Consider the following 101,691-nt stretch of genomic DNA (forward strand, 5'->3'; position numbering starts at 1 on the left):
TCTATCAGATTTGGAGTTAATAAAAATTAAAGTGAATTATGACAGATCTACATTTAAGAAATATGATCATCTTTTATTGAATATAAAATGGGTGTATCATGATCTTATGCTGCAACTGTTGTTAGAAAAATGGCAAACAACAATAACTTAAATTATATAATCTGTTATTTTTCATAGTGGGTGCTTGGAACCTTTTGAAAGTACTAATTAAAACTCTTAGATAATATAAATACCTTTAACAGATAAAATGCCAAAGCTGAAGTAATAATCCTTCATACCAACTATTCATTCAATACATAAAAGCCTCAGAAAGTGTATAAAATTGACTTTATCTATTACTTAAAACCCTTGTTAATGTATTTTATTGTACATAAATGGATCAAACTTATATCTTTCTCAAGTGACTATTGAGAATTTGGACATCGTTCAGGATTAAGGTTACATTATATACATTATCACTTGGTAAAATGATATCAATTTGACACTTCACTTCATATACATGTATTTTACATGTGCTTCAATTACCACTCTAGAACTTAGCCGATGCATGGTGGTAGGGAGAAGACATAATAATGGCACACCAGATAAAAAATGTTCCCTTGTAGTAAAAAAGAAGTCAAATGTCTGCTTCCTGTACACGGTGTTTATAATCTTTTGTCAGTAACCTCTAACCTTGCAGTAAGAGTTATCCTCTCCTTGTGATGATACAACTTACATTTTGTACATACATGTTTGATGATATAAACAAAGGTCGATTAAAACTTATTTAACTGCTTAGAGATGTATATAAAAATATAGAGATATGGAAATTTTGCCAATGGGACCACTATCCACCAGAGACCAAAGGTATCGAAGGTAAACAGCTATATTATATCACCATACAGCATTCAACAATTAACAAGTCCAGAAAATTGTTTGGGGATGGGAGTGGGGCGCATGAACGGCAAAGCCCTTACCCCAGCTTGAACATTTAACCTTGCAAGGCAATGATTGTGATTTTCTGTTACTTACAGTTTGATTGACAATTTTTTTTAATTTAACCTATCATTTAAACTTTTGAAAAAGACCTTTGCATCCAGCTTTTTTTTACCATTGATACCTTAAACAACAGGATCATTATTTCTTTAGAGAAAGCCATGAAATACCACATTGTAATTAGACCATAGACCAACTAAAAAACAACATTTTAAAGACCACAATGAAAGTTTACCATCACATAACTCAAACTGTGATATACTGAAGTTACAGTTGAGGCACATAGAAAAAAAATTGATGTAATCTTTCTAAAAAAAGATTGTTTTAAAAAGAGACAGACTATAAATGAAGAAAGTTATAAATGTTTTAACTGTTCAGGCAGATAATTAGCATTAGTATTTATTCAGAAAATTTGCATTAATATGGTCAAAACACAATTAGCATATAATGCCATAAAATTAGCATGACAGCAAAATAATTGCATGTACAAAGAAGGACAAAAGACAAAAGGGACACAGATAAATGTTTCTGTCATTGGGCTTTGACAAGCCACACCCTTAATAACAGTTTGATACATTAAGAAGTTAAGATTTTTAAAAATAAATTCAAATTATACACTCTAATGTAAACATCTTTTTCAACATAGATTTATTATACCAAAACTATTTTCAGAACATCGAAAATTTAGTTAATTGTCTTGCGCTTTAAATGTTTTTTTTATACAAAGACTAAAATTTAGATACATGTGCACTATTAGAATAATTTGAAATTCAAACATCCTGAAATCAAATCAGTCTTAAGTTTATCAATCTCATTATCTTTCTCAACTATTTTTTGCATCCCAACTGCAATCAGATACTTGAAAGAAAAAATCACCTACATGCATATGCCTTTCACAAACTGTGAACTGATATCACATGTGTAGCTTACATAATCATGAACCTACATTTTGAATTAGGATCAGGCCCTTTAACTTGAAACTTATATAAAAATAGAAAAAAAACAATGCTAGACAGATTTGAATGAAGTAAAGCTTAATATTTCTATTTAAGTGTAACAAGTACAATACAAGCCATTAAGCAAAATGTCAGTTAATCATGAGGCATTAGAATAAACATAATATTTAGTACCGGAGAATAACATAATTTAGCATAGATTTATTTACATAGGTTTAATGCTGATCTTACATTTGTTAAAAAAAAAGTAATAAATGGTGACATCAAAAGTCAGTGATGGTCAGACATCAGGTCAAAATATTGCTCCTTCTCATTGCTTGAATGTCTTAGAAGTAGTCTGCATATGAAACATGCAAGTACATAAGACCTTTATTCTTTTCGTCACATTTCACTTTAACTTTCAACTCATGATTTTAATATTTGTACCAATTCATCAATTATTTACATAAATTGCAATTTGTGTGCAATTGCTAAATTGTAGATAGAATTCAAAGAACTATTTTTTAACGGTTTAATATCAATCAAATATGTATGTATGCATAATGTTTATTTGTCTGCAATTAAAAGCTGCACTTTTAATTTAAGTTTAAATTTGTGAATTAATAAAGAAAAAGTATGAAAAAGTCTCCCTTTTTATCAAATATATCCATTATACCCTCTGTTTAATTAACTACATATACCTATATACCAGTATCAACAATAATGATCAAATTCTGGGAAATCATTTTTGGCGAATCGGTATGGTATAAAATAATGATGCTGATAATGTGCTTTGTTCAATTTAGGATAACTGAATAAAAACAAAGAACAAGTCAATATCATTAGGACTGGTTCAAATTTTCACTTCCAATTCCAAAATTGGATTATCATCACTGACTAAGATAAATTGGATAGATGATGCATTCGACCTGAGACAAATCTTCACAACAAACTGAAAAGCTCTTCTTTAACTCGTCTGTCACTTTGAGGATCACAGAATGACGGACAATAAATGTGGTTAAGCCTCACTTGTGTTTTACTAGGTCTTGTTGCAATGTCACAGGGTCGTTACTGTTGTTTATTGAATTACATGTTCTTAAGGACCCTTGACAAGTTCAAACGACAGCATCTTTTATTCAAGTATCAAAGTTTTTTAACTGATTAAATGAAAATCAGAAGAAATCCATAGTGCTAAATTGGCAATGTAAATTTTGTTAATGAAATGAAATTAATGTAAAGAAATAGTTAATAGTACAAAATGCTTTTCCAATAATCTTTGTTTAAATTTCAATAATAAAGAGAAAATCTGTATTTACTGGAAAAGAAGGAGAACCACGCAGTGTCAATCAATACAAACAGAAAAACAGAGAAAACATTTCACACAATTTGAAAATTAGAATAAAATTTGTCATAACCTTACAGTTGTTCTGTTCTTGATAGTTTTTCCTGACCATTTAAAATTATAAGTTTCCTGATATAACACAATCCACTGATTTATATTTGCAAACTTTTTTTTTAAACTGTTATTCTAACTTTGTGAGTGCAATAACAAACAAAAATTGCTAAAATAAAATATTTGAAGCCTAATTCTTCTGTAACTGTTACATATTTACAGTCTGTTTACTTGGAATTTTCAGACAAAATGTATCAGGTAAATAAAAATAATACAAGTCTTTAATTTGGGATGTGTTCCAAATTTTGGACAGACAGGACAGAAAAAAATGAAAAAGGATTTCAAAGAAAACTGTGACATAAATCTATTCTTATTCATTTTTGGTTAAAAACTTTACGTTCCTATAAGTATGATTGGACTGCTTTGCTAAGTGTTCAAGATTTAGATTTATGACATGGGTTTTAAGTGATCTTTAACTTAAGAAATAAATAAAAACCAGAATCAATTATTTTTATTTCGTGCTTCAGTTATTTCTTTATATACTTATATCTATATTTTGTTATTGCAGTTCCTTAGCTGGATGTATGTTCAAAGATCTAAGTAACCACTAACATTCAGGATCAGGATGGTAAAATGTTAATGTATGCCACTTTGAAAGTAATGGAATTGATAAGACAGATATTTAACATATTAGCTCACAAAAAATATATGTTACACCACCTGGACTCATTATTTTGATTGGTTGTCTGAAATTTTTTCTAAATAATGCTTTCTTAGCAAATAAGCAACAAATACCTATTTCAGACTTTTCATTTTACCATCTAGAGAATTAATGACCAAAACTCACCCCATTTCTGGCATAAAAAATAGATTTCTGATAACAGATTTAAAGTCCAAAAATTTCAGACACCCAAAAGTTCAAATTTGTTAGTATAAATAGCTTATCTTTTATACTTTACCTATTGTAGTCACCATAAGATGCATTGTAGAGTTTAGATCAAGTCATTTAAAATCAAGGTAGACAAAAGATTCACCTTGAAACTGCAGGTTAATTTGTTTATTAAATCAAATGAAAAAACAAAATTTCAGACCAAATATTCGTAAATTTTAAGATTATAAAATTAGATTATGATATTTCAGTATTGAGACAATCTAAATAAACTTATTGATGTCATGAGTTGCTAGCATTTCCTGTCAACTATTAAATCAGTTTTCTGGGTCATGTCTGAATATTTAGCTATTAACCAGAAATTTTTCAATCGTGAGCTCAGTCATAGAATAACATGATTTTTACAAATATCTTGTTTTCACTTGGTTTTTTTTTCATGTACAAGGCAAATTTCCCTTCAAAATACTGTGAAGTTGTGCATTTCTGACTAACTTAGACAGCAATTTCTGTTTCATAGAGTGTGATAAAATTAAAATCATGTAAATAATTAAACACCTTACAATTCATTATGTTGCAGTTCCTTTAATATGGAACTCTTTCATATTTTTAAATTCAAGTACATGAAGTTAAATGTGCTCTAGGCAACAGTTCCTGAGAACTTTGATAACATATTTTCTCTTTATTCAACATATTGTTATTGTTCAAAGTATCTGTATTAAAACTGGTGTAGGTGTCTGGCAGATTAGAAAGTCTTACATGTATTGTCAGGAAGTAATAGACTCAAGCTTTTAAGGGCTCTATAGATTGCATTGCCTAAAACAGTTTTAAGACATTTGAAACATGTTACCACATTTAACTACTTATTCCGGAGAATAAAGAGAATCAATACTATAATCAACAGGGGCGGATCCAGCCATTTTAAAAAGGGGTGTTTCAACTATATGTCACCATTCAAATGCATTGATCGGCCAAAAAAAGGGGGGTTTCAATCCCCGGAGCCCCCAATCCCCTGGATCCGCCAAAGAATCAAGCTTGCATCAGGATTGGAACTTCGAAGTTCTTTTTACCAGAGACACACATCTATGCATCATTTTCGAAACCGGAAACTTATTTTATAAGCACCTAACCAAAGATAGAAAATGGCCTTTTCCGGTTTAATGAATACGCATTTCTTGGACAGGCACTTTGGGAGTTAAAATCTTAAATAAATCTAAAAAAGATCAGAGGCGCATACAGGATTTGGGGTTAGGGGGCCCAAAAAAATTGCCAAGTGTAGCGATGCGATTTTTTTTTCAGGTAAAATTATCGAAATATTGTTTATTAAGCTTAGGATATCATAAACCCATGCTTAAAGCCTTAGCTAATTTTAGGAGGCCTCAAGCTGCCTAGCCCCTGAAATCATTTTACTATAGGTAATAAATCACTGCAAGCTCCTGGTGGCTTACATAAGTTTTATAGTGTTCGATTTTTATCAATAAACGATTCAATTATGAAATCAAAACTGTCTCACTGTGATAGTAAACGTGTTTCAGGGTACAAAATCAGAGGCATGCATTGGTATATAGTATACATCTCTTTGGCAAAATACATTGCAACATTTTCTAGACTGATTTTCATAATCTCAAAGTTCTTATGCCATCTTATCGTTTGTGTGTGATCTGCAAACTAGATCTCACATGTTTGATGAGATAACAGTATAAGCAAACTAATGCAAATGTTAAACATGCTAATCGATTGCTATGCAAAAACCACTAAATAAGAAAAAAAACGTGCAACATAATTTCCAGAATTATATATGTTGCCAGCAAGCTGAGGATTTTATAGCAGGGACATACGTATAAATCACCAAAATTGGTATAATCAATCATAAAATTCATATGTTGCAACAAGTGCACCTTAAGAGGTTATGGAAATAATTTATACATTGAAAATTACACACAAATTTGCATATTATTTCTCAGGATTGAGCAGTAAAGTAATAGGCAGAATAATAAAATTCAAATAAATACGTTTTAAAATCCCCCTGTATCTTCTCGTGGTATGGAAATATTTTTTGATATTCAGGCATTGATTTTTATAATGTAGATAAAAGCTAAGATCAGACTCAGGTTCATTGCCTTCTTCACGAAGACATCGGGTCATTATGAAAATAACAAAAAGTGTACAAGAAAAAAATTGTGAATATCTTTAGTCTTCAGTGCAGCATATACACATAATGTAATGTTGCTTGCTTGTCAAAAAGACAACTTTACGTGAAAAAGGCCACAAAAGACAGCTATACACTTCACCGCTATAAAAGATTCAAAGAACAACAAAATGTGATACAATTTTAAAGAGAAAAACAAGGTCCTATTTCATTTGTAAAAACATTAAAAAAAAAATATATTATAACAAACAGCAACCCCAAAAAACACACACACACAAAAGTGAGAAAATGCAATCAACCGAAATTTAACTGATAGCTAGTTCAAATCCCAATGTCGACTAATAAAAGCCCATGTTCGCCCAGTGTTCGTTTTAAAACTAATTTGATTGATAAAATTAAAATGACTAGTTCTATGAATACTCGCAAAGAATTTACAGTAAATGAAGTAGAACATCTCAAATAAATGTACTTTTGGTTTTCATTTACTGCACTTATCATTTCAGTAAAAAGTGCAAAGAAGAAATGTAAATAAGTGCAAACTCATCAACACCTCGAAAATAAATTCGACAATTGAAAAATCTTTATGTAATTCATCAAACTTTATAAAATTATTAGGACAAATATGATAATTTGGGATGTATCATGTTGAAAGAATTTCAAATTTATTGTCTTTTTTGAGAAATTGATGGAAATGAGATAAAACATAATCATTCAAATACAGAAAATCTGACACGTTGATTGATCATTTTAATGCATCTATCGACCAATCAAAACAAACTGAAAATTTTGGTAAAGCATAGCTATTGACAATTTAAATGTACTACAGAAAATGCATTTCCTGCATAGTGAAACATGCATGTTGTGAAACAATGACTTTACGAATGGATATTGTGCTCTACATTACCAGTTATCCATGACTGACTAAGTCCACTGATGGCAAAACAAAAATTACATTGGTTAGAGGTATATTTATAGGGGAGGGTTGAGATCTCATAAAACATGTTCCACCCCGCCAAATGTTTGCGCCTATCCCAAGTCAGGAGCCTCTTGCTTTTGATAGTATTATATGATTTTTTATTTTAGATCATTATCCATTTTGACTGAACAAGTGCACATTTTTGTTAAGGGGCCAGCACAAGCATGCCTCTTGGTGTGCGATTTTCTCTCGCTGTGTTTAAGACCCATTGGTGGACTTCGGCTGTTTTTTGCCCTTTGGTCGGGTTCTCAGTTTTATTAAAGACCGAAAGACAACAAAGATCAGCAAATGTCTAGTTACTTTGTTTGTTTTGAGGGCAAATGTAACGAACTGTTGCCAAGCAGATATTTGTAAAAGAAAAAGATAATGAGACAACTCGCCATCCAAGTCACAATTTATAAAAGAAAACCAATAATGGTCAAAGTACGGTCTCCAACACGGAGTCTTGGCTCACACAGAACAGCAAGCTACAAAAGACCCCAAAAATGACTGGTGTAAAACCATTCAGACGGGAAAACCAAATGTCTAATCTATATAAAAAAAACGAGAAACGAGAAACACTTATTGACCATATCAACAAACGACAACTACTGAACGTCAGATTCCTGACTAAGGACATTTGCAAACAAATGCAGCGGGTTTAATAGTTTTAATAGGTTACAACCTTTATATCAATATTTATTGTGATTTTAATCTACTGATAACAAAATCAATATTGATACCAATAAAAACAATATTTAAAGATATAATTATAGTTTTGAATTGAAATCATTTTGGAATAAGTTTATTGAAAAGATCAATAAGTTTATCCGGATCGTATCTTAATTTCCGGGCTCGGTAAACAAACTCAGGTTGGTGTGCTATCTCGTTGAAAACCAGTTTTTTACCAGTACAACCAACTTCCAAACAATCTTGATATCTAAGTTTAGTTAAGGTTTTGAGTTTATCAGTTATGTATGCATTATTGTGTTCATTGTGTAATCCTACGTTTTTTGGTTGAGTTAAGTCTGCCAATTGATATTTTATCGTGTGTTTTTCTATGTTGTGATGTTATGCTATTGTTTCAGAAAAAGGGAGAAGGTTTGGATCCATTAAAACGTTTAATCCCGCTGCAAATGTTTGCACCTGTCCTAAGTCAGGAATCTGATGTACAGTAGTTGTCGTTTGTTTATGTAATATATACGTGTTTCTCGTTTCTCGTTTTGTTTATATAGATTAGACCGTTGGTTTTCCCGTTTGAATGGTTTTACACTAGTAATTTTAGGGCCCTTTACAGCTTGTTGTTCGGTGTGAGCCAAGGCTCTGTGTTGAAGGCCGTACTTTAACCTATAATGGTTTACTTTTTAAATTGTTACTTGGATGGAGAGTTGTCTCATTAGCACTCACACCACATCTTCCTATATCTATTATGTATTTATTTATGATATATTGTATTTGCATATATATTACATCTCTTTGTACTGATTTGCATTATTTGCTCAAAGTAATAAAAAAATATTGAATTGATTGAGTAAGTTATGGTAAAGAAATCCCAGCCTTAATCGTTTACCAGTAATATATAGAAATCTAAAACGTCACCACAGTCATTGAACGAATTGTGATAAATAAACACCGTTATAGGGTGCCAAAGGATCATCAACGTCAATAAAAAGGAAAATTAACAATTGGGAACGTTTCTTTTGTCGTACAATATAATGTAGATTTTCCCGTTCAAAATCTATAGGAAAGGACAGTTCTTATCGTTTATATTTGATTTACTTAAAGATAAGTTTCTTTTGGTAAATTTCGACAATATATCAAAACAATCTTGATTATTCAACGAAAACATATCATCAAGATAACGAACAGTGTAGTTGAATTTATCAATTAAATATAATTTCGACGGGTTTCTACTGAGATTGGCCATAATCTGTGACAAATAACAGTACTCTGTTATTAAAGGGGCACAACTGGTGACCATAGGAATACCCACAACCTGTCGATAAAAACAACCATGCTCACTTGCTTTGCGTAAAATGTGGTGTGTCAATTGACCAATGCTACTGTTTGAGTCATGGGATTTTGACAAAATATTTTTTTATGAAGTAAAAAACACAACTTGTCTGCGTTTCCTAACAGATCCTTACAGTTGTCGTCGTCTACCAGTACATGTATACCTTTTCTGAAATAGGGGCGTTCGCGTTGATATGAAAACATAAAGAAGACCTTTTTCTGAATAAGGGAAGGGGTGTTCGCTCTGTAATGTTTACACATAAATACGCAGTAATATCCAATCGGAATTGATGCATTTATTATAACGGTCTGTTTTGGAAGGAGTATTACAGTTATTGTAAAATAAAGACGCACCGAGAAATATTTTCGGGGTTCGATCAAGATGCCATGTTGCAAGGCGACATTTCGGGCCCTGCTCAAACGACACTCGTTTTCTCTTATATCAGGTTTCCATCCTGCTTCCCAGTTAAGTTAATTTTTTTTGGCAATGACAAGCCTTTTGATTTATGTTTAATGTGTTTTAACCACAACAGGTGTGAAATACTCGCCACTGGACACCAAGTAAACACTTATTTAACATTATTAAACACTATAGTGACAGTATTTATACTAGAATTTGTAATGTTTATTCTATAATATGCAATGCATTTTATTAAAACACTTTTATAGATCAATCAATTTATTTATAATATAGAATCTTAATGCACAATTCAGGCAATTGTTTCTTTATAGTTTGATTAGAATAATACAATGATTTCACGAGACCAAAAAATAAACATGCAAATATTGATAGCATGACATACAACAGGTTATTTTAGTATGCACTGATCACGTACACAAATACTCAATCTAAAGAGGTATTATTTACAGAGCATGAACCTTAAACTACGAGGAAATCTTACCTTTAATGACCAGAAAAACACGAAAATTTGACGGTTTAATCCACTTATCTCAGGTAAAAGGTTTAAGAAAAAGTGGCACATTTTAATAGACACATCTTTGAAGAGATAAGGCTGGTAAAGAAAGTTATTTCACCTGTACAGGTATTCCAAATGTTCATTGAATATACTATTTTACATAACAAAGCCACATCCCATGTTTGGATACATTATACTGCACATTTATTTGAGAAGGAATCATTTGTGAATAATGTAAAATTTTGACATTAATAATGGCTGATTTGAATGAATACGGAAACTTTCATTTAGAGTTACCGAACTTACTTGTTGATTTGATCAAATATAAAACAAATGATATCTTTTTACCTATATTTCTAATGATATCTTTTTACCTATATTTCTAATGATAAATCGAGACCTATATGCACTTGACATTTTACTAGGTAACCTACTGGTACCAATCGAAACAAATAGAATTCGATGACAATAAGAAATAAGTAATGTATCTTACAAAAGGTAGTTTCTAAATATACCTGTTTGAACTGATTCGTTAGGTGCATGGTAGTTGTATTAACGTCTAGTGAATTCGAGGGATACTAGTCCTTTTACTTATTTTTAGCCATGAGAAAGTGGTCCACACCCTTGTTGTTACTGTTTCATGTTAAAGAGGTTTTATTGAATTTCACACAAGACCTTTGTGGCTTGGATCCCTTTTTAAATCTGTACTTAATGATGTTCCGTAAGGGCGGACGGCCGATTGACAAAGTGCATTCGTTGTAAGACTGTTTGAAAAGCAAGAGTTGAGTGACAACACATATACATGTATATGATAACTGCTAACTGTGAATGTAAGATTGTATAATAAAACAGTGGTGGGCCGGGGCGGCAAATATAAACTGCTATCCATGTAAGATTACAAGGAAAATACGAATACAGGGACAACAGATATAAACTTCTACCAAGAATGAATGATTGTTTGAAAAATCAACAGAGAGATTCGGCCGATATAAACTGCTACTAAGAATGTCAGATTGTGTAAAAAAGTAAGATCTGAGAGGCGTCAGATATATAGACTGCTACTAAGAGAATGTAAGATTGTGTTGAAAGTAAGAGTAGATGCATAGGCGGCAGATATATACTGCTACCAGTTACGTATTAAATTACGTACTATAAATTATTGGGAAAAGCTTGTAACTGGGGAAAATAAGAAACTTCCTGTAATTCTATACAATCTTGCTACTGGTAGTTATAATGGAAATATAGCTTGGTGTAAGAATGTAAAATCTGTGCTTGATAACTGTGGACTATCAAATATATGGAACTCTAAATATTTTATAAGTAAAAACTGGTTGTATGATACTGTTAAATTAAGATTAACTGACCAGTTCAGACAGACATGGTATGCTACTGTACAGAATTCTCCAAAAGCTCTAAATTATAAATTATTCAAAAATAGTATAAATTTCGAAACCTACTTTGATATTTTAGATGACAAAAATATTGCTTCTTTTTGTAGATTTAGAACGCTGAACACAAAAATTCCTATCGAAATTGGTAGATGGCAAAACATTCAAAGAGGAAATCGTATTTGTACTTTGTGCAATTCCGGTGACATTGGCGACGAGTTCCATTATATTTTAAAATGCTCGACAATAAACGATAGTAGACAACAGCTACTAAAGCATCATTTTATAAACAGACCAAATATTTTAAAATTTCAAAGTCTAATGAATAGTAGCAACCCGTCTGAACTAAACAATCTGTGCAAGTTTATAAGAATTATTATTAAGTGCCTAGAATCTCCTGGGTAATCACTTTATGTCTCTATTTTACATTTGTATTTAAAATTTATACTATGTTAATTTATTTGTATATGTCTCTGTACCATTGTACTTTGGTTTATGAGAATAAAGATAAAGATATATATATACCAAGAATATAAGATTGTGTCAAAAATATAAGAGAAGAGGGGCGGCAGATATAACTGCTAACAAGAATGTAAGATTGTGTTTAAACTACTAAGAATGTCAGATTGTGTAAAAAATTAAGAGCTGAGAGGCGTCAGATATATAAACTGCTACTAAGAGAATGTAAGATTGTGTTGAAAATAAGAGTAGATGCATAGGCGGCAGATATATACTGCTACCAAGAATATAAGATTGTGTAAAAAATATAAGAGAAGAGGGGCGGCAGATATAACTGCTAACAAGAATGTAAGATTGTGTTTAAAAATAAGAGTAGCGGGCGCAGATATAAATTGCTACCATATAAAAGGAAAAGAGAAAAATAACAAGAGCACGTCAAATAAATTGAAGTCGAAAATACCAGTGTAGCACATTAAATGACAATCCATGCGCCTGTGATTTTCTCTGAACTTTCTTTCCTTGAGGGATCAAATGTGTACCAAAATTCGTTATTGGAACTCTGATTGCGTGCTAAACGCATATATAAATTGACATATTATTACCAATTTTACAAATTTTGCATCGAATGACATGCATGATAAATAAACATGCATCTGAAAGATATTTGATCCATAGCTTAATTTTCCGACAGAAATTTTGTTTTGTATGAAGTTGTCCTTATACGTTTGATATATACTAAAAAAAAAATACCCAAAATAGTTCAAAATTGCTGCTGAGCTTTATGGATCTAACATTCAATTTGGTTTCATTTCAAAATACGACATTATTTTTTTTAAAACTTCGGAGTTCTCAAATAAAGCGGAACATTTTCATTTGATTATTGTTTTTTGGTAAAAATGGCTTTTTAAATTGTCCAACATTGTATTTTCGCAGTTAACTGAACTGGATCAACCTCTAATAAGATATGTCTCTGGTATCGGTAACAGAGATATTAACATAATTTCAATATTTAAAAGGTTTAAATTGAAAACTGATTATTTTCGATTTTTTTTTAATATAGAACAAACAGACAATGTGACTTGTCTATAGTATCCAGAGTATCCAGAATACTTATTACATTTGAAGCCTTGGGCTTTTCTAAAGTTGGATCCGAACGTATAATACGGTATTTATTTTTAGAACGACTTATAAGGATATTCCGAAAAGGGGGGTACCGTTCGTTTAATTCTGCAATGATTGAATAGTATGATTCAATTCACATCTATTTGGTTTGACAGAACCTCTATAATTCCTTCACAAAGAGTATATATATAGACAAATATTTTGTTTGATGTCTATTACAAGTGAAATTAAATGACTTTTTTCAAGTGAGAAATAGATTTTGAAAAATCTGAATCTAGAAAATATATCACTGCATGAATAGATGTGGAATAAAATAAAATTTGTCGGAATGTTTGACCAGTGGTCTTGCGAAAATATGACAAAAAATCTATATTAAATCATTGTCAGAATATATTTCTTTTTTGTTCTCCGTAAGCAACTAGACGGGTGATTTTAGGTAGGTAGGGTGTCCGCCCCTCTTACGGAGCTTCACATATAGTTCCGGTGACCTTGCCTCCCCATGTTGCAAAGCCTCATATTATAGTAAAGCTTATATTTTTTTCTGACATTGATTGTTCTGAAATGAATAGCAATCAACCATTTTATTAACCGGTTAGCAAAAAAAAACACCAAAAAACCCAATAAAACAAACACTTTTTAGACTTAAATCTAACAACACAAATACAGCCCACGTGATTATATATTTTAACTGTATACGATATGCCTTTTCTATAGTTTCAAAAGTCCATTATAGATAGTACCAATCTCCTGGTCTGCTTCCAATGCAAGCGAACGCCACGGTAATTTTTCATAAAACTGTTTATTTTTCTGTCCTCTTTGAGGTCCGTGTCTAATAAACCATGCCTATTTCTATGAAAGCATACAACAAATGAATTATAAAATATCAAAGTATTTTTTCATCTTCTGCTTTCAAGTTTTTATGGTTGAACGCTTCTAGTGCTGTAATTCCAGAATAGTAAAAAAATCGCTGACATAATACTTTAATTTGTCTTTCTGTATACCTTGGTTGTTTTATTTTCTTCTATTTTCTATGATTTTTTTTTTAACAAACATAATTTTTTGGGGTTAAATTTATGACAACTGATTTCTTTGTTTCATTCTGTTATTGGGATTGCTTTAAAAGGGCGTTACTGAATTATAATTTCATTACAAAATCTTTAACTCCAAATCGCATCTGATATTTTAAAATAATACATGTAAGAATGGAATCAATAATAATACAAAATGTATAATGATCAATGAAAATAAATGGAAAAAAAACACTCTTTCAATTCATTTTTTTACCCAAAATTCACAATTTAATTCATTAAAGCATTCTAACTAGAAAGAGAAGAAAAAGGTAACAATAAAAAAATAAAACGCCTAAGAACGCCTATGTAACTCAGTGGCGGAAGGAAAGTCGACAAAACAATACACAGTAAACCATATATATATATAGTATTTATATAAATTTAAAAAGAATCCTAATCAATTCTCTGGAGTAAAGTAATGTGCTGAGATTGCTCAGATGAAATACGTAGTATTTGCTCTCTTTGTGGTACCCATCATGCAACATATGTCAGAATCACGGGGTACAACCAATACCTTCTAAACTTAAGAATTGGAGTGTTTCGATTTTTAAGAAAGTAAGGGTATGATGTCACTAATATAACAGCTAAAACCCTCTTGAAGTATTCGTTTTGAAAAGATGTGAAACACATTTTCTCCAACTTTCAAAATTATTCTGAAAACAAGCAGGGTTTTTCATACGTCTCATAAATGACATCATTTTCCCAAGTGGTCATGCACTTCAATTTCATTTAGCTTCATCAAAGTTATGGTTCATCATAATTCTTTGTCACTAACTTATAGAAACTTCAGATTAGATACAAAAACAACAGCGAAACACAATCTTTGTGGTAAAATGTACAAAATGCAAACACATAGAAATAAGAATACTAACACTATTGGAATTAATTTGAAACTGAAACTTTTACATGTAAAATACGGTTCGTTTGTTTTTAATGTAAGGCGGTTCAACCCACGAAAATTGTTACAATATCTAATATAATACGATGTATATTCTCATTAAAAATAAATTTGACTTAAAGATGAATGATATTACACATACAGGACACGTGAATAATTAGGGAGGGTATCTTTGTGGGATTATTGTTTAATCTTTGAGGTTAAATTGGAATTTGTTTTATTTACATTTTTTAAACGAGAACATTTCTTTTAACATGCATCTGTCATAAAACGATGCATAGTTCACCAACACCACTGAAAGGCGTTAGTGTATGTAATGACGAATGTGTTTAATTCATTAATCATTAAGTTACATATCACATTTTGTATATTATTTAGAAATTAATAAAAAAAAAATCTGCCGGAAATCAGTGCTTGATCCTGATCTTTTTTAAACAAATCGGTACTGCCATTTTGTCAATCAATAAAAGCAAATAAATGAACAGTTTTACTTTCTACTAAAATGCTTTTGATACTCAAGAAATAAATACATAAAATCCCAGTTAAAAATTGAAGTGTCCGTATAATTCTATATCAAATGGAGAAAAGTGAGGTTAAAACCAAGATAACGTAAGAGTATCTGACTATATATGTAAAAACTTAAGTCAGTTGTAAAAGATATATTTCAGTTTTTAGGATAGAAGTAAGGGGTATTTTAAAGTAATTTATGTAATTTTGTAATTCAATTGGAATAAAAACACATAAACGAAATATTTGATTTCTGTTTGCACATATATGCTTCGTCTTAAGTTCAGTAAAAGGTTGTTTGATATTTCATTTTCTTTCAAATTAACTTTTATTTTGTGTTCTTTTCGGAATTATATTCGTGTTAAATAAATTGAGAATCTTCAATTTAAAATCGCTAATGGCTGGGGGGAAATTGACGACAATGTGACGGTAGAATTTAACTAATGTCTTTGAGTTTCATTGCGTTTATTAATTAGCTAAGGTTAAAACATTTTTTGTACTTTCAGTTTTATTAAGACAGTTTTTCTATGTGACGGTGCTTGAAATTCCAGTCTCCTTATTTCTATTTGTAAAAATATAATTTACTATCGGAGTTTGATTTTCAATTTCCAGAGTAAAATTACGCTGGGCTTAAAACATACATTAAATATGTTAATGTATAATTGATATTTTAATTGTCCAGTTGCGTATATGTGAAACTTGAAAATCAAATTCAAATTTAGCCATTAATGTTTATAGCATATGAAATTTGAATTAGATATTTTCTGACGTTGATGATTTAATTTACAACTGTATTCGCTAATTAATACTTTTATTGAACATGAATGCAATTATGCAGGTTTCGTACACTTTGTTTATTTTTAAATTTATTTTTCATTATTTGTATTGCTTTCTGATAAAATATTCAGAAACACATATTTGATATTTTCTCTGAATATAAATGATATTTTTTTTTTATCGCTAAGCTTACCTGAAATCAAGAAGGGATGCCCCCATGCCAAAGGCTTGACCCTGAAGAGGCTGGCGTACCAAATCCCATTGAAAAAATGATTGTTCATTCATGTTGAAAATTTTCCGTTCAACCGTGCATACTACAAGAAAACAGGTAGCATTTTGTAACACACGGTATAAAGTAAACCCATCGATGAAAAAAGAGTAATAAACTACTTATTAAAACAGTTCTAATGTTTTACAAGTTTCCTTAGTCATGCGCACTGTCAAGGTTTTGGTCGACTTTCCGTCATTGTCTAAGACAAGTCTTGCAAAAGTAGAAGCATTTTGATTAACATTGATTGATTGAACAATTCTAATTGGGCAAAGCAAATCCAAAACAGCCAGTAGAAAATTTCTGCAAATTATTAAGAACTGATAATTTATACAAACTAATGCATTGATATTTTGTATACATTTATCATTACTGCATTAAGAAAAAACAGAATTATTTATATATTTCAGCATGATAAGTGAAATTTTAAAATATCCACTGACGCATTTGAAGTCAAACTATAGCCAAATATATGAATTCAATGCACTTCAAAACTTTTAAATTAAATTACTACGCTAAACCGAGCATGATGCGATTTTTAGTTTCATAATTTATGTATGTTCAATATATAAAGATAATTCAATCACAGATAGCCTAATGCGCATTTTCAGACCGAGCGATTTACGTAAAACACTTTGTAGGGATTCTTTTCTGTTTGTTATGTAATATTGTCAGTAGGTTTTCTTATGCTAAATAACTTATTAATTTAAATGGAGGATAGAAATAAGAAAATAAATCTCCTGAACTAATATCGCTAACATTTTATTATAATTTTATTTGAATATCCATATAAATGAAAAACTGAATCTTGTATAAATCGTATTACTTAAACTTTCATCAATTAAAATATATTCAAATGTCATTTCAACAGTTTGGAAGGAATCAGGTACAAAGATTTAAAAGTGAATTTTTGTTATTACTTTGAATAAAATTATTAATATACTCCTTAGAAATAATTTGAATGTAAGACCCCTCTGCGTTGTGTTTATCTAAATTTGTTGCCGTCACAGCAGTCAGAGTTGTTTTAAATACGAAATTATCTATAATAAAAGAAAAGTTCCGGAAGCCGAAGGTGATTTAGAACTTAACACGAATGATATAATTCGTTCCAGTTATATCTGAGAACAACTAATTCATAGCTACATAGAAAAGAACTTCTTAATTTTAAATCCTATTTCATTGCTAGTTATCTGTGGCAGATCGAAATGAATGAACGGACACAAATGTGGACCACGTCAAAATTATTGAACTCATTGTCGTGTATAGTTTAGTCGTTTTAGGTTACTGCATTCGTAAATGCACGATATGTATAATTTGTATGAAATTTCCATCTTTAATACAGATGGCAATGGTTCATGATTTTATTTCACATGGGGCCTTTTAAAAAAAGTCTTGCAATCGTTGTCAGAATTGTCGATAACGCGGTAGTTTCATGTGAAGTTCTTGGTACTACAATTACAGTAGTCTCGGATCATAACGCGGTAGTTCCGTGTAAGGTTCTTGGTACTACTATTACAGAGGTCTCAGATCATAACGCGGTAGTTCCGTGTAAGGTTCTTGGTACTACTTTTACAGAGGTATCAGATCATAACGCGGTAGTTTCATGTGAAGTTCTTGGTACTACAATTACAGTAGTCTCGGATCATAACGCGGTAGTTCCGTGTAAGGTTCTTGGTACTACTATTACAGAGGTCTCAGATCATAACGCGGTAGTTCCGTGTAAGGTTCTTGGTACTACTATTACAGAGGTCTCAGATCATAACGCGGTAGTTCCGTGTAAGGTTCTTGGTACTACTATTACAGAGGTCTCAGATCATAACGCGGTAGTTTCATGTGAAGTTCTTGGTACTACTATTACAGAGGTCTCAGATCATAGCGCGGTAGTTCCGTGTAAGGTTCTTGGTACTACTATTACAGAGGTCTCAGATCATAACGCGGTAGTTCCGTGTAAGGTTCTTGGTACTACTTTTACAGAGGTATCAGATCATAACGCGGTAGTTTCATGTGAAGTTCTTGGTACTACAATTACAGTAGTCTCGGATCATAACGCGGTAGTTCCGTGTAAGGTTCTTGGTACTACTATTACAGAGGTCTCAGATCATAACGCGGTAGTTCCGTGTAAGGTTCTTGGTACTACTATTACAGAGGTCTCAGATCATAACGCGGTAGTTCCGTGTAAGGTTCTTGGTACTACTATTACAGAGGTCTCAGATCATAACGCGGTAGTTTCATGTGAAGTTCTTGGTACTACTATTACAGAGGTCTCAGATCATAGCGCGGTAGTTCCGTGTAAGGTTCTTGGTACTACTATTACAGAGGTCTCAGATCATAACGCGGTAGTTCCGTGTAAGGTTCTTGGTACTACTATTACAGAGGTCTCAGATCATAACGCGGTAGTTTCATGTGAAGTTCTTGGTACTACTATTACAGAGGTCTCAGAGTCATAACGCGGTAGTTCCGTGTAAGGTTCTTGGTACTACTATTACAGAGGTCTCAGATCATAACGCGGTAGATCCGTGTAAGGTTCTTGGTACTACTATTACAGAGGTCTCAGATCATAACGCGGTAGTTTCATGTGAAGTTCTTGGTACAACTATTACAGAGGTCTCAGATCATAACGCGGTAGTTCCGTGTAAGGTTCTTGGTACTACTATTACAGAGGTCTCAGATCATAACGCGGTAGTTTCATGAGAAGTTCTTGGTACTACTATAACAGAGGTCTCAGATCCTAACGCGGTAGTTCTTTGTAAGGTTCTTGGTACAACTATAACAGAGGTCTCAGATCATAACGCGGAAGTTTCATGTGAAGTTCTTGGTATTTCTATTACAGAGATCTAAGATCATAACGCGGTAGATCCGTGTAAGGTTCTTGGTACTACTATTACAGAGGTCTCAGATCATAACGCGGAAGTTCCGTGTAAGTTTCTTGGTACTACTATTACAGAGATCTCAGATCATAACGCGGTAGTTTCATGTGAAGTTCTTGGTACTTCTATTACAGAGGTCTCAGATCATAACGCGGTAGTTCCGTGTAAGGTTCTTGGTACTACTATTACAGAGGTATCAGATCATAACGCGGTAGTTCCGTGTAAGGTTCTTGGTACTACTATTACAGAGGTCTCAGATCATAACGCGGTAGTTCCGTGTAAGGTTCTTGGTACTACTATTACAGAGGTCTCAGATCATAACGCGGTAGTTTCATGAGAAGTTCTTGGTACTACTATTACAGAGGTCTCAGATCCTAACGCGGTAGTTCTTTGTAAGGTTCTTGGTACAACTATAACAGAGGTCTCAGATCATAACGCGGAAGTTTCATGTGAAGTTCTTGGTATTTCTATTACAGAGGTCTAAGATCATAACGCGGTAGTTCCGTGTAAGGTTCTTGGTACTACTATTACAGAGGTCTCAGATCATAACGCGGTAGTTCCGTGTAAGTTTCTTGGTACTACTATTACAGAGATCTCAGATCATAACGCGGTAGTTCCGTGTAAGGTTCTTGGTACTACTATTACAGAGGTCTCAGATCATAACGCGGAAGTTTCATGTGAAGTTCTTGGTACTTCTATTACAGAGGTCTCAGATTATAACGCGGTAGTTCCGTGTAAGGTTCTTGGTTCTACTATTACAGAGGTCTCAGATCATAACGCGGTAGTTCCGTGTAAGTTTCTTGGTCTTACTATTACAGAGGTCTCAGATCATAACGCAGTAGTTCCGTGTAAGGTTCTTGGTACTACTATTACAGAGATCTCAGATCATAACGCGGAAGTTTCATGTGAAGTTCTTGGTATTTCTATTACAGAGATCTAAGATCATAACGCGGTAGATCCGTGTAAGGTTCTTGGTACTACTATTACAGAGGTCTCAGATCATAACGCGGTAGTTCCGTGTAAGTTTCTTGGTACTACTATTACAGAGATCTCAGATCATAACGCGGTAGTTCCGTGTAAGGTTCTTGGTACTACCATTACAGAGTTCTCAGATCATAACGTGGTAGTTCCGTGTAAGGTTCTTGGTACTACTATTACAGAGGTCTCAGATCATAACGCGGTAGTTCCGTGTAAGGTTCTTGGTACTACTATTACAGAGATCTCAGATCATAACGCGGTAGTTCCGTGTAAGGTTCTTGGTACTACTATTACAGCGGTCTCAGATCATAACGCGGTAGTTCCGTGTAAGATTCTTGGTACTACTATTTCAGAGGTCTCAGATCACAACGCGGTAGTTTCATGTGAAGTTCTTGGTACTTCTATTACAGAGGTCTCAGATCATAACGCGGTAGTTCCGTGTAAGGTTCTTGGTACTACTATTACAGAGGTATCAGATCATAACGCGGTAGTTCCGTGTAAGGTTCTTGGTACTACTATTACAGAGGTCTCAGATCATAACGCGATAGTTCCGTGTAAGGTTCTTGGTACTACTATTACAGAGGTCTCAGATCATAACGCGGTAGTTCCGTGTAAGGTTCTTGGTACTACTATTACAGAGGTCTCAGATCATAACGCGGTAGTTCCGTGTAAGGTTCTTGGTACTACTATTACAGAGGTCTCAGATCATAACGCGGTAGTTTCATGTGAAGTTCTTGGTACTACAATTACAGAGGTCTCAGAGTCATAACGCGGTAGTTCCGTGTAAGGTTCTTGGTACTACTATTACAGAGGTCTCAGATCATAACGCGGTAGTTTCATGTGAAGTTCTTGGTACTACAATTACAGAGGTCTCAGAGTCATAACGCGGTAGTTCCGTGTAAAGTTCTTGGTACTACTATTACAGAGGTCTCAGATCATAACGCGGTAGATCCGTGTAAGGTTCTTGGTACTACTATTACAGAGGTCTCAGATCATAACGCGGTAGTTTCATGTGAAGTTCTTGGTACAACTATTACAGAGGTCTCAGATCATAACGCGGTAGTTCCGTGTAAGGTTCTTGGTACTACTATTACAGAGGTCTCAGATCATAACGCGGTAGTTTCATGAGAAGTTCTTGGTACTACTATTACAGAGGTCTCAGATCCTAACGCGGTAGTTTTTTGTAAGGTTCTTGGTACAACTATTACAGAGGTCTCAGATCATAACGCGGTAGTTCCGTGTAAGTTTCTTGGTACTACTATTACAGAGATCTCAGATCATAACGCGGTAGTTCCGTGTAAGGTTCTTGGTACTACTATTACAGCGGTCTCAGATCATAACGCGGTAGTTCCGTGTAAGGTTCTTGGTACTACTATTACAGAGGTCTCAGATCATAACGCGGAAGTTTCATGTGAAGTTCTTGGTACTTCTATTACAGAGGTCTCAGATTATAACGCGGTAGTTCCGTGTAAGGTTCTTGGTACTACTATTACAGAGGTCTCAGATCATAACGCGGTAGTTCCGTGTAAGTTTCTTGGTCTTACTATTACAGAGGTCTCAGATCATAACGCAGTAGTTCCGTGTAAGGTTCTTGGTACTACTATTACAGAGATCTCAGATCATAACGCGGTAGTTCCGTGTAAGGTTCTTGGTACTACCATTACAGAGTTCTCAGATCATAACGCGGTAGTTTCGTGTAAGGTTCTTGGTACTACTATTACAGAGGTCTCAGATCACAACGCGGTAGTTTCATGTGAAGTTTTTGGTACTACTATTACAGAGGTCTCAGATCATAACGCGGTAGTTCCGTGTAAGGTTCTTGGTACTACTATTACAAAGGTCTCAGATCATAACGCGGTAGTTCCGTGTAAGGTTCTTGGTACTACTATTACAGAGATCTCAGATCATAACGCGGTAGTTCCGTGTAAGGTTCTTGGTACTACTATTACAGAGGTCTCAGATCATAACGCGGTAGTTTCATGTGAAGTTCTTGGTACTACTATTAAAGAGGTCTCAGATCATAACGCAGTAGTTCCGTGTAAGGTTCTTGGTACTACTATTACAGAGATCTCAGATCATAACGCGGTAGTTCCGTGTAAGGTTCTTGGTACTACTATTACAGAAGTCTCCAATCTTAACGCGTAGTTTCATGTGAAGTTCTTGGTACTACTATTACAGAGGTCTCAGATCATAACGCGGTAGTTCCGTGTAAGGTTCTTGGTACTACTATTACAGAGGTCTCAGATCATAACGCGGTAGTTCCGTGTAAGGTTCTTGGTACTACTATTTCAGAGGTCTCAGATCACAACGCGGTAGTTTCATGTGAAGTTTTTGGTACTACTATTACAGAGGCCTCAGATCATAACGCGGTAGTTCCGTGTAAGGTTCTTGGTACTACTATTACAGAGGTCTCAGATCATAACGCGGTAGTTCCGTGTAAGGTTCTTGGTACTACTATTTCAGAGGTCTCAGATCACAACGCGGTAGTTTCATGTGAAGTTTTTGGTACTACTATTACAGAGGCCTCAGATCATAACGCGGTAGTTCCGTATAAGGTTCTTGGTACTACTATTGCAGTTGTCTCAGATCATAACGCGATAGTTCCGTGTAAGGTTCTTGGTACTACTATTACAGAGGTCTCAGATCATAACGCGGTAGTTCCGTGTAAGGTTTTTGGTACTACTATTACAGAGGCCTCAGATCATAACGCGGTAGTTCCGTGTAAGGTTCTTGGTACTACTATTGCAGTTGTCTCAGATCATAACGCGATAGTTCCGTGTAAGGTTCTTGGTACTACTATTACAGAGGTCTCAGATCATAACGCGGTAGTTCCGTGTAAGGTTCTTGGTACTACTATTACAGAGGTCTCAGATCACAACGCGGTAGTTTCATGTGAAGTTTTTGGTACTACTATTACAGAGGTCTCAGATCATAACGCGGTAGTTTCATGTGAAGTTTTTGGTACTACTATTGCAGTTGTCTCAGATCATAACGCGGTAGTTTCATGTAAGGTGCTTGGTACTACTATTACCGTAGTCTTAGATCATAACGCGGTAGTTTCACGTGAGGTGCACGTGATTGGTATTACTTTTACAGAAGTTTCAAATCATAACACGGTAGTTTCATGTAAGGTGCTTGGTACTACATTTTTTAAAAGTAGTCTCTCATCATAACGCAGTAGTAACATGTGAGGTGCTTGGGACTACTATCACAGTAGTCTCATGAAGTTTAATTTAAAACGTAGCATTTCTTGACAGATATAATTTAAAAAAAAAACCAATTTAATTTAAGTTTATTATTTGGGAAATTAACTACTATCTAGTTACACAATGAAAATTACATACTGAAAAACACATTCTATTACGAGTAAAGTGTTAAGTTAAATCTTGACTAATTTCTATTCAAGATGTTTCTTAATGCAAAATATAAAAAAGGTCAAATTTTCAATGTTGTTTCAAATGGTTCCTCTAACAGCAATGCAAAGTTTAAACAAATTGAAACGTAGATACTTAAAATTTAAAATTATCTAGTCCCTTCTAGACTCAAATTCCATGTTTTCTGTCCGCTACATTAGAATGTGTACAGTAGATAAGATGAGAAGAGAGCTATTGTCATTACGAGTAAAGTGTTAAGTTAAATCTTGACTAATTTCTATTCAAGATGTTTCTTAATGCAAAATATAAAAAAGGTCAAATTTTCAATGTTGTTTCAAATGGTTCCTCTAACAGCAATGCAAAGTTTAAACAAATTGAAACGTAGATACTTAAAATTTAAAATTATCTAGTCCCTTCTAGACTCAAATTCCATGTTTTCTGTCCGCTACATTAGAATGTGTACAGTAGATAAGATGAGAAGAGAGCTATTGTCAGCAACTAGAGTATGTAAAAGCTGCATCCGAATATGGAAAGGCTTTGTATATTTTATACATCCAGTATTATAGTAATGAAATATACGATATAGAGATGAATTGATGTATTGAAGGTATGTGCATCATAATAGATGCGGAATCTAGTGTCTCGCCTACTTCTGCTGTTAATCGCAGGCTCAACAAAAATGAGGAAACAAAATAATAAAATTATTAATCTTATAGTTTTATAAGAATGAAATTAAGAAAACTTTAACCACAGAGTGAATGTTATGTTTCCTGGAAGAAAAACTAAGTCCATTTATAAGTAAAATACGGAAAAAAGGTATTTATTTTTTACAAATTTTCTTCTGGATACTATCTTATGATCATAAACAAGCTTCTGGTCAAGTTTGGTAGAATTTCAGGATAGTTTAAGAAAGTTATTTTATTTAAAAAATTTAAAAAAAACTTTAACCAGAGTGAATGTAATGTTTCTTGGAAGAAAAACTAAGTCCATTTATAAGTACAAGAGTGCACACACTGAAATGTCTCGCCTTCTTTACTAATAATTGTTAATATGTTGATAGTCCTAAATATAAAGCTTTATTACAACTGTCACATAAACTTAACATTAACCAAGATAGCTAAACAAAGACCAATGAACTATGAAAATGAGGTCAAGGTTAGATGAACCATGCCAGACAGACATGTACAGCTAACAATGCTTCAATACAACAAATATAGTTGACCTATTACTTATAGCTTAAAAAAAATAGACCAAAACACAAAAACTTAACACTGTGCAATGATCCGTGAAATTGAGGTCATGGTCAAATAAAACCTGCGGGACTGACATATAGATCATAATATATTTCCATACACCAAATATAGTTGATCTTTGGCATATAATATTAGATAAAAAGACCAAAACGTATAAACTTAACTTTGACCACTGAACCATAAAAATGAGATCAAGGTCGGATGACATGTGCCCGCTAGACATGTTCACCTTACAATCATTCCATATAACAAATGTAGTAGACCTATTGCATAAAGTATGAGAAAAACAGACCAAAACACAAAAACTAAACTATTACCACTGAACCATTAAAATGAGGTCAAGGTCAGATGACACCTGCCAGTTGGACATGCACACCTTACAGTCCTTCCATACACCAAATATACTAGCCCTCTTGCTTATAGTATCTGAGATATGGACTTGACCACCAAAACTTAACCTTGTTCACTGATCCATGAAATGAGGTCAATGTCAAGTGAAACCTGTCTGATGGGCATGAGGATCTTGCAAGGTACGCACATACGCACATACCAAATATAGTTATCCTATTACTTATAATAAGAGAGAATACAACATAACAAAAAATTCTGAACTTTTTTTTCAAGTGGTCACTGAAGCATGAAAATTAGGTCGAGGATATTGGACATATGACTGACGGAAACTTCGTAACATGATGCATCTATATACAAAGTATGAAGCACCCAGGTATTTTACCTTCTAAAATATAAACCTTTTAAGAAGTTAGCTAACGCCGCCGCCGCGCCGCCGCAACAGCCGCCGCATCACTATCCCTATGTCGAGCTTTCTGCAACAAAAGTTGCAGGCTCGACAAAAATACAGAAAAAATGGAATATTAATTTTACATAATTTACTTTTGGATACTATCTTATGATCATAAAATCCAGGACAGTTTAAGAAAGTAATTAAAATTTCAAAAAGCTTTTTCGACATAAGACGAAGGCTCAACAAAAATAACACAATTCCATTTCTTTCAATTAATGCCAGTTGTTCTTCAACTAATTTGAATTTTAAAAAGGTCATATACTCCGTTTTTAACTAAGGGACAGTGTGAGCTCAAGATTGTCATCAATTTGCGTCTGTCTTCCGTCTATTCTGAAATTTGTGACGTCTGACGATCATTTTGTGGACTTACTTGGACTACGGGACAGCCCATGTTAGCTCATATGGAGTCGTTTGACGTCAAAAAATTGCTGTCCCTTAATCACAATTATTTACTATTGCCCTTTTTAACCGGATTTTCAAAGGAAAATATCGGCTAGTAAGCCGGAAGAGCGACTGCCAAAGAGTGTCCGTACAATTAATTGAAAATACTTTGACGAAATTTTGTTAAAATCTAGATATACTGTAATTAAATTCGGAAGATCCAGTTCGATTTTAGCTAAAGAATATCGTTGTTGAGTTGTAGATCTGTTAGAAGCGCAAAGTGATCCTTGATTGGATTTTGACATTTCCGTTCCTATAAATAAACAATTTCTTTTTTAATTGATCCTATGGTGGCCTGTCAAGGCTATTTCGCCCGTCATTTTCTATATATGAAATATAGCGAAATCGCTATGTCGAAAACGCGGAGCCCGAACATGCGGAGCCCGAACATGCGAAGTCAAAACGTTAAAAAGCGAAATATTTTTCTTTTCAATTTCGCAATAATAAATATGAAGGGCAAAAACGCTAGGGGAGAAAATATAAATGGGACATGATTAAAACCACACAAGAAAGACAGCACAAAGGTAAAAGTAAAATGATTGGAGATGATAAAATACAAATGGGTCATAATCAAAACCACATAAGAAATACAGCACTAAGGTAAGAGTAGAATGATTGGAGGTGATAAAATACGGATGGGTCATTATCAAAACCAATACAAGAAAGACAACACCAAGGTAATAGTAAAATTATTAGAGGTGATAAAATACAAATGGGTCATAATCAAAACCACACAAGAAAGACAGACAGCACCAATGTAAGGTTTGGAGGGGAGATGATACAAATGGGTCATAATTAAAACCACACAAGAAAGACAACACCAAGGTAAGAGTAAAATTATTGGAGGTGATAAAGTACAAATAGGACATGATCAAAACCAATACAAGAAAGACAACACAAAGGTAAGAGTAAAATTATTGGAGGTGATAAAATACAAATGGGACATGATCAAAACCAATACAAAAAAGACAACACCAAGGTAAGAGTATATGATTGGAGGTGATAAAATACAAATGGGTCATAATCAAAACCAATACAAGAAAGACAACACCAAGGTAATAGTATAATTATTGGAGGTGATAAAATACAAATAGGACATGATCAAAACCAATACAAGAAAGACAACACAAAGGTAAGAGTAAAATTATTGGAGGTGATAAAATACAAATAGGACATAATCAAAACCAACACAAGAAAGACAATACCAAGGTAAGAGTAAAATGATTGGAGGTGATAAAATACTAATAGGACATAATCAAAACCAACACAAGAAAGACAATACCAAGGTAAGAGTAAAATGATTGGAGGGGATGAAATACGAATGGGACATAATCAAAACAAACACAAGAAAGACAATACCAAGGTAAGAGTAAAATGATTGGAGGGGATGGAATACGAATGGGACATGATCAAAACCACACAAAAAAGACAACACCAAGGTAATAGTAAAATTATTGGAGGTGATAAAAAACAAATGGGACATAATCAAAACCAACACAAGAAAGACAATACCAAGGTAAGAGTAAAATGATTGGAGGGGATGAAATACGAATGGGACATGATCAAAACCACACAAAAAAGACAACACCAAGGTAAGAGTAAACTTATTGGAGGTGATAAAAAACAAATGGGACATGATTAAAACCACACAAGAAAGACAGACAGCACCAAGGTTAGGTAAAAAAATGATTGGAGGGCAGATAATATAAATGGGATGCAAAAGTGAGACAAATAAATGTAACTTCAACAGTGCAAAAACAGAACATGGAAACAAAATTGAGCAAACTGTACCATATTAAAAAGAAGGCCAAGTAGTTCCTGATCCACTACTGGTATTCCTCATGAGATCAATGAGGAACAGCAACACATGCTATAAATCAATTTTACCTGTAGCAAATGTGTTTACAATAAAACTCACCAATGACAGATTAAAATTATACCAAAATATCCAGAAGAATGTTTCTGTGGTTATAATATTAAACAATAGTTCTATACATCAAATACATGGGATGCACATATAGAGGCTGGTAGACTGACACCTCAGAAATATAACCTTATAAACATATGCATTGTAAAGATATGACTGATGTGTTGATTTCAGTAGTATTTAAATATGTGAGGATTACAACCACTAGGCATATAGACCACAGACCACATGTAAACAGGTGTATATACTATAACTATTTTCTAGTTTCATAGAAATGTATGCATCACAGAAATGGAGCATCATGGGTCAGTTGGCTTCCAACCTAAAGGGCTTTATTTTATTGCAAGAATGTTAGTGTAATTATGACTCAATGTGTTGTTGGAATAATAATTTGGTAGCAGCAATAAGCTGTGCTTGTGCTTGGTGAAAGCTGCAAAAGCTAATGATTTTACTATAAAAAAAGATCTCTTCAATATTATGAAGACCAAGTACGGAATGTGTGTACAAATTCAAAAATGTTCACTGCGTTTCCTTTCAGTTTCATATCCAGATTGACTCAAAACATAGTAATTCCATAGATATTTGATATTTCAACATTCATTCATAATATTGCTAGGACCCCAATCAATGCAAGATGTGATCTGTGTACCTACATAGAATTCATTGGTAATCATTCCATCAATTTAATAAGAAGTTACCTCAATCTACCAATATTGTTGGTTGACTCAATAGTTCTAAAAGCAATTGCAAAAATCAAGTTTGCATTGTTTGTCTTTTGGTCATATTATATTTTGTTTTTACAGGACTTCATTTCAGACTGCCATTACAGACACTAATAGTATGACAGATGAAAATCTAGCAATCCTTTATCATTGAATTTTTGTTGTTCTCTTATCTTGTCTCATTTTGTGAGCTTGAATAAAGGAATTACTCTGAAATATAAGTCTATTTAACGTGTGGGTAAAAGGGTCACTATACATGTAGTTTGAAACTAACAAAAAAAGACAAATTATAAAATGGCAGTTATTTAATGACAGTAAGAGATGTAAACATGAAGGAATATGTACAAATAATAATAATAAAGGACCTACGAATAAACATTTAAATAACAATATCACAGAATAAAACATTTACTACAAATGCACCTTTCATTTCCCTGAACTGGAATGTTGTTTGTTGGATAAAGGGCAATAACTCCAGTTATTTAAAATTCTATCAGGTAAATATTTTATGAAATGAACCGGTATCCAGTCTTCAATAATTGCTGCCCTACAAGACTTACTATTCATTACAGAGAACATTTAAATACACAAAAAAAAACATTAAAAGGGGATATGAGCAGATGTCCTAGAACATTTTGATTAAAGTATGAAAATATTGCTTACAACAGCAACTACTCAGGAATGTAAAAATAAACTGCCATAGATTCTAAATGTTGAAATAAACACTGTTAATTTTTACTAAATTTATTTGGTCTACATTAAACATTATAACTATTGCTATATAACTCTTTAAATTTTGGAATGTCGGAGTAAAGAATTGCTGATTAGATATTTATGATGATGTTTTTGGACTCAAACAGAACAAAATGCTTTTGCTAAGTTGTTAAAAAAAATGATAATTGATTTTTCATTATCAAAATCAATGTCTATAATCAATGTTCAAAAAGCCAGGGGCACTTCCATCCTTCTGATGAATTTACTTGGTCAATTCATATGTAAAATCTGGCCCCAAAAACAAGGTTGTTTCCAACTTTTTAGTGTAACAAAATTGCAAATGAATCATTTTGATTATGTATATGATAAAAAGAATAATCAGTCAGTTTAAAGCTATCAAAGAAAATGTGTCTCCTTTTATATATAAATTCCTCCACCTTTTAAGTATTTTATATATATTAAGTATCTACTTGTAGTTTAAATCTTTACTCTATTTTACCTATAAATTGCACATAATTTGATGCAAAGTCATTCTAGACAATTTCTTTATCTCTTTTATGTAACCTAAAGTCCACTCTGGAATCATTCAATCCAAAAAGTTATGAACAGTATCTAACAGGTAATTTTGATTATTTTACTGAAAAAAGGGTATCTTGTAAAATACATGAAAGAATTTGTATAAGACTGTCTAAATGAAATATAAAATCATACATAATATAAAAACTAACTAAAATGTCAACATATAAAAATAACAATAAGTTTACTGATATAAATAACAATAATAAAATCATGGATGTTGCCAATTTTGATAACATTCTGAGCAATATTTTAAAAAGTACTTATAAAAAAGTAATGTTCCTTTAAAATATTGGTATATAGTACATTAACTAAAGCTGTTAAAAATTTGGCACCTAAAAAGAGTAAAATTTACCACTGTTAAAGCAAATTAAGCTTAAATATTGACTACATATACATCAATTTTAATCATGAGCACTTCACAAATGAGATTCTGTAATCAATTTCACATTTTTTTGGGGTAATAATTATTTGAGCCATAAACATTTCACTCATTAACATCCAATTTTTAGTCATATGATTTTTGTGAAAAGGGCCAAAGATTTCATGGAATAACTTTTTGACCACACAAGCATTAAAAAATCTGTTCAAAATGTTGACAAAAATGACTTTTTATTTTCCCTAATTTTCTGTCTATTCTATTCTTTTGTACTAAACATTTACCCCTTTTGATTATACCCTCTTGGTAGTATAATCTTGTTATTAGCAAACAGCACATTTTTTCATGATTGGGTATAAATGCATTTAGCAAAGTGTACATATTATTTTTTTTTCTCTTTTTTTCCTGATTTTTGACTGACTAACACAGGGAAGATCTACAGTTTAAGTCCATTCATCTACTACAATGTCTAAAGAATTCAATAAACTCTATGGTCTCTTCTGACTGGGGAAGCTGATCGTGCACGAGCTCTTGCAGCCTTGCGTCTTGCTCTCTCTCTTGATCTCTGTATTGTTTGGTTCTGGTTTGAAGTATTAACAGTTTGTCTGTAGTCCTCATAACCACTGACAAACCCATCTTCCATGTCTGCTAATGCCTCCTCCATACTCATGGTTGTGAATGCATGGGTATGATGTGCTTGGATAAGTTTTTCTAACCGTGAGATGATTTCATAATCAGGAATTGCAAGTGTGTTAATGTCAAGACCCAACATCCTACAAATGACATTTCTGAAGTCTAGGAGCTGTAATTAAAATAAAACATATCTGGTTAAAATACTTTCTTAATTGTAAAATGACAGACAAATAAATGTTATAAATGAAATATGAAGTAATCTCTACAAAAGCAGTAATGAGACAACTTGAAGTTACTATTAGGTGCTGCATCTGATTTCTTAAAATTTATGGAGAACAAAAACCTGGAATAATTTCTTCGCTTCACACAAGGTCCAAATAACGTCATTATAAATAGAAGTTATAACACTTACTTGTTTCTCTCTATTGTGTGTTGTCTGTAGGGAATTCTTTGAATAAATAGAAGTTATAACACTTACTTGTTTCTCTCTATTGTGTGTTGTCTGTAGGGAATTCTTTGTTGTTCTGAGTTCACTTGAAAGAGCTTGAACAGCATTGTCAGCAACAACATTCTTTTCCCTGGAAGATGATTCGTAGGAATTATGTTCATTTTTGAGAGCACCAATCTTTCTGGCCTGTCTCTTCCTCAATTCTTCTAGTTCTTCTACCTGCTTAACTAATTCATCAATTTCTTGTCTTTGTTCCATTGTTCTCATCTGAATAAAATAAATAAATATTAACATTGTTTGTTTATGTAATTTATACGTGTTTCTTGTTTTTTTTATATAGATTAGACTGTTGGTTTTCCGATTTGAATGGTTTAACACTAGTAATTTTTGGGGCCCGTTAAAGCTTGTTGTTCTGTGTGAGCCAAGGCTCCATGTTGAAGGCCATACATTGACCTACAATGGTTAACTTTTTTAAATTGTTATTTGGATGGAGAGTTGTCTCATTGGCACTCACACCACATCTTCCTATATCTAACATGAATGTCAGATCAGTTTCATAAAAAGATACCAGCTATTACCTTTATGTCAAAAAAAGATACTGAAATTATTTTGTAGAAAAATTCTACGATACAGCTTCCTAACAATACAATATATATAGCTAATATTAAATTTTAGGGGGAGTTAGTACTGACATAATTTTCGTTTGTCAATTATATAAAATGTATGTACTGCATTCTTCTGATTAAAAAGATGACCCCTATTTGTTTTAAAATAAAACAGTGTAAAAGAACCAAGGCATATATAATTGTAAAGCAAAATGTTAATAAATGTATATTCTAGTTACCCAAACACTTAATGGTACCATCAAAGTCCAACAAAAGCAGTCATGAATCCAAAAGGGGGGGGGGGGGGGGGGAGGTGTGTCACTGACTGACATTTTCTGCTCCAGTCATGCTTCAGTGATTCCTAATATGATCAACCACATTTTCCCCACAAAAGGGGGGTCTCATGCCCCGCAGAGCCCCCTGGGATCCACCTATGAAAAGACAATTTGCATGAAAATACTTAATTTAATAATCTTACCTTGATATCACTGGATCCCAACAGTTGAGCTTTGAGATTTATGATTTCTTGAGAAGCATCTTGTAATTGCATCTTGTATTTTTCAACTAGTTTCTCTAATTTACGATTTCTGTAGCTTTCTGAATCTCTTTCCTTTTCAATGACATGTTTTCCTAACAATTTCTCCTCCATGCCTGTCATTTTCTTCCTCATTAAATCAAGGTGAAGGTCTTTGCTTTCCAGTTGCTCTTTCAAGGACTTAACCTTTCTTTGTAAGTTATAGATGTGTGTAGATTTGTCTGCAATAGTATCAGCTTCCATTTTGACCAGTTGTTCAGCCCTTGATATAATAGCGTCAATGGTCAAATCAAATCCTAAATCGGAGGAAATTTTGTCCATTTTTAGTGACTGACCAAGTCTCTGGAGCATTCTCATGTACTGTAAAATAAACAAAATAATTACTGTTTATAATTAGGTACAATGATATAATTGTACAAGATGAGAAAGCTTTAACATTCTACTTAGGTGGAGATGCTTTAAAAAAAAATCATATTTGCCTGAATAATTCATTTTCTTTTAACATAAAGAAGGAAGACTAGTTTTTTAACTGAAAAATATATATGTCACTATATTTTTCGATAAGATGAATATAATTTTTGAGGTTAAAACTGTGGTTGGAAAACTGGACTAGTTTCTTAAAATTTATATAATTAAGGTGGCACAAATTTCATTTTAATACTGTAAAAATTACTGGTATCAAATTTAAGACCAATATTAAATATTAAGCAGTTATTCTCAAGCTATAGAGGTTTGTATACAGTTTGACAAGTAAATGTAAACTTTAAAGAAATTGTTTAGTAATATGGAAGTATTTTTTTTACCAAATAATTTAAATTTTAGCCTTTTCAGAGATAACATTTTACTATATTGCCCTTTGTTGGCTTATAATACATTTGTATCAACGATAATCGCAACAGTTTGTAAGAATTTAATTTGTATTAAAATAGGTTTGCATGAAATATTCTAAATCTTAAAAATTCACGATACTAATTAAATATTACTAAATCATATCAATTGTTTTTAAAATTAAAATTTAAAAAACTTATTCATACATGTACATGCCAGTTTCATGTCAAGTCATATGATGATACAGAATTACAAATTGCCTTACCTTTTCCTTATCGGACCTGAACCCATCTCTCAAGACATCACCAGCTGATAGTTCACCTTCAGCACTGCGTAGTTTTTCAAATAATTCAGCGACCTCTGATTCAGCCTTTCTGGCTCTAGCTGCAGAACTTTTATGTAATTCATATTGTGATTCTAGCTGTTCTGTAAGAGCTCTGACCCGTTCCTCTAATGACTCAATTACCTAGAATAAATAATTTGATAATGCATCAATCTTTAAAATTATCAAATCTATCAATTTTCTCTTGTAAAGGCCTTAAATAATCCAAATAAGGCCATAAAGCTATACATCTATATAAATCTGAAAACAGTTATTTGAATTGATATTTTTTAGCAGGCAGAAACACAGATTATGCAGGTGTTTTGTTAAATGTAAAAGACAAACCATCTGGGGGGGGGGGGGGGGGGATAATGAGTACAAAAAGTAAGTAAACATGGCTTTACCACACTATTTTGATAAATATCCTTAAATATCATTCATTAAGTAGTAAAAGGCATTTATTATAATACAAAATGTACACTATTCCAAATACATGTATAAAATAGAGAGATTCACTGGTAAGTACAATCAAAAAAAAATAAGGAATGTGCAATTCAAAATATATTTATCCCTCTAGCAAATTAAAATAAAACATACCGAAACCATTTCTTTGTTTCTAGATCTTAAACTAGCAACTCTAGATTTGATAGATTCTTCAGACCATTCTAACACAGAATCATCCACTTCACTTAACAAAGTGGCTATTTGTTCCATAAACAGTCTGACTGAACTCTTAGCTGACTGGATGTCATGAATGTTAGATCTCAATTCTCTTTCTTTTCTATTCATCCTCTCTTCTCTCATTTCTATTTCAGATCTGTTGGCACTTGCAGCTCTCTCTGCAGCCACCAAACGTTCCTTGATAACATCTACCTCCCTCTCCAGACTCCTTCTGATGTCAACTGCCTCATCTCTTTCCTACATAGAGGAGACAAGTAATTAAACATTTATTAATACCAGGATTTTTTGTTTGAATCAATTCATTCTTATTTTAAAGTATAATACTAATTTCAGTGTACATTTGCACCTGTCCTAAGTCAGGAATCTGATGTACAGAAGTTGTCGCTTGTTTATGTAATTTATACACGTTTCTCGTTTCTCATTTTTCTATATAGATTAGACCGTTGGTTTTCCTGTTTGAATGGTTTTACACTAGAAATTTTGGGCACATTATAGCTTGTTGTTCGGTGTGAACCAAGGCTCTGTGTTGAAGGCCGTACATTGACCATTATTTGGATGGAGAGTTGTCTCATTGGCACTCATACCACATCTTCCTATATCCGTCATAACATATTTCAGGAATAAATTTCAACAGGTAACACTTTAATATGACAAAAAAGATTAAAGATCCAAATATGATTTTGAAAGAATGCCTTGAATTGTAAATACATGATATTAATTTCAGTAAACATGACACATGCTTATGAAATGGCCTTTAAACAGTTTATTATTTTCATTTCACTCAAGCTCGTTTAATTTTTCCCTCCAGTAATTTAAAACAAATAATTTGAAATTATCTTAACTTCTCTATACATGTACATGTATATTAACCATTTTAAAAAAAATCAAATATTTAAAAATCCCTTAAGCTTATCTTAATATTATTTAGCTTTCTAAATACAGAGTATATATGTACTACATTAAACTGAACTACATGTATCTAGAAGCATTACATATGATATTCTATTGATTATAAACAAGAAAACATTTGTAAATTTTAAGTATTTTAAAATAATTTACCACTCGAAGTCTCTCCAGATCTGAGGTATATCTAGTGGCTACTTTCTGCTCTTTACCCACTTCAGACACCAGCCTCATTATGGTCTCCCTGCTAGCTTTGGTTTCTAGTTCTGTACTGTTCAGTGCTTCTTTTAATGTTACAAGTTTACCCTTCAGCACTGCATTCTCTTGAACTAGATCTGTAACCTGCAATATTAAAACACTTAATAAAGGTGGGCAAATCTTCAGGATTATTGTTTTATTTAATAATTCAATTATTGGTAGGCGGAATTTTGAGTGTAAGTTCATTATAGTTTTATAATAAAGGATCTAAAATGATCTTGATCATAATTATAATGATTGTCTGTGTTTGATCAATATTAATAGCAGATAATAAACACCTTTTACGTTGGTATGATATGCTTATTAATTTTCATGACGACATATAGTCTGAATATTGAACACAATCTCAGTCTGTCTGAAAAAATATCCAAGCAGACCTATCTCAAATCTTGAATTGTTTTACAAGTTAAATGTCTTTTGTTATTAAACTACTTACACCTCGAGAAATGTCATCTACAGAAAGACTTTCAAAAGAAAATTCTTCAATTCTCAAAACACTGGAAATCTGTCTCATAAGTTCACTATATTTCCTGTCTACTTGTGAACACCTGAAATCTGCTCCTTCTCTGCTTTCCAAAAGTTCTCTGTTGATAGAAAAGGTTCCAGAATATATTAACAGTGAAGAACAAGATTTATTAGTAAAAATATTTCAAGTTAATAAATCTAGTGTTAACTGTTAAGGAAATACATGTATATACACATAACACTACAGGGAGATAACTCTATAAAAATTCGGTGAACATTTTAATCACATTCTATTGTTTGGGAAATATAGAGCTTTTCAATGATCAAAATTAGTATTTGTCAAACTGTTATATACATGTAACCAATGAACATTTTCTGATTAAGTGATTTGTTCAAATTTTTTGAAATGTTTATATCTTCGTCAAAGGGTCAAAATCAATATTTTGTCAAATTTTTAGGAAAATAAAACGAACAAATTAGTCAATGTGATTGGTACCACTGTAAGTCCACTTTTATAAGATGCTTTACATAATAGTGTTTTCTTGCATGATGATAAGTCATAGGGGATGCATCTACATGTAAGTGAAGACAGCATGGAAGCTGGGGTTTACTAACTCTCATTTTATTTATGAACTACTATTGTAGGTGGGGCATAAAAATGTCAAGTTGTCCCCTAAAAAGGCTGCATTCTTTATTAAAGTGTTAAACACAATTGCAAAGCCTCACTGACATAATTCTGGCAGAGGATGCTGAATTTATTTTTTCTATTGATGCTTATACTAAAATTAAATCCCACCTTATTCTGGCTTCTAGTTCTACTATTTTATCAGCATTCTGACGATTTTGTTCCTGAAGAGTTGAGACAGTGAATTCACTACGGCCTACAGCTGACTGAAATGACCCTGTACGACTTTCTAGTTCTATAATTTGTTGTTTATGAGACTCTAATAGGGAAGTAAGTCTAGATTCGTTCTCTTTACTGGTATCATAAAGAGTTTTTAATTCCCTGATATGAACATCTTTTTCTTCCATTTCCCGTTCCATACTTTTCACCTGAAATAATAATCAGTTCAGAACTTTTAACAATTTCTAGGATAAACTCAATATCCTTTTTATCAATACTGATGAAAAAAAATTATTTATGATAATTGAATCAAAATTTAATTTAGTGATATTTTTTAAAACTGGCACATACAGAAATTATATTCTTGAAAACTGAAAACTTCATTTTTTAATCACACACTTTAGATAACCTAAGAATGGCTGTTGCATACCACACTAGTATTAGTAAAGGGCATTTTCATTTACAAAGGGGGCCTGAGTGGTCTAATTAAATAGTGTAACCCCCCCCCCTTGACAGGTGGTTCCACTGCAACCTTAACTGACAGACTGACGGAGGATGTAATACTTTCCGATTTCCACCACAAAAAAATGGCTGACAAGAAATAGTCAATAGTTCTAAAAGTGACGATAGAGCAAACAGATTTGAATGTTGGACAATTTTTTTATGATAAAAAAAAGAGTTTATTTGAAATATTTAACAAACATGCAAGTAATTTTGCCTCCTCCAGCTTGTAATGATAAACAAAAGAGAAGACAACACACGTGATATCAGAGAAGACTAAAAACTACTTACAGTTATACACAGTTTATCATATTTGACTGAGAGGGATGCTAATTCACTGCGTGCTGACTCAACGGCATGTCTGTCTCCAAGATAAACAGTTTCTAGCTGAAATATGGAAGAATTATTATAATATAAATAGAGAGACATGACCATTATTATTCCATCATCTCTAAAATTTTGTTTCATTTCACTTTATTTTTTTTTAATTTATTTTCAAAATGATTAGGGTGATTTTCTAAAAAAAAAAGCTCTTCACCATCATCAACTTATTATTTTGCAATATATCTAACAGTGAACCATTTTTATCTGAATTAATAAAAAGTCATGAATAACTTTTCTTTTATAAACATTTAAATTACCCCTTAATACAAAGTCAATGTACATATTATTTCTTATGGAAGCTGATTTCTTCAGTTTTCCTTCTCTGAATTTTAATGTTTGTGCAGTACATGTACAAGTGTCAACTAGAAGTATTTTTTGTTTCCTTAATTTTTTTTTTTAATTTAAGTTTGGTAGCTATGTTTTTTTTATCCCAAAGTTATACATGTTTTTATTAATTTACCTTTCACTAGTAATTTGTGTTTAATTTTATGAAACCAGTTTTAAATGTCTTTAAGATATAATGTAAATATTTTAAGTAAAATGGTCAGTAGAAAGAAAAGTCAATCAATATTGATTATATGATATCATACAAATGTTTAAAATGTTATATTGGTACATTTTATTATTGTATTGTATGTGTAGGTCTTTTAAAGCTGACTATGCAGTATGGGTTTTGCTCATTTGCACTTTCAGGTGAAGAGTTGTCTCAACATCTTCTTATTTCTTCATGTATATCTACATTGCACAAACAATAAATGTCTCATCTGCAACTGCCTTTTTTAAGACCAAGACAGAAGTAGTAGAGTAATTTAATTGAAATACATGTAATGCTAAGTAAAAGGGAGATAACTTGTGAAATTTCCTCTCCCTGTCAGGAGCCAGTGCTCAAGAAGGAGATTTCAGTATTAGGAGGCTTCCATAGAAATGTCTTTTAAATATTAAACATTCACTTATTTTCTCTTTCTGCAAAAAAATAAAATATTCTTATAAAACTGTCAAAATATATTGTTTCTTTTGAAAGCTATGACATAAACACTCACCCTGTAATTATCAGCTCCAGATCTCATTGGAACTGAACTGGATTTTGGAACATTTTCCATACTATAAATAAAACCATACATTTGATTTTACAAACAGTTTTAAAAGAGAGTTTAATGAGCAATATTGTACTTATTGTACAGTGTATTTTCCCTCAGGATAATTAAACATTACTTGATGTACACTTGAGGGCCATTTTTTAATTAAAAATTATTTCAAAATCCTGCTGAATTTCCAATTTAAATCAAATAATTTTAACACCAAATTCTTATGGCGACAAATCACAGTTCACAACATTATAATAATGTTGTGAACTGTGATTTACTGTGATTTGTTGCCATAGTAATTTGGTGTAAAAATTGTTTTATTGTGGATCTGATTCATATAAAAAAAGATATGATTTTTCATTTGTACTAAAAAAATGTAAAATACAAAAAAATGTATGTATCATGGTGTGGAGTCAAAAACTAAACCATCAAGCACTGCATTCTTTTTATGATCAAATTTGCTGGTGCTCAATAGAGTGCTGAATGGCAAAAGATGATTAATTGGTTATAAAACTCATTACCAAATACTGCATACATATCAGGATAAGAACATGTTGATGTGATATAATTATAAAACTTATTTTGTACTAGACTAACATGGTGATCAAGTCTGCTCTTCTTACTAAATACCAAGTGTTGAGCAGACATGCAGCAGCAAAGACCCATTTTCAAACATTTGGCATAACAAGGCAGCTCTGTCAGTGTCTTAGGCCATTGCATGATCACATCAACAACTTACCCTACATTATAGTGTGTGGGACAGACAAAGTGGTGGAAAAGCAAAAGAAATTATCACTGACATTTACAAAATGATATATTCTCAAAAAAAATGTGGTTTTATAATTTCAGAGAAAAGATTACAAATCCCAAAGACCCATGGTGATATTTCAAAAAAACTGATGAAAACACTTTATCGCTATTTTGTTCATTTTTCCTTTGATCTTTTTTTGTGATAATTTTCATATCATGCTTCTCGCTTGATATGGAAAAATTATCTGGAAAAATTATCGCTAGAAACTAAGGAGGCCACGTGGCGTTGCTAACGAAATTGACATTGAAATTGACAACGTCGTCATAGGTAAAATAGCGATAAACAGATTATCATTGTTCATCTCAACTCGATTGCTTTTCTCACTTTCGCTGTACCAGCTCAAGCGAGAAAATCAATCTCGTTGAGATAATCAACGATAATCTATAAGTATAAGAATTTTGTTTACCAAAAATGTTTATATCTAAAATATTTACCTGACTAACTGCTGTATCAGTGCATCTTTCTTTGTTAGCTCTTCTTTAAACACTCGTACTTGATCTTGTACATTTTGTAACTACAAAAAATACATTTATATAATTTTTATCAAAGGGTTGATATTTTAATATATAGAAAAGAATTCTAGACAATACTGTTTAAAATAAAGTTTCTCTCTATTCAGATTTTTAAAATTAATTTTGAAGATGCTATAGCATTATAACATTCGTCATTTCATTTGTTACATGTACTAACACAAAGACATATAAATTTGAAACACTTACATGTACTTTTGGTACTTTTACATACATGTACTAGTACTGTAGAGTACTAGACATGCAAGACAGTTACAATTTCATCAATTTTAAACATGTTTGCTGTTCCAGTCATAGTCTCCTAGATGTATGTTCTTATATTTACTGTTGCAACAGAAAGTCAAGGTAATTTATATAGCAGATGTTGACATACATGTACAATGTACATGTATTTATTTTTTGTGCCTTCTAAAATAAGACTTAGAACAAATCCAAACCAAAATACAAATGAAAAGTCAGTCACACTTTGTAAGTACACATGTATATTTACAAAAATGTATCAAATCATGTGCTACATGTAAATGTATATATTCAGCATATTTTTTTTTAAACATTTGATCACTGCTACTGCTGTTAGATTAATTTCATGTTAAATGCAGAATTATTGCTCATACAACATGCACAATGTACACTGAAGGTCCAAGTAATTGTAAAATATTGTTTTCTTTTCTTTATATGATTATTGAGATATGATATGATTTATAATGAGACATCTATCATAATCAACCAGAGATATCTCGTTTCTCTTTGTTTTTTTTTAGATTTGACCATTGGTTTGCCCGTTTGAATCATGTTTTACACTAGTTATTTTTGGGGCCCTTTATAGTTCACTGTTCTGTATGAATCAAGGCTCCATGTTGAAGACTGTACTTGGATGGTTTAATTTACAAATTGTGACTTGGATGGAGAGTTGTCTCATTGGCGCTCATACCACATCTTCTTATACCTATGTAAAGGATTTATTGTTTGATGATAATTTTGGAGCTTAAAAATATTTTGTGACCAATTGCAATGACTCGACTGTGATGGAGAATTGTCTCATTGTCAGTCACACAAACATAGGCCAGATTTAATTATTCAATTATTTCTTGTTGAACAGGGAAAAAATACTTCATAAATTAAAGAAATGTCAAGGTACAAGTGATAAATCAAGTTTTAATATAGTCAAAACCTACTATTTTAGGTTTACAAAAAAAAATTATAATTGCTCGCCTTTGCTTTTTAAGCTTCGCCTCAAAAATTTGCAAAATAAATATTTTTTTATTAAAATTTTCAAATCGCTCGCTCGCCCCAATTTTTGGAGTCCAAAAATCTGTAGAACAAGAAAATAAATTGGTGTGGCCTAATAAGCATTGTGCATAAGTTAAGATTTGTTTGAGGCAAACTAAAGTTTAATAGAAAACGGAAACCTACTTTTGGACGTACATATATATATATATGCAGGTACGAATAAGGGTAAAATTTATACCCCATCCAATATGGCAGGGGGTAAAAAAGAGGATAACTTGACACATTGAGTGATGAAAAGGGCTTTCATGCTTGACAATGAGGAAAATTAATAAATCATTAAATTTTTACAACTCAAAATAACAGTTAAATGTTACAAAACCAATTTACTTTCTTTTGTACGTGGTGTATATAACTTGAATGATATAAGCAAATTTTGAAAGAAGAGTAGGTCTATTTACTTAAGAAAACATAAACCAGTTGAAGCATGCAACTTGCAAACCCGCGTTGTAATATATTTACCTCTGTATATGACCGTCTGTCATGTCTGTGAGATGGGGATGGTGGTCTTGGAGAAATAAGTGAATCAGATATAGCTGTTGGAGATCTTGAACGCAATATCGGTGATTTTGAACGCAATGTCGGTGAATTTGAACGACATTTCGGAGATCTGGATCGATAAGTGTCATCGAAAATAACTCTTCTTTCACTATGACTATGCGTACTTCTGTGAATTGAAGGTAATCCTTCGCGTTCAAGCCGGTCAAGGTAGCTCGCCATCTTCTAATAAGTTGTCTCTTTCACGATTTATTAATCAATATTTTGATGTTTTATTCGTTGTCATATACAGCCGAGCATATTCTGTCTTCCGTTGTGTTAACAGCGCATAGCAACACAATCAACACGAACAGCGGAAGAGCACCTGTCCGAGATTTCAACGAGATTTCAAGAGGTCGTATAACTGAAGGTCACTCATATCGTACTCAGACAGAATGGCCTACCGATTTTCTCAACTGAGTGGAAGACTGGTATCGTCATCTCAACTTGCAGCATACAGACCACAGGTTGAAATTTAATTACTTATTGTGGTTATTGCTCTTTGGATTTTCTCCTTCATAGCCATAGGACAAAGGAACAGGGTTTCAATGAACACACATGATGTCAGACTGAGAAAATCAATTTATTAAAAACAAAATCCTTTTCCGGCTTTCGCCAAGTTTCAGTATAGTGTGGCCGAATACGTTTTCCTTGCTTTAAGTTTCATGTCTATCTTGACTCGAGTTGATCCTTCTCAAGTCGTTTCGGCCCAAGTGGTTCCGGCACAACTCATTCGGCCCAATCTGAAAATTGTTTACAAGGGGAAGTTAGTCCAAATAATTAGGTCGTCTAGAAAGGCTATTATATTTTTTTTCTTTGACGCCTTACATCAAAAATATATAATAGCCTTTCAAAACGTCATAATTATTTGGACTACAAATAATTATGGTAACATGTTCACCCATATACTATATGATATAAGGTTCGTTATACCTACTTAAAAAAAAAATATATATATTAATATTTAGAGTTTAATAAACTTATTTGATTTATTCGGTATATTAGTCCAAATAAATTATGACATCTTGAAAGGCTCTTATATATTATTTTCTTTGACACCTTACATCACAGGAAGACGTCAAAGCAAAAATTTAAAATAGCCTTCCAAGACATCATAATTAATTGGTCTAGCAGTATACTGCATGTATTTTTGAAATTTATGAAAACACATGGAAATAATTAATGGCTGATGGCTTGTTTTGGAGCTCAGCATTAATTGTTCAATGACATATTATTCTCTCTGATAGTTGTAATACTTGTCTTTGATGGATTAACATGATTAATAATAAAAACTTTTTTCTTAGGTAAACAAGTCGGCTTGGAATTAATAAAAATAATGTTCCTGTATCATACAAAATGTCCACTTGTAGCCACCTGCAGAATTTGCGAAATCTTTTTTCCCCTGGTGGTCCCTAAAGAAAATCTGCTGATCCTCACTAGTAATCTAAAAAAAAAATGTATGAAAAATACTAAAACTCTGTCAGTCCTATGCAACATTTTTGAGGTGAAATCATGAGAACTCACACTTTTTGTAAACTCTTTTGCCAATTATCAATTTGATTCTGTAGTTACACCAGGCCAACCTTAAAAATATGTTTGTTTGCAGTTTTCCGACTGTACCTTCAGACTGAAGGGTAGGTAGGTAGGAAAAATATTTTATTTTATCAGCCAAAATACAGTTTAAACAAGCAGTTACATTAAACCAAGTTTCTTGAGAAGAAAAAAAACCTTTTTAAAACAACAAACACTTGACATGCTGAAAACCAACATCAAATGAACAGGCATTTTCAGATAAAAAACTTTTTAACCAAAACTGAAACTTTAACATAGTGCCATTATCCAATTTATGACATAAAATATGGTATAATTATTAAATACTGGAACACTTATAAACAAGGAATGTCATTATGACTAGAACTGTTTTAAAGAAATATATATTCAGACATGTATGCTTCTTGACTAGAATGTTTTCATGAGTAGAGTATTTTCATCAGAAAAATGTATATATAGATTTATAAGACAATTATTAAAGAGTGTATTTTTAATAAAAAAAAATTACCATTGAATCTTCCTCAATTGAAAAAAAGGCAACTTGATAAAAAAGTATTCAGACATCCGACTGTTTACATATTTCTAATAATATTTAATTATATGTGATAAGGTTATATTTTTGCCAGGCTTTAATGAAAACCAAAGAAATCTAAGGTTTGGGTGAAAACCATAGCACCCCATTAAAAGTAAATGGTCTGTACTGAAATGTTTTTAATGCATAAAAAAAATTGGCAGCATAGCTCCTAAGGACATGTTTTAATTGAATTCACACAGGCCACACAGTTTGGGTACATGTATATATGTAATATTGTAAGAAAGAGAATAATTGCAATGAGTGGGGCAGCCCCCCTTATCCTAAAGGAGCATACTCATTGCAATCGAAGATAGATTTAATATAGAGAGAGTATATTTATTTTTCAAGCTAACCATTCATTTTCTCTACATCTTTGTGTAGTTAGGGTTGCTTCTTATTGACTTGGCATGATCTATAACCATTAACATTTCAAATGAGCCCATCCTCAGTACAGGCGTGTTTACAGATATCCATGAAGATTTGAGTCAGGGAGGAGTGGTTTCATCTTTGTCGTCTTCACAACGATTTGTAGAAAATATGCCATACTTCAAGCTGCTGTCAAATTATTTAACCACTGAAATTGGTTCCATAAAGCCAGGCTCCATAGATTCTGAACCGGATTTGTTTGAGACAGAATGGTTATTGTGTCAGTTATGAATATCTGCTGCATCATCGTCAATGATATCATCACAAATCATTACATGTGCCTGTATCTGTATAAACAGTTTACTAATAAACTTTTTTGTTTGTTATTTGTCTTAAAATTGACACGAGACGACAGCGTAAAGTACTCCTCCGTGACTTCATGGATACCTGTAAACAATTTCCATGTGCTTTATCATTAAATGGTCACATGAAGGCTTGCCGGGAAGCTAAGAAAAACCGAACTTGAAATGCGTAATTGACCCAGACTTTGAATCATTTCCGGAAAGGACACAAAGTTCCGGATCGAGTCAATAGAGGTATTAAAAAAAAATTCTTCAAATTTAAAGCAATAAAATTTTCACAGTCGGGAGGATTTTCAAGGGTCGGTCGGTAAACTGCAAACAAACAAGGTTTTAATTTAAGCCCCACCGTGTATCATCAGTACACCAGATATAGGTACAAACAAGCGGGCATGATCGATTTTGACCTTACACGGTAATGAAAATATTTATTTTGCTTTATAAATATTCAATGTACATTTCTCAACATTTAAAATTCCTGCTCCCAAATAATTTTCGCATCCATTTTTTCTTATTTATAATACAATTTTGATATTCTAGTAAGAACAATTAACTTGTTCATACGCAAATAGTTGTGAATGTCAACACCAACTTTCAATTTTGATACAGTTGTTGAGACATTTACCAGGGGCGGATCCAGTATTTCAAGTTAGGGGGGGCGCAAATTTTTATTTTCGCCGAGCGGAGCGAGGCGAAAAAATTTTGGAGGTTTTTTTAGTTAAAATTATTGAAATATTCTTCTAAAGAGGTGAAATGTAGATATCTCGAAATATTGTGTGTTAAAATTAGCGAGGAATTAAAGTTTGAAGCTAAAGCCGCCTTAATCCATACCTGACAACAATCTACAGAGAGACGGGCGGACAGACGGACGCAAAGTGAGACGAGACAGATCACAATTGCTCACCTGACCCATATATTTTTCAAATAAAAACTTCTACTTTTACCAGCGATTTTTAATTGTCCTTTCATACTATCTATTTTTTACTTTTTTGATTTTCGAAGGTCGTGCCAGACTTAACTGTGTTCGCCACAAAAAACTAAAATCAGAATGAGATGCATTTACGCAGTTATATTTATTTTCTTGGGATCCCCAGCATACAGTAATACGGTACAGAATTCGGCTAAATATTTAGGTTGCAAGTGAGAAATAAATATAAACACAGAGATACAATTAAAAAACTAACCTTTCGCTTGAAACAGTATTTCTATCTTTCATTACGGATATTATAAAAGAATTTCACCTGCCGACTGTTTTCTTGACCGTGTCATGACGAAATTGTGAAAGTGAGTAAGGGATGTTTTGGAACTTCGATTATCAAACAAATTGATTATAAAAACCGCAAATACAATGCAACATTTGTTTTTATCTTTAACTGCTACGTAAAAACCTATTATATTTGTCATCAAACGAAGCTGAGGCTCACATTTGACACCTTCCTTTGAAATTATTTATAGAACTTTAATAAAGCGTAGGTCACTTGGTTAGTAATCACGTTGAATCTGACTGTTTTATATTTTTTAAATGTTAAAAAAGATCGAATGATCTCTTCTGATACTCAAATATGTTGAAGTCAACCCATGCTTTGCAAATTTTAGGGGGGGCGCACGCCCGCCACGCCCCCGCCTAAATCCGCCCCTGTTTACATGTTTTATCAGAAAGAAACCTAATACAGGACAAAAGTAATAGTTACCAATCATAAACCAACCTGTAATTACTCATTCCTTGAAACCTTTTGGGTAATAAACGAGTATGAAAATAAAGATTTTGTGTACGGTGTACAACAACTTTGAACCGTACATAAAGATTTATGTGGTCAGCTAAACACTGTACACAACACTTCTTTAGGTATAAAATATCGAAAAATAACTTATGTATGAAAGATTTCAATGCCAATTATTGAAACAGCTATACTTACTACACACACACATTGACCTTCTATCAGAAAAAGAGTTGCAATAAATATAAAATTATATCTGATTAGACGAGGGCCAACTTCTTTTACAAGTATTTGCACATGCTTTTAGTAATCCCTCTTGTTTTGGGAAAATAATAGGACATCTCTAATCATCAACCTAAATCAACAAAAATCAACAAAATCATTTCTTAAAACAGCAATTATGTTTAGATTGAAGTACATACTGATATTATGTGAACAAAACATAGATTTTTCGTTACCATGCTAGATCAAAATCGCTCACAGCCGCTTGGTTAGTACCTATATCCGCTGTACGATGATACACGGTGTACTCAGTTTTTCAACAAATTACTTCCCTTTGTCAATTATAGACTGGGTTCATACCGGACAGAATTGGCTTTTTCCAATGTAAAGCATGATAAGTTTAAAGTTTTGTATTGATGGTTTAACTAATTTTTCATGAAAAATAACTTCTAGTGACAAAAATATATAGCTAAACAACAAATAAATGTAATTAAAAGATTTTAAAAACTTAAAGGTTACTCACATTACGCACAGGTAAATTTGCTCTTTCCCCTAGCTCTCCATTGTCAATAAAAATTTAGTCCCTTATAAGGGAGACAACAAAAAAAGGCATCTCTAATAACAGGGTCAGTTACGGGAATTGGCAAATAGACTATTGTAAATCATGAAAAGAATTTTAAAGTTCGTTTATTATTTTACTGTGTTATTGTTACTGAATAGAATTATATTAATAAAGCATTACAGTTCAGCAAAGTAAGAACTAAAATGAATATAATTATAATAATAAAGCATTCCAGTTCAGCAAATTAAGAACTTAAAAAAAAGACAAGACCAAAATTGTTTATTCAAGAGTTAATGTCCTTTATAGTCAATTTTTGATAATTAATTGTAATCTTTAATAAAATCTTCTCCTCTGAAACTACATAGACAAATTCAGCTAAACCAGGCCACAATCATCATTAGAGTATTTACATGTAGTTTAAAAATGTGTCTTGGAATTTATATTAAAATTTTGACAGATTAGAGTATTCTCTGAAAATAGCTCACTATTAACATTGGTGAGTCTTTTGCATGATCATATTGTGGAAGTTTTGGATCCCTGATAAACATCTAAAATATAAATCATCAATAGAAATAATCAGTAGTATAGCTATGCAATTAATTTTTTTCAGGGAGTACAGGCCTATGTTTTACCTAAAATAACACCAAAAGCAGCTGCCTCTACACAGCCACAAACAAGAGAAAGTAGTACCTCTTATAGTGTGACTGATACATTTGAAAATGGTTTTGCAACAGGTATTACCACAAACGCATGGCACAGGTACAGAAACAAAGTACACAGGAAAAGGAAAGACGAAGTTCTATTTAATATAGTAGGTTTATTTTTTGTTTAGACTGTATTGTTTATGTCGCTAAAAACATGACTTCAGTTTTCAGTATTAAGATATAGGTTAAGTCTGTGGTTAAGTTTTTTATACGACCGCAAATTTTGAAAATATTTTCGTCGTTTATTGCTATCACGTTGGCGTCGTCGTCGTCGTCCGAATACTTTTAGTTTTCGCACTCTAACTTTAGTAAAAGTGAATAGAAATCTATGAAATTTTAACACAAGGTTTATGACCATAAAAGGAAGATTGGTATTGATTTTGGGAGTTTTGGTCCCAACATTTTAGGAATTAGGGGCCAAAAAGGGCCCAAATAAGCAATTTCTTGGTTTTCGCACTATAACTTTAGTTTAAGTTAATAGAAATCTATGAAATTTTGACACAAGGTTGATGACCACAAAAGAAAGGTTGGGATTGATTTTGGGAGTTTTGGTTTCGATAGTTTAGGAATTAGGGGCCAAATAAGGGCCCAAATAAGCATTATTCTGGGTTTTCGCACAATAACTTTGGTTTAAGTAAATAGAAATCTATGAAATTTAAACACAAGGTTAATGACCATAAAAGGAAAGTTGGTATTGATTTTGGGAGTTTTGGTCCCAACAGTTTAGGAAAAAGGGGCCCAAAGGGTCCAAAATTAAACTTTGTTTGATTTCATCAAAATTGAATAATTGGGGTTCTTTGATATGCCGAATCTAACTGTGTATGTAGATTCTTAACTTTTGGTCCCGTTTTCAAATTGGTCTACATTAAGGTCCAAAGGGTCCAAAATTAAACTCAGTTTGATTTTAACAAAAATTGAATCCTTGGGGTTCTTTGATATGCTGAATCTAAAAATGAACTTAGATTTTGTATTATTGGCCCAGTTTTCAAGTTGGCCCAAATCGGGGTCCAAAATTAAACTTTTTTGATTTCATCAAAAATTGAATAAATGGGGTTCTTTGATATGCCAAATCTAACTGTGTATGTAGATTCTTCATTTTTGGTCCCGTTTTCAAATTGGCCTACATTAAGGTCCAAAGAGTCCAAAATTAAACTAAGTTTGATTTTAACAAAAATTAAATTCTTGGGCTTCTTTGATATGCTGAATCTAAACATGTACTTAGATTTTTGATTATGGGCCCAGTTTTCAAGTTGGTCCAAATCAGGATCTAAAATTATTATATTAAGTATTGTGGAATAGCAAGTCTTTTCAATTGCACAGTATTGTGCAATGGCAAGAAATATCTAATTTCACAATATTGTGAAATAGCAATTTTTTTTTTAATTAGAGTTATCTTTCTTTGTCCAAAATAGTAAGCAAGAAATATCTTATTGCAAGATTTTCTTTTAATTGGAGTTATCTTTCTTTGTCCAGAATCAACTTAAATCTTTGTTATATACAATATACAATGTATATTCACTTTTTACTACCAACTGATAAATTTAAATAATCTTTACCATTCAGTGATAACAAGCAGTTTTTTACATCTTAATATTTTATGATGTATTTAAATGAGTAGTTATTGTTGCAAACTCCATTAGAATATTTTAATTGAGATTAGTTTTGGAATAAGGGAAAGGGGGATGTGATTAAAAAATTTGGGTTCAATTTTTCTCATTTGAAATTTCATAAATAAAAAGAAAATTTCTTCAAACATTTTTTTGAGAGGATTAATATTGAACAGCATAGTGAATTGCTCTAAGAGAAAACAAAAATTTAAGTTCATTAGAACACATTCATTCTGTGTCAGAAACCTATGCTGTGTCAACTATTTAATCACAATCCAAATTTAGAGCTGAATCCAGCTTGAATGTTGTGTCCATACTTGCCCCAACCGTTCAGGGTTCAACCTCTGCGGTCGTATAAAGCTACGCCCTGCGAAGCATCTGGTTTGAGATATAAATAATTTTGTCCAACCTGTAATAGTATGGAATTTTATGAAAATTAAAAAAATATAAAAATGAAGATGTTGTATGATTGCTAATGAGACAACTCTCAGCAATAGACTAAATGATGAAGAAGTCACCATAAATCCTATGAAAAAGAGCAAAGTCTGTACTGCAATGTCGGCTATTAAAGTCTCAGAAATGACAAATGTAATGCATTTCACGTGAGAACTCTTGCAGTCTAATTTATGTACAAAATAATGAACAAAAAACAAAAATGTAACACAGCATCAAACATGTACAACAACCACTGAATGACATGTTCCTGACTAAGAACAGACACATATAACTTATACAGTGGTGTAACATTACATACAATATAAGTACAGTGTATAAAAATCAGTTAAAAACCTTAGTTCATCATGAGATAGATACTACAGTTACTAGAAAAACAAGAACACAAAGTGGATGTCGACTGTTAAGAAAAGAGCTACATATTTGCTTTTCAGTTCTAAATTTGATCTGACCTTGATCTCTGTATTAGAGTTACATTTCATTGACCTTCAAGTTAGGAAAAAAAAATCATGTATATATCACAATTCATGTTATTTATTATTCAAGGCTACCGGTACATGTAATTGATATTGTTTATGAATTGTAGAAACAGAATGATGCCGGTATTGAAGTATTCTTTTTCAAGCCAAGAGAGAAAGTAATGTACTATCTTGTACACATCATTGCAGGTTTAGGAATGTGTTTCAATATATACATTTGGAATAAAACAAATAGAAAAATGGACTGGGAAAGATTTGGTAAAGTCAAGGTAAGATCAAAAGTGATTTTTGTCAGCAATTTTTTCTTGAATAAACAGTATGTTGCTGGCTGTAAAATTAGGGCTATATATGTACAACATAGCTCAATAACCTAAGGAGAAAAATTCAGGGAAATGTTTCAAGATTGCAAAAGTTGGCGTCATCATTGTCGTCAGCGTTGTCAGAAGACGGGTAGTTTCCAGATAATAACTTAAGTATAAGTAAAAAGAAATCAATAAAATTTTAACACAATGTTTATAATCACAAAAGGAAGGTTGGGATTGATTTTGGGGGTTATGATCCCATTGGTTTAAGAATTGGGGGCCCTAAACCTACATTTATCTAGTCTATGACAATAAGTGGTGTATAAGTATTTCAATTACTCTGAAGTTGTACCATAATGTTCATACCATGAAGAAGAAGATTGGGATTTATTTTTAAGGGTTATGGGGCAAACAGTCTAGGAATTAAGGGCCAAAAACAAGCATTTTTGAAGTTTCAGGGCTATAACTTATGTTTAACTGTATGGATCTCTTTGACATTGTACCACAAGGTTCCATATTATGAAGGGAAGACTAGGTGTCAGTTTGGGGTAAATATCTTTGAACATTTTTGGAATAAGTATCACGCTTGAATATTGTGTCCATACTTGCTCAAACTGTTCATGGTTCGACCACTGCAGTCATATAAAGCTGTGCCCTGCAGAGCATCTGGTTAAACAATACGGAAACTGTATTGATTTGTTGTTGTCTAAACTTTAGATGTTTAAAGCAGTATTTCTTGATCTAACCCTCTATTTTCATAGATTATAATTCATTTCAATTTTCAGTGTATTAAAATCTAAATTCCATTGTTGATTCCAATCCAGAGACTGTTTGTTATCACTACAAATACAGTAAATTCAATGCTGTCAGAAGCATTTCAAAATGAAATTTTGCGTTGAAATACAAGCCAGACAATGGTTGTGTCCCTTGAAAATTGACAAAAAAAAATAAATGTCTTATCTGCATCTAGATGACTTTTGGGTATTTGTGTATTCAGGTTGCTGTCTCTTTTACATTTACTTTGTGATGCCATGACTTAAAAAGAAGAAGACAAATAGACAATCATTTGTACACAAAAAATATAAACAGAAAGATTAAAACTGAGCTACACAAAACCTCTCCAAAAAGCAGGGGTGATCACAGGTGCTATGGAAGGGTAAGCAGATCCTGCTCCACATGTGGCAGAAGATATCAAGAGAAAATTCAAATCTCTACTCGAAGAAAAAGAGTACATACAAAACTAAAGATTACATTGTACAAAAGAAGTTATCTTTCCATCACATTGCCGTCTTTGGTTTTACCGCAATGCAGTCAAGACCTAACTGTTTGAACATTTCTTTCTGATATAAACAATATTGAAAAAAGAAAAACTACAATACATGTGAAAATTCATGCATTCATGCATGTTTCTTATATTTTGATTTGGCTCCATGATCAAAATAGCATTATACATATATTAAATTATTATTCATTGTTTTCATTTCAGTTTTAAAAGAAAGAGAGAGCTAATTAGTATGTTATGTGGAGGACATGTCAGTTGTTTAAAAGAGACAAATATAAAGTTGATAGATCGATAATGAGTTTTATTAAATGTGTTGTACACTTTCTATTTCATATTATACTTCTTATGACTCCTCTCTGTGCATTAAGTTTTACCTTTGTCGGTAGGTCCCAAAGTTGGGATTCCAAACTCTAACTTCACTTTGCCTTAACCAAATGTTATAAAACATATACATATTACAATGCTTATTACCACAAAACACAGATCAAGCATGAATTTTGGTGACATCATTTTAACCCTTTTAGAGTTGTGCCCCTTTACAAACAAACAAAAAATACTGATTTTTTGTTTCCATTCTAAAACTTTAGTTTGTCCCAACCAAATGGTATGCAACTTTTACACAATGCTTATGACTACAAAACACAGATCAAGTTTGAATTTTGGTGGTGTTCCTTCAACTGGTCTAGAGTTATGCCCCTTTAAAAATGTAAAAATCTCTGAATTTTTCATTTCCATTCGGCATTCTCTTACTTTTTTTGTCTCAACCAAGTGCTATAAAACTTGTACACAATGCTTATTACCACAAAATACAGGTCAAAATTAAAATTTGGGAATGCACTATATTTTCTAGAGTTGTGCCAATTACAAATGGAAAATTGTTGAATATTTGGTAATGGTTATATCTGTAAATTGTATTTGTTCAGCATCTTCATTGTTTAAAGAAAATTTATAACCACAAAAAGAAGAATATATTCTGTTTTGTTTTATTAAATTTGAGATTCTTTAACTTGACATGCTGAAAATCTAATAAATGGTCAACTAATGAATTATAAAAATCTAGGTCGTAGCTTGATAAAAAGATATTTAAACACCTAAAGAGTTGTTTGTTTTACTATAAAAACAGATAAAATATCAAGAATTAAATCATTCTGTTGAATAGAAGCAGTAAAGTTATAATTTTGTATAATTTTTTATTGATATTTCTGACTCTTTTGCAGAGTTATCTCCCATTTCAATGCAAATCTCCATAGGAATTTTAAAATGATGATTTTTTAGTTTTCCTAAATTGAATTTTGTTGGACTTCTTTATGTGTATATTTGGGGTATAATGCTGAAGATTAAACTTTAAATTCTTCTGTTGCAATGACTTCAAGGTTAATAGAGTCAAAAGTATACTAGAATGACTGTACCTTGAAACAATTTCCACTGTTCAAAGGGAAATAACTCAAACCACAATTTAATGATAAACCATTCAAATCTGATTAAAATAACATCCCAACTACTTAAAACTATAATCCTATGCATTTTCTCCTTTTTCCCATCACCCAAAGTCACAATATGCTTTAAAACTTCAGTCATTGTCTGGTTTCAAGTAACCACTATACACATCCATCTGTATCCCACATGTAACAATTTAAAAATAGCAACAAATTAGTAATTTAATAAAAGGTTTCCTATTATCAACAACATTAACTAAAAGAAAAGCAAAGGATATAGGGTATCAATCCAAGACACAAAATCAGTACATGCACTGCATAAAAAAACACAAAAAAGCAATGGGAAAGTCTTCATCACTTTTCTTCAACTCAGTGAGGCCTTTCATAACATAGAAAACAAACTACCTCACTGCAAGTGTAAGACAACCCCTAGCTCCGACTTTAGCAGAGTTCTATGCAAAAAACAATTTGGTTAAACTTTGTGATATGTTGCATCATCAAATTGGGCCTGTTCAAAAAAGAACGTACAGGAAAGTACAATGTAGTATATATTTGAAACAAAATAGTTTCTATACAAAGGTGTAAATATAAAACTTTGTAGTATATGTTTGAGTAATTAAAGTTGAGGACAGTTGATCCTTGAAGAGGTTCATCACTTATAAATTTCCTTTATGGAGATTTTTAAAGCTTTGCTAATGTTGCCCACTTATTAATAAACAAATGTAAATATTGGTTTTCTTCAATCTTGGATATGCTGAATTTAAAGTGCTTTTAGAATTGGATATTGGACCACAATAGGCAAAGTCCAAATTCCAATATTTTCAGGGTATTTTTTACCAAACCATTCCAGAGGTGGATTTAGGGGGGAGGGGCCCCCCTTTTTCAGAAATATTTTGGTTGGTTATATAGGGAATCACTTATGAAAATTTTAGATCAGCCACTGTATTCTATCAAAAACTTGTGCTGTGGTAAATATTTGTAAAATACATTAACAAATTGGAGTTATATCAATCTTCAATGGAGTGTTATTCAGTGGTTGTCGTTTGTTAATGTGTTGCATATTTGTTTTTTTTTACATAAATAAGGCCGTTAATTTTATCTTTTGAATTGTTTTACATTGTCTTATCGGGGCCTTTTATAGCTGACTATGCGGTATGGGCTTTGCTCATTGTTGAAGGCCGTACAGTGACCTATAGTTGTTAATGTTTGTGTCATTTTGGTCTTTTATGGATAGTTGTCTCATTGGCAATCATACCACATCTTCTTTTTTATATGTCCATACTTGCTTCAACTGTTTTTGTTCAACCTATCAGTGTTTTCCCTAGAAATGTTTTGAAGGATGGTGGGATTGGCTGAATGGATGGTGGGCATGAATTTTGAAGGATGGGGACTTGTATAGAGTAATAAAGAATTTCAAGATTTGAAGGATGGGGGCCTAAATTAATGTATGGGGGTACCACCATGCATAAACCCTCTAGGGAAAACACTGCCTATATGGTCATATAAAGCTGCGCCTCATGTAGCATTTTGTTACACTTTTCAGAATCAGCCTTGCCATTGTAACTACTTGGTTTGTCATATTTACATGAGTTAAGGTACAGGGTACATCTAGACTGCTGTATATAAGCAGAGACATATATGTCTCTGATATAAGTGATTAATTATTATTGAAAGTCTGTAATATGAAGGTTTTACTACAAGTATCACAATAAAATTAGCTTTGTCAATGAATTCTGTAAATGAGGTCATGGTCCAATGAACCATTCCAGACTCTCACATTTACCTTAAAATCGTACCGAACACTAACATGCTAAATGTAGGCCTGTTCAGTTGCTGATAGTATCCGAGAGAAAAAACTGACAATTATGAAAATTTATGATTGATCAATGAACCATGAAAATGCAATCAAGGTCATATAGTATACCAGACAGACATGTACACTTAAAGTTATTTAATTTAAAAAATAAAGTAGCAGGATTGCGTATTATATTTGAGATTTAAAAATACTATTTTCTAATGAAAAAGGTCGCATGCAATCAGTCAGACATGCATATCTTGCAAGCATTCCATACATCAGAGCCACGATCAATTGCTTACATGACAGTTCTTGTCCATTCGTTTTTGATGTGTTTTGTTATTTGATTTTGCCATGTGCTTATTGACATTCCGATTAGATTTTCCTCTCTAAGTTCAGTATTACTGTGATTTTACTTTTTACAGTATTTGAGAATTAGACAAAAAACAAAACAACAGAAACTTAATATTTTGAGGATACTAAAGGTACCGTTATGTTTGTACAATGGGGTGAACGGGCTAGTTCTTTTATGCGAAAGAACCAGACCATTATCTCAAGTAAACATGTCCATCGGAACCAAATACTGCCAGGAAATTTGAAAACTATATCATTAAAAAAAAAAATTGTTAAAACAATTGAAAAAAAGTGTTTTGGCATTCCAACAAGCGTACTTTCTCAATATTTTAACTCCATTTTTGTTTAAACATTGATCGATAGAAACAATCATTAATATATCTAGAAGGTACTAGCAGTGCTCACACCAATTAGCATCACAAATTTGTGCATTGCTCCCTTGCTTGCAACCGTCTGCTACATCAAATTATCGGATAAAATACAAAATTATCGGGCAAGAAGTAAAAGCGGAAACAAAGCAAATTGGTAGGTCACATTCGTGAAAAGGGAATGGTATATTAGTTGCGACATAAGAAACATATCCGATATCCTCTGTGAAACGGTTATTCCATAACGGTCAACCAACTCGTGATGGCGTCCGTAAAATTTACGAAGGGATGATTTCAACTTCACCATTTGGAACTCTTGGTTTAATAGCTTCCTTGTGAGTAGCAATCCTCTATCAAGGAAAAAATGATAGAAAATACAAGCCCGGGAATATCGTATCTATTAGAAGATATATACTCCGTATGCTGGCGCTGCTGGAATGTTGCTACATAGAAGTGGAAAGTTCACAATTGTCAATTTATACATGTTAGTCAAGATATGAGACAGACTTAACTGAATCTGTAGTATCCTCTTTCAGTAGTTCGATGGGATACATATTCGTTCAACATATTCACCACATTTTGTATTATTTAGTTAGAGAGTCATCTACTAGTATATACAGGAACATAAAGTTAAAGGATAGCTTTCTTCCTAAAAAGTTCCTGTATGAAGCCAGTCTCATAATAATAAAGAAACAAGGCGCCAAGACGAGGGGCACAATTGGTTCTTTTAAAAAATAAAATATCGTTTTTCGCAATCAGATTAAGAATAAAATATGAAATTTCTCAATCAGATTAAATGTGAAATATTATTCCTCATAATCAAATCAAAAATAAAATTTAATGCCTCGAAATCAGATCATTAAAAATAAAAGTCCGCGAAGAACCCATTTCTCTCCCCAAAAAAACAATTATTTTCAATTCGTTTATCTCAATTACAGTCGTCGATCCCCACCTTGGTCAACTAACAATTATCGATATATTTTTTTTAATATATATATTGACTGAATAATACATGTTGCATACTAATACGTATAATATGGTACAGTACTACATGTCTGATAATATCTTTAATTGGCTGACAGAAAATATCCTCAATTCTGCAATTCTGCTTTCGCGCCTACTGTTTTCCGATTCATAAGAAATAAGTCTGAAATAACATGAATCGACGTACTGCTTTCTTAGTAAAATAAATTATTATTTTATTCCGAGGCTTTTATTGATCAGTATAATTATCAGTTTGAATTTTTCATTATCACTTCATCTGTAGTTGAGCTGTGAATCAATACACTGATTCACGACACCAGTAGAACTGTGGTTATATATGACTTTTTAATGGTTACATATCTCTTTTATCAACAATGTGTATGTTTATAATCGGTACATGTAAACATAAATAATAGGTGTGTAGGACATGACCTACAGGTATACTGTTAAATGGACTACTTAATATGTACGTATACAGTTAATGTACCTGTATTGTCACCAGCTTTGTGTATGCATTTTACCCGAGTATAGCAATCAAGGACGCGTATTATTACACAAACATTTAATCCAAAGTCTATAGATTACAAGAAAAATCGGATTAACTCGATGGATTGATCAATATCGGAATTCTATTACTATTCTAAACATGTAAAATTGGAATATATAAATCGAGAGAACAAAATGTGGAAAAAATTTAGGGAAGCGTCCTCTGGAGTAACATTTAGTTCGGTGACAAATTTATTACGTGGTAGGAGTTATTCTAAATTCAGTGAGGAGAACGAAATAAATGATGATCACGGTACAGTTGGAAGTGTTCTGGATCAAGACAACAATGTTATAACATGGACAAAAAATACTCCGATGTCTGACCATAATGATTTCCCTGTACGTGACACTACAGTTCAAAATGACGATTCGTCTGACGATGAATACGGGTTTGAAAACCAGGAAACAGCTACAAAGTCAAGATTTCAGCATGTTGAAAAGGATAACACAGATTGTTCAAAACAAATATCCGCGAGGCCAGTCAAAAACAGTCCGACGCTGTCCCACAGAAGTGGAAGCATTCCAAACCCTAAAAATGAAATGAAAGAAATTGTGAACAGTTTTTCGCAAAAACGTTACCAGCATTTAGATGATACTGACGAGTTTTTCAATGGCCGTGAAGATGATTTTTCGTCCAGTCAGTCAAAAAGTGAAAATACTAACGGTGTCTTTCACAAGGCAGTTGATGTACACCAAAACATTAAGCAACCAAATTCCTCATTGAGAAATAGTCTGAACTCAAGTTCTCAGTCGAACCGAAATGTACTTGTACGAACATTTGAAAACGGGCATAGTGTGCCAAACCCCAAAAAAGAAGTCAAACAGCTTGTGGACAGTTTCTCCCAAAGAAGATACCAACAATTAGAAGAATCCGATGAATCAATTGATAGCAGATCTTCAAATGCAGAAAGTGTAGAAATTGAAAACATAACATTTCACAATGCTGAAGATGTACACCAAGATATAAGACATAAATCAAGCAAACTCAAAGGAACAAAGAAGGTACAATTCTTTAAACTATTCCGTCGAATGCCATGTGTCACGGGCACTAATAATATGTCACTGAGATGAACAAACAAAACAGAATCAGTCCAGGGCATATTGAATCAGGAATCTCAGGCAAAAGTTCATTTCCCATGACGCCAACTCATTGTCATGACGCTTTTTAAAATATATTAACTGTTACGATTTTGTTACATGTATTGTTAAACTTGTTGCTGACAGCTGTTTATTAATTTCATTAATGCTCGATCAAATTTTGTTTTGTTTGTTTGTTGTGTACAGTTTTTGATAGTCTAAACAAACACCTAGAAAAAAACATCAACAAAAAAATTGCCCATTCATTGTCTAGCTCTATAAACAAACAAAAATCAACATACACTTGTATATACCAGAGACATATACTACAATTGTATTATATGTCTCTGTATATATGTACATCGACTTTTAAATAATATAATATCAGAGGTACTCTGTAGTGTTGGACTTGTGATATACTGCTGAATGGAACTAGATGGGAGCAATTTTCAAAATGGGTTGTATATCTATGGCTAGAATATCACAAATAATTGGGATAAAAATGTATTTATGTGCACAAATTATTGATAAAATATCACGAGTTGATTACATTAGAGGCAGCATTATGTCGAAACTTTCTGGAAACCTACCGATTTATTAAAGGATTGGAATTTTTTGGATGGATCACTTTAGCAAAAAGTAAAATCACAAAAAAATGAACTCCAAGAAAAATGAAGAACAGAAAGTCCCTAATCAAGTGGCAAAATAAAAATTCAAAACACATCTAAATGAATGGATAACTATCATATCCCAAATTTGGTACAGGAAAATTATCCACTGGAAAATGATTATTAGATACAAAACCAAATGCTGCTACTTAACTATTCACTTTTGAATATTTTTGCTTAAAAATAATATTTTCTGTTTTAATTTGCACTGAAAATACATATTCAATTTGATCTGTGGATATAAATATTTCAATTGCCGGAATATTATATCCCAATTGGAATGCTATATTTTAACACTTATGGGGAACTTTGTCCCAATGGTTGAACCGGTACCAGTTCATTTCAACCTTTTTGGGAAAATGGCTAAGATTACATACTATCAAATTTCATCTGAAGACCACCAACCCCATTCAACTTGAAAATAGATGGACATACATGTATAAGGTAAAATGTTACAAAACAAATTGCCTTAAAAGATCCAGTCAAATGTCAAACATCACACGAATGGTCAAGCTGAAATGTTTCGCCCACTTTACTTATGAATTAATGTATGTTGAAAGTCTAAGACAAAAAGGTTATACAATAAGTATATATTAAAATACACGTTACCAATGCTCCATGTAAGGGCAAAGGTCAGTTGAACCCTGCCAGACGAACATGTACATCTTACAATCATTCCAAAAGTTAACGTTTTGCTTATAGTATATGAGAAATAGCCCATACTAAGAATACTCAACTCTGATCAATTAAGCATGACGATAAGTTCAAGGTCAGATTAAGTCTTCCTAACCAAGAATTCTAAGCTGATCAATGAAACATGAAAATAAGGTCAAGGTCAGATGAACTCTTCCAGACTTTTTAAATATCTCATACACCACGTATAGTCAAAACATAATGTTGACTTCAGATCATGAAAATGATGTTAAGGTCAGATTAACTTGCCAGACAGACATGTACACCATGCAATCATTCCATACCCCAAATATGGTTTAACATGAAAAAATAACATTAAACGATTGGGCCATGAAAGTTGAAAATGCCGTGAGAACCTGCCTGACGGATATTTTCACTTTACAATAATTCCATACATTAAATAAGGGACGACATCAAAAGATCGATGTAGGATAAAAAAAAACTTAATTCAAATAGTTTGGGGGTGGGGGGTTAAAATTCTGCAAGTTTTGATTATCCAAAATCGATTTTTACATATATCCCTATTGGTCAATCAATTTTTCTCAAATTAAGTTAAGAGGGGGTGGGGGAGTCAGTAAAAAAAACTAGGTGAATTAAGTTTTTTTTTTTATCTTACATTGAACTTTTGATGTGGTCCCTAAATTAGTCCAACTGCATATCTAGTATCTGAGATAATAATTGACCAAGAAAAAGCAACCTTTCATCACTGAACAATGAATAGAGATGGAAGGTGAACACAGTCTGAAGTCTGAAGGGCATGTGGCCTTTGAAGGTTTTATTCATCTTCCAAATATAGTTATCATATTGGTCATATAAATGTCAAATTCACATGACAAAAATAGTTGTTTTAAGTTCACCAAACCGTATCAAAGAGGACAATGGCCATTCTTGGAAAATATGAAATAATGCAATATACAAAAAGACAGGAAATAAAATAAAAAAAATAAGAAAAAACATTTACAAAATTTTAATCTGCAAACTTGTGGCTCATATACGTGAGCCAAAAGTAAGACTTGAAATAAAAAAAAGAAGTTCAAGTTATACTTCTACATACCAGAAAAAAGGCATGTTGTTCGGTGTGAGCCAAGGCTCCGTGTTGAAGGCCGTACTTTAACCTATAATGGTTTAATTTTTAAATTGTTATTTGGATGGAGAGTTGTCTCATTGGCACTCACACCACATCTTTCTATATCTAAGTAGAGGTCTACAAACAGTCAGATGCATACTACAATGATATATGTTTCATAAACTGTCTTCAACAATTAACAGGTGTCTTATAATATAACTACTGGAAATAGTAGACTCTACTAGAGCCTATATATTTGTTTAATGAATCGAGTGCATTCATGGAATGTATACCTCCTCTAAGGAAGCAACCATTTAACTTCATGGAAAGGGGGCATGGTTTTTTTTAGAGCAAAGCGCAAATAATTTTATTTAGGTTTTTTTTAACGCTATCGATCAGATTATTTTTTTCAATATATTTAAAACTATAAGGTATGGGGAGAAAATCTGGATTCAGAATATATTTTTTGTCATCTGCTTGACCAGAATATATTTTTGTCATCAAATTTGGGATCAGAAATGATTTTTTCTAAAAAAAAATAATTAAAATAATCATAACTCACTCCTTGGTTGGTTGAATGGTTGTTCCCTAGATATTGCATTAAAAAAGGAAATATACAACGCAAAAATAAATATGTAGGCTTTCCAAATATGAATTAGCCTAGTTCTTTCAGACACAAACTACAACATGATACCCTCAGCCTCAGGTACAATACAAGGTATGTTTTGTAGATTTGGTATCATTTGAAAACTGCAGGTTATAATGTACTAAATACTCTGAAAAAATCGTTTATATATGGATATGCTACTCCTATATTCATGTCTAAAGATATGGAATTTCCAAAGAGAAACAAATAAGGTAACATTAAAACAAGTGCATGTTCTATGTTGTATTTACTAGTGGCAAACAGTGCATGTTGTATTTTTTGTTTGAAAATTGTTCACTGTTGCATGTTGTATGTCAATTTGTTTACTAGAGGCAAAATGGGCAGAATGTGCGTTTAGTATTCACAACCAGTGCATGTTGTTTTGTTCACTTGTGGCTATCAGTTTATTTTATTTTTTATGTTTTGTTCACTAGTGGTAACCAGTGCATGTTGTATATTTTTTGTTCATTAGTGGCAATCAGTACATGTTGTATACAGGTATTATTTTGTTCCCTTGTGACAACCAGTGTATGTAGTTTGTTGCTTTGTTCACTAGTGGTACCAGTGCATGTTGTTTGTTGTTTTATTTTATACTAGTGGCAAAGAGTCCATGTTGTTTTTTCAATAGTTGTAACTAGTGCATGTTGAGTGTTGTTTGTGTTCACCAGTGGCAACCAGGGCAGCCCTGTATGTTGTTTTGTTCACTAGAGGTAATTTGTGCTTACTGTTTGTTGTTTTGTTCACTAGTGGTAACCAGCACTTGTTGTATGTTGTTTTGCTCACAAGTGGAAACAAGTGCATGTTGTTTGTTGCTTTGTTCATTTGAAGCAACTAGTACGTTGTTTTGTTCACATGTGGTGACCATTGCATGTTGCATGTTGGTTACCTGTTATTTGAAATTGTTCGCAAGGTGTAACCTTGTTTACCAATAAATTGTTCACTATGTGTACTTTATACAAGTGTATGTTGTGTGATTTTTAGCAGTAATTTTGATTTATTTCTTGAATGGTTAACATCATTTTAAGTAAGGTTAAGTACAAATCAAATACAATATATTATTGGTGATAGAAGTTAACATGTTTCAGTCAATGCTTAATATGTTTTTCAGGTTGCAAAACGTACAAGAAAAATAATTAGAAGATCCTGGAAATGGCTAAGACATGGATTTGCAGCATATGCACAGGGAATTCAGTTTTCAAATATATTTGTAATGGTACATAAACGAAGCTGATGCTATTAAGTAAAGCAACCCCGATTTTGTGAAATTATGTTTACAATTTGTATTTTGATGGCTCAGTAGCTTATCATCTTGAGAAATAGAAAAAAAAAACACCATTGTATTACAAAATGTTTTTAAATGACAACTTTATGCTTCCTATATATCTTATATTTTGTGGTGCTACAACTTCAGATAATTTATATGCAAGATTCTAAATCAAACAATTTACACCATTATCACACAATTCTTTAATTGGTTGATTTGCCTGCTGTAATTCATTAAATAATGTTCACATAACTAATCCATATACATTGTATTTGAATGAGAACAATACAGGTCCTTTTCATCTGTATATTTTATGTAAAATTCATGATGAGAAATTCAAGAATTATATTTCGCTTGAATGAGAAAAATATTAAAATCTCATTCTCTTTCAACATGTATCATAAGATACATCTTCGTTAGCCAAGGGTTACAATCCACTCCTGTTTGCTCAATCTGCAAAGGGTGAAGAGAATGGGAGTGGATCGTAACCCTTGGCTAGCGAGGATTCATAAGATATAATATCAACCGTTTACTTTGTAAATGTAACAAAATCCAATAATGGAAGAAGAATCTCATTATTTTCCTTTATAAAGACTAAATCTTTAAAATGTGGAATGGTCTTCAAAAACATCTACAATAAATGTATATAATTCAATAGATAATTGTTACTGTACAGTGACAAATATTTCAAAAATGAATAAATATAACATTGCATTTTTATCCAATGTTATGGCAGTGTATCGAGTTGTTTAGCACATGGTATGAAAAGTTTTATTATTATGAATTATAAATATGATGCGTTTCAATCGGTTGTTTGAGAAGAATCGGAAAATGAACAATATTTTTTTTAAATTTCCTTGGATTCAAAAAAATATATTTTATTAATGCATTGTGAAAACTATTTAGTTTTGTATTTCACATTTCACATTTCGGGGAGTTTATAATTGTATTTAAATGCAGTCAGCATGTTTTAAAATAGTAATTCTGATATAAAAATAATCATATGACTACATACCTTTGCTTATTCATTTTCTTTTCCTCTGTCTGTCCATTACTTCAATTTTCAATACATTAAATCAAGATGTCCTAAAAAAAATGGAATATTTTTATAAGAATATATTTTAATGTATTGAGACCCATTTTGATTTTTTTTAGTATTTAAGGTTAAAATATAACCTACTTCTTTTTACATTCAAGTGAGGAGAGTGGACCCTCCTCCTTTTTCCACTGAATAAAGGCCCCGGCAATATGTTTATAAACAACTTTTATTGTTCAAAAGAGTGATACCAAACACTCAAATAAGAGAAATGAAGTTGAAATGTGAAAGAATGTTTTCAAATTAAAATTTAACACAAAAATAAAAAGGGGGCTCTTATCCCAAAGTGTATGTGCTTTATGAATATTTTATTAAGAATTAATGTCGTTCAAATGTTTAAGAAATTTTCTTTTATTCTTTTTATTATTAAATGATACTTTATCAAAATAAATGTGACAATTACAAAGAATATTCATTTCTAATTAAAATAAAACTTTAAAATTAAAACGAATTATATACTTTTACTTTTAATTAGACAAAAAGAAAATTAATAAAAATAATATACATACCTTTATTTATATTCCAATAACTGTAACTGCACACGATTAAGAAAAAAAACACTGACTAGATTGTAAAATATTCATACATAGATAATATTACATGTAGTTAATATATTTAGTTAAGACAGAAAATGCCAATATGTTGGCTTTCTTATCAGATAATCTATATGTAACATCTGTGGTCAGTTTATTGGGAAGAGTGATCTATACAAATAACATGAATTACAAGGACTTCAAACTGTGAAGCTAATCAGTTGTGAAATTTGAGATTCCCTCAAATCTGAGGGCATTCTTCGGGCTGTACTATAAAGTAAATGATTAGTCCAGTATTAACAGTAAACCTCATATTTAAAATGAGGCACATCTTAACATATGTCTGTATTTATATCATAGTTGAAATAGTATTGTGGTAACTATGAAGATACCATTTGCAATATCAGTAACTTTTATTATGTAAATATCACTTTTCAAGTCGGTGCTTTAATCAGTGAAATCCAATCATATTTTATTTTCTATAAATATATCATGTATATAAATTTTCTTTTTTATCAAAACAAAAATGAAATCCAATGGTGTGATAGCTTTATATATATATATATTATATTACATGTTATTTAGATTTTTAGTAAAAAAATTGTTATACCTTTTTATTGCTAGTTATTAATTTCATTTTAATGTACAGGTTTACATTGGACACAGACTGAACCCCTAAAGCTATAACAAAAACAGCTCTCTCAAAAAACATTTTTTTAAATCTGCAAATAATTTCCATTAAAATGGGATGCAAACATGACATAAAAATGACCTGTACTACTTCACAAGCTAATGATTTTAAATCTGGGCCTCTTTTTACAGCATATTTTGCAACTAAAATTGACCGTAAAACATGCTGCATTTTCTGATAGTAAACCTAGAAAAAAATTACTAATATTTGCCTCAATAGTTTTCATCACATATACATGTTCCGGACCATATGAGTATTTGGACCATACGCGTATGGTCATGACCATATGCGTATACTCATATGGTCCGACCATACGCGTATGGTCCGACCGTACGCGTATGGTCGGACCATATGAGTATGATACTCGTTTGGTTATTAACGGGCCGGACCATATGAGTATTTGGACCATTTAGGTATATATATTTTTTCAAATAACATTATAAACGTTTCAATAATACCAAAAAAATATCTAAAAAACAGTGATGGTTATAAACTTGACAATTTTTTAATTTTATAATCCAAAAAACTACGTAAAAATTTAATGTTGATGCCATAGTTAGTTTTCATCGCTAGTTACATTCGTGCATGTAGGCTTGGATGACATTCACCTCCACACTGTATCATAGCTTTTTTGCATTTGCAAGAAATTTGTGCACGATCTTTTTCATTTACATTTTTGCAGCTGCGTATAGTGATACCGAGGTCTTTGGCAATTCTGATGTCAACGGTGTTTTTAAGAAGCTCTAGATCTCAAATATCGTAAAATGACTGCAATACACCATCGTCACAACACAACTTAAATAAACTAATAGTATGCTACTTTCCAGTGACTTCTTATGTAACAGTTCATTAAGAATTTTTTGGAATTTAATTTTTTAGTCGACATATTGCCATTTACTTGTAATAACAAATCGGTTATGACCATCGATAATGGCCATCGGTATAAAATGTGTTTACTTTAAATTTGACAATTAAGTAAAATTAACTATGTGAAACTTCTTATTTTCATTTAGTTTATCTATTTATTAGTATAATATAATGATAAAATTTCCTCGTCTTTTGAATGAACGGTCATACCATATGAAGAGTTTAGAAGTATTAAAAGTAAACTGAGTCTGTAACAGAGTGTTAATTACCCCGACCATACGCGTATGGTCGGACCATATGAGTATATACCCATATGGTCATGACCATACGCGTATGGTCCAAATACCGTGTCATATGGTCCGGAACATACATATTAAAAAGACCCTCCATACAATTCTTCTAGGACTGTAAAAATAAGGATATTGCCAATGGAACATCTATTTACTAATAACCAAAGGACCAGGATGTAAAACACCAGAAGACATTCAATATTAATTACAACCCATACTGTATAGTTAGTTATAATTGGCATTAGCACTAAAAAATGTGAAGCAATCAAACAGAGAAGTCATCATCCTGATTGATGCCATTATCACTCAACTAGTATATATATTTGTTTAGGCGCCATTTGAAGAACACCTCCGGGTGTGGGAGTTTCTTGCTGCATTGAAAACCTATTGGTGACTTTCTGCTGTTGTTTGTTCTATGGTCGGGTTGTTGTCTCTTTGACACATTCCCCATTTCCATTCTCAATTTTAAATACAATTAATGAAAACAAATATGAAAGACAGTAACTATCAACAATTGCTGAATCACAGGCCCCTGACATTGGAAAGACACACAATAATGTGGCAGGGGTTAACATGTCTTTCAATGCTCAACCTTGTAGACCACAAACCTTGAAAAGTGATGTAACCACAAATAAGAAACAAGGGTGCACACTCTGAATTGTCTCTCGTCTTCTTAACTAACCATTGATTTCTTGTTCATAATCCTAAATATAAAGCTTTACTACAAGTACCACATAAACCTAGCATGATCCAGGAAAATGAGTTCAAGGTCAGATAAACCAAATGAGAAATACATGTATACCTAATTTAGCTTACCTATTGCTAATTCATGTTATTGTTTTTAAGAAACAGACTTATCCAAGAAAACTAAACATTGACCAATTAACCATGCAAATGAGGTCAGGGTCAAGGTCTGGTGAACCATGCCAGACAGACATGTACACCTAACAATCAAGCTATGCATTAATTATAGTTGACCTGTTGCTTATAGTATCTAAGAAACAAACAAGCATGAAAACTTAATTTGACCAATGAACCATTTAAATGAGACTCATCACATCCATGACATCAGCATGAAGAACATCACAAAACTAAACAAATAGGCAAAAAACACAAATTGCTGATCTTATATAATATATACCGGATGTTGGACTATATGTATCTACTGTAAATTCAGAAATTATTGCGAGGTTTTTATTATAGCGAAAAATGCGAGCATATTATGATAGCAATAATCAAAACTCGCATTTTGAAATTTTTTGTATGAACTAGACATGATTTTTTTGAACATCGCAAAATTCAAAATCGCATTTTAGTTTAAAATGACAAAATCGCAATAATAAATGCACGCAATAATTTCTGAATTTACAGAACAACTGTTATGTTCAGTTCGAATTGCTTCTTTTTCTTCATATTGAACCTCTGATAAATTTTGACGTTATGATTGGGTTAACTCAATTGGTGACCCCTATGGATCCATCATTCCTTCATGTTAACTGTTAATGGTGACGTCATATTAATAATGATGTTGTATTTCATTGTTTAATTTTTTACAAAAGGCAGCAGGTATAGTCCTGTGGGTGTTAGTTGTTATAATGAATCAAATGAAACTGTTGATGTGTGATTGCACCTAAATAAAACCTTTCACTTCACCAACCAGTTTCAATAGAGTTGATAGCATTATGAAAGTTATTTGGGTACTGACATGATTTAACAAACTTTACTTAAAAAATTGTCCGTTTATAAATTTAGAAATTATTAAGAAACTAAGGTTTCAACTTCCTCAGGCAAAGTTGGCTTTAGATGAATTTGGCTATTTATTTTAGGTATTTTTTATATATAGCTCTTCAAAGGTTTCAGTACTTATACATCTTTAGATTTCAAATGTTAGGCTTTGAGCGTTCCTGATGAAGGTAAATCCAGAAAAGTGCTTCAGACGCAAGAAATTAATAAAGTGTTGTTTTCAATATTTAAGATGCATTTGAAGTGATGCAAATACATATCCCTCTTTTTATTTAAAAGTAAGAGTCTCTGAAATGGTCTTGCAATTTTCAAATTTTAAGTACAAAAGGTCAAACCAGAGATCAAACATTTTTTTTATTCTTTCATCTTAAAGACAGGAATGCAAAATGAACAAAAATAATATTCATACATTAAAACAATATTTTATAATATAAATAATCGAATTTATCTAAAGATACCATTAATAATCATTCACTTTGTTTTCAGACAAGCATTTATCACTCCCCAATTACCATTAACAAGCCAATCTTCATCCTGAGCTGTAACTTCCTCATCCCTACCCTCTGGTAATCCAACAAGAACATCAGATTTACTGGTTCTTAAAACACATAATGGAGCAGGATAGAAACCACGTAAACATGTCTCAAAGGATGTTGAAAATGGCCATTTTAAATCGCCTAATAATTTTCTATAATTAAGGTCCCCCTTGAAAAATATCATGTCTGACTTCTGAAGAGACTGGTATAAATCTGGAGCAAAGGTTTCCATTTGGCTGTAATCAAATGGCAGAGTCCAGAAATCATCAACTTGCAAAATCCATGAACGGTTATTTAATCGTTCTTTCCAGACTTGAGCAAAGTTACTAACAGCAATATGATTTATCTGGCCTAACATTTGTAAAGTCCAATCAAAGTCTTTCTTTGTGACATCAGAAACAAACCATGGAAAAGCTTTAGCATGTAAATATATTGTAGAGCATAAGCCAGCAGATAAAAGGAATTCTGCAAAACACAAATCTGATATCAATTCAAACCCTGCATTGTCTAATACAATATCTATTCTTTTACACTTTCTGCTCCGTAGATGATTCAAAACTACATTTGAATCATTAATCAGGATGTTTGGTTCTAGTTTATCCAGCTGTTCTAATGGTGATGTTTTCTGGGCATTATCTTCTCCACCAGATATAGACAGGTCACATTTATTTCCCCATAGACATACCTAGTTAGAAAAAAACCCTACTTTAATCAGAAGCTGGTATTATATTCAAGGTGTATAAAATGCAATACCTTAAACTGAAATATTATAATGATTGGCGTGTTTCTCCTACCATATCAGATTTTTTTTGCTTTTATATATAAATCAGGTATACTCAATGTAAAAATGGAAAATTTCAAGGAAAAAAATCACCTCCTCCAATTTATGAACCTCCTTTTGAGTAATTACCCTTAACCTCAATCCCAAACTTCCCTGTGTATAATAGTACCGTGCAGTACAATATCAGAGAGATCCATACACTTTAATACACACAAGTTATTGTCCAGAAACTACAAATATGCTTGTTTTTGGCTCTTAATCCTAACTGTTGGTACCATAACCCCCACACTCAATTTTAGCCTTTCCTTTCGTGATATGGAACCTTCTAGTAAAATTTCATAGAGATCCATTCACTGAATCATGAGTTATTGTCCGGATTCCAAATGTGTCTTCGAACGATGCTGATGATGACAAAATCATACCAATATATGATTCCTGAAAATTTTTTGCAATCATATAAAAATTAAAAAGTGATTGCTGCTTGACATCAGAAGGTTATTTGGTAAAAATCAAATAAGGTCATTTGGTGAATACCAAAATGTAAATACGATAATTTATTATTGTCAAACTGCTGACAAGTATGTAATCATTTTGTTCAAAAGAAGTACCCGGGACTAGTTTGACAAAATAATTGTTTGATGAATGGACAGAAGGATATTGCAGACATGGTCAATTAGGGTATAATAATAATAATTGTGAAACATCAATTGATTTGTTAAGATTAGTGATTTTTAGCTAAAAAAAAATTCTCATGTAATAAAAAGTGGCAGCGACTAAATAGCACAATAGTGTTGAAAGTTCCTATAACACCAATCAATCAAATCATTTTATAAATATAATCTGCTTTATTTTTAGAATAATTTTTGTCGCCTTATAAGTTATTTGGTTCGCTACTGACCCCATACAGATCCATAGAGGGTTAGTAAAATCCAAAGGGGGTGAGGCCGGAGGCAGTGTCCCCTATGAATTTTATTCACCCTATATGGATCTGTAGGGGGTCAGTAGTTAACCGTATAACGAATTTATCGGACGCTGGACTTTTTCTACGCTGTTTTGTTGAAAAATAAACAATGAAACACAACAACATTAATAGATGACGTCGCCATTAACGCGTCATGAACCCCATATGAAACTTACTAACCCCATACGGTCTCATAGGGGGTCACCACGTGACGGCGTTTAACCAATCACAACGTGATAATTTCTCTGCGGTCCGATAAAGCTTATTATCATGACAGTGCTTGTTTAAACCAGTCACTGGCAACTTTTTGAAAAATGTGTATTCAAAACAAATTTAATAAACCATACCATTCATAGCATATAACTATGAGGGAGGGTAGGAGGGGTACTGATCCTGAAATCCCGGGCTTAAAAACTCAAAATCCCAAAATCCCGGGCATAAAAACATGAAATCCAGAGGTCCCGAAAGTCGTAAAAAGAATTCCGGATCCCGAAATCCTGAGCTTAAAAACACCCGATCACGAAGTCCCGATAAAGGTCCTATCCCCCCTCAACTATGTGATTGGCCCATGTGTTTCTGACAAGAAGATGCCATAAATGAAGTTTTAATCAATATGAACCAATCACCAACCTTTGAAGCAATGAAATAATTTGACGCCACCCCCCTTACTCCATAATGACGCCTTTTGACGCCTGTGTAGTACCTCAGTTGAAACACTTTGACTACAAAGTGTCTGCAGTTGACTTAATAAAATTTGTATCCAATATGAAAAGGAATATCATAGGAATATCCGACTTAAATTTATTTGATGAAATAGTTGTTTTTTGCAATGCCTTAATACTTTAAAGCAAATGTTCAGCATTTTATTAAAAAAATACTATGCGAATCAAGTATGCAAAAAAAAAATTCAATGGAGGAAAGAGTTAAATTGTACACAGAAAAGACAATAAGTTAAGGTATTCCGAACACTGAAAATAAATAAGAGACAATTGATTATACAAACCTTTAAAAACAGTTTGAAAGCTTCAGGCATTAATTCTACATTCTCTTTCATCTTCTGTTGTGTTTCTAGAAGATGCATCATCACTATTTCTGTAGGATACACAGAATCTGTAAAAGACTTCTCTTTCTGCTCTCCAAACACATCAAACTCTTTCATTATATTGCTGAAATAAGAAGTAAGATTTTTCTGTTCAGCAAATCTAAATACTTGTAGGTTAATTGAATTTAAACTATTCCATATCAGTAACTGTCAGAGAGGGATTAAAACCTCTGCATAACAAAATAAACTGTTCTACAAACTAAGCATAGGGAACTACGGTAGATCATGCAAAAGTATTCAAATTCATTAATTCTAATATGATGTCCTTATTACGCTTTGTAAACAAAGCCGTGTTCTAATGAGCACAAAAATTATGTTTGACAAATGCGCACAGACTTACTGTTTATTTTAACGTTATTTCCATCGTTATCCTTTTAAATATTTACATTTAAGCAGCTAACATAAACTGATATTATATATTTTGATAAAAAAAAAAACATATATTTGCCCTGCTCGTAGTTTTTAAACTTATCAAATATGAAATGTAATATACGGACTCCTCAGGGAGGACACCGGAACAGCCAAACATTCTTGTGGTATTTTTGTACGCTTCGACCTATACATATATTGTATTTGTCATATTAGATTCGAAATAATTCCTTCATGTCATGCTCTATGCTCATTTTAACATGGGTAGGCATTATATTTGACCACATTTTACACCTCGCTAACGCTCAGTGTAAAATATCGACAAATATAATGCCTACCCATGTTAAAATGAGCATAGAGCATGACATGATGGAATTATTTCTTAATTCTTCAATCTTAATCATCTACTTTTATCCAATCCTTATCTAAAATGGCTTGTCCCATATGTGTTCTGCAATGATTGTTTAAACTACAAAATACAACTCATTAGTTTGTGGCAATACCTCTAAATTTGATTAATCTTGGATTAGAAATGGCTTACAATATTCGTTAATCTAGTCATGATAATAACTATAAAAGTTCAACATTTACCACTTTGTAACAGATTCCTGAATTCTTCTATACATATAGCATTCCATATAAAGCCATGGGGATTTAAACCAACTAGGAGGACTCCCTTCTCTCTCTGTAACTGTCTGAAGATACCGGTTCCATACCTGTGTATCATCCCTACTGTCTTGTATAGGTACAGCTACTTTATTGGTTTGTACTTCATTTCTAAGCTTTGAACAAGATCCTATAATACTTTTCAATTCTTCACTTACATCCTGAAAAAGGTCATACCTATTTATTTGCTGATCAATATAACTGGGTATGTGGAAGTACATTGCACTAAATTCATGCTAATTTGAAAATACATCTTGGTTGCAAAAAATGTTTTATTTCATTTAATTTCTTATTTTTTAGCTACTGAAATAAGATATTTATTCAATAGAAAATGTATTTAACCACTTACTTTTGTAGGCAAGTGGATAATAGGGGCTGGCTTTAAACAGGCTGTATGAATACAAGTACTCATAAGCTTTTAAATTTTTTAACAGGAATGCAAAAAAATACACTTTTATTAACTAGAAGCAAGGATTTGTACACTATACAAATCCTTGCTAGAAGCTTATGAAATTCTCTTTAAAATGCAAAACAAAACTTTCCTCCACTTGTAAGCATACCATTACCGGTGATGCAAATGAAATCCAAGATTGGAAATTGCTTTTTCAATAGGAATATATGATACTGTCAACCAACTTTTTATCACGTTTTATTCTTTTTAGTCCACTTCAAGGTGAACTGATTTTGTGATTTTCTAATTTACTTCTTGGATAGTTTAATAAGAAATGATCCCAAGTATTACATAGTCACACCAATTGGTATTGGCATTATTTTTCTACTTAAGAAAGTTGCGAACATGAATTGCTCATGAAAAATGTTGGTTTTCAATTTTTCTTAGGCCAAATAAAATTATGTGTGGTTCCAGTCACCCTACCTACCCTACTTTTTAGTCTTAAAAATAGCGTACCCTAAAGATTTTTTTTGTCATTTTCCGTTAAGTACTGTAAAACTCAGAATGTTGCTCCCATTGACTCAATGTAAAAAAATAAAATAAAATAAAAAAAATCCCTTCCTACTTACCTACCCTAACTTTTTTTTAGACGTAAATGGAACCACACATACTATTTTATTTGGCCTTATAAGAAAATTTTATTATAACACATTTCAACTACAAAAAATAAAACAGATGGACAGAGTCTTACATCCTGGTATTGACTTTTGATCTTATCCCTGGTTCTATACAGAGTATCAGCGATCTTTGCTAGAATTACAGGAAGTCTTTCCTTGATTGTTGGGTAGGCAAACGAACTAAAATTAATATATAAACATAATATAATTATTAATAATACACTTTGGCCTACCAACTCATCCCATTTATGAATTAAATGAATATTGATGAAAAAATTAGAAATGCATCTTGTTTTTTATTTCAATCTTTTCTATTGGTAGATATAAAGCAGAAATATGTAGGTACATGTACTAGCATTTCAGGCATGTCAGTGATGTGCGATGTTCTTGACTACATTGTATCCTAGATTTAGGACAATGTAGTGTGAGTGACAATGAGACAACTCTCCATCCAAATAACAATTTTAAAAAAGTAAACCATTATAGGTCAATGTACGGCCTTCAACACGGAGCCTTGGCTCACACCAAACAACAAACTATAAAGGGCCCCAAAATTACTAGTGTGAAACCATTCAAACGGGAAAACCAATGGTCTAATCTATATAAAAAAAAACCGAGAAACACATAAAAATTACATAGACAAACGACAACTACTGTACATCAGATTCCTGACTTAGGACAGGTGCAAACATTAACTGTTTATGATGTACGTTTATTTTCTGGTAAATGTCATTACTGTTAGCTTAAAGTGTTTTACTAGATAATCAAGAATCATTCGAAAAAAGAATTCCTGGATCCCATAAAGATGAATCTCGAAATCCTGAGCTTGAAAACACCCGATTCGGACGTCCCGAAAAAGGTCATCCCCCCTCTATAAATTAAACACTATGAAAATTAAAGTTTACAATTCATTTAATTAAGTATCATTATTATTGTGATGAGGTATTATGTTAAAATTGAAACCTCACATGGGGAGAAACATGTTTTAAGGTATTAGGTATAAACTTTGATGTTAATCTTGATAGAATTATAAAAATTAATTAATTATGATGAAAAAATTGTACAAATTAAAGGTGTAATTAGACAATGGTCAAAACGAAATCTTACTGTTATTGGTAGAATTATTGTAGTAAAGACATTGATATTGCCTATTTTAAATCATTTGTTTATATCCTTACCAAATCCAAGTGATGATATTTAAAAAAATGTTATTCAACTTGTGTACAATTTTATATGGAGTTCACCAATTGATAGAATTAAAAGAGATGTTTTACAAAATGATATTGAAGATGGTGGACTCAAAATGATAAATCTTAGTGCATTTATTTTAGCACGGAAGTGTACATGGATAAGGAGATTATTTAAAACAGACAACAAATGGCAGAATGTTTTTTTGTCAAATGTTCATGTAGAACTTGAAAAATTTTATGGTTGTGGAAGTGTTTATATCCAAAAATTACAACAGCATATCAAAAATAAATTTTGGCAAGATGTTCTGAAAGCTTGGCAACCTTTTAAAGAAAAAGAAGAATATGACAGTTGGGAATGTTTTCTTGCTAGTCCAATCTGGCTTAACAATAATATAAAGGTAGCAAATAAGCCTATTTTTTATAAAGATTGATTGAAAATGGTATAAAATTTATAAATGATATTGTAAATGAAGATGGGACCTTTTTCTCTCATCAAAAAATAGAAGAAATGTATCAGATAAATGTGAATTTCATGAGATACAATAGTATTATATCTGCTATACATCAAGCATCAAAATCATTTGTGGGAAAAAATCACAAACTAGAACTACCTTTAATTCCATCTGCTATTAAAAGACTAGTTAAAAGTTCAAAAGGATCTAAAGATATGTATATTGTTTTAAATAAAAATGGAAGTATTCCCACTAGTCAGTTAAGATGGACTGAAATTTTTGGCTTTGATCAAAATCATTGGAAAAAAAATTATAAACTGCCATTTGTTGTCACAAAAAATACTAAGATACAGTGGCTACAGTATAGATTCAATCATCGAATCTTAGCTACAAACAAATTTCTTCATAAAATTAAGATTTTTGATAATCCAAATTGTACTTTTTGTAATAGAGAAATTGAAACATTAGAACATTTATTTTGGGAATGTGAACATACACAATTATTATTAGAACAGATTGAAAATTGGTTTCTGACCAATGGAATTAGTGCACTTTTTACAAAAGAAGTTTTTTTGTTTGGTAACACTGCAAAAGTATCAAAAGGCAATGCAGAAAAGACTCTTTTTCTAACCATAAAGCAATATATTTATAATTCTAGATGTTTTTAAAAAAAAACTAACATTAAACTCAGTAAAAGAAAAGATGAAATATGTGTATACAATGGACAAAAATATTGCTATAAAAAACCAATGTGAACATCAGTTTCTCAGAGAATGGAATGTTTTATATATATTATTTAGTTAAGTACAAAAATGTATATACCTTACATTTAATATTATACATGTAACTGTTTTGAATGAAAATGCTGTATTTACTATACTAAAATAGAATTCTATTTCTAGATGTATCATTTTTAAAACTCATCACACTATTCTCTCTCACTCTTTTTCTCTTTATATCTCTCTCTCTCTCTCCCCGGTGTTCAAACTGCTTTACTCTTTATCTTATATTTGTATTGAAAAAAAAATTAAAAAAATTGCTTCCTTACAGACAGTAGTATTAATAGATAATATCTATAGATTTATATATTATATATTGCTATTATATTTGTGTATATTATGTTGTAAATTGGAAGTTATAAATAATAAAAAAAAAAAAAAAAAAAAGTATCATTATTATTTCTAAAAATACAAGTTACGAATGAAGCCAAAAAACCATAAGTTTGACACTTCCCAAATCAGTAAAGATGTACATGAGCTTTTATTTCTGGTAGATTTTTGTACTGGAATGGATAGTAAACCTTATATATTATTTGACAGAAACAAGTGCCTGTGTTCCAGATGCAGATAATTTCATAAATTATACACGCCTCTTTCTATCTATACTTAGAAAACATGAAATTATAAGCTGTTAAATGCATTGATTAACGAACAAGTGTCATCTAGGCTTTCAATAATCATTGGGGGTCATTAAACTTGCTTTTTGTCAGCTGCTGAAAGTGGAGGTGGCAAATCCATTGATTGTGCAGTTGTGGTTATCTCCCCTTGTTAGTTGGTTTTTCGGGTCGAGGCTTTGGTAGGACTAAGGAAGGACGCTTTCTGTAGGGGATGAGAATACAAAACAGTTTTTCAGTATGCACATTTGTGTACTACATACACATAATCAGTATTTAGAAGAATGTGCCTTCGTATTAAACGAAGAATGGCCTAGGAGTAAAACTGCAAGGTGCGTGCTGTGGCTAAATACCGAAAATAAGTATCTGTAAAGTGAAAGTAGAATGTACATTTTTTAAATATATATATATATATATATCAATACTGATTATTATCATCTATGATAAAAACTTTGAAAATTTAATGTAAATTCGTAGTAATTTGATTTTAAGTTGTATTATTTCCACTCATTTCATTTGTGTGGAGTGAGACTTCTGGGGTTACACTAATGTCCTGACAATGTCCTGACAATGACCTGACAATGTCCTGACAATGACCTGACAATGTCCTGACAGAAATGTAAATGCTTAATGCTTTTTTATTATCGGAAGGATTTACTTGAAATTTGGAATCAAGCAAGATGAGAACTTATATTTAATTAATAAAATTTTAAAAAAATAAAAAAATATTTTTAAGAGTTAGAAAACTTGACCTGACCAACTTGACTTTGAAACTACTAATGTCCTGACCGATATAAAACGGCTAAAAAATGTTTTATCATTGACAGGATAGACTTCAAATTTGATACCAAGGAAGATTAATACATTTGATACAAAAATATAAGAAAAAATAAGAAAAAAAATATTTTCAAGAGTTAGAAAACTTGACCTGACCAACTACGTACTCCCGTAACTAATGTCCTGACCGATGTAAAATGCTAATAACTTTTTTGTTATTAGAAGGTTCGACTTCAAATTTAATGTCAATGAAGATTCTAACATTGAATACAGAGATATAAGAAAAAATATTTAAAAAACTAATGTTAAGTGTTAGAAAACTTGACCTGACCAACTACGTCTTTCCCCTGACTATAATGTCCTGACCAATGTAGAAAATGCCTAAAACTTTTTTATTCTTTCATGTATGGATTTCAAATTTATTGTCAAGGTAGATTATAATACTTAATTTATTGATGCAAGAAAAAGATTAAAATAGATAATTAAAAATGTTAGAAAACTTGACCTGGCCAACTTGATATTTGTCATGATGAATTTCCCGACCGTTATAAAGATATCAATAACCTTTTTGTTATTTATTGGGACATTACCAAGTTAGGTATCAGGGAAGACTTCAACACTTACTATAAGCATGTAAAAAAATATTTTAAACTTGACCTCACCAATGTTTTATTACCTTGTCTTGCAATATTCTGACTGATGAAGAAAAGACAAATATTATAAAACTGTTTTTTTCTCTATCTAAAGACAGAATATAAACTTAATTCTTTAAATTATATTGATATTTTTTTTATTTAAACATAGTAAAGAAAGAACTTGGATGCACTTTTTATTATTCGTAATATATATGTGTATAAGAAAGGCAAAAGACAGTGACATAATAAAATTATATTTCTGTGTGATTCTAACATAATTTTACTTTGAATGCTTGTAAAAACAATATATCGATATCAAAAGAAGCCCATTTCCTGTCCTTATTTATCATGTTTATGTTATTTGACATGTTTAATCCCTCATTAACTAAACAACAAAAAAATGAGTGAAATAAATAAGAAAAATATAGTTAAGTAAACACTCCAATTTGTGTTAATTTTAATTAATGTATGTGTGAATAAATTTTAATTATTCATGTCACTGTCTTTGGACTTAATTGCATTCTACATCTTTATAATCCTTTCATATTAAATGTAGAAAAGGTGCATTTACTTATATCTACAGCATCTCTAATCACATATCACTTTTCTCAGTGATATTAAACTTAATTATATATCCCTTTCAATAACAAAAAAGTTATTGAACGATCAGGAAATTCATTATGATATAAAGATCAAGCTGGTCAGGTCAAGTTTTCTTACTTTTAAAAAAATAACAAACATTTTTTTTCATAAACTTTTATTATGAATATTATAATTTCCCTTGGTAAGGATCTATAATTAAGTCAATAACAAAAAAGCAATTAACATTTTCTACATTGATCAGGACATTAGTCACTGCAGAGTCGACGTTGGTCAGGTCAAGTTTTCTAACACTTAAAATTAGTTTTTTTAATATTTTTTCTTATATCTCTGTATTCAATGTTAGAATCTTCCTTGACATCAAATTTGAAGTCGAACCTTCAAAGAAAAAAAAAGTTATTAGCATTTTACATCTGTCAGGACATTAATCACGGGAGTACGTAGTTGGTCAGGTCAAGTTTTCTAACTCTTGAAAATATTTATTTTCTTATTTTTTCTTATATTTTTGTATCAAATGTATTAATCTTCCTTGGTATCGAATTTGAAGTCTATCCTGTCAATGATAAAACATTTCTTAGCCGTTTCATATCGGTCAGGACATTAGTAGTTTCAAAGTCAAGTTGGTCAGGTCAAGTTTTCTAACTCTTAAAATTTTTTTTTTTTTTTTTTTTAATTTTATTTATTAAATGTAAGTTCTCAACTTGCTTGATTCCAAATTTCAAGTAAATCCTTCCAATAATAAAAAAGTATTAAGCATTTTCATTTCTGTCAGGACATTGTCAGGTCATTGTCAGGACATTGTCAGGACATTAGTGTAACCCAGACTTCTGTAATTTTTATAAAACAAAATCAATCCACTGAATGACTGATGAGGTTGAAATTTTTGTATCAGATGGAGGATTTTTAAGTTAATCGTCACTGATTAAAGCAATAAACAGAATTTTACAACTTTCAAGAATCAGAAAAAAACTAACGGTTTATGCTGACCTCTGACTTTGGACAGGCACATATAAAATAATGTGACATATGGTTGCACATGTTTGAAAGCACCATTTCCCTCTCCATGATCTGCGACATTGGTATAATACAAGTTAAAGAACAAACTTTTAAAGAACCTGTTAGAGTTAAAGCAAACCTGATTTTCGTGCAGAGGTCGAAACTCAGAATAGTTGATCAAATATGGACACAACATTTATTAGAGCTTAAAACAGCTCTGAATTTGGATTGTGATTGAATATTTGACGCAGTGCAGGTTTGTGACACAAAACGAATGTAGTCAGTGAACTGAAATTGGACATTTACCTTTTATGGCCCAAAACCCAAAATGTAGACACATTGCCAATGGAAATAACTCAAAATAAACAAAAAGGTCAATGACATAGAAATAAATTATAAATTTCTGTTCAAAGGGAAATAACTCAAATTCATTTTGCTACTGAAAGGTTACAACTCAGCTTTTTAAAATACATGAAAATTGAACCCAACCTTTATTTAGTCAAAGGAAACAACATATCTAGAATTGAAAAGATTTTGTCAAAGTTTTTTTTTTTAATGAAAGGACAGTTTTTAGCAGACAACCCATGGTACATCCCCAAATCAATAACTTACTTTTATTTATACATCCCTAACAACATGAACAACAACAAAAAATCTGAAGGTACAGATGTGAGAGTAATTTCTTGCAGTAACTGACACCTAGCTCAATTTTCAAGCCCCCAAAAAATATACAAGAAGATTTAAAAGTATCAATAGGTACACATCCAACATCAAATTGATTTAGTGTAAATTTGTCTAACACAAGCTTATTTACTTTAAAAATATGTACCATTTTTGTCAAGTTAAATTATATCCTTCATATTCAGCTTTTAATACAATTTTGATACAGGAATATTATTATAAATTAGAGTGGTGTGCTCATTTTCACCACATCTTTCCATGTTTTCTACAGTTTATGGTCAGGTCTAAATGTTTTTGAAGTACACTAATATTTCTATATGAAGATAACTTCAAATGCAAAATATTCTTAAGCTTGAAAACGGGTTTGTTTGAAAAAAATCATCTGAAAAGTTAGATTAAAGGGTGTTTGAAATTTCTTGATGTTTTGTAAATGAGGGACACATATTCGCCGTTTTTACACATCTATTTAAAACCAAATAACCGCAGCTTTTAACAATTTTAATCAAATCAATTGCATTATAGATGAATAGCAGACATTTCAAAGGTGTAAAGAATTCAAAATTAGGGAATTCAGTCGAATATTTACTTAGAAATACTTCTTTGAAATCGTGTTTTTTATTCAGGAAATAGTCCGAAATCGTTGTCCGTTTTTCTGTCATTTCGGTAGGAGCTGCAATTTTGTCTCAGTTTAAAAAAAATATCATATTTGTTATAAAATATAATTTACAGGTACATTTCTTCCATGTCAGCCATCCTTTGAAGTTATTACACCTCAAAACCCTAAAACGGTGAAATTGTGTCCCCGGCGAAAATGAGCATCCCACTCTAAATTGGATGGATTTTGAATTGATACATTTAGTTTATCCATTAGTCCCAGGATATAAAGAGAGGATATTTATGTTGGAAAAAATATCAACTGGATGCATGCAAACACAGGAACACTAGAGTCTTAAATATAATAAAGAACATTCTTAAATGTAAACATACAACTTCAACTATTTGAATTATTATATTTTAGAATCCACTCCTTGGAAAAGTCCTGTGATAAATATCCTGTGAATTTAGTTCTTGTCACGCATGAAGATTCACCTGTTGGTCACAGTCGGTTGTCCATAGTAGTTGGGAGAGAAAAATCTTGCTTTGTTGAATCAGGTAACAACTTTTTCATCACATGTGCTAGCAATATTTTGTAAGATGAGTCATAGATATTAGAAGATTTGGTATGAGTGCCAATGAGACAACTCTCCATCCAAGTCACAATTTGTTAAACTGTGAACTTCAACCATTATAGGTCAAAGTATGCCAGTCTTCAACCTGGAGCCTGCAAAACATTCATGTTATATCATCATGATCATACATCCTAAGATTGATTTAAGTCAAGAATCAGTAATTTATATGTTAAAACATAAAAATGTTGTTCTTCTTTAAATTTTGAATGTAAAAAATGAATATTTCCATTGCAATTCCATAGCATTCTACTGGACTGGATTTTGAAAGAGGAAATTACTGACCTTTTTTGACACTAAAGTTATGTGCATTTCTTATAATTTACTAATGCTTATAGGAATTTTAATTTACTATTTCTTGAGAAGTATATTAAGAGGCATAAATGATTTTTAGTATATAGTTAGATGCATAGGTGCATGATCCTGGTAAATAAGTTTTTTTTTTTTTAAATAATTAGATGCATACAATTTACATAACTTTCCAACCAGCAACTTCTGATTTTTTTTCCTGATAATTTTGTTTTGGTAGGAATTGAATTATCATATGTATATTCATAAAATAATAGTTTTGAAAAGTTTAAATACTCTACATACAGACGTACATTGAATAAAAAATAATATGAATATAATTATGTATGAAATATTCCAGTTGTTGTGAAGAAGTCCCTGCGAGGTAAAGGTCTTGGAAAACTACTAATGCAAGAAACAGAAAATTTTGCAAGAAGGTAACTGGCTTTAATACGTAGTTTTTACCATATTTTTCAATACAAATGTTCATCATAAGTTTTAAAATTAAATAGGAAATTAATTAAATCACAATAAATATTGTACAATTTTTTGAAAAAAAAAGACAGATTTTAAATGAAGAATGATACAGGGCACAGTATCACCTACCTATCCATGTTATCTTAAGTGTTACAAAAAATTCTTTTGCATCTTTTTAGACTCTTGTGCGTAAAATAATAATGTTTAGTTGTTTGTCATGCTCGCAACTCATCTGAATTCTTGTTACCATATTTCATGAATTTTCTTGAAACTTTTGTAGTTTCCAGTTTAGAAGTTATCACTTATAAAATTTAATTAATTGTACAAATGAAATCTTCATATAGTTTATATTAACTAATAAAATTGATATGGAACTAAACAAATCTCTTATATCCTTTATTTAGTTAGAAATAATTGTATTAAACTAAGATTTTATTAAATCTATAGCAATTAGACAAAAACTGTTAACTGGTTTTGACCATTGGTTCCCGTTTGAATGGTTTTACACTAGTAATTTTGGGGCCCTTTATAGCTTGTTGTTCAGTGTGAGCCAAGGCTCCGTGTTGAAAGCCGTACTTTAACCTATAATGGTTTACTTTTTAAATTGTTATTTGGATGGAGAGTTGTCTCATTGGCACTCACACCACATCTTCCTATATCTATTTGAGTTATTGCCCCTGAAATATTGATATTTTAGTTTTTGGCTACTATGAAATTTTTTTTTTTAAATGCATCAACAAGTTCTGTAAACCCAGTAAATTTCAGATAAAAAAATGTCACATTTTTGAGTTATTGTCCCTGAATAATACATATTTAAAAAAAAAATCTTTGCTGTACTGTAGGAGCAATATTAAGTGTTAATAGCAAAAATTATCAGCATGACGAGAATAATCATTTCTGAACATTTGACAACCAATTTCGAGTTATTGGCCTTTAAATGCTGTTTTTACTAATTTTCAGTAGTTTCAATTGTTGTCAAAAAACTTGTATAGGAATGGGTATAGTTGATATCCACTGGTTTTAAAAGTTCAGTGATGTAATTTTCTATTGGCCTGTAACCAGACTTTGGCTTAACCTTGAAATCAAAGATGCAAGGAAATACAGTTTTGCCTCAGTCAATGAAAGTTTATACCCATAAATTTATATCTTAAAATAAATGAATTAAAAGTTCAATAAATATCGTTAAAAGTGAATTATAAAAGAAATCTTTAAAAAAATGGGGTCATTAAACTTCATCTTTACCAGAATAAATATTTTTTGTCTGTTTTCATATTAGTGCATAATCAGGTGTGTCTTGTAAACAATCTAGATTATTTTAAACCATATTTAAAAAAAATATTTAGCAGAACTAAATTTATATATTAGACATTAGACATTATTTTATTTTTTCAATCATGGGCCCTCGTCAGGCAAGATACAAAAACATCATAATACAATGATCATATAAACATCAGTGAAATACACAATAAGTAATACACAAATAATAAATTGATAATATGAGCAATGTAGGATATAATTATGGTAAGAGACATTGAGTGTAACGAGGCCGATTTAATATTAAAAGGATATGATATTAAGTTTATTTTAAAATACAAAAACTAAAAATAGTAAAAATAGAACCGGGAATATAGTATCTCATTCTGCAGTAGTTCTCCTCATGACCAGTAGTGAGGGACTTTTACATCACAACAATGCAAAGGTCATCAAGGGGAGATCCTTCAGAACTAGCTACAGATACATGAGATTACTCCAATAGTGTGTCTTCTCATGACTAATGCACAGCAGCAAGGGCTGACATTGCTACTGGGCAATATTCATATAGATTTTATAATAAAAAAGATATAAAATTGTTAAAAAATTGTGACAACTGTTTTTTTCTTTAAAGGTGAGCTGATTAATTGTAACTTATATTATTTCAGATTCCAAGGGAGGTTCCCTACTTATGGCTGAAGAGTCACTTTTTTGAAAGGTTTTCTTAATTAAGTGCAAACTATCTAAATTTTGGATCTGCATTTGGATTGTATATATGTATGGATTCTCATGACACTAAAATTATTCAGCAGTTGATCTAACCCATTCATCAATATCAAAGATCATATGGTTACAAGTTTTAGTGAAAATGCCTACTGTCTTTCAATTTTAAAGTAATAAGGATTTTAATAACTTTAGTATTTTCCTTCATTATTTTTCAGCAAAGGATTTGAGACAATGTATCTGAGTACTCATGATAAACAAGATTTTTATCAACATGTGGGTTACAGCTTTTGTAAACCAGTTGTCAGTTGTGGAATACAACCTTCCAATATACCAGATAGCTTTGTAAGTATTTTATTTATTGGTACATTAAAAGATAACATGTGTTTGAGTACTCTTACAGTTATAATTTACCAATAAAATTAGGCATTCATTTGGTTTCTAGTAATAAGTACACATAGACACCTTTACCAATAATATTAGGCATTTATTTGGTTTCTAGATGATAAGTAAAAGTACACATAGACACCTTTACCAATAATATTAGACATTCATTTGGTTTCTAGATGATAAGTAAAAGTACACATAGACACCTTTACCAATAATATTAGACATTTATTTGGTTTCTAGATGATAAGTAAAAGTACACATAGACACCTTTACCAATAATATTAGGCATTCATTTGGTTTCTAGATGATAAGTAAAAGTACACATAGACACCTATACCAATAATATTAGACATTCATTTGGTTTCTAGATGATAAGTAAAAGTACACATAGACACCTTTACCAATAATATTAGACATTCATTTGGTTTCTAGATGATAAGTAAAAGTACACATAGACACCTTTACCAATAATATTAGACATTCATTTGGTTTCTAGATAATAAGTATTAAAAGTACACATAGACACCTATACCAATTTTGTTTTAAAACTTGAACACAATGTCATGGATCATAAAAACAGGTTAAGTTTTGAATATTTTGACTGTGCTTTTTTTCGATTCGCCTCATTGGTTTATGTACTATATATAATAAGAATCCATTGCAATGTCACAATTTCCATTGAAAAAGCATGAATCGGTTTTCTCTTTTGAATGGTTTAAATATGTCATTTTTGGAGCCCCTTTATAGCCTGCTGTCAGGCGCGTAGCTCCGTATACGCTAACACGCAGTTGCGTGCACATCGATTCGGCATGCAAAAAAATAAATGCAAAATAAAATTTATAAATTAAATCTTTAAAGGAAACACATATATATTGTCACTTTTAATTCATAATATGTCATTAAATAACGGTATCTGGTTTCAAAATAGAAGTTTAATTGGAGATCATGACAAAATCGGACAGTAACTTGTATCGTATACAACATTTGAATTTGTTATACTTAGTCTAAGACATGTAGTATCGGAGCACATTTTACATAGTACGGTTTATCTGTTTGGAATGAGTTGCAATTGTAACAATCGGCATTAGAGTTTATCTGAATCCTTTGATGTCGTTGAAAATATGCCAAGGCGAAAACGAAATAGTATTGAAAAGTCTCATTATATTATGCCTTTATAGACCAGATGATAATGGAACTGGAAAGTGGGGTCGCGTCTGGTTTTATCAGAAAATCGCTTTTTTCTTTGAAAATCTGCTCCCTCGTGTAACAGTTGTAGGAATTTCCAATGAATGTCATTTTTGCAGGACCAGTAAATTTTAAGCCGAACCAGTAGATTTTAAGTCAACTGGTTCGGCTGGCCAGTACACTAAAAAGCATAAATTTCGACCCCTAAAAGGAAATATAACAAACGACCAAATCTCAACATTGTCTTCAGACATACGAAACGGACCTGGCATGTAATTTTGACGGATTCAATTTGGAGGTCGCTCGATGGCGAACACGTACAATGGTTTATAACATTTTGCGAGTGCTACCGTGAAGATCTATCAGTGTACTAGGTCTGGTGAAAATTTTTTTACGATCAACAATGAAAAACGACAGGTTATCATCGCTAGCATTACTGCATATGATCGGAATTTCAGTGTGAATATTGACAAAGTTGTATTGAGAATAGATATAGGAAGATGTGGTGTGAGTGCCAATGAGACAACTCTCCATCCAAATAACAATTTGTAAAAGTAAACCATTATAGGTCAAAGTACGGCCTTCAACACGGAGCCTTGGCTCACACCGAACAACAAGCTACAAAGGGCCTCAAAATTACGAGTGTGAAACCATTCAAACGAGAAAACCAATGATCTACTCTTTAGTCTTTATAAAAAACGAGAAACGAGAAACACGTATAAATTACATATTAAAACAAACGACAACTACTGAGAAGTTCGTTTCTGCCTCGACCCGAAGAGCAGATTTTGGACAATTTTGAGTAAATTCTGTATCACATTTTATTTAATCTATTCATAAGAATTATTAATAGTTTTTCTTTCATAAATTGTTTATAAGACCTATCTACAAGTAGCTACTCTTTTAACCGTCCTATGATCGAAAACCGAGAAAAGAAAACAAAATCTGCATAAAAGGGTCCCGAAAATTAGCGGTACTTGCTTGCACATCATTTTTTTCTAGCTACGCCCTTGGCTGTTTGATGTGAGCCTAGGTTTTATGTTGAAGACCGTACTCTGACCCATAATGATTTACTTTTACAAATTGTGACCTGGATGAGAGCGTGTCTCCTTGGCACTCATACCACATCTTGTTATAAATATAGATACTGGTAATACGAAATCATATGACAAACGAAAAATACTGGACAATACTGCCAAACCATATCTTTTGAGTAATGAACACTTCAAGCCCAGCTCACAGATCAAGTTGGACTTGATCAGATAAGGGTAAGAATGTGTTCATAATTTCATTATTAGCTCATCTGGCTGAAAGGCAAAGTGAGCTTTTTTCATCACTCAGTGTCTGTCATCTGTTGTCATTCATAAACTCTTATAAAAATACAGGGCCAAATTTTGCCAAACTTGACCACAATCTTTATTGGATATCTTGTTTAAAAAATGTGTCCATGACCCAACCTGTCAACGGAGATGGCTTAAAATACAACATGGGGGTAAAGTTCAAATTTTGTCCATTATCTTGAGAACAGCACCATTTTTTTAAGACCCAATTGTGGCCTTGTGCAGTTTTCTGCTCTTTGATCGGGTTGTTGTGTCTATGACAAATTCCCCATTATCATTCTTAATTTTATGAATAGACTAAATCGGACAGGTTCAGAAATGTTGAGAATGTTTATATCTACCTGCTGTGCATTATATATAAACATATCAAACGATTTCTTATATGAGTTATTGCCCTAAAACATAAAATTTTAATATTTTTGTTTAATTTGACCAGTTCTTTTTATTGGAGTTATTTCCCTGTAAAGATGTTACCAAAAAATGTGACTTTTGCTGACAATATAGGTGAGTGACACATACTGTTTATAGTCAATAGTTGTTTAATTATTATATCATTTACTTTATTTAATTTCAGTTGAACAAATTGGCAGGTGCAACATTAGATGATGATGTGAATCAACCAAAAAGATTTAATACAAAAATCAAAGACAATACTACTGACACTGCATTTACCAGATCATCAGTGACAAGCCCTGTGGATGCTCCATCAATACCTCCACAACCAAGGGCACCTGCTCCATCAATACCTCCGCCACCAAGTGCACCTGCTCCAGCAATACCTCGGCCACCAAGTGCACCTGCTCCAGCAATACCTCCACCACCAAGTGCACCTGCTCCACCACCACCACCCCCCGTGGTACCTAACCCACCAGTTGCCAACACAATAGGAAATAAATCTAATACTGACTCACATACAGAAATATCTAAGTGGGATCCAAGGGAAATATCATGGATGAAAAAGAATATAACTTGACAATAATAGTGTTACTTAAAACAATCGGTTCATCTTCATTGTTCCTGTGCAATATGTTATTTATCATCATTGTTTAAATTATCGGATAGTTATACTTCTGAATTGTTGTTCATCATGTGCCTGTTCAAAGTCAGCTACCTCTTCAGTAGTAGTCCTATTATATGTTATATTTTTAATTGTATATATTTATGCACAACTTTTATAATGACAATTTAGAAGTTGGTGTATTGTGTAAACTCTTAGTCTCCTTTTATTTATACCCATAACCATTAATGATTTAATTCGAAAAATTCAAAGTTTCTTCATACATGTATAATTTGTAGTCAGTATGGTTTCCTGGGTTTAATTTTGTAATGCTACTTTACTTGAGAGTATTAAACCTAGGTTAAATTGTCTGAACATGTTAAAAGCTTTTTGAAGAAATATGATACCACATATGAGCACCTGCGTTCACTTACAGTTGTTAGATAGGGTTTCCTCTCAATAAAACTCTAGGCCACTTTTTAGATATCTTTGAAAAAAAAGTTAAACCTTATACATAGAAGTAAAATTTTATTTAACAAGAATTAATTATTAATTAATTATTGTCTTATACTTTCATTCAGTTTATGTTTTACACTTTTCTCTAATTCAAATAAATGTTCATCAGTTTCGTCTGGGAACAACTGTCGCACTGCATTAGCTAAATTCAGTAGGTAATCTATATTTTTCCCACTTGGTCCAACTGAATCATAGATTTGTTTGGCGATGTCTTCTATTGGTGCTGGTCCTAGGTATTCTTCATTATCTGAAGTTCCTATGTAGATCTTTAAGTGTATTGGTGATTCTTTTTCCTCGCTAGGATAAAACAAAACTTCCGTTTGAGTATAACCATTCTTTTCACGAAAATCTAGATGAGCTGTCACATATTCAATTTGTTCATTAGCAATCTCATAAGCAATGCCCCAAACTTTTTCCTGAAATGGATAATGTGAATTTTAGGTGTTTTGGCAAATTAAAATAACTGCTGCTGAACAATAATTCATTGCCACAGTTTTATTTTCTTGTAGATGCATGTATTAAAAAGCCATCGGTGGCCTTCAGCTGTTATCCTCTCTTTGGTCAGATTGTTGTCTCTTTGATATATTTCCCATTCCCATTTACAATTTTATTAAAATGGGACAACTAAAATAATGACCACAAACTGTAGGCATGCCACAGGCTTCCATGTAAGAAAAATATATCACTAAAAACTATAATGTAACTAGATTCTATTGTAATATGACCAAGGGGTCTCCATGAGCATCACAACAGGTGGAACAAATAAAGCAGGAGCCGCTTACTCTCCCAAAGCATAGGTGTTCATCTTCAGTTTTGAGTCACAGTGAGCATGGTGATATGTAAATTGCAACCACTGTTTTTTTGTGTATGTACATGGTAGTGTGTAATGAACTTGTCTTTTCATCCTTTTTCTTTTGGTCATTGTGTTCGTCTTTCTTTATCTATGATATTTGTTCCTGTGGTATAACGTTTTTTTACAATTCTGTTTCAATTACAATAATTTCTAAAACACATGTGACCTAACATAATACAAATCAATCATGTTATTAATGTATTTATATATAAATCTGCTGGTCCTACTGGATTTCACCAGTTTTTTGTAAATAGCTGTGTCCACATTTTTGTGTTTTTCTCTTTGTGTCACTCTTCAATATATAGGCCATACAGATTAACATTTTGCCTGTACCAAGTCAGGAATATGACAGTTATTCATTTGATGTGTTCAGCTTTTGTTTTTGCTATTTGATATTTGACTTTCCGCTTTGAAATCCCCTTAGAGTTTAGTATTTTTGTGAATTAAATTTTTCTAGACAAGTATGTTTTATTCTCTCTTTTAAAACAGGTCCTTGCATTTGTTGGCATATTTTTTTGTTTTTTTTTGTGGTTTTATTTATATGTCAATGTATTTAAACGGTGATGTCTACGTGTACTAGCTATATTAAGTTAGTAATGAACTTTATCTATGATCAACAAGAAATTTGCAAAACAGAAACTGACTGTCATTGTGTTAGCAAGCCTAAGTTTAACATTTAATGCTAAAAATAAAGGTTGGTTGTTAGTAAATATAGTATACTAGTACCTACATCAGGGTTGTGAGACTTGACTAGGGTTACTACTCTTCCAGGCTATAAAAATACATTTAATATAGATATGAATTTATGAGATTCTGAGATACCATAAATATTTATAATATAAAAGTTAATGAAAGTGCTCCTGCTAGGTTGCTAAATATGAAACAAGATTCGTAGAGTTCAACAATCGGAAAAGTACATAACATTGAATCTGTTTGTGAGAACACGTATACAGATTTGAACAGCAAACAATTATTGTAACATCGCTAAGATCTAAGGATTTATATGAGAAGACTTTTGAAAATTTAGATTTGATCAGTTAAAAGTACTTATTAGCAAATATGAAGGTTTATTTACTGAATCTGAAAATGATTTAGGAATCACTAGTTTTGTGAAACAAGGAATCCGCGATACTGGGAATACGCAACTAGTCAAGAAACCTGCTAGGCGCGCTCTGGTGTACCGTGAAAGTACTTTAATTCGTGGGTATTAATTTTCGTGGTTTGAGCAAAGTTTCATGTTCGTTGGCTCTTAAATTCGTGGATTTTAGTTTTCTAAAAAAAAAAAAAAAAAATAGAATGAAGAATTGAAGCCATTAGAAATGAAGATTACAAGTTGTCTCAAATGGAGGAAATTGAAAAGTAAACATTGAAATTGTTACACCTACTCGTAGTGATGATACTAATTAAACCAAGATCGAGTGATCTGCAAATTAAATACCTTAAAAGGTGTTGTTTAGGTTATAAACATTGCAATATTTAAGAATTGTTTAACAGTTACATAAACAAATGCTTTAAATGGACTTTGAATTGTAAATTTTATTTTCTTATCAAGAGCGAGCTCACCATGAAATTATCATTTTCTGTACGAGATTTATGAGAATATAAAATGAACACTTTATCATAGCATATATCATCACAGGAAATCTGACTTTCATCGATCAACAATATTTTGCATGAGAATTAAAAGGTCAATAGTTGTTCGGTTTATGTTCATAAAGATTAAATGGGTATAATCCTGTGGATAAGAACATTGACGAAATGATATAAGAAAATAGTCCTTGGTCATCAGGTGTTATTTTAATAAATAAAAAGGGACCGATTTTATCACTTCTGTGTTGGTTATCGAAAATTGAACAAATTACAGGTAAGAGATGCCTAACCTCTACCTCATATTGACGATTCCCTGGGCCAACTTGCTGGCAGTGCCTGTTTATTATCGTTGGACTTGTGTTCAGGTTACTGGCAAGTTGAAATGCATCCGGATTATAATTACAAAACAGCTTTCGCTACAAAACGAGGCTTGTTTCAATTCAGAGTTATACCGTTTGGTCTATGTTGTGCATCCAGTACATTTGAAGTATCGATTGAAACAATTCTTGCTGGGTTTGAATTGGAACATGTGCTTAGTTTACTTAGACGATGCCATTGTAGCTGAAAAAACATTTAGTGACATGATCATTAATCTTGATCGAATACTTGAAAAGCGAAGGTCGGCTGGTCTGGAGCTTAAAGCAAAGAAATGGCCTTTATGTGCAAAAAGGGTAATATTTTTGGGACATGTCATCTCAGAAAAGGGGATTTCCACAAATCCCTCAAGAATTGAAGTAGTGAAAAACTAGCCATCCCCAAGCAATTGCGACTAAAATACGTTCGGGTTTTGTTTTTTTTTGGGGGGGGGGGGGACTATGTGGTTAGTATATGCGGTTTGTAAAGACCTTTGCAAGCATAGCCAGGTGTTTATATGATATTACAGAAAAGGGAAACCCTATATATTGAGTATCAAATGCCAGGAAATCTGTGAAATTTTGAAAAACCACCTGGAAAAAGCCCCTATTCGGGGACTGCTGGATTTCACAAAATATTTCATTTTAGAAACAAAGCATGACGTAATGTATCCTTTTGTGTCGTTCTATCACAACGTAATGAACAAGGGTCTAAAGTTGTGATAGGTTATGCTAGTCGAGCATCGAACAAGGCTGAAAGGCATTAATGTGAAACGAGAAAAGAACTAGTGGTTAACTTTGTAAAACAATAAATACACTATTTTTACGGTAGGTGATTCGCATTTGGGACACGAAGAACTATTTACAAAATCTAAAACGTCCCATGTTTAGTGAAGTATCAGGTAAAAAAGTGGATGTTTACCAAATATAAAAAAGAAGATGTGGTATGATTGCCAATGAGACAACTCTCCAAAACCAAAACGACACAGAAGTTTACTTCATTTTGGAGAGGTCCATTTATTATAATAGATCGGTGTACAGAAGTTACATATGAAGTCAACTATGCTTGTGATTAAAGAGGTAAAGAGCAGGTTTTTCATGTTGAAACGGTCCGTAGGTAGAATATGCAAGGCTCCAAGACGTTTTGAAATAAATTGAGAACGAACAGGAACTAGAACCTGTTAACGATGTACTAGTATGTAGTACGGTAGGTTTTAGAAACATGCAAAATGAAGAACAGATTGTGACAAGTGACCCAGGAACAAAGTGTTTAGAAGATAGTAGTCCTGAGCTTGAAAAGAGAAGACGTAATTAACATGTATGGATGAAGGATTATTGTGTTGAATATGCATTCAGAAGAATCTTACGTGTGTATAACAGATTGATTTTCATGATATACGGCACATTTAATTGTATAGTTTACATAATTATTTGTTTTTGTCAGTTAATTCTGAAGATAAATATTGTGTTCTAATTTCTGTATTTTCAGATGGACATGCTTAATGCTAAATATCAAGAAAACACTGAAGGAGGTTGTATCTATATAAGAGTAAAAACTCTAATGTTCATTCTTTCCTCTTGAATTTGAAAATAAGGAAGATTTAATAGAGAGCACATATTCAAGGCTCTCCCGTGTCTTCTGTTAAAGAGGGACGGAAGATACCAACGGGACAGTCATACTCATAAATCTAAATCAAACTGACAACGCCATGACTAAAAATGAAAAAGACAAACAGACAAACAATAGTACACATGATACAACATAGAAATGTTGTAAGATATGTTTCTATTAAACATACAAGAAAGCACATCTGAACAGGCACAGTATGGATGATAAAGATGAATCTGAGCCAGAGGACATAGAGGCAGAAGTGGAGAGTAAGGTCGCTGATAATACAACCAAAAACGCAAAAGCCACAGGTGATAAAGGTACATGTATACTAGTAGATGGAAACGACAATAAGAAGCATGTATCTTTAGGTGAGTCGTTAGCTCAAAACGTTTACACAAACAAAACAAACGTAGCCACAGAACATGAAGAGGGAGCCGTTTTAGAAGATACGGCAAAGTGGGCCAGGTCATGATGATGATAATTGTAAAACAATGCTGGGTATAACCAGTATGGATACAGAAAATGTTGGGTCGAATAAAATGCCTCACGGATATCAATGCAATTGTAAATTGTATAATATAAAGACTGCATATACAAAGTATTGGAAAGATGGCAATCAAATGAGGGTTGTTAAATGAAGGTGCCTAAGTGAATAACGAACATTTTTTGATTTCATGAACTAGTTTTATTTGACTTTGTTACGTGATTGGGTTGCTATTTTATGTTTTTATATTCAGTCGAAAAACATGACTCAAAAAGAAACATATAATTCTGCCATTCCTACTTGAATAAAATGAAAGACGAAATAAATAACATCAGAGCAAAACATCAAAAAGACATATTCCTTATTGGTGGCGATTTCAACTTACCCGATATCAACTGGGAAGAACAAACTATAGACCATAGACAGTATCCTACCAGAACCAACCAGACATTCTTGGAACTTGTAGCTGACAACGGGCTAGAACAAATTGTGGACTTTCCAACACGAAAAGAGAATACCTTAGATTTATTGCTTACATCTCATCCTTCATTTAAATTAAGATGCAAACCATTGCCATCAATAGCAAATAGCGACCATGACTTTGTCCTCCTATTTATGGCGTGTAAACCACTTAAACCTAAACCAGTCAGAAGAAAAATATTTCTATGGAAAAAGCTGAATTACATAATATAAAGGAAGATATACAAAACATTATAACTACCTTCAAAAACATAAAAGATAGAAGCGGTGAGTCTTTATGGCAGGCATTTAAAACAGCTGTACGTACAAACCACCATAGAGGAAAGAGTACCAACGAAAATGACCCTTGGAAGAAACACTCATCCATGGATCAATACAACCGTTAGACGCAAAATAAACCAAAAGCAGAAAGCACACAAGAAGGCGAGAAAAACTAAAAAGAAAAGAGACAAGTATAGGTATAAAAGAATACAACAAGAAGTGCAGTGGGAGGTCCGGCAAGCCAACAAGAAGTATATGGAAGAGGTCAGTTCAGACTATAGAGATAATGCAAAGAAATTCTGGTCTTATATCAAGAGCAACTCAGGAATGGACAGGAGTGGCACCGATAAAAAATAAAATGGGATTTCTGCAAAGTGACAACAAGAGTAAAGCTGACATTTTAAACGACCAATTCCAGTCAGTATTTACCAAAGAAAACCTAAATAACTTTCCGGATAAAGGAAAAAGTCCATACTCAACCATGAAGGGCATAAAAATTAGTACCAACGGAGTCCACAAATTATTAAAAGACCTGAAACCGCATAAAGCTACTGGTACCGATTCAATACCAGCCTTTATACTGAAAACAGCAGCAGAACAACTTGCTCCTATACTCACAGACCTATATCAAACATCATTGAACACTGGTGAAGTCCCGCAAGAAAAAAAGAAAAAAAAAAAAAAAAAAAAGCCTATCGTTATAATCTGCTAGTATTGTATAGAATAAAAGCAATTTATCATATTCATTAATTAAACACATACTCGGATTTCTTTTTATACTGATTCCCCAATCTGATGGGTCATCATCAACCGTAAAATTTCGTTTCTCGGAGTCCGGCTGATGTAAGGGCATGCTCGACTTTATTTCCAAACATCATGAAAGTTCTCTTCTTACTTGCTTTGACGAGCGTCACGTCAAGCTCCACCGAAAGAGCTAACTCATCCCTTAAGTTGATCAAGAATGATTTGAGAAGCACCATGAAGGAGGATCGCCTAAATGCTCTGCTTCTTTTATATGTTCACAGAGACATTAAACTTGATTTTGATAAAATTATTGACGATTATATATATAATTACGCCATGAGAAATCCACGTAAAATGGTTCTAATGAATCCACTCTAGTAATTGAAAATGAGAGTCCGTCAGTATTTTTCTGTGTTCATTTTAGGTTTTGCGTCAAGGTACATGTATACTAGAAATATGTATATTTCCACATTAAAGCAATACTCAGAACGAAAGAACTTTATTCTTCAGTGTTTATTTGTCTTGTATCATGTGTGTCGTTCAACGAAACCCGAACTTAATAAAAAATAGAGGGATTACTTCATAATTTGATGCTAAATTGTTGAAATTCAGGAGCTTCTGAGCTTCCCCATGGACCCTCAACCGTAATCACGCCTCTCGTTAATAAAATCCTGGCCTAGGAATTGAAATGTTAAGTAACTCCTATATACCCTTGAGTTTGGAATTTCTTGTTATTGGTCTACTCCTATTAAGATCCATCCAATCATTTTAATATACCATAGACAATTAATGGAGAGAACTCGGCATAAAAAATGTCACATCCTGACACTTTAACTTTAAAATATACATGCTCCAAGTCAGGAACCGTTGCATTAGTGCAATTCTCTATTATTTTATGTTTTTAAGCCAAAAAAAGGTCCCACAATTTTTTCGCCTTGCTTCGCTCGGCGAAATATTTTATTCTACGCACCCCCTTTCAAATATCCTGGACACGCCCCTGTATTGTACATAGCAACATCATGGACCATTTTGACAAAAAATAAAATACTAACTGATGCACAACACGGATTCCGCAAAAGACGATCATGCGAATCCCAACTAATCGTAACCATCAATGACATTGCATCGAAATTAAAAAGTAGCGGCCAAGTAGACATCATCCTACTTGACTTTGCAAAAACCTTTGACAAGGTACCACATCACCGCCTTCTTCACAAGCTAGAATACTACGGCGTCAACCCCAAAACCAATAAATGGATTCGCTCCTTCCTACATAATAGAAAGCAGAGCGTGATATTAGAGGGTGCCGTCTCTTCACAAGTACAACTTCTCTCTGGTATACCCCAAAGCACAGTCCTTGGTCCATTACTGTTCATGGCTTACATTAATGACATGCCAGAAACAGCATCTACATCAGAGACTTGAAGATGACAGCCTTCTCTTTCGTACCATCACCAACCAAGCTGACAGTGAACTTCTTCAAAAGGACTTAACAGCATTGGAAGACTGGCAAAACAAATGGCAGATGAGATTTAATGCCAAAAAATGCCTTATCATTTGAATATCCCCCTAAAATAGACCAGTGATACAAACATAGTACCATCTTCACGGTCATACTCTAGACACACAGGAAGCAAGTAAATATCTTGGAGTAACCATCAGCAACAACCTAACATAGGATAAACACATAGATAATACAGTAGGCAAAGGAAACAGAACGTTGGGATTTATACGTAGAAACCTCAAGGCTGTACAAAACCTGTAAAGGCAGCTACATATGTATCCATGGTAAGACCTGCAGTGGAATATGCAAGCACAGTATGGGACCTAACCGCCCAAAAATAAAATCAAGGCAATTGAACAGGTACAGAAAAGAGCTGCACGATTTGTGAATAACAACTACACAGACCGAACACCTGGCTGTGTCACAAATATGGTAAAAAATCTAAAGTGGGAAAGCCTCGAAGAACGGAGGAAAACAAATAGATTATGCATGCTATTCAAGATCCAGCATGAACTTATAGATATAGACCGTCACCAATATTTGACCCCGAATGATAACCGGACCAGAGGTAAAAACCGCTTCTTCCAAGAAAGAACAAGTACAGACACCTACGGCCAATCTTTCTTCCCGAGGACAATCAGGGACTGGAACAACCTACCAACAACAGTTACAGCGACCAACACCGTTGAGGGATTCAGAGCTGCCCTGAAGGCATGCTCTGAAAGGAAGTAGGAAGCCCAGTTGTAAATAATTTTAATTGTATATTTTTTGCGAACGTTTTAAATGTAATTTGTAAATAGCCAAGAGAAATCTGTCTGTGTTGCCCGACACTGCGTAAAGTTTTCGTGCGGAACCATTAACATTCAGCAATGAATCCGGTTCCTTACCTGGAAGAAGAAGAAGAAGAAATACCACGACATGTGCGTGTAAAAGATCCCTCCTTTATAGTTCGTTAAAAGTAATGTAGTATTGTCGCTGCAGATGCTTACTTAGTTCAAAACTATTGTGAAAAATATTTCACAGTGGTAATCATCATTCTGATATGCTATTGCATCAAGAAATTATGTCTAAAACTTTTTTGAAACTTGTGTCTCGTACTGGTTGTATCATTGGATAGCAAATAATTTACATTTGATTATTGGTGCGTGGGTAAAGTAACGAAAATTTGTCTTATTTCACATGATTGGTGTACAATAAAAGTTGTCCTTTCTATTGATTGTGTTTCTATTTGTAGACAACTTCAAGTGGATGGTTGAAATACCACTTGTTACTCGAAAACATCCCTATAGTTAGTATGTGCTTGATTTTACCGTAACACCTCTTTTAAATATAATGGATTTATCCAGATGATAGTATATATACAGCTCAAGACGTGAGTGAAACGTTAAAATTTGCTGACCGTGCAAGGATTGTAAAGACAGTGGAGGTCGTTAAGAATTTCCATCATCAGAAACTCTATCAGTTTTATAGGGGCCATTGAAGGATAAATTTCACTGATTTTGTTCCAACAGGTTAGTAGAGTGAATTTAGTTATTCCAATGGATATAAATAGTGTTTGGATTTACACGTATACGTAAATATTTGCATCATAAGTGAAATTTATATTTAATCCTGGTATCTATGATCATCTATGAAGAGTTTATTTATATATAAATAAATTATTGTCCAGCGGAAGAACAAGGTGTGTGCTTGGTGGTGTTGCAAGTTGTGATATTGTGGAAGGTTGGGTTCAATATAATAGTGTGTTAGCATGGTAAATGAGAGGGCACTAGGTTTAATCTTACCAGTTTGGAGTATATTTATTCGTTCGGATTCATATTGGTAATAAGTGTGGGAGTTGAGCTGACTTCATAGAAATTTCTTGTGCATTGAAGAATTTGTTCAAGTGTCATTGAGTTAGTGTGGTTAAGGTGATACATGTATACTAGTATAACAAATTAGTTGATATTGTTAATAGATGTTGTATGTATTAATGTGTTTATACGATTTGTGTGATACATACCTGATGCATGCTGCATAATGATCTATTGGTGACATTGTGTAATAAACACCTGATACATGTTGCATAGTGATCTGTTAATGACATTGTGAATAATAAGGCTTAATACATGTTGCAAAGAGCCATTGTGTATATATGTTTCCCTGTGAATTCATTTAAGGGTGTTTAAGTTGTTTTAAATAGAACAGATGGTTAGGATACAATACTTATGTTAAGCACTTGAAATCCCGATTAATATTCAGGTATTTACACTATACTCTTGCATTGGCCTTTTGACCCAATCCCCCTTTAATCACTCTAAATGTATAATCATGTAGGTAATTATTTTTTTAAATTAGGTGGAATGACAAGAGTGTTCTTGAATATGGATTTTCTGTTAAAGTACTAAATCTTAACCTGTTCCCCAGATTTGTAGTTTGATCTACATCCATCAGCACTCACTGATTTAGTGATTATGTAAAAATATAAATATTTGAATGTTTTATATATTTTAGAATGGTTCGCCATTTAAGAAATCGATTCATAAAAAAATAGCAGTTATTCTATGATAAACATGATAACTATTAATCTTTTATAGAACTACATGTAGTGCTTACCTTTCCAGGGATACCCCTGTGATCAGTACTTCCCTGCCAGAATCGTCTGTGAAAGCCTTTAATGTAACCTTTCAATGTTCTCTTATAGGGGAAATCAACTTTCCATATAAGAGAACCATAACCAAAAACCCACATGTTTCCTAGTTTCCCTCAATCCCCAATCGTATGGCCTTATGGCATAACTGTTCCAATATCATATATTGAATACGGGTTTGTTTACACCGGAAACGGTATAAAAAAATGACAATTTAAGTACTCTAATACGAACCCGAAACTGAAACGTTCAAAGTTCAAAATTAAAGACGAATATTAGAATGTTGAAATATACAGAAATCAAAAGGTAACTATTTATATTTTATATCGTCTTAAAACAAACATGGTATTGATAAAATAGTTTTGCCATAAAAAGAAACATGGGACATGTAAATCCATTATGCCCGCGTCACACTGTCCCGATTTTAACGCCGATGACAACACGATTATGGAAATTTTCAAAATCGGGGCTGATCGTATCCAGATCGGGCTATTCGTAGTGCCATTTTAACCATCGTAAACCATCGGCCACTTTTTCTAGCCTTCGGGGACAACTTCGGGAAGGGTTCTAAATTTTTTAACATGTTAAAAAATCCCCGAAGGTGCGTCCGACGTTGAGGGTTCGTATTCAGTTCGTATCACCATCCTCACCATCGTAATGTCACCGGGAATGAATCTTTGAACATCGTATTGCATTCGTGTTTCCATCGTTTCCATCGGGCAGTTTTGACATTACGATGTCTACACGAATGAATCACGAAGCTACCCAAAGATCTTACGATGGCAACACGACTTCAACTTGAGACCTGGTAATCCCGCCGTGTTGCCATCGAATAAAAGTACGAAGGCGAAAAGATGGAACTACGACGGCAATAAATCCAGCTAAATGTAAGTTAAATTTCTCGCTTAAATACATTTAAAGTGCCATGCGCGATATGCACTGGTCAGTCTGAAACGACAGTTAAGAAAGACGTTAACAAAACATGCAGCTCATATCATATGATTCAATTAGAACAAGAAAGGCGACAGCGTTGTTTCTATTCATTCACATGGAACAAGAAGAGCAGCTATTACAGGCTCAGGATTTACCTTTACAAGTAAAATATTAATTTTTGTCAATTTTTAATATTAAGTAACATAATGAAAATCATAAACGCGCCTCGTACACCAACACTGCAGGTACACGTATTTTGGGAAACCAACTTTTTCTTCATGATTCTGATTTTTTATGTATCGTCTGGGTTGTTGTCACACGAATGTTTACTCCATAACCATTTTGGTTTCTATATGTCATATTTTGCCGCAATTGTTGCTTTCCCCACATCCTTCCTTTTGTCTATATTATTATGATATTCTCCTGGAAAGAGCTCTTTTTGAATAAAAGGGATCAACGAACCCATTACCTTATCTTTAAGACAGATCAGTAAACATGGGCATACTTATGGGTGATTATTCAGACTAGTGCATACATTTACAGTTTATACAAGGCAATGTCGATCGTGGCATCCCCTCGTATGTAACATATTGGGGACAAATATGGACACTTCATTTGTATATGACACATGCAAAAAATGCTAAATTGAATATGCATATTTGATACATAAACTATTTTTTTAGAAATCAACCAAAACATGCATTAACTGGAAATACCTTTGATATTGTCTTTAGAACCAGCAGGTTAAAAAAATGAGCAACCAATTTCCTGTGTATTATGCTATTTCAAGGAGAAAAAAACAAGTCCATCTGCATGACCTTGACCTTTGGCCTTGAACGTAAAAAATGTCAGATCATTACAAGGAGGAACAGTATACCAAATGTGGTTAAAATCTTTTAAAGCATATTTGTTTTAGAGTGTCCACAAGGGTGATATTGCCTTGTATTACA

The 101,691-nt window shown here is 32.3% G+C and overlaps 6 protein-coding genes across 10 annotated transcripts; 3 read left to right on the plus strand and 3 right to left on the minus strand.

Moving 5' to 3' along the window:
* Positions 1 to 29,363: 29,363 nt before the first annotated feature.
* Positions 29,364 to 42,614, minus strand: LOC134712606 (coiled-coil domain-containing protein 170-like). The gene is made up of 12 exons (XM_063574328.1): positions 42,328 to 42,614; positions 40,483 to 40,562; positions 39,193 to 39,253; positions 38,060 to 38,155; positions 37,220 to 37,476; positions 36,395 to 36,542; positions 35,857 to 36,042; positions 34,714 to 35,034; positions 34,060 to 34,260; positions 32,910 to 33,326; positions 31,857 to 32,093; positions 29,364 to 31,547 (listed from the first exon to the last, which is right to left on the minus strand). Exons 1-12 carry the CDS (start codon positions 42,583 to 42,585, stop codon positions 31,224 to 31,226), a joined length of 2,586 nt encoding a protein of 861 aa, XP_063430398.1. The 5' UTR covers positions 42,586 to 42,614; the 3' UTR covers positions 29,364 to 31,223.
* Positions 42,615 to 42,709: 95 nt separating this feature from the next.
* On the plus strand, positions 42,710 to 52,908 carry LOC134712611 (uncharacterized). Its single transcript, XM_063574338.1, has 4 exons — positions 42,710 to 42,869; positions 48,365 to 48,565; positions 51,105 to 51,266; positions 52,786 to 52,908. The coding sequence occupies exons 1-4, from the start codon at positions 42,798 to 42,800 to the stop codon at positions 52,789 to 52,791; spliced, it is 441 nt and encodes a 146-aa protein (XP_063430408.1). The 5' UTR covers positions 42,710 to 42,797; the 3' UTR covers positions 52,792 to 52,908.
* A 4,897-nt stretch (positions 52,909 to 57,805) lies between these two features.
* Positions 57,806 to 64,015, plus strand: LOC134712593 (uncharacterized). Of its 3 annotated transcripts, none has more exons than XM_063574308.1 (3): positions 57,806 to 59,066; positions 62,300 to 62,426; positions 63,323 to 64,015. In XM_063574308.1, exons 1-2 carry the CDS (start codon positions 58,200 to 58,202, stop codon positions 62,423 to 62,425), a joined length of 993 nt encoding a protein of 330 aa, XP_063430378.1. In that variant the 5' UTR covers positions 57,806 to 58,199; the 3' UTR covers position 62,426; positions 63,323 to 64,015. The 3 variants fall into 3 exon arrangements, with proteins under 3 accessions (XP_063430378.1, XP_063430377.1, XP_063430379.1); XM_063574307.1 differs by having other exon boundaries at positions 62,397 to 62,426; XM_063574309.1 differs by lacking the exon at positions 62,300 to 62,426 and having other exon boundaries at positions 57,808 to 59,066.
* A 5,017-nt stretch (positions 64,016 to 69,032) lies between these two features.
* On the minus strand, positions 69,033 to 77,499 carry LOC134712595 (damage-control phosphatase ARMT1-like). Its single transcript, XM_063574311.1, has 5 exons — positions 77,303 to 77,499; positions 74,256 to 74,361; positions 73,039 to 73,274; positions 71,980 to 72,142; positions 69,033 to 69,919 (listed from the first exon to the last, which is right to left on the minus strand). Exons 1-5 carry the CDS (start codon positions 77,338 to 77,340, stop codon positions 69,170 to 69,172), a joined length of 1,293 nt encoding a protein of 430 aa, XP_063430381.1. The 5' UTR covers positions 77,341 to 77,499; the 3' UTR covers positions 69,033 to 69,169.
* Positions 77,387 to 88,860, plus strand: LOC134712597 (N-alpha-acetyltransferase 80-like). Its single transcript, XM_063574312.1, has 5 exons — positions 77,387 to 77,548; positions 81,924 to 82,057; positions 82,781 to 82,856; positions 85,089 to 85,215; positions 88,360 to 88,860. Exons 1-5 carry the CDS (start codon positions 77,457 to 77,459, stop codon positions 88,756 to 88,758), a joined length of 828 nt encoding a protein of 275 aa, XP_063430382.1. The 5' UTR covers positions 77,387 to 77,456; the 3' UTR covers positions 88,759 to 88,860.
* Positions 88,861 to 89,297: 437 nt separating this feature from the next.
* Positions 89,298 to 100,015, minus strand: LOC134712598 (putative glutathione-specific gamma-glutamylcyclotransferase 2). 3 transcript variants are annotated; one of them, XM_063574315.1, is made up of 4 exons: positions 99,775 to 99,862; positions 99,182 to 99,252; positions 90,882 to 90,923; positions 89,298 to 89,714 (listed from the first exon to the last, which is right to left on the minus strand). In XM_063574315.1, the coding sequence occupies exons 2-4, from the start codon at positions 99,188 to 99,190 to the stop codon at positions 89,340 to 89,342; spliced, it is 426 nt and encodes a 141-aa protein (XP_063430385.1). In that variant the 5' UTR covers positions 99,191 to 99,252; positions 99,775 to 99,862; the 3' UTR covers positions 89,298 to 89,339. The 3 variants fall into 3 exon arrangements, with proteins under 3 accessions (XP_063430385.1, XP_063430383.1, XP_063430384.1); XM_063574313.1 differs by lacking the exon at positions 99,182 to 99,252 and having other exon boundaries at positions 99,775 to 100,015; XM_063574314.1 differs by lacking the exons at positions 90,882 to 90,923; positions 99,182 to 99,252 and having other exon boundaries at positions 99,775 to 100,014.
* Between the last annotated feature and the right edge of the window lie 1,676 nt (positions 100,016 to 101,691).

The sequence above is a fragment of the Mytilus trossulus genome, chromosome 3 (genome assembly GCF_036588685.1).
Source record: "Mytilus trossulus isolate FHL-02 chromosome 3, PNRI_Mtr1.1.1.hap1, whole genome shotgun sequence".
Taxonomy (NCBI): Eukaryota; Metazoa; Mollusca; class Bivalvia; order Mytilida; family Mytilidae; genus Mytilus; species Mytilus trossulus.

Bases quoted from the DNA above. Each gene is read 5' to 3' on its own strand.
- LOC134712595 (XM_063574311.1), bottom strand. From the start codon at position 77,340: ATGGATTTGCCACCTCCACTTTCAGCAGCTGACAAAAA. The intron at 73,275-74,255 runs GTAAGACTCTGT...GACCTTTTTCAG, and splicing joins TCAAAAGTCAATACCAGGAT to GATGTAAGTGAAGAATTGAA. The intron at 69,920-71,979 runs GTTTGTATAATC...TTTTCTAACTAG, and splicing joins CTTTCAAACTGTTTTTAAAG to GTATGTCTATGGGGAAATAA.
- LOC134712598 (XM_063574313.1), bottom strand. From the start codon at position 99,909: ATGTGGGTTTTTGGTTATGGTTCTCTTATATGGAAAGTTGATTTCCCC. The intron at 90,924-99,774 runs GTAAGCACTACA...GTATTTTTATAG, and splicing joins ACAGGGGTATCCCTGGAAAG to CCTGGAAGAGTAGTAACCCT. The intron at 89,715-90,881 runs GTAGGTACTAGT...TATCCATTTCAG, and splicing joins TCAAGTCTCACAACCCTGAT to GAAAAAGTTTGGGGCATTGC.
- LOC134712593 (XM_063574307.1), top strand. From the start codon at position 58,200: ATGTGGAAAAAATTTAGGGAAGCGTCCTCTGGAGTAACATTTAGTTCG. The intron at 59,067-62,396 runs GTACAATTCTTT...TCATGTCTAAAG, and splicing joins AACTCAAAGGAACAAAGAAG to ATATGGAATTTCCAAAGAGA. The intron at 62,427-63,322 runs GTAACATTAAAA...TATGTTTTTCAG, and splicing joins TCCAAAGAGAAACAAATAAG to GTTGCAAAACGTACAAGAAA.
- LOC134712597 (XM_063574312.1), top strand. From the start codon at position 77,457: ATGCACATTTGTGTACTACATACACATAATCAGTATTTAGAAGAATGT. The intron at 77,549-81,923 runs GTGCGTGCTGTG...ATTATATTTTAG, and splicing joins CCTAGGAGTAAAACTGCAAG to AATCCACTCCTTGGAAAAGT. The intron at 82,058-82,780 runs GTAACAACTTTT...GAAATATTCCAG, and splicing joins ATCTTGCTTTGTTGAATCAG to TTGTTGTGAAGAAGTCCCTG.
- LOC134712606 (XM_063574328.1), bottom strand. From the start codon at position 42,585: ATGGCGAGCTACCTTGACCGGCTTGAACGCGAAGGATTACCTTCAATT. The intron at 37,477-38,059 runs GTAAGTAGTTTT...TTATTATTTCAG, and splicing joins ATGATAAACTGTGTATAACT to GTGAAAAGTATGGAACGGGA. The intron at 32,094-32,909 runs GTAAGATTATTA...TATTTTATTCAG, and splicing joins TGGGATCCAGTGATATCAAG to ATGAGAACAATGGAACAAAG.
- LOC134712611 (XM_063574338.1), top strand. From the start codon at position 42,798: ATGGCCTACCGATTTTCTCAACTGAGTGGAAGACTGGTATCGTCATCT. The intron at 42,870-48,364 runs GTTGAAATTTAA...AATTTTTTTCAG, and splicing joins TTGCAGCATACAGACCACAG to GGAGTACAGGCCTATGTTTT. The intron at 48,566-51,104 runs GTAGGTTTATTT...TATGAATTGTAG, and splicing joins ACGAAGTTCTATTTAATATA to AAACAGAATGATGCCGGTAT.